Here is a 124679-nt window from a genome sequence, read left to right as displayed (position 1 = left end):
TTCCGTGGCTGCCTAAAAGCAGGGTGACCGGTGCATCTCAGTTTTTTGCCAACGCTGTTGAATCATTTTTAGAAATGTCAACGCAGCAAACATTTAGCCGAGGCTCTCACCGAAGCGGAGTATCAGTCGCAGAATTGCTAGTTAATCCCTAGCCGACATGATCTCATTATGCTAGCTTCACTCGTATTCACTTAAGATGTTATGTACTGTGCGTTCAATTGGTAACCTAGGGAACACGATCCAAAACTCAGTCAGTTCTTCTATCTCTAAGCTCACTAAAATCAACGCTAAAACGTTATCACAAAAATACCTGATTGACTCGATTATAAGTATATCTAAATATATATATAGAAATAGTGCTTTTCCGGCACCTATTATCCTCACATCGATCACTATCTTATAAATCCAACTGTTCTTTTTCCTTATCGTGACATCCAACGTAATTGAAAGGTAAACTGAACTTACTTTCCCATTTATATAACGATTTCTGAATGTATTATAAATGTATTATAGTCCTATAAATCAGCATATTTACTTTAATGTAGTGAGACATTATATTGGACATTGTGACGTTTGTATTAACAATAATGAGCCATGAATGTTCTTTTTCTTTATATGGTCACCAGGTACTGGTTAGAAACACCACGGCGAGCTTGAACCCCACGAACTATTGATTTCTTTGTAAAGATTTTCAAAAGAGAATCCTATAACGATTTTCTTTTTTATGAAATCTGACGAAAAAAAATTAATAAGGTGGCACGAAGTGTACGTATGTTCGTCATGTAACGAATGTCTAATGCATTCCTGTAGTCAGCAAAACTTCAATATATGCAATCTGCTTCACAGCTCATTGTACCCATGTGGTTTAACGGAGGCAGTAAAATGAAGACAAACGACAAGAAGACTGCGCAAGGCATCTTAAACACGATGCATGATAACTGGTTTTATAACCAAGAACGCCAACCATCGCCGTTTATAACACATGAAGATATGCGAAATTGCCTTGTCATTTTGCACGACGGCACTTGTCAGGCGGCGTTCGGAAAATATCTTCGTTTTTAGTGCTTGCGCTGTTAGATAATATACGTGCACACAGACTATTGGGATTTGTTGTCTTTGGATATTCGGACGCGTCGATCTATTAGCCGAACAAGCAATGTTATATCCAGCGTCAGGAGAAGCCAATAACCACAACTTCCCGATATAATCAATCGTTTCTCGGTTAACCGAAATCGTGTTATTGTGGACGTCAGGCCGGGAAGATAGTCCCTAGAATGAACATTCACATCTATACAATAGTTTAATTAATAAATCTCGGAATATCGACGCTATTTCAGCTTGTATAAGGCACCGTTACCCCCCACTCGCGGTGGGTTTATGAATATAGTCCCCCTCAGTCTGACCCGAGAGAATGAAAGAGAGAGAATTCATGTAAATATATCACGCTGTAGGCAGTTATTGATGGAAATTATCACCGAGCTCTCAATGCATTGATTCAGCATAAATCTAAGTGCATAGATCATATATTTGCATGCTACGAGCAGGCCAGGTATCCAGGGGCTGTTACGTAGAAATCTTCCCGTTACAGGGAGGATAACGAATTCGTTACATCCCTCCACAGGCTGGTTGGTAGCCAATCCATCCCTGATTATTCTTGCTCACGGGGCCATCGTTATAGCCATCAATAATGTGAGATTCGGATAAGCATTAGGAAAACTCACAGAAGGCAAAATCTTCCAATTTTCATGACGACCTTTTCTACAGGAAAGAACGCGTTAATCATGCGCTTAAACAGCTATATCAATGAGTATTGCAAATCGAACGAAACTGTCTTACAGTTTTATGGGGAAATTCTATTGATTTTCGATGATTCAATTGGAAACGATATCAGTTGTGACGAATATTCTACCGAATGACAATTGGGACGGAGGATGCTTCATGTCGCCAATGTTTAGTCGTCAGGACAATACCAGGGCATGTACGAACGTACATGTAAAGTATATAACAAGTACGTATATACAGCATTTGTCCGCGGTAATTTCTTGGGCATTTCATCCCGAACGTGAATAATTTGATTTGATGAATTGCCAACTGATTGATAACTCTCAGCTTTCCGTTGTAGATGGCAGTTAATAAGGCGAGCAATCTTGGTCGATCGCCTATAACGGTTAGCCTACCAATATATAAATAAATAGTCCACATTGTTACATCGCCCATTTGAGGCAGTAATAGACGGATTTCGACCGATTCGAAAGTATTTCGACGAACAATACGTAGTAAATAAAGCTTTCGCGAAATAACACATTACGATGATGAATATATCATTACTCTATGAATAAAAAACCCGGCCATCGAAGTATCAAAATAATTTTAACATAATGATTAGAATATCATATGCATCATCTGTCATACCGTGACATGAAATATACATGTTTTAGGTTTTTTTCGTATAGACGTGTGATTAGCCTACACACGATACGATATTCATTCTTTACGCTATGAACAATCGTAAAAAATAGAAGTACATGATGCGTTATGAATTAAACATCCAAACAGAATAGGAAATGATTTCTACACTAGCAAAAATAAACACAGTGTTAATCATTAATTCATTTATCTAAGTAATAATAAGGGTATACATAGATCAATGTTCTATTTTTCCTATTCGAAGGATGAGACACCCCGCACCATATGTTACCATTTTCTGGTGGAAAATATCGAATATGAAAATTTTGCTTTCAAATTTAGAAAAATAAAACTTACACATATTTGAATTATAATATTTCCTACGCTAGTAATTTGAACGAATCAAAATTCACAGTTGACGCTTTAGGCGGCGAATGAATATTGCATTGGTTTCGCAGCATCCGCATCATAATACCTCGGTAATACCTAGATGTCCGTTATAATTAGTGTCACAATCGTGTATGAAATGTCGTAGTTTAATCCACGCAAATTCTCTCTAAATGAATCGGACGCAATATATCATTCGACACTCAATTATCCGAACTCGTGGAAACAGTTTTGATGATGTGAAATCGGGTGTTTGTATGGATGTCATTTATTATTCTGGAGAGTAGTAGTACACTATGCGTTTACAAGTAGCGTAATACGTACATGTTCAACACACAGAACGGACTCAATCAATATATTGAATTGATTTGGCGGTCCGATTCTCCCAATTGGTCCATATATGCATATACATGTTATCAATTCATTTCGGTTTCTATACGGTAACAAATTCACGCAGTGCCCCAACTTCTAGATGAGTGTAACGTCTAGGCATATCGATATCTGATAATCAAGGTAGTTTTGTAACCACCGTTCGAGAAGAATTGTGACATTTGAGAATAGAATATTCATGCGTGTACGTATATATTATCTATATATTCTTGGCAGATAATGTCGATTAAAGCCGATTGGATGGATTCCAAATACGAGGCCGCTGATTGGTTAACATACGATTACTTCAAACATCCGCCGAGTGTTCTGGGACACGAAAATGTATTATAGCTAGCTCACGTGTATTATTCGTTACATTAATAGTAACATTATAACCCGCTGGGATGTTACATCGTCGACACGAAATCCTGATGAATATTGTATGGTACCCTACGAACTATATAATCAGTTCATATATGAGGTATATACCAAGCAATCAAGGTTTCCCGACAGCGCCTGATTGCGCTCGAATCATTATTACTTAAATGGGTAAAGTCCTATCTAGCCGCAAGACAACTAACGAACGACCAATGCGTCTTGTTGCTTTGATGGCAACTTTGTTATGAAATCTTAGTTCCAAGTGCAGCATGATGAATTATTAAGTGTAACTATATCTAGGCGGTATTTCGACTATAATTAAGTTTCTGAGTGTCGCTAAATCAACGCAGAAAAGAGATTTGTTTATCTACGTTTTTTCCGTTCTCAGTTTGCACCAGTCGAATCGCTGACCCTCGTTCTTCGAGAAAACCAATTATATCCGCTGCGTTCGAGCTTCTGAAAGATATTGTAAATCAATTTTCTCATGCTTCTTCAGTGCGATCTCAGCTACCGGTACTATATGCATCAATGTAAAAGCTAGAGATCTGTACGTGCGCAGCTAGCTTAGTTGCGAGGTAAGTACGGGGAATGAGGTTTAAATGGATATCTATTTTGAGGTGTTGTTGTTCACATAATATCCCTGCTTTTATTTCATTATGTAAATATAACGGCTACGGATCTTCTGTAACTCGTTAACGGTTTAACTGCTAGTCATCTAGAAAATTAACACATATATGTATATATTCATAATTCCATGCTTGATTACCTGAAAGCAATATACACTCACTTGCAAACGCGACTATATATATTTGTCCTGTGCACTAAAAGCACAAAATATGTGAAACATATCTCATTAGGAGATAGAATCAGTTGTATATTTGAATTTGTTAAAACATATACACCAAATACTTCTGCGTATAGATCAGTACATCTTCTTATTACAGCATATATATATTTATAAAATACAAATAAATGGCTCATTCTTGTGTATGAAACGATTAGTGATTCCCCGAGTACCATAGCAAGAATCCCCAGGAAAGAATCGTAGACGCATTTTAGTACGTAGGCGTGCTGAAACATGGCGTTCTCGGTGAGTTTGCTTCGCGTATCGCTTGGTAAAACCGATACTGCAACACTTGAGTCATATATTATGCATCGCGGATGATATGACGAATGAAAATGTGTATTACGAATCTGACCGATCGTTAATCAATGCTAAATTAGCTGAAAACCAAGAAGGAATCATTCGATCCTTACCTTCGGGAGTCTCATTTTGAATCTCGATCGTTCTGGGTTATTATCGCGAACACAATTATGCAGCTCAGTCGCATCCACGCCGACATCGACTGCTACGGCAACTAGCAATCGGAAGCCTTATCCGTACTCAGCATCATCAACTCCTCTCTCGCGCGCAGATGCGTTACTACCGCTAAATGATCGCCAGGCACCGTAATATTCGAATTGAAACTTAATTTATCCCGTACGGCAAGTAATTATTTGATTAAGTAATGGTACTCAAATGAGACTGCTAATGGAAAATGCTGTGGACGCTCTATTCATTCTGTTCAGGCTGCCTGATCGGCGGCTGCACTCACTTTCAGAAATGCTATAGGTGCTCCTGACCAAGTGAAAACAAGCTGCTCGTAAAATCAAATCTGTTTAATTAGAGATGTATTACCTTGTATTGTATAATGTAACGGTATTGTACAATTTACGAATTTTTCATAATCAGGAGTTACATAAAAGAATTGATGAAAGTATTCCCTCTTAGAAATTAGATAAGATTTCTTAACGATTGGTTTTGCCATTATTTTTTCTTTTTTTTCTATGGTGGCTGATTTTTCTATTTGACAACGATTAGGAAAAACACAAAATGAAAACTATGGAGCAAAAATCTATAATAATTTTGTTTTCGCGCCTCAAAATTCGTTTGGTCGCAAAAGATTAATTCGGATCATGCTCAAGCGCCGCACCATAAATCAATAAGCAGTTGTAGCTATAGAAATGTATGGAAGGTGGCGCGTTGGTAAACGTTGACATCTAACCAAACGATCTTCTCCGCCCACATTAAAACTGATGCTCTATCTCAGTATATTTTCATAGATTTTGTTCACAATGTCTGGTGTCTCGTGTCTGTCGTGTCTTGTCTCTTATCATTTGGTTACTCTATAATACCGTAATGGATATATCATATTATCAGAAAATCTACACGTACACCAAAAGGGTGTATAGTTTTGATATTACTTACCATATTACGTAACATGATTGATTATACGGTTTTTTGTGGTAAAATGAATTAGAAAGTGTAAACTCATCCGATTTGGTCTCAAATGAAAAACGTGCTGTGGATTTCTGTAGGTTTTAAATGCATAGTTAAATCTGCCTACACAATATATGAGTAATGGAGTTTTGAACATAGGAATGTAGTTTCAAAGTTATTTTTAGCGTATCAATTTTCTTCAATTGAGTTCAAGGTTTTAAAGATGTTTCGTATTGAGGAGTATCCCTTCTGGTGATTCCAAAGGGCTTTAATAGAAAGCACACAATCTGAATGTCTTATTATCGGTAAATTTGGTGCATTCAAGTATTTCAATTTTGTTACCGCACTTCGCTTTTATATGCCTTTACATACTAACTATGGGATCGAATACACGGTCCACGGTGTTTTCACAATAGCTTCTTGGTTAAAAAAATCAGAACTATTTTTAGCTCAAAGAAAATTGTAAGAAACGAAGCCATTACTATGCGCGATCTATAGAAAATGCTTTGTACATGCACAACGATGGTCGTATTTAACATGAACTATACGTCTGACACGCAAAATAAAATGAAAAGCTCCGGGCCTGCATTAAATAAATAGTGTGAATCATTGTCAAACCCTACATGAAAAATCTCACTAGGGCATGCTTATAGTTGCGTGAGAACTCCGACTCAAATCGCGAAGGCGCGAACGCGAAAATTTGTGCGTTTTAACGAAAAGTCATAGAATTTTAGCGTGAAGTTCACGGACTGATCAGCAGGGACAGGTGTCTCGAATACAAGTGGATCTGTCTCAAAACCGCAGCTTAAAGTCAAACCAGAATACAATAACACTGGGCGCTTGTAAACCTGTTCCTTTTACGGGAGGAAGTTCGCCGAGACTGGTTCAACTGGTTGGGTAACCATGCTAACTGTAACCCCAAAACTTGAAAGGTAAGTTCGGCTAAATATACACCAATGTCCTGCAATCGAGGTTTTAAACAAACCGAGGGACAATGATTGTCAATAGAATTTATAGCTCGATGTTCTTGAATTTCTGGTTTGGGAGTAAAAGGAACCGGCTCCAATAGTAGTTTGGCATCGCTATTCGGGTCGAGGGTCCTATTACACACGAAAACCGGAATGATTATCTTTTGTTAATTAGTTTACATGGACATTGTCATTGAACGGGTGTAGCTACCGGTTTTTATGGACATTAGTAGACATCATGTGGCCACCGCCGCGGTTAGGTTAGGCCAGACTTGTTCGGACGTCGTAGGAGAGGATTTAAAACATCCATAGTTCATTTATGTAAGGTATGAAATATGAAATCAACTAATAGAACATGCATTATTTTCTAAGGGGTTTCATCAAAACGAATTGCATTACACATTATTTCGAGCGATTTTATGTAACTAAGAAATCTGTTTACGTAGAAGATATATATAAACTTATACCGTCTTACTGTGCGCTAATAAAGCCCAATGTACAGTCTTATTCAATGGATTGACGACGACATACGCGTATTTTAATTGCAAATATTATTCCGATGACATGTCTTTAATTCCCCCAAAGCATTGAATAGCATAAATGCATTCCCTTTATACAAACGTCTAAAAGTATGTGTAATTCGAGCACTCCACATTCACAATACAGCCGTCCTTAAGGTTTTCTTCTAAACCGAATCATAAAAATCGTTTCAGGTCAGTAATCACATAACAAACGGGATGTTCTAGACTTGGTCACCGGAGTCTGTTTGCACTTTTATTACTACTACGACGGCGCCAGCTACTGTGTTTAATTCCCAATCTTTGAAAACTTCGGTCGTATGCTGTACATCATTGGCATAATAACTTTACGATGAAAAAAACATTTTTGTCTTCATAGAGAATTTGCGATGAAATTATGCATTTGCTTTGAATGCAACATGGTTGTTAAATCGTTGGCACTTTAAACGAACGTGCAGCTCCATATTTTCTAATCGAGAAATCAATGTTTTAGGAGAAACTTAATTCTATTTAACCCTGAAAATTATGACGGATGTCGAATTGCTTTCGTTAAGAGATTTTATCATGCGAATATAATCGATGCGTTTTCTTTTTTTCATCTTTTGGTGAAGTCATGAAATATTAACGAGGAAGTTTTCTTGGCAATCACGATTAACATTCCCACGAAATTCAGAAATTTCCACTAGGTTCCCAGGTTCATGAATCGAATCATACATATTTCATTGCATTAGCGTTATTTTGTTCGTTTTTTTTCATGTACACAATTCGACCGAGTCTTTGTAATATCGATATAGAAATGCATTATTTATGATTCTTTTATGGCCACCTTTTACCTTTTCATGAAAATCTGAAAAATGCAGACGTGCCCGTGCAACGAACTGTGGAACAGAACCTGATCTACCCCATGTAATAAATGTAAAACTACTACATTAGGCGCTTGAGGGGGCTAGAGAACCAAAATCTTCAGACTATAAAATCTCTCTCTAACGCACAATGAAAAAAATTTATTTATTTAAAAATTTATTTGAAAAATACATTTAACCACTAACTTTTTGAATTCATTCATGTAATCTTAAATGAACTCCTGTAACCTTAAATTCAAGCGAAACGTCCAAGGTTTATGCATCGGTCAGTTTCAGGTGCAATCAGTTGAGGCGTCTCATTGTTACGATGGATAGCGTTGACCCGTTGGACCTGCGTTGAACCCAAACGAATTTGAGAAATGCTGGTCACTCATTGTCTAGATCTATTGATTTCAAGTGAACCCCATTTTCTGAGAAATTTTTTTGGGCTGAAAATAGACTTCCTGTAAGATATCTAGGGCAGATTAAACTGAAGTTGTCTTATTCAAAAATGAGATTGCACAGTGACAACTTTTCGGGAAACTCCTGGTATCCATCAAATTTCACTTCGATAGCTAGCAGCTTAGAGCAACCGCGTGCACCATGGTTCGAAATTTCAAAATCTTACATGTATTTTCAGGATCGAAGGGGGTGAAGGTGATGGAGAAGTACCCAGTGACATCAATGCTTTCTTCGGCCATCCACTTACGGCTGCAACGAATGCTATCAATGGAGATCCTTCACAACAGGAACAGACTCTTTCTATGGCTTTACTCCACGAGTATAAAAATCTACCACCGATCGGCGAAAATGAAATCAAGTTGGTTGCCAATGCCAGCCGGGACATGACACCGTCTGATGAGTAAGTATTATCCTTTTTCTATACAATTCTACACAATCTTCATCTAACAAAGATCTTGGATTGTTTTCTTTTTTTTTCACAAAAAGAGTATCTAGAATTATTCATTGACTGCTCGCGGACAATTCTTTCTGGTAGACGGGGCACATTTTCCTCAGTCTAGACACGAAAAAGGTTGATACAGAAAGCCACCTATTCATTTGTTGTCAATTCATCATGTCAGATAAACTAATCTCTGTGGGGTTAACATTGTGCCGTTCGCTGACATTGTTAATGACATGTCTATCGGTATATTACCCTCCATCTTCCAGGAGCGAGAAATCCGAGCTTCTCTTACTGAATGGGTCAAGTATTGAGAAGTTGTTTATACCTGACCATCAACTGACAGAAGAAGAATTGCACGTGAGTAACCATATTATAAAGTTTACATTATATTCAACCATAAGGTCCTCATCTGTCCTCATGAGATATCTCTCATTACGTACTCTTTTTAATTCCAACTGAATATTGTGTCAGTCATCTAAGCAATGCATTCACCGAAATATTTATAGCTATATCGAGAACATGAAGCAGCCCTGGCGGTGGCTCAGCTCAGTGCATCGGAACAAACCCAGCAGCAACAGAGAGATGCCGGCGACCAGATACGTCGAGCGTTGTCCGAAAAAATAATGCGGCGCAAGTTCGTGCAAATGGCATCGGCGTCACCCAAAGGTGGCCACCCGTCTCATAATGAATCTCCGTCACCAATGTCTCAAGATAGCCCCACCGCTTCAGACACCAGTCCGCTTCGAAAGGCCCTCAACACCCGTCCTATATTACCTCCACTACATTCAAGTATGGCTACAACCTGGAGCGACAGTTACCATTTACAACCTCCTCCGATGTACCACCCGAATCCAGCTGCTGTTAGTATGGGTTATCCACCGATGCAAATGATACCCGAGAAGAACGCACAATATCAGCCATTAACACCCGTAACCAGCCAATACTACGAAATGAGAACAATGTCTCAAATGGACCAACACGTTTCTCCTATCAATCTCACGACACTGACCACGCCAGGTCACCAATATCCACACGGTGGACATGTCCATGTTCACGAACACCGACCAAATGAGGATGCAGATATGCCGGAAAACGTTATGAAGTCCTCACATTATACCAGCGAGCAGAAAAGCAGCAACCGAGGAGCAGCTAAACGACGATCAAGTTATGAATGTTCGCCCGAAGAATACGCAGTTGAGGACGACGTGGTTGCGAAAAGGTAAATAAGACTTTACTCTGGAAGATAGACGAACCCTATCCCCTCAGAAATATCTTTCATTGAAAAAATCTCGGTAACGAATAATAATTTTTCAGAATTCCAGACCCAACGGGTTTTGTTCATACACTTGAAGCACAGACATCGGTGTTCCAAAAAATCGAAGAAGATCGAGTTACCTATATCAACAAGGGTATTTTCTTTATTTGTCAAATGTTTTCTTAGTCATTAGTGGTTACCGTGTTTACATAACTTTCACCCATCAAGTTGTGATGTATATATTTTAGGGCAGTACTACAATCTTTGTCTCGAGTTTCATCCAAATCGTCGATCAATGTCAATGCATTTCAGAAATGAGACCGTAAAGGTAAGTGCAATTACGCTAAAACGAGGTGAATGGTGTCCTCTGAGAGTTAATGATGCCCCATGTGAATACTTAGGTTCACAAAATATTACATTTCTTCTATTTTAGACTGTTATCTTAATCGTTTTGAGAGGAGAGAAAATGAATGTCGACAATGCAACTGCATGGAACTTTTGGTATAGCAGACAGCATAATGCAAAACAACGGGTTCTAGAGCTAGGTATGTATCGTTCATTCATCGAATGTAATACGTAATTTTGAATTATTTGTACTGCGATTAGACCTTTGAATATTTGCGAAAAAATATGTCTATTCCTCATATATCTATTTACATTACTTTCTTCTGCGTAGAAATATCTTTATCAGCACTTTATCATCTATCAGCGCGCTATGTTTTTAATTAATCGCATCATTTCCCCTCGCGAGGATCGGGTTGAACGTTAGGTCGATATGAATTATTTAATCCACAGATTCTTTTTCCCGTAGATACGAAAAACAGCAGCGGAATCATCACAGAAAGCATAACGGAAATATCTAGCAACGCATTTTCTTTTCATTGGAGACCGACCAAAGAACCAGTGAAGGTATGTATATATACAGGACTACGTTCAGCTTTGATAAATGTGGTATCCGCCAAGCGCTGGCATAGTAAACGGCTAGAAAATGGGGGCTTAGTGCAGCTAAATACTGTTATTCAGAGTTCTGGAATAATGATATTTCTTAGTGTCTATCATTTTCATTGTCCATCCGTTTTTCTCAAATGGACATAGTAATTACATATGTAGCGTAAAAACCTCAAATCTTCTATACGAAAATAAACTTATCATTATTACTTGCATGTTTTCCAGTTGAGTGTTGCCGTCCAATGTCTGAGTACAGATTTTAGCAATCAAAAAGGTGTTAAGGTGAGTATTCCGCAGTGTATTTGTTCACACGGATGAAACCGTCTGGTCTAACCTCGCATAAGAGAACTCAATCATACTTTCGACTTAAAAAGACTAAAAAAATCTTCAGAAGTGAATAAAATAGTCGCGTTGCCGAAGGATGTAAAACGCTTGTTTTATCCATACAGGGAATGCCGTTGCATATACAAGTGGACACGTTTGAAGATGAACGAGATATTCTACCTGTGCATCGAGCTTATTGTCAAATCAAGGCGTTCTGCGATAAGGTAGAACTGAGTATTCTTTGGCCATTTTAACGTTCGAAAAGTTCATTGTCACGATTCGAAAATTGTTCTCAACATAACAACGCATGACTCGTACATTATACATGGCTAGGGAGACATTTTCGATTCAAAATAATGTAATCAGGTTTTTACGTTTTTCTTCATGCATTAATTCTAGGGAGCCGAGAGGAAGACACGCGATGAACAAAGAAGACGTGAAGCCAAGCTTAAAATGTTAGAAAGCTCAGGTACGTAAATTCTGTAAACATTTCACTTTCCCTCAAAGTTTTATATCCGGGGATCGAATGTAGGATTTGATTTTATTATTTAGTCTTATTTTGCAGGTTACCAGAAGAAAAAACTCTTTCAAATCCACCCACCATGTGAGAAAACTGAATTGTATTCCATGGTGGACGTCGAATCCCGACCTTTCCTATTCTTCGGCCATCAAATGCCCCCTCCACCAATATTCTGTCCACCTGCACCTGCAGTCGCACCGAGGTAGGATTTTCATATAACAGTCTTAGAGGACTGTTTCACGATGTGTCTTACATTTGACCATGATATTTCGTTATTTTCTGCTCAAAGACATTCTTGTATGTACTTCAGGCCCGTTGCGTCGGCGATAGCTCCTCCAAATACGGATGGACTTCCACCACCTGCTAAACGCCAGAAAATAGACGGGGAACGTTAGTAACTTAATTTACAATATACTATTCGCCATCTAACGCCTGATTCTGAAGGCATCCCTTATCCTGCAATTAAAGACATTCAATGCAGTTTGCATTATGTAAAAATCTTTCAACGGTATTTATGTTGATATAACTATAAGATTAACCAAGTCTTCACAAGTTCGTTATCATACGTAAATATTTGACGCGAGTTAAGTATATCCATGCTATGCATTATTCAGATATGTCATATTTTCTAATTTCAGTGCTGTTGTACGTGCGCAGAAAGGATGAAACCGTTTTTACCGCTCTCGTCTTGCAGAAAGCCACCGCCGACGGCCTTAAAGATGCGGTACGTTGAATCTTTATAATTGAAATTCCAATCTATCGCGACGTCAAATACAACTGCAATGCAATGTAATCGTGCCAATATAACAAAATTATAAAGATTGCGTGAGAACTTTCCCTTCAAATGCCATAGCAATATTCGACGAAGTTTTCGATTAGATAATGTCTAACAAGTTGATGTCCATAATATCAACCATTCATTTTCCAATGCCATTAACCTGGAAATAGTATAGATGGTTCTTTTAGCCTGTTCATTCAATAGTACACTTCACTAGAGACCGAGTCCTATCAATAATCCTTATACATACATAGAAACGCGTATTACTTGAGATTGGGAAATTGCATTGCGCCGCAGAACGAGCAACATCAGGCGTTGACAAGTGCAAAATAAATGATTTTGTTCCTAATGAGAACAGTTACTGTCGTGGGTTGTGATCGATGTCGACCTGTGTTAGAAAATACTTCTCCCGTTTCCACTACTGCTGGACAAATAAATGCGCTAGCAGCACGACCAGTATTCGGTTTGATGGATGTATTCGTTATTAAGTGGACCATCGCGCATTAGCCATAGCTTCTCATTCACTGTGGACACGGGTCACTATTTCAGTGTGAATCACAAATAAAGCATTTGATGAGATTTAGAGTAATTGCTCAATAAGGTTGTTATTGCCATTGTTGTCTAGTTAAAAGACGTCGTCCCGCCATTTGTAATTTTGTAATCTTGTAAATTTGAATGTGTGCATGCCTGATGAGTAAATATGTGTTTTGAGTGCGTGTGAGGGTAGATGTCTCATACCCGACAAGCAACCTTGCTTTAGATGAGCGTTCTTTATAGATATAGAATTTGTTGCAATTTCTTGTGGAAATAAACTATATATCTATCTATCTTAAAAGATGCTTAAAATCCTTCCTGCTTGTTATTTTCATCCATCTATATACACAGCAACATTCTTATCATTATTACAGATTGAAGAGAAATTCCAGATACCGGCATCAGACATACGGAGCATTAACAAATATTCCCAAAAGGGGTATGTATGAACCGAAGATATTTCTAAAATCTTACAACCGATCTCCATTTTTTGTTTGGAACCGATTTGAATTGAAAAGACTAATCCAGAATGTTCCACATCCTGCGGTTACGCTGAAGGTGTTGTGGTTGATTTTCGGTGCAGAAATCGGAAATTAATTCACTGAACAATAATCCCACATAATCTGCGCCGTAAGTCAAGTCGAGTCAATCAGGCCTGAAGTATCATCATTCACTGTATGTTTGCAGAATAATCGTGAAAGTTGACGACGATGTGATACGCCACTATCCCAGCGAAAGCATCTTCCAAATTGATATCCATCGAGGGGAAGATGAGACAACCGGGTACGAGGTCACACTACGCGAAATAGTTCCAGAATACGACACTCAGAACCACCGATGAAGAGAAAACAACGATAACAAAATCTCTTTTTCATCATATATGTTTTGATTCGTGTCCATCGTTGATCGACGGACCCTGTATAATAATAATGACATAATCGTCTCTCCTTATTTTAACGTGCCATAGTTTGTATATATACGTATATATTATGTTTCGAGATATGTGTAAAATAAATTGTTCTATTTTATTTCATTGCACGACGCGACAAAACCACTTTCTCTTTTTGTTTTTATGGAGGATCCGTGCCTGACTTTTCGGGATTTCAGACTACTTCGCTAGATTATTGTGATCGATTTTTTACACGTCAAGATAAATTGACGATGAAATTCAATTATTCATTATTACGATCGGACATAAACTCGCCGCTTAGCTTCAGCAATTGTTCTGTCATGTTAACAAAGGAAAAATCGAGAATCATCTCAAAAAGCATGATGGTTGTCAAGTAGCTGAAAAAGCTCTAAAAACGTTTTTTTCGTGTTTTGTTAAACGGACAGCCGATGCCGATGAGAGACTTGACATTACCCAATCCACCTATGCTGTAAAATCGCTGGATTGAGTACCAGAAACGAATTGATTGCTTTTTGGGAAAATCATGATACGCATACAAATAATGAAATGCATTTATTCATCAAAGAACCCTCTTTGTGTTTACATATTTAAACAACTGCCATAATCAACAGCAGGACAAGCTATTTGTGTTATACGATTACAAAACTGTTTAGATTGATTCGAATCGTATACGGGAGCATTAATTATCAACAAAATAAACCCGTAAAAGGAAGAAAAAAATTGCTCTCTATCTCTCGAGCCATATATTTGCATTATTCCTACTTGCCACGACTACGCGAGGTGAATACCAACCTAGATACGTTTTGGGAATCTATATATTTTTGTATTTGATGATGGTAATGATATAGATAATCAAAAATTCAGTTTGTAGTACAATGTGATGATAAACCTTGTAGTACTGCTCTAATTATAAGTACACGGGCCAGTGTATAATCAACACATGACAATTTTGTTTTAATTTCTAATCAATTCGTCATCGGCGAATGTGACGGTCAAACCGCGAGCTTTACTCAATTAATATACTGAAAAACAACAGGTGGCTATAATCTCAGCGAGGTCTCGCACAGTTTATCTGCGTAACTGTCGCCACATCCCTTTCTCATCCCGGCATCACTTCGTGATTAATGCACCAGGGAAGCAACATCGAGATCTCAGGGTGGAAACGGGAAAGCAAAATTAGTGAGTATGGCTAGTTTTACAAGCCGTGATAATGAATACGGATTAAAAGCGACTTAGGTTTTCTGTCAAAGCGAATTACCGCGCATCTAAAACAGAGTTGGCTAATGCGGGTTCGGTATCGGACACGAAACCATCATAGCGTGGGTGACAGGTGCACAAGATACGTTGCGTGTAGCATGAGATTTTACCTCGCTTGCCGATGATCAATGCGGAGAATGGGGCGAAATAACCGCAAATCGTTGAATCGCGTCACCTCTTTCAACTGACAGTCACATACGAATATGTAAAAGCGCGGATTACAATCGACATGTAGGATCTATCTAGGATTACTATTCGTTTAATGTTTATGAAAATGAAAGGATGTGATTTGTTGGTCACAAGTCGACGATGATTCGGCGCATGGATGTAGTTAAAGGCACGTTAGTCGTAACAATTTGTGTTGTTTGCTCTATTGTGTCGTCGACACAAAATAGCGTCAAAATCGGCATTTTATTCAAAGATGAGAACAACCTCCGAAATTTCCACGGCCCTTTCTACGAAAGTATCCGTCTGGTAAGCGATAAACTACTGAAGGATCATAATGTCTCCGTCACAGGTCTCAATATAAGCTTCAGCGCCGACCCTAAAAGTTTAACAAATGATATATGTGCAGCAATGGCCGAAAATGATATTTTCGGCGTCGTATCAACTTTTGTGGATCCTATGTTGTCCTATTTGACGTCTTATGCGGGACTTCCTGTGTTGTCACTAGGGAACGGTTATGTAGAAAGTAAATACGAGGTAAGTCTGCGAGTATAATCATCGCACGGAGATAAATGAAACTCTCCTATCAAACCATTCATAACAATATTCGATATTCCATGCCTTTAGTATGACCTGAAACAGAGAAAAAAATCATTCGAGAGACAAATATAACAAATATGAATAGATAATCATTGGTGAACCACTATGCCCCTGCTTCGACGATATATAGATAAATCCCACACTGATATAACGGGCACCTTTTCGACTTCATCTTTCTCGTTATATCAGTGTGGGATTCTCTATAAAAGATATGAATAGAATCTTAGTAATTAAAGATATACATTTCATTCATACTAACGAATTGCTGTCGAGGTTCGTCTCTGCTCTATTTCTTCCTTAAATGCCATAGTAATTACTGTAGACGACTGAATGATGATTTTCCCAATTATACCGCGACCAGATCTTGATATCTTCCGTGGAAATTGTGTAGCCTATAGCAATTGCTTCGTCGTCATCCTTTGATCACCGGAGCCTGGTGGATGCGTTTGTTGCTGTAAATTGGAAAAGGTTCAACCATGGACGTATTAACAGTAAACTCCTAGCATATACACCCATGGTTCAACGTATCTTTCGTCAAGTTTATCATATTTATCTGTATAATAGTTGAACTTAGATCACGTCCACAATTTGCAATTAGCTTTGAAACGGTCGACGCCTGCTGCAGTCAATATAATTGCTTCATTTATCTCAACCTAACAATTATTTCCAGTTTAAATAAAATCATAATTGGCTTAGGGTAGCTTTAAAATCGACGAGTATTCGTAATATTTATCAATGAATAGATAAATGATGTTGGTTTTCATCTTCCTTCAAATTCCGCAATGTAACTATTGTCAGCGTACGACGTGTTGTTACTAAATTCGAAAAAGAAATATTCGATAGTGCCATGATTTGATAGCATCATCTGGCCGATATCTCTACTAGGAACAAAAATGTGACATCTGGAATATTATCGACCATCATTCATCTGTTATCTGACAGAAGTGACATGTGCGGGCAATGGTCATATAATGACATATGTTCAGCTTAAAGTCCTAATTAACCTAGAATTGGCGAATCAAATTCCCAATAATATTCGTAAATCATACTGAAAATATTGTTGTAAATCGAAATGGTATGCTTTATATTTACCCATCATCGCGGGCTAGCAGTCATGCATAATCAATGGTACTTTTGAAGACAGAGATGGAGCTGTTTCTAGATTTGTAAACAGATGATTGGTTTTGGCAGAAATCTGAAATTTCTAACTATGTTTACCGAAAACCGAAAGGATGGATATCAGTTTGATCAACTACGTGGCTGATACTGTTCAAATCTGTTAACTCAGGAGACTTTGGAAATGTATAGAAAACAGCATCAGGCAATTGCCACAGATACTAACAGACAAATAATATATGTATTTGGTGTCATGTCATGGCTCCAATGAAACCAAATATTGATACTGATCCGAACACTCGGCGATATCTTGCTGACACCGCATGCGAAGTTTGAAATTGGTTTCCCGACTCAATCTATCGGATGTGTAAATCTATCGAACATGGGAGCTCATATCTTTCCCGATAGTCACCGGTCTGATTATTACTGAAATCATTGACTATAGCGGAGGAAATATACGACGAGATGCGGTTGTCGTATTCCCTCCGCAGGTGGCCGATATAATCGACCTTCGAGTGAAATGCTAGTGATAAACTACGATGCATCTATACGATCGTCGGCTGTACTTAACCCACGACAAACTACTTCCGTGTGTGTCAAACGAAAGAAAACATTGCTCTTCTTTTCTAATTTCCGATATTATTTGTTTGCGAGCCTTTCATTGAATTATCAAAGAGAACAAAATCTGTATAAAACTGTAACCGCTGATTTTATCAATTCTAATTGTTCTAATGATCTACCCAGGCTTTAGAAACTAGATGATAATAATCAGTTTATATCAGTCATTTGGTTGTTAAATGATTGGATAAGTTTTTCTGTAAAATGGCTTCGAATAGCTGCTTTGAGAATTGTGATAACGATAAACTCAATTGCAAAGCATTTTAATTTCTGTCGTTATTCTCATTTAACACTCATTTAACTTTGACCTTTTTTAAACGAACAAATGAAGTCTTCAATGGAACTTTCAAAACGCGTGCACTTTCATAAATACTTGGGTTAGACCACACATTTCCTGAAATCTCGTACGTTCTAACAAACGCAGAAAAATTAACAATGTTGTGGAAATGAATATATATATATATATATATATATATATATATATATATATATATATATATATATATATATATATATATATATATATATATATATATATATATATATATATATATATATATATATATATTTCCACAACATTTAGATTACAGTATTGACATATTCTTTCGTCGTAGGGTAAACAGGAAATCCAATGGTAAAGACAATTAATTAAGTGTAGCCGGATAAAAAGATATTTCTGGGGCCAGTTGTTTGATATCTCTTCAGTACTTCAACACATGAAAGCCGGTCGGCACCACTTCTCCGGCGGGGCACCACGACATCCTTCATTTCGGAAGCACATGCTGGGTGCAATAATTTTCCTCATCAATTTCTCCTTCTTAATTTACGTCCTTGGCGCTTGTTAGAAGGTATTTTCTAGGCTGACATAGTGTATCTCTATACGCAGTTCCCTATCTGTGAGATATAAACGTTGGTCACCCGTCTTACAAAAGAAGTGATAATTAGGTTTGATTATCCGCATAACGTATGTATGTTTAACGTTTCCTAGGCGATATATCCAGTAGGAAATTTAATTACCAGCGTCCGTATCTGAAAATTACTTCCTTTATTATTACCTTCAGGTTCTAATACATACGCGTCTTGCATATATTGTCTGTCGTTGATGAAAACAATTGAAATAGCGAAAACCACTCGGTTTTATTTTGCTTTTTTCAGGCAACCATCATTTGTACATGTGACTGCCGGATTGAAATCCAAGTTCAAGCTACCGCATTTTACATACTCTAAGAAAACAACTTGCTTACTTTATCAATTCTAATTTTGATATTATACAATAAAAAAGGAGTGCAAGAAACTACAAAAAAAATTGAAGATTTATCACGGCAGGGATCTATATTCATTATAGACATTATAGACATTTTGCAGATAACAAAGCGGAGCTTTTTGCTTTTGCTTTCTGCTTGTAACATTTACATGCAAAAGTGTCATTGTTATGTTACAAATTGTATTCAGCAAAAACTACGATGAAAGTTCTAATTCATTTGTCTGGTAGCGCACTCGATGTGATCGTTAAACCAAATTTCATTTCATTTGTCTGAGAACTCTCGCCGCTGTGTGCACTCTCATTATACACGCAACTGTCATATCTGTAACGTAACGGGTTTTGTCGCGCTCTAAATCTCATACCGGGTAGAATTCGCCAATTTTCTCGGTACTCCTCATTTTCCACTTAATGCTTGACGAATAAGATAACTATCAATGGGTTACCTTGGTAACGCCGTGTAATTGCCGAAGTGGGTGTCGATTGGAAAACTGTTGAACTGTTCATAAAACTTCGATCTCAAAAAAATTAACAGTATTGAAATGTGAATTCCTTTGGCCATCATTTAGTAAAGTATCTAATAAGTTTGGCCTTATTTTTCCAGCAATGTGGAGGAGTACGTTCATTTTGCAAATAGAAATGGAAATCAGAAATAGAAATGGCTGATGACAGATCAATTCCACCTCTATATTCTTTACGCGATTATCTTTTCCCGGGTCATACGATCTTTGAATCGGAATTACCGCGTAGAAAATTGGCAGTCCTCTGTGACTTGGGCAATTTATCTTCACTAAATCTAAATTTCAGCGCCACGTCGGATTCGGTAGTGGATCCCGTGGGATGGATATAACGATTCGGAGAAGGACGTATTGACGACAAAGACAAAAACAAAATGTCGATATGCGCTTCTTTATTTTGTCTGCTAGTATGAGGCGTAATTCAGACATTACCGCTGTTGACTGTTCACTGTGCAAAAACGTTTGCTTTCGTTCATAAATGCGCATCACGCCATTTTATTCCATTGTTGTCGATGACGTCAGAATACAAAATCGCCGGAAGCGTCAAACGCGAGAAGTTCATTATGTCGAAAGCGTGGTTCACTTATTGTAAAAGAAATAAATGCCGGTCTTCGAATATGGAAACTCGGTACATCATCTCGATTGAATACAAGTGGAAACTAAATTTTGTTAATTCGAGTTGTCGTGATCCTTCGCATTGGAGTAATCTTTCTGACGATTCCAAGGTTTCACCACCCAATGTACACTGTGGTTTCCACAAATGGCAACTATTAGCGTCATTACCAAGTATACACCACCGAGTTACAGAGCGACTGTATGCACCACTTAGAGTTCTGTTCAATTGCATCTTGACGAAATAGCGTTCACGCGATGATATTCTCTCAGTGCCGATGTGAATCCCTGTCTAGAAGGAAATAATTAAATTATCCGCAATGTCTTAGAGATTATACCAGCCATGAAGACGAAGCTTTCATTAATGTTTTCAAAATTGCCAACACAAGTTAATCTGCGAAACGGAAGGCTTTCAGAAGGCAGTTTGTGTTTTGGCGAAGGAGAGACCGAAATAGATGAACGATTTGCTATGAAAAATAAACCCACTCTTCCGAGGAAATAACATGGCAATTCGCAGAGACATTAAAAAAGGTCCCTTCACTGCGCACATGGTTTCGATATTGGTTTGTAATTCCCGACATAGCTTTGGTTCGAAATGAACTGATGGAATTTGGAAAAAAAATATCAAAATTTCACTGTACTATACATATATATTGGTATACGGAAAAAATGCCACCGGTAAAAATGCCACCAACGATTTTTTTCAACAGTTTAAAATGAAAAAATAATGATAATAATTCCACAGTTTTATTTTCAGACAGACTAATAATTTGTAAGATTAACAAGGTATATTTTTCGATTAACAAGTAACATACAATGATTTCTTTTCAACAGTTTAAAACGAACAAAATGATGATAATAAAATTCTACAGTTCATGTTCAGACATTTCCTATCCAGATTATATACAGCAAACTGATTGTAGGTAGATTGATAAGTACACGATAGGGGTAATATACAACATAAAACCAGCCACAAACTAAAGAAATTTAAAGTGGGGAAACTTAGGGGTACTAAAATACAGCCAAATACAATAGTAACATCATTGATAAAATGACTGACAATTACAGTCAACTTAAATCTATGTATGTTAATAATTTTTTCCTGGTGGCATATGTTCCTACTGTACAAAAAGTGGCATTTTTACTGGTGGCATTTTTTCCTATGTTGCAAAATTTGGTGGCATTTTTACCGGTGGCATTTTTACCTACAATCATATATTTTGGCTTGTAATTCTAGGCATGGTTGTGGTTCAAATTGGACAGGTATAGATGTGTTTCTCGGCCCATTTATTCTCTTGATGATTCGACAAGTTTTGTTTTAACAGCGTTCGCTTATCGCCGACACTTGAGAGTGTGATTGATTGTAATCAAATACGACCACTGTGACATTACTCAAAACAATTCCAATTCTTATTGACGGCTAATGATCCTTCCGCGCTTACTCGTCAATTATTAATTTCCACCGTTGCTTAAGTGCAGAAAGCCAAGCCTCATCAGGCGTAATACTATGGCGTTAATGGCCTGGGATTCTGCCTTGTTCGGTGTATCGGATCGAACTCATTGATGTAAGAGCTCGTTCAACCTGCATCGTCTTAGGGCAATTGGGTCGACCTCGGCCATCTTTTTGACCTCGTGATGAAGATACTTTGAGAAAATATCTTTAACATACCAGAGGGGTTTTTCGATCAGTCAATTTTTACGCAATCGGCGGCCATCTTAGTCATCATCATAGATGTATAAAAGGTCTTTTGAGGAAAATGTCAACTGATTTCTAACGTGCAGTCTTGATATCATTGTTAGCGATATCATAGGGCACGTCATCATTCTCTCACGGAATTGGGATAACTCAGTTTTTGGTCTCACCATGGCGGGTTTCAAGGTAATTATTTTCGGTTAAAGTTCACCAGGGGGCGTTGAATGGTGGAATGACGTGGTATTTCCACACATATTGGTACCGGTACCTATGCATTTTGTGACTACAATCAACTGCAAAATTGTAGCTCATTACATGGTCTATGATTATAATGAGTTTCAAGGTCATTGATTACTGTATACGTTTTTTCACCAGAGGGCCTTGGTTATTGAAATTGTGAAACTGAAAAGCATTTCATCAAGTGGGTATGGCGTCCCTGAAACAGGGATAACTGAACATTGATAAATGAAGCTGCAGTGCACTAGTATGCAGAAAAAATAGGGCATATTTTCATTCTACTCAGTACAGCTTCATTCATCAATGTTCAATTATATCAATGTTCAGATCATGAACAGTAGTGTTTCCTCCACATTGTTCTCTTTTATCATCGATCCTTGTAAAAGACTACTTTTTATCATCGATCCTTGTAAAAGACCGAAGTGACAGCAGTAGTAGCACCGGTGTTCCAAACGCTTGGACGACTACATTTCACCCGAGGGCTGATTCCCCTTTCAAATTGATGATATTTCAGGCAACGCATGAGCAAAATGCCCTTCGATCAATGTAGCAACTGGTTTTATATTTCTCCTCGTAATCTTCGGACCGTGAAAGAATCGAATCCTAGAAAGTGGAGAAGAAATCCTGGCTAAGTTTCTGTTTGTCTGGTGCACGCACGTAAAAACGACATCTTAAAACACACCAGAGGAGTCCATCACGCAGTTCAAACAGCGCATCACTCATCGATCTAAGAAGCCAACGAAATGCTTTCATATATTTACGTAGGAGCTTCTAAACTTAGGTTTCCGACGACTCGCTTTGGTGCTTATCTCAGTAAATGGAACTATATTTCTATCATATGTAAACTAGGTGCGCGATGTGATAATCTTTTATTATGTCGCATTTTATCAAAAATTCATGCTCGACATCACATCTAAATGTCAACAGCGCACAGCTTTTTCGTAGTGATGTCTGTCCCATAGTTCCAGTAACAGATTGCTGAGCTGACATCATGTTGTACATATGATGGATGTTGTATGTCTCCATGTACACTGCAGAGTTATTGTGATGGTCAAATACAAATTGTTCAAGCTCTTCATACGCAATGAATTTTTTTGCATATCATTTCAAGCCCTATATGATTTTTCTTTGATAGTATTTATCGGCTAATGGTTTCACTGAATCATAATTCGATTAAGAACAAATAGAGTAATTAAGACATTAACTTTTTTTTATGAAACCCAGCCACCTACACTTTCGTCGTTTACAAGACGTATTCAATTGTGACTGGGTGTGGTGGCATGAAAATCTTATAAAGCTTAATCATGCGCCCCTCCATCTTGAATTCTTGTATTTGTATTACTATTGTACAATTATCATAATTCAAAAAGTTAAACGAAATTGTTATTGTTATCATTAAGAATATCAATATCAGGAGATTCTTTTACAAAAGTCGAATAAAAACAGAAAATCAGAGAAAATTATCTGACACTGACCGAACAACGATTTAATGCCTTGTTATTACAGTATATGGCGCCATTTATGTAGCTGAAACTACGCATTAATCTTTTGGCCATCGATGTAGTTAGGCTTTATTTATAGGGCTAAGGTTACAACGACAAGTTGATTTATGTATACGCCGGGGATGCGCCCCGACGCGCACGTTGCATAAGCTGGCTTAGCGAGAGTTACCGTCAAAACCAGGTGCAATAGGAAATTAAGAAGGAATGCCGTAGGTGGTACAGGCTTCGCGTAAGATATTATTGTCAACAAAAACAGAAAACATTTTATATTGAGCAATAATTCAGCGATGTCGATGAAAAATGGTGTCATCATACCAAAAATATATATTTTGGAGTTAATACAACGGCTAGATTTCTCACTCCCTTATATAGAAGTTACATAGCAACATAAGGTGGACAGGAGATGATTGACTATCGAAAAGAGAATCTTCCTAAAATGATTTATATTTCCGAGCAATACAAGACCGTATTCGTAAAAAGATGTAATCGCTCTATCAAGGGATGTCCCTTCCAATAAATTCTACTGGTTGTCTTTTGTTGATAAAAGGAAAAATTCTCGATTCATGTATAGATGAAAAGGATGTATTTACACGCGCGCCCAGATTGTACAATTTTTTGAGTTATGTGATTTGCCGTTTGTGTATACTACGACCGGAGAGATTCGTTACAATTGATTTACTCCGAATTTATCTGCTCTTTATCCGGCGACATCAAATACCGTCTGCTTGCAGTTCGTGTGGACGATCTCATCGCCACAGCATTTTTACCATGGCACTTTAAGGGCGAGGATTATACAGAGCTACTACTCGACAAATCGGTTTAGGAAAAGCGCAGAGCGACGAATCTTCACGTGCGGATGGGCAACCGTATGACTGATAAAAAGGAAAAGAGTAGCCCAGACCCAATCAGACTTATGCAGTGCACGAGAAGCGAGACTGTTGTTGATACCATAGTTTATTCAAAGGATGAGATGGCTGGAGTCGGGCCGCTGTAACAGGCATTTACGGATTCCCCGAGTTATATTCAGCATCTGGTTGCATCGAAATAATATCGTACGTAGATGAAATCGCAGAAGTTTTAAAATCCTATGGATAACATAGAATATAACATAACATATAATAATCGCCCAGCTCTTAGACCTGGTTACGTACGTCCGGTACTTCATGCATCATCATTTCACACATTATCATCATTCCTTTTGGTAATTTGTTTCATTTTCGAAATCTTTTCATATTTCATCGTAGCTGATGGTTACTCCGGTAGCATTGAAAATTGCAGGTGAATGGGAGCGCACCTTTTTTCATAACCTCTTCCCATTGGCAAATTCATTTGACGCATTCAGTTCGACATCACTTTGGTATTTTGTTGCACTCTCGACGGACAACTCGTCATTTCTCCGGAGCATACGATGTTTCCATAGCGATAAACATGGTGCTATCTTTCTGTTGTTGGCCTTGGTTAACGCAGTTTTACTATAAGCGCCTCAGACATTTATTCAAATCGTGGGCGACGGAGGTTCTACGTCATAACTTTTGTAACTTTCATCAATATGTATTTGATTACAAATTACTCAATTCACACAAATGTATTTCTAATGTATATACGTATGTATGATAAATGGATTGGTAAAAATATAAAAATTTTATTAAATATGAAATAAAACAATTAACTATTACCTAACATAACATTTATTACAGAACAAAGTTACACGGGTTATGAATAAGGATCCACTAAATAAGCGAATTCTGAAATGAAAAAGTCGAAACACAACTTAATAGGATCATAAAGTATCGGTATCGTGTCACTTTCATTTCATAAGAATATCTTGAGACTTTATGTTTTCCCATTGTTGTACGTATCCACCGAATACATTCCATTTCGGTTATTTACATATATATTTCATCAACTCACTGAAAATCTTACTATTGATATTCAATGGATAGTTGTGGTGGCTTTTTTGCAAACCATGCAATTTGAATAACAGTAACATCGTCGTAGATTTTCCCGGCAATCAATTTTTCATGAAACTAAGCGAACAGATCATTAAAACTGAATGCCCTCCTGAATTACGACTTCGACACATAATAGCATAGACAATTATTGCCCATCATAGTCGTAAGAAAAGACCACCGACACGCCTATGGCTCTTCATCCGTTTGCCAACAGGAATTCTATATTTAGTTGATACACGACGCTATTAAACTAGTCTTCATTTTGTCACCTGTGTTGTCTGTCGCCTGTCACGATAATAAATGTAATGGAACATTCGACGGATAGTTTTGCCTATAAATTGTAGTATCAAATAAATAAAGAAAAGAAAAAGGTAGTCGTCGTCGGTCATCGGAAATATTTATAGATCAGTTCGCAGAAACGAGGCGGTAAATCCTGCCTTGAATATGAATTGATTCGCGTGGTGAGTATTGTGAGTATATGCAAATGCGCGTTACTCGATCTGTGGTCACAAATTAATTTAGTTGCGTTGAATACCGGTTCATCTGGGAATACCGAGTTACGAGATTTCTGATATAAAACTCCGGTTTCAAATCATCATCTGGTGAGGGCATAATCCGATATGGTTTATGCACGGCGGAATCGATTATGTCGTGTGTAATTTTCATATAGACAGTCGAAAAATTTGAAATATTCCCAACCGCAAAATGACGTTTTTAGAGTCTTTATATTGTGAAGACGCTTTCGTAATTTTTACTTTTTCACTGCAAGCATATACATCGTACATTAAGTGTATATCATTTTAGTCGTGAAAGACAAAAAGTTCAACTCATTATCTTACTATAATGAATACTAATACTCCACAGTGAAAAGAAACTCCCAGAAAACATTTTCTACAAACATTATTCGAATAATCTTTTACCCCTCGATTATTATATGGAAAATGAATCGGGCAGAGGGCACTTTTGATTATGAACGTAAAAAGAACAAGGTAGCTTATATGATTTAGGGATTCCTAGACATATACGTTAGCCATATGATATGCATCATATAAAAGCATAACATGGACTTAATTAGTTCCAATCAAAATTAATCAGATCAAATCTGAAATCGCTGGAGTGACTAACAGCTTTAGCGAAATTCTTCGCATTGAGTGTTTATCCGTGTAAACGTTTCGCAACTAATCAAATGAAAACCTCGGCTGTTTCCAACGTTAAACGTTTCAGACTCAATCATGCGCTTGTGTCATTTCAAGGCGCAGCCAGAGAAAGTGATTTGCCGTCTAAATGTCGTCGAGTGAATGGCTAATCCTAATCAACGTATTCCCGAAGCTGCAATACAGGAAAACCCGTAAGCGCACTGTTCGTATATGTCCCGGTAAACCATCAAACATCAACAACAAAATCTGCAACCAAATCACGATGTATTTTGTACGCGTTTGTTTTGCGCATATTCGCTTTCTTTTAGAACCCTTTGCTCTTATGGTTTATCTCTATAATTACCCTTGAATGAAACTAACATTCATTCTGTAAAAAAAAGAACGTATGAAGAAGAGAGTATGATTCAACATAAGAATTTCATATAAAATGTAGCTACAAAGCAGCGATAACGGTTCTTCAACCTTTGGAAATACAAATAGAATTTAGAAATTTTATTGTCGGGGTTTCGAACCTGATATGACAGATACATTTACGTCAATGTATTATATCACAATAAGAGCCTGCAAATTACGTTCGATATCAACAGGCTAATTGGGAGTATTCAATAAAAGTCAACTTGAATTGATGTGTATAGCATTCAAACCCATAACGGTGCTTTCTAATTTGTTGTAGTAGAAACCAAATTTATATTTCAAATGGATTTCGAACCCAAGGGTAAAAGGTACTGTCGGACATAAAAGCTATTAGAAATATTTTTTCGTATCCGAAATAGAATCTAATAAGAGTTCCTAGTTTTCCCACGCTACGAAACATGACATACTCACACTATATGCATGTATTATACAACATTTTTCCCTCTAAAAAAGTTTGTTTGACGATTCGGTGGATTAAAGTTAGAAATTGAGTCTTCATGAAAACTGCTGAAATGTTGAAGTCATCATCATCATCATCGCGGTACAGCTTAATTTCCCTTCTAAATCGAAATGTACGACCTACCGATTACACGGTTCTCTTGGGTAATCGGAAGAGAGAATGTCGAAGATTATATCACAAAGCCCAGATTACAAACAACAATTTAGGAGATGGATATGTCGCTCTCGATATATCGAGTTGTTCAAAATATTGAAGTGAACACCCATAAACACCCTATTGTGATGTTAGCAAATACGCTTCAGAAATACCAAAAGGAATCACAACAAACTCATCATTATCCGTGCCGTGGCTGCAACACACAACCACCCTTCATCAACAGCCTCCACTGCAGTCGATCCTCTGCTAAAGACGGGTCTTTCTTTCAGCGCAGGGGCCCGCCCAGGAGCGGATAACATCTATTCATTGCTGTGTTGGGCATCCTCTGTTGTAGGTCCTTCGACCTCTCCTTACAGGAATGACAAATCCATATAAGATTAAATGCGCGTGGAATTAGTTATTTCCGGACGCAGTTTTAATGCTATTACGTCCGCGTTCTACTGTGGATTAGTTATGTTACTGCGGTGAACTAAAAGAAATGGGCGATTTAAATAAAAGTAAATGGCTCGTAAATTACCATTTCCAGCATATGAAGAAATTTGGTCGGTCGTTTGTCGAGACCTAACGAGGCCAGAATAGAGATTACCAGTATCGAGACGAGTACAGCCCACGTAAAGATGTGCTCTCTCAGCGTCGATCTTTCTTGCGGAGAGGTTCGGTCATAACTCTTTGAGTCCACGCGTTTAGATAGCTTCGAGGATTTTACTGGAATTCCTGTCGCCAAATGAGTTATAACCCGACGCACTGTACTGTTTTCAGACCGGGGCCTGGATATTTTGAATCGATACCGATACTTCCCAAGATATACTTCATGCCATTTTTCCCAGCGGACAGATTTTAGTTCGTTCGTTGATTCATCAGTCACTGACGACAAACCATGGATTAGATCACGGTAACAAACTGATGGTCTGCCATTACCATACATAATCATCGAAGATATCAGCGTGCATGCAAGCATATGAAGGGGTTATTGAAGACAGGCGATAATGTGGCAAGACATTCAGTTAAATATGTTGTCATTAAACTGATCGTAGTCACAGCTTAATGATGCAGTGTCTCGTTTATGTAACATACACTAAGTCTCCTTATGCTTAGCCCCGCGGAAGTGACATGGGGAAAACGTCACTTTCGAAACAATGTTTTCGTTCGTTTTTCAGGAACGAAATGGTGAAATTGTTTTTCGTCGAAATAGTCTTTACTTTGAGAATGAATATATACTTGTGCTAGCCATCATTTCACTTGACTTCACCATGGGTTCGTTATCTTATCACCGACAATTACGCTGTAGACAATCACCCCATATCGAATTACCAGTCATGTTACCCCCTTTGCAAATCACCCCTTAAACAATAACACCTCCTTCTCACAAATTGCCCCACATAATCACCTCCTCCAAATGCCCCCGGAATGATGGAAATTGCCACACTCAGGAATTTTTCCCTGTACAGGAACCGTTTTGGGAGAATGTTCATATAAGGAGGAATCCTACAGTTTTTGCCTGAGAAAGTCATTTCATCCCCATTAGAAAAAGAAATATTTATCACCATGTCATTTTCGAGGCTCTGTGTCCTTACATACATTCAAAGTTCGCTCTTTTAGACCGTGCCAAATTAGACCGGTCTAAACTAGACCTGTCTAATTTGGAACGGTATTTTGCCCGTGTGAATGCTTGGTCCGGTCTAAACTGGACCGGACCAAATTTAGACCGGTCTAAATTTCGTCGTGTGAACGCGCCTTATCTATACACCAATATTATAATGAGAACTTGGAATGCCACAAAAATCTTTTAAACCTTTGTAGTTTTGATATTTTGTTCTATTTTTCACTTTAGGAAAAAAATCCAACGACATTCCACATAGAGAGACCGTCCGTGTATGAAGTCAATGTACTGAAGGATGTGCTTAACTACTACGAGTGGTGGGACTTTATACTTTTAACACGAGAAAATATGAAAAACGACTTTCTACAATCATTCCACAAAACTGTCAATCGGAATATGATTCTACGCATATCGCGTGAATTGGAATATGGGCCATCGACAATCAGGAATACTCGTAAAATCAAAAAACTACTCCGACCTCTCAAATCGCTCAACGAGGGTACGATAGTTTTTCAGGGAGACGCGGCCGATTTGGTTTCAATATTTTCCGTAGCGCGGATCATGAAGCTGCACCGGCGTTTCAAATGGGTACTGTCCGAAAGCGCTTTCACGAAACACTCTCGATATCTCATCAAATATCCACCGAATGCGTTTGTCATCAGGAGAACATCGTCCGGAGATATGCAAAGGGATTTAATGCGAGATGCGGTGAATTTCATAGGGAAAGTAGCCGCAGATATGCTCCGAGATAACGTTCCTGTATCAGGGCAAACACAATCGTGCTGGCACGCCGGTCAATCATCGACAGAACCATATAAGTAAGTACTCTGGTAGTCAGCAAGAAAGCGCTAAATCCAGTGTGGCCATTTTATCCGATAGTGTCAATTGATAAACATAACATACAGAGCCTTTGATACTTCTGCATACACAAGGGGTAGATGATTACTTCAGAAGAGGATCAGAATAACTTAAATAATTAGAAATTTCATATGTAACAGAAACCTTTCCATGGATGTGAGAAAGTATTTAGATGATTCATAAATTTCTATTGCTTAAATGTTGATTTTTCAGGTATTACAGAAAGGCCTCATATTCCGGGCGTACTGGTTATATTCGATTCGATACCAACGGGTATATAATACGACCTCGTTACGATATCTGGACGTTATTCCGAGACGTGAAAAGATGGCCAAAAGATCCGATTTGGATTCGGACTGCAATCTGGGAAAATAGTGATTTAAGTGTCATTTTCAGACCGCATATCCGACGAAGTATTAGCATCGATCAGCATTTACATAAAAAGCGATACAAAATCCGTGTAGCGACGTCAATAACTAAACCTTTCGTTGACGTTTTTAACATGAGCTATGAACACAAGACGTGCACTTCGGGTCATATTTGTCTGCAGCCAAATACTACTGACCCCGAAACGATTCGCAGGATATTTCATCAGTATTCACACGAAGAAGCAATTGGTGCTACACATCATTCAGTTTTAGTTGGATGTTGTCATGGATTATGCATTGATTTATTGACGCGACTCAGCACCGATATGAATTTCAACTTCGACTTGTATATCGTCAAAGGGAACCATTCCGGGGAATACTCGAGAAAACTAGGCCGATGGACAGGTCTGACCGGGGATCTCATCAGTGGGGCTGCTGATATAGCTGTCGCACCGATGATGGTCAGCTCTGAACGAAGTCAAGTGATTGATTTCTCATTGCCTTATCTACATACTCCACTTAGTCTGCTGATGGCCAGAAATGAGCAATCCGCCTCGATCGGGGCATTTATGGAACCTTTAGACTGGTCAATGTGGTTAGGTATATTCATCACATTACACATAACGGCATTGGCAGCGACGTTTTACGAATGGCACAGCCCTTACGGTCTTACCCCCAATGGCAGAGACCGCGCCAAAGTCTTCAGTCTGCCTTCGGCTTTAAATTTATGCTGGTCCATTCTATTCTCGCATACAGTTCCAACTAAAAGCCCGAAATGTTGGAGCAGTCGGTTCTTGCTCAACGTCTGGGCGTGTTTTTCACTGGTATTTCTGGCTAGTTACACGGCGAACCTCGCTGCTTTCATGGTCGGTGATAAAACTACAAGCAAAATTACGGGCATCCACGATTACAGGGTAAGATTAGCGTTATACGGTGTAAGCATTACAATTAAACAATTAGTCACCTGAAAGAAGAAATAAATCGTTTAATTGTCTACCCAACAAAGACAGTAGATTAGATAGATATTTATTTTTTCGAAAACCGCACATACAAGACAGTAGATACGTAAGTCGGCGTCGGTAAATGAAGTAAAAAAATAGAGTTTTGAAATGTTAAGATGGTATAAGATAGCTTAGTTATCTCTGTTATTATCGATATCAATATATTTAATTATTCAAATGTTTCTTCAAGATCAATCCTAAAAGGTGCGCAACAGTTCGCGGAAGTGACGCCGAATACTACATGAAAAAAAGTTTCCCGCAAATGTACCTACATATGGACAGTCTGATGCAAACGTTTGAAATCCCTTTACACGTCGCGAAGACTAGTTATCAAAGAGCACGAACAGAGTTGAAGACGGAACGCTTGATAAAGCTACTCAGGTATACGGGAAATACAATCTTAACCTTCGGCAACCAGAAGAAAGTCGTGATGAGTTGCCGAAAGTCGTGATGAGTTGCCAACTAATTCACGCCAAAGCTTTGGCAGCCAGCCATACGATTCGATATTACAAATTTAGTACCGTGCAATGTTTTATACCGAATTTCTTGGATTTTAATCGGTACATTTTGTCAACTTTATAAATGATGCAGAATTAAATGTATGCAGCAGAAGCGTCAAAAGAGCGTATGCTATAAATGCATTCATGATATGAATACGATCCTCATATGAAGAATGAAGTAGGATGAATCCGTTTTAAATGTGCCTTTTCCGCTCGTATGAATATTTCATGTTGAATCGTATGAGAATAACGAAGAAACTGAATGCCAGTGAGCCATTAGTCGAGTGACTGGTAATATGCCAAATAAAGTGTAGAAGAATCTATGCTGGTGTCTGTCGGTGATTACAGTTCTTGTGCGGCTTGGCAAATACGACACTCTCTGATACCTCAACACTTAATCCCAATCGGATGATATTTTCTCCAAGTCTATGTTATCAAGGGCGCAAACATTTTTCTAGTCCTTAACCTGCAAGGGGAAAACAAAATCATTCAATACCCTTCCGGGACGGCTTTACATACTGTTGGTAATCAGCCAACTCAAACTTTTTCAGGGATGGTCGAGTGGACCTTTTGGTATTAGATCGCGTGGTGCTTGAATACTATGTTCATACTATGCAACAGTATGGGTTAGAATTCGTTGGCAGTGACTTCGGAAATCTTCCTTACGGAGTCGGGTTGCAAAAGAATTCGCCATTCACCAACGATATATCCATGCACATCAGTAAATACGAGAACGAAGGCTACTTAGAAAATCTTTATAAGCTTTGGTTTGAACGAATGGTCGGCTACAAACGGATTAATATCCAGGTAGAGATTTCTGTTGCAGTTTTGCATCATCGAAATATCACACATATAGACCTAGTGAGCGATTGACTTCCTTCCTAATAAATCAAATCTATTGCAGAAATCTATAAAGCTGAATGCGCTGACATTTTCTGGTGTGTTCCTGCTGTTTGCTGTCGGCATTCTCCTGGGTTGTGTAACTTTAATATTGGAACTAATTGTCTATCGCTGTTTCGTGCCGAAGATGAGACGCCACAAATCGAGATGGGTCCTTCCATACAGCCAGGTAAGCCGCGGACTACATCGCCTATAGGCTTATGAAAACGCATGTAATGATCATGGTAACATTTTCCAAATTATCATGCCTCTCAACCCCTACGCAGAGTATCTGTGACTCAAATTACGCCATATTCTGCGTTACCGCCAGAGGCATAATCAATTTTTTGATGTTTCTTTGGGGATTAATTTTGGTCGGGGGGTTATTTTAGGAATTTTCCGGGCAATTTTCTCACCGGGCGCTATTCATATCGTATACATATCTGAGCTATATTCAAGGCACATAATTGAAAATGCTTTTAAGGCTACCTCGTGGTTTTGTCGATAATTAACGAGACAGGCGCATGCCGCTGCAACATCAATTTCCGTCCATAAGCCTAACAAGATAATCATTCTCGAGTGACAATGTCTCCATCACACGTCCAGTGGACGACCATAGAGCCGTACAAGATTCATCGTTTTCTTAAGTCATAAACCATCGAATCACAAGCAGACAAAACACTCGTGGAGTGAAATATACCGAACCAAAGCCATATCGGTGGTAATACGAAGCTGTATGATGGCGAATCTATTCATGACACGGACGAAACATGAAGTTCCTTGACCGTGTTTAACTTCACTAATGAAGTCGACTGCAGTGTTGGGAACTGTTGAGTAATTCATTTGCTACCGGTTTTCAAAAATCGAATTTATATGTAGAAGAAAATCATTCTCGAAAAATAAAACTTTCAAATACAAATTATACAGAAATCGACCAGATTCAAATTTCAAAATCCCGTATAAAGATTTGGCATTTCTAGAATTGGAATATATCACTAATGTTTTAACACTCACAATAAAAATTGTATTTCTGTTTTTATAGCGTCTATTCAGAGTTGTTCAAGCTATACCCAAATACACAATGAATATCTATGCCGATAGACGATCTTCTGAGAAACTGCTGCTGAAAAACCGCCAACCTTTATTGCGCTCTACGGAAAGGTATAAAATTGTTAACAGCAAAATGTAGAGAATATAATACGACATAAGACAGATTTCTAATCAAAGAATATGTATATTTATATACGCTATAATGCTACGATTTTGAAATGGTTTTTCCCTTTTGTGCCTCGTTTCGGTGAAATCAGAAGAACCGTTGGAAGGGCAATTCGTGAGATAAGAGCCTAGCGACAGTGCACACCAGCATTAGCTGATTAAATTATACTTGATTCGTCCTGGTGGATTCGTGAACTGCGTTAATTTGAGTATGAACACTAGGTCCAAAACTCCTTCAATCAGTCAAATTTCCTTTTCCATTTTCAAACCCTGGGGCTACGAATTAGCAGACCGTTCCCGAGTGATCACCAGATTCAGGAAATTGTTGTAAATCGTGATTGGAATCAGCGGGAGTAAAAAATGTAGATCAGCTTCTACAGCCATTACAAAAAAATGAAATTCAACCATTAAAACCTAAATCCTGAGCAACTTCTTTATTTGTTTAAAAGCTCATCAAAATATATAATCCATGAGAAGATTACCAACAACTAACCACCTCATTTATACATTGAAATAAAACCTTTTTTACGTAATATGCTCATCATTTGGAAATGTATTTCATCGCTCGAGTAATATTTGATAAATTTCCCATGGAATAATTTAGCATGATTTCACATGAAACTTTTTAAAAGTAATCTTATAAGCACTACTAATCATGTTTTATATGTGTTCTTTCATTTTCATTTCATCATCATAAAAGCTCGTACTGTCGATCTATTTGCAGATCGTCGACGCACAGCTCTCGTAAAATACGCGAAGTCCATCCGTACGAGATTTCGCATTTTCTAGCGAGCAAAAAATCGCCGTTTGAAGAGGGGTCTTTCATCAGGAGCATACAGAAGGATATAAAAAATAATGAGAAACGAATAAACACTTGTAACATCGCCGTGCAAACAAACATCGAGGAGCATGTTAACACACAGTTAAAACATGTCGACGCCAACATTGACAGACGACTGAAGAGTTTCGAAGACGATCTTCGAAGTATGCGAGAGCAGCTAGCCAGAGCCCTACGTGAGAAAGAAGCGCTAGTTCGCAAAGTGTCTCAACTAGAATGCAAACCACGACACATCATCGAAGAAGAAATTAAGCGCGGCTGTTCGCTGAAGGTTCGGAAAAGTCCGTGTAAGATAAGTAGCAAAGGTAACAAGATTGAAAGTGGTATCAAGTACGGTGCGGTGCCGGTCGCTTCTCAAGTTACTGCTGAAAGACTATCGAAAAGCGTTCCGGTAGGCAAAACGGTTCTACCGAAAAAAGTCAATGAATCGAATCGCAATTACACGGAAACGAATTTCTAAACTCATGTTGATAATTCATTGCAATTGATAACAATGTGTGGCATGAAAAGTGTTTAACGAACATGGAAGGCGAACCTGGAGTGTTCTACCGCTGGTTGGTTTTATATGACTCTATCTCGTCGCGCGCGTTTTGGTTATCCGGGAGTGGATTTAGGGGTGGTTTTGGGGATCCAGTCCTCTGCCTTCTCATTGAGGCTGGCCTTATCCTTGTGGTGACGATAAAATAACGAGAATCCCACAATGATAATGAAAGACAAAGTCCGAAAATTATTTCTAGAGCCATTAGTTTATTCGACGTTTCGGCTGTATTCTTATTCTCGTTAGGGATCATTCATTTATTACGTACGCATAAGATTTGAACGTACTAATGCGTACGTAATAAATGAATGACCCCTTATTTGCCTTAGTCTCTTCTGGACCCCAGCCTTCCAATTTTTCTAGATCCACCCCTGATGTCATGCATATAAGGCTGCGCAAAATTGGTTACTGGGTTTTCATTAGAGTCTTCAGAAAAAGTTGACAAGGGAGCGCGATGGTTATTTCTACTTTCTTAAAAAAAACGTTAATAAAAGTAATAAACCGACCTTGAAATTTTGACGCGGGCGACGCAATTTTAATCTTTTTTCAGATAAGAAAAATCATATGCATTATGAAGAATTTGTGTGAGGGCGCGAGATTTTAGTCATCGTACATTGCATCTCAAAGAAATCAAGTAGTAATTCCTTTAATACTGCGGGTTGAACCTTATTTCTGACGGGAAAAAAACTAAAAACTATAAAAGTTGATTTTTGAATCACAACGCGGTCGTGCGGATTTATATATCTTTTGGTAGTCTGTTATGATTTTAACGATGCGGGATGCGCTATTTTACTTTTTATTCATTTCAAGTGACGCGCGCGGAAAAAAATTATGAGAACCCAGCGATCAATATTGCGCGGCCTAACAAACATAAATTCGTCAACGATAAAATAACATATTTTGTAATATGTGTACGCGCGTGTATTCTTAATTTTATATCCATAATCATCAACACGGTATGTTATATGCATTTTTGTGGAAGAACATGGTCTAGTGGCGTGTATTTATGTATATTATGTTTTTTTCATCAGTATTGACGAATCTTGTTATACCAGACCTTCAGGAATAATATGTCCTAAAATTCATAGATCGTGGACAAATATTGACATTGACGCGGACTGCTTATGGTTGTTCTTTTTCAATTAAGTCCATTGCTAATCACAGGTACCGTATAAAGCTGTAACGCTATAAGCTCTTCGTCTATATAAGTCCAGTTTGGACTACATGTACTTACTGGTTTCACAATACTAGTCCTTTTACAGACTCATAATGTGATTATTGACACGTACATACATCATATTGTATATAATGTGAATAAATACTTAACTGAGTTAATGACTTAAATGATGATTAATAAATCTCAATCGTTATACATACATGTATCATACGTACCTTCAAAAGTTGAATAGCTGCAGGTTGAAATCAAACATCCCATGCTCAGTGCAAGATATACAAATCTGTGTATGGTTAAATTCTAGACGTCAGTTAAATCCAACTCTTTGATTTACTGTTCAGGTTATGGATTTGCGTTAGCGATTTACAGACTTAGGCTAAAAAGATTGATACCAATTGTTTCTTATTTCTGCCGAGCATAAAAATTGACCCGGCCGACTGTCTATCTACCCTGTACATTTTTTCTAGAACATGGTCAAACTAACCGCAACAGACCCGGCAGCTATAGAAATGAAATGATTACAGATTCTATTGCAGTTTACAAAATGATCCGCCCGATTGAGAAACAAGGTATCATCATTCTTTGACCTAATAAATGTACTGTCACTGTTTTTCACATCGGCCTCAGCTGTCATTAGTCATCGGCCAAGGACATTAGCGTGGACATTTCACTTTCTCCAATCCTTGCACCAGCTCTCATGAATATCAATCAAGGGAAAATATACAGGCTGTATCGGGCTCAGTTCTCAAGGGGACGGCGGACATTGGACGGCAGACACGCACTAAAATAAGATGCCTTCGTTCCAACGGGGAGAAACAATCACTAGATTTTGTGAATAGAATGAAGTCCACATCCATGCAGCAGGAAAGACTAGAAAATATAGGTTTATGTATAATTTACTTTATATACCGGTACTATGTGACTTGAATTACATGTATATACACAAAATTACAGAATTATAGAATTCTTTGTAGAATATTACGTTGATGTCTTCTTTTTACTGCTCCGTAGAGTTCGAGTACTTCGTGCTTGTGCCTCATCAGCAGCAGCTTTCTATAAATGATGTTTAAACAGTACACGTTGTTTAAGATATTCGTCCACATCAATATGATACTTTTTTTCACTTCGGCCCCAAACATAAAACAAACCTGTTTTGCTGGTGTAGCATCAAGAATTGGAGGATTTGCCGTATAGAGTCGCCTTCTTCCTGGCTTTTTCTTTGTTGCTGGTTCTGAAATAAAAAGAAATGATTTGGCAGTATTATTCATCCATTACAATCAATGAAGTGGAAGTGTCTTAAACTTAATTTTACGTAATTACCAGTATCAGTTTTGCTTTTCTGCACTGAGAAAGTCACGTGATCTTCCTAAAATAAATATTGATACACTATTGTGATACATGTAGACAAAAGTCCTAAGCAAAGTTACAATTAAACGTTACAATCAACTAATTCTGATATAACAATCTCCCTTAACATTAACTCCCTGGATACAGACCTGGCATTTTGACCCCAATAGTAAAAGTTATCTACCAATATTTACGTACTGGACACAAAAAGTATAATGAACTAATTCGCTGGGCCCCTGAAGTTCATCGAAAGGAAGTTTGGATGTGTAGTTTACAGGATAATCTAATATTTATAGCTTTGAGTTACTGTATCCAATAGGAAATTAATTAAATTTTCTCATTCTGGTCAACACTGAATTCTATTACTACATGACATATTCTATTATTGAGGAATATACCGAAGAGATCTTTTTACACCTTACTTTTTCGTTAGATCGTTGTTTTCTACCGGTACTCTGCTTGTTAGGACGTTTCTTGATCGCCGACGAATCGTACTCCGGTTCATCGAAGTCAACTTGACAAACAAAACTGTTGGCGCTTACATGGCTAGTATTGCTAATATTTGAAAGCACTGATGTCGATAAGTCTACAACGTTTGTTTCTGATGGTACACCTAGTAAGTGACTTGTTTCATTCTTAAAATACAAAAGATTACAAACATTTACATTTAAATGCGTATTGGACAATTTGAAGGATTTCATTATTACGATGATACATAATTTTTTCAACCTACCATATTTCCATCATCAGATTTATCAGCCTTGAATTTCTCTTGCAGCTTATTATTTACATCTTTTAATTCTTGAATTATCTGGTCTTTAGCCGATATTTTCTTCTGCCATTTCTCTCTCTCGAGTGCAAGCTTAAAAAAATAATCACTAGATCATCAATAATATCTGCCATTATGGCCACGCAAAGATGCCGTATGTGGTAGGTAAGCTTACCTCTGAATTAAGATGAGTCTCTGATAATGATTCCAAACGATCAATTTCGCGATTCTTGTCAGCTAAGCATTTCGATAATTCATCACATTTATCACGCCATTGCTGAAAAATATACGGTAAGACTGAGTAATATATCCACACACACAAAAAAAATATCTACTGGTATATTCAAGCTACTTTTTCAATCTGTCCACGTTATGTAGTTACATTTACCTCCATATCTAATCCTTTGCTTCTTAGGGACGCGTCCTTTGATGAAATCGAATATTCCCTTTCCTAGGAAAGAATTCCATAATTACTCATGCTAGACATCCGTAGGAACATTTTCAATTTTTTTTAGCGAGATATAACAGTACGTATAATAATTCAGTTTCGACAACAGATGAATTTACCTTAAGCAATTCAGTCAAATTCTTTATCTCTACTTCCTTGATTTTCAAATCCTCTGATGCCTGAAGTGCTTGATTTTCTATTGAATATAAATGTACATACAGAGATTCTGGACACTTAATGTAAACATATTCCCATTTAACAAAAAAATACATTTGAATGCATAGTAAAAACCTTTTTGCAGTTGACTTATTCTTTCATCTCCTGTTTTGATTACTTCATCTTGTTGCTCAGCCACCATCTCTTGTTCTTTAAGGCATTCTTTGAGACCTGTTATTTCTAGGTTTTCAATGGAAAGACAAATCCTAAGTGGATTTTCAAGAAACCTAGACTAATATGGACATACATTGTACATGGCACTTACAAAATTTTGTGGTCCAAAATGATTCAGGTTTAGTTAACTTTTTTTGAAATATAAAGAGTTACCTTTCAAACAATTTTCATACAACGAAAGATGCGTTTCAGCTTTGATGGTGAGGTCTTCAATTGTTTGGTTCTTCTCGACAATTTTTGCATTGCGTCGTGATGCCGTTGTTTCCATTTCAGCCAATTTACTCTTGAGTTGTTCGCACTGTTCTTTCAGTTCCCCTACATCTACTGAAGTCTCATTTTCAAAGTTTTCTATCTCTTCTAATTCTGCTTCCAGTAACGATATTTTACCATTCAATTCTTTATTACTCTTATTAAGTAGCACATTTTCAGACTGAAGCCTTTGATTATCAGTATTTAGTGAGCAAGTAGTTTCCTGATTCTCATTAACACTCCTATGATGCTTTTCTTTCCACTCAAGAAGTTCAGATTTCAAATTCTTAATAATTTCATTGTACTCGGCCTGTGTCTCTTCCACTTTTGATCTGTGCTGCAGAAATTCCTTTTCTTTAGCACCATAAGAACTCATTAAGTTAGTATTTTTTTCTAGCATCTCATTCAATTTAATTTGAATCGCATCTTTATCGACTTGAAGATCGTCAATCAACATTTCATCATTAATAGATTTTTTTTCCAAATCAGTAACTCTTTTTGACAGCGAACTATGACTTGCTTTCAACTCAGAAAGTTTAATTTCCCGTTCACGATAAGACTTGTTGGCCTCTTGCAACGAGGCTTCAAGATTATCACAACTTTTCTTGAGTTCTACAATATCCTTCTGAAGAGACTGATTGTCTTCGGCTAAAAGACAGTTTTTGTCATTAAGAGTCTTTGCAATCTGCGTCTGGAATTCTACATTTTGATTTGACTCATCTAACCGAACCTGTAACTCATGTACCTTTACAACATAGGCTTTTGGTTCTCCACTTTCTTGACTAAGTTGATTCGATAAATTAGCTATAGTTTCTTCCATTGATTTAATTTTCTCACAATAACATTCAATGCAATCTTTGTCTATGTCTGCTTGCGATTCGAGTTTTTGTGCCTTGATGCTAAATTGTTCTTTAGCAGCTTCTATCAATTCTAAGGACTGCTCTAAATCAGTTATTTTTGTATTTAGACACTTTATCTCATCATCACTGGAATATTTTTCATTCCGCACATCTTCAAGTTTACTTTCATTATCTTCAATCTTTTGCTGCAAATCAGAAATAGTTTCCTCATTGGTGTAAGATGTAAGTTCAGCAGATGCCTTAAGTTCAGCAATCTCTTCTTTCAACTCTTTTTCTATTCGCTGACTGGTTTCTTTATGCTCTTGCAGAACGATGCATTGTTCCTTAGCTTTCGTATTCAAGCTTTCTGATTCAGCCACAACTTTTACTAATGTAGCTTGGAGTCCTTCAATTTTGATGTTTAATTTAGTTATAGTCTCTTCGAGAGTAATCCTAAGTTGGTGTTCTTCATCTAATTCCTTATTTAATCTATCATTGTTGGACAATACTGTCTGAGAATTCTGAACCAGTTTTTCCATATTCAATGTGTTCTTCAACAAATTTTCAGCTTTTTTCTTAGCGGCTATTTCATTTTTCAACTCAATTGTGATGATCTCAAACTCCTTTTCTCTGTCTTCAAGTTGCTGTTTAACGTCTTGAAGTTTTAATTTCAAATCATTTACTTCTTGTTTCATAACCGAAAACTGCGACATGGTCGAATTCAAGTCTAGAACTGATAATTGTTCCAGTTTCAATTCCTCAGTTAGTTCATGACATCTGGCCGATAATTCCTCAATTTTATCCAGATCTTTATGTGAGTCTTTTTGATAATCAGAAATCTTTCCTTCTAAAGCATTAACTTGGTATCTTAGTTCTTTCGAGCAAGCTTTCTCAAATTCAATTTCATCTTCAAGTTTTTCCTTCAGGGATAAAACATCTTTCAAAGTTTTTTCCTGCTGTTTGATAATATTTTCATACTCAGAGAGCTTCTTCTCTTGTTCTGAGAGTTTAGTATTAGCTACTTCCTTCAATGTCTTTTCCTTTTCTAATTCTAAAATGATACCATGCTGTTCATTAGCCAAGTCATGTAAAGTACTCTGGTTCATTGCATCTTCTTTGGTTTTTTCCTCCACTCTTTCTTTCAGTGTAGCACACATTTCATTCAATGAACTATTTTCTAGTCTGGACTTTTCAAACGCCTTCTGCATTGAATCATATTCTTCTTTTAAGTGATGGAAAGCTTTTTCAGATTCTGAAAAGAATTAACGGAAGTACTGTATAAGGATTGTATCTTCGTCAAATTCAATCTATACCTTACATTTTTGTGATGATTATTTCCTCAGCTAAATCCTATCCTCCTTGGAAACAGACTATACTTATACTAAAGTTCAGAAGTGGAACCCTGGCATGACTTATCAGCCACCCAAGAGATAATTTAGCTGATACCAGAATTATTTTAAGAATCAAAAGGTGTATTGGAATTACTTAATCAAAGCATTAAAATTGTCTGTATGAAGTTCTTTGTGATTGTTCCACCTCATGAGATAAATGACATCATAGGAATCCATTTAGCCACATATATCAAATACTCTTCAAGCTTGGACAAGAAACCTGTAAACCTCACTATTCCTGAGCCAATTCCAAAAGTGTACAAACCTAAAATAGACAACAAGAACAGATGATTAATTTATATAACTTCCCTTTATTCACAATGATCTATAAAATACTTTACAACACATTAACATCATTATATACATCACTCAAGTAGCCCCAACAGTAACAAGAACTGGCGGGCACGATCCTGATTATCTTCCATGATATAGGACAGAGGAAATTTTTATACAATATTGAAGACTAGGTGTACTGATAGGAACAGGAGATAATCCAAAGTGTTATTAGCTACAATTTCAACTACCAAGTCAGACAGCTTGAATTCAATCACAATTATGCTTATGCCTCCTTCATTTGAGCCCTTGGTGGGAAAACGATATAATAAAAAGTATTCTAGTTCTTGATATTGAAAAAAAAAATAATTTACAAATCATAATAACATATAAGATTCTAGGTGCCAAGTTGATTGACCTTGTTACCTAAAGATATTCTCGTAATAATGATTCACATAAAAACAAAACCCAACTATGCATTAAAAATACATCAATAATTACAATATTCATAACATTATACCTCAGTCTCAGTTTCTTTTAAATTCATGATTAATTTTTGAAAGACATTTTCTGGAATTCAATTGAAATCATACAAGACATTATCATTTTTTCAGAACTCGGATGGCGCACTTCTGTTCACTAGGAAGAGCCGACTGCAAACTTCTGTTACTGATATTACTACGAATGCGACTGACTCGACCAGCCTTAACACCCCTCAAGGGATTTTTTCTTTTTATATCACGTTGTGGTATTGCGCCATATACAGACGATGCATTATGCCTTGTTCTTAAGATACTAGATTTTGTATGACGACTAGGCAATCCATAACTTATCGGTTGACCAGGGTTCGGAGACAAAAGTTTAGGAGCTCCCCTTCCTTTTCTAGAAGAACTACATATTCCACTTAGGCCCGTTGCATTTTCCAGAGTTTTTGGCGATGTCACTGGAGAAGTATGGTGGTTATGAATCGAATGTTCAGTATTTTGGAAAAATCGTTTAGGAGTTCCCCTTACTTTCTTAGCAGAACCACATATACGACTGACACCCGTTGTATTTTCTACAGTTTTCGGAGATACTACTGGAGAAGTATAGCGACGATGAATCAAATTTTCTTTGTTAGTTGGAGTTGAATTAGAGTTTTTCATAGGGTTGCTATCATTTGGTGAGAGACAACTGGAATATCGCACAGTTGTGCGAGGAGAATGTCTGACTTTATTGCAAGATGGCGGTTGCTTTCTAACACTTCGAGGGCAAGTGGAGGAAACTCTAATATTTTGCTTATGGCCACAGCCGATCAAAGGTGGTAGGCTGGGTCTTTTACTATCGATGGCACTACTGATTAACGGAGTGTCTTTCAAGGATTCCACATTTACAAGTGGCGGTGATAATAATTCAGGTTGAGAAATATGAGGTTCTTTACTTTTTCCATCGAAAGTCCTTACACTATCACGCGAGCCAGATCCAGACTGATAGTTCGAATCGTTTGACAGTTTACTACGATTACGGGCAGTTTTTGTCCCCGATGATAAACACAAAGCGTTTGCGACATGCATGATTTCATCGGCATCCTTAGTACTCGAGAATTGAGGCGAAAAGTTATTGATGATGGATGGCAACATCAGCGATTGCAATGAATTATGATTCATAGCGGTACCTTTTAATATCTCCATCACAGATTGCGCTTCATTTAACTTGCTTGTCAGTTGTTCCCATCCGGCTTCCAATTTCGAGAGCTTCTCATCACGTCTAAGAAGTTTCTGTTCAGCAATTTCCATGGCTTTCTGCCCCTCAGCAATTACTCTTTTCATCTCCTCCACTGTTTGCTCCTGAAATAGAGAATTAAGGATTTTGAATTCCTTTTGTTAACTTCCAGGTTTGGTGCTCCTTAATCTTCAGCAGGTGATCTGAGGTACTGGCAATGCTAGTGGCAAGCAAGAATTCAGCAACGATTTGCCAGGATCGCTAGTGGCACTGGGTTAACATGCTTCAATTCCCTCCCACATTGCACTTAAATTTGAATGAACTTTCATCATTGGTAATCCAAAGTGATATCTATACCATATACTGACTGAGAAAGGGAATTTTATACTTATTCAAAGACTGGTTTGATTATTTTTGGATTTGGAAATCAATTTCATTGAAAATGAACTAATTTTCAATACAAGTAACCTAGTGTTTGGTTGTGCCATCTAGTGTCCGTGAGTGCCGGTATCCCATATTTACTGGTAAATACTAATTTAAAACATTTCTTTAACTACTGATATCCGATTATTTCAGCTTGTATATGTATATACCTGTACTTCGATGCGTCTTTCATCTTCAATGATTGCCGCCTTTAATTTTTCAATTTCAATTTCTTTCTCAAGAAAAGCATCACCGGCCTCAGTCAACATTGCTTGCAATTCTGATGTTTCTTTCTCCTGAATATAGATATTCACACTTACATATACATATCCCTCGCAACACATGCATACTCACAAAATCTCTTAGTGCGTATTCATACCTGATCTTTTAGTTTGCTTTGGGCTTCTTCCAACTGGCGAGATAACCTTTCTACGATTTCATTGTTGCAAATTTCCGCGAGCGTATCATTCAATCTGGCAGCTGGAGTTCCAGAAGTCTGGAAAATTAAAACTCGTTAATTAAATTTAGACGCGAAATATTGAGAAAAAGATTATCCAAGTACGGTAAAGATGTTAATTTGAAATTTGAGTGTGTAACTTACATTTTTGTTTTCAGATGAACTTAGATTATCCTCAGTTATCTTAGTTTTTAGGTCGGCCAATTCAAATTTGAGTGAGGACACCACGACTCTGCTCTCATCACAATCTTCTGTCACGTTAATCAGTCGTTGCTTTGTGCTTTCCAACTCCATGTTCAAATTTTCAACAGTTTCTTCGAGTTGTTTCACCAAAAAGTCACGCTCCTGTTGAAAAAATAAAAACAAATAAAGGAATACTGATACAATTATATCATCCACGACTACAGAAGGGAATATTTCAAACATTAATTTCTATTGAAGAAAAAACAGGAAACCTTTAATTTATCTTCAACTTCTTTCAACTGGTTAACTGACACACATTCTTCAACTACATCTTCGTTTTCGTTGCCGTTGTCGAGACGAGCACGCTTGCGATTGGGTTGAACAAATTTCTTATACATTTCAATTTTCCGTTCTGCTAGTTCTTCGGCAGCCGCTCTTTCTTCTTCTATGCGTTCACTATAATAAATACCAATAAATACCATAAATCAATATATAATGAAAAATGTTTCATGGACGAATAAAACACACTTTCCCACTTCCTAACCTGCATTCTTGTTCTATCTTTATAAACATTTCACTCATTTCAGCGCAGACTTCCTCCCGTACACGAGCCTCAACCAGCACTTTCTCAGTTCTTTCTTTGACGAGTTGTTTTTGCAGAAATTCAATAGCGTCGAGTAGCTCCTATTTAGATTTTAATAAAGGGGATTATAGAGAGACCACAAATGTTTTAAAGATACTGCTGTTCGATTTCTAAGTATAACATACGCGTTCACGATCGGCAAAACTTGTGTCAGCCAGTGTTACATCAAGATCTTCACTAACTGAAACATCTTTTTCCTTCATCTCTTCTTGAAGTTTTTGCAACCTTTCTTCTTCAAGGAGTTTTTGTTGAGTAGCTATAACGAATATGTATTGTATTATAGTGAGAATCATGAATTAATGTCCAATAACATACCCTTTTTAAGAATTTAACTCATAATGAACCAATGGTGGCCAATTCCACAGGGAAATATGTCAATAAAATTATACCTAGTTTTATGTCCTTAATCGACAGGCCTGATTTTAATTTGATATAAAAAACATTAAAACAAAACAAATATACACAAATGTAACCTGGCGGGTTGCTTATCATTTTTATGGGTGAAAATTACTGAGTTGAGAACTGACATTTCTTAAGTAAAATTGATTGAACAAACCTGGTGAACACCAAGCAATAGATGTAGCACGTGCTCGAGTATTTTTCCCAACACTGGACATTAATCCGAGGGATAGCGCCCGATAACGCGGCTCAACTTTGGGAACCTCAGGCTTTTGTACATTATAAACCTACAAAATGAAGATAGGATAAAATCTTTAATCTAGATATCTGCATTTTAGTCATACAAGAGGTTAGTCAAGCTTTTCAAATATGTAGATACCTGTTTAGCGATGGCCGAAAATTTCAACACATGCAACGTTTCATCGAACATACTGGCATTCTGATTAATGTTTACTATCATCGATGCTCTGCCCTGTCCACAGAAAAAACTCTGAAACAGCCTCGTCAGCTTGCTTTCGCGGAACGGTATCACTTTTTGATTTGATCTGTTTAAAAAAGGACAGAGAATAACAGAGAATATTATAAATATTCTGGAAGTGCACATGTATATCAATTCAGATGAATCTGACTTGTAACATACTTGTGGTGCTGATTGTAACGAAGATTTTCAATGCAGCGTCCGAGAGTCAATAGAGATGTGTTAATGTGCGCTGCTTCTTTCATTCTTTCACCTTTACTTTGAGTTTTCCTAGAACGTTCTGACCCAGCCAAATCACAGAATGATAACCTACAATATTTCAAGGATTGTCAGTCAACCAACGCAGCCAAGTCCTGTTTCAAAAACTAGGTTTCAACTATAGAAACTCATTTGATTTTGTTAATAATCATTACTACGTTTCATTATTTTTAAAAGTGATTATGTCCAAAAACCAATCTCATATTTCTACGACCACTTCTCAAGGAATACCCACCACTTATTTCAATGAAAAGAAGCTGCAGACCGCCCAATTCAGGCCAACAATAACCTTTATGGGCACATAAGAGGTCAAAATTTCCATGCCCTTCAAAACGTAAATTTCACCCTCACGCATGACATGCATTAGTAAATTCACTTACATGCTAATCCGAGCCATATTTGGATTTTCTTTCTTGACGACGCGAAGAATCTTCAAACTGAATATCGAGTGACTACGACTTGAGTTATGGTTTAACTTCGTGCTGGCAATGCGCAGATTTCGCTGTCCTATATTCAATATCTGAAATGCCTCATCTGCTGATATTACGTTTATCCATGTCAAACCTACAAGAAGTACATCATCAAACATATTACATCCAGTACATACATTTCGGCTTTTTAACAATAGCTGATGGTCGGAAGTTATAGCCATAGCCCTTTAAGTCAGGACTAATTGTTACCCGTAAGTGCTGCAGATAATTTCAAAATTTTGAAAAATTCCAATCCAGTGTGTTGTTAAATGGGCATACTGCAATAGTGCGGTGTATCGTTAATAACTAATAGTCTCTTTTGTAAGATAACAGCACGTTTCAAGCCTTGTAAATACAACCTATAACTAATTACATTGATACACCGCGATACACCTTACTAGCAAAGTCCATCACCTATTTACACCTGGCACTACGGTCTAGACACAATGAAAAGATTAAGACATTCCAGTTTACCTTTTACATACGGATTGCCATTTCTGTCCTCGCTCAATTTCAGGGACGGACGTTTTGCTTTCTTCTTCTTCGGTACAGATTCCAACAGATCATAAATGAATTCGTTGTAAATCTCACAAAATGAGACCCAAACTGAGAACAGAATATCTCCTTGTGTACCGATGTCTACGATTGCATCATCCCGTTCACGATTCTGCAGGTCTTCAAATGTTTCGATATCTGACTGCAATTCTAGATATACATATTCAAAATCAATGAGAGAGAATGGAAATAATTACCTATTTCTCAAAATGGAAGTTTTAAAAGAGTTTCAGGCGTTTTGCTCACATTAAAGGAGTTTCAAAAACCTTTAAAAGCATTTTCCATTCAGAGAAGGGATTTTCAAGGAGTTAAGGGCACCTAAAACTGTAAACTATCTAATAGAATACAGTTAACAGGTTTTTACCGTTTACAATATCCGATTCTCTGCTTGTGGAATCCTTGGCAGTTGAATCTTCGTTTACGATCGATGAAATTGATGAATCGGTAGAGCTCACCACGTCATCCCCCAACAGGTCACTGCACTTTTTATCCTTCAAAATCGTATAATGAAACAAACAAAATTAGTAGTCGAATAAACACTATAATCCGTGTACACTGTAGATAAATGAAGAAATCCAACACTTAGAATTAAATTATACAATAGAATTTATTATTTTGAAACCACAAAATTATCGAAGCATGGGATTTCATCATTTATAAACAAAATTAGCTTTTCCTTTAAACATATTTTCTTTATAATTGTAGGCATATATCATATAGGCCTAGCCTATTGTTTTACATGTAGGCCTACTTCCCCTTTTTCTCTACTTACATCATCAGAGGCCATGGCAAATACTTTCTGTTTGACTAGTTTCTCAACCTCGATCTGGTTAGCATTCAATCGCGCAACATCACAGAACAGTTTCGGCTTCAGGGTCATCGACGTCCACTGTTTACCCTCGATACTGTTGAATACAACATCCAAACTTCTCGGCAAAATACCAGCATCATGGGGATTCCCTGAAATGAACACAATGCAATTTGTAATTGATGAGCTACTCATTAACCAAAGGAACAAAACTATAACTGAAAGCTCATGATTTTTACCCAGTATAGTATGAGTCTTTCCAGAACTAGTTACGCCATGAGAGAAAACGAGACAATTCTGCCCATCAACGAAATCCTTCACTGTAGACAATGTCGTCTGGTTGAAAAATACTTTTTGACTCGTATTTTCGTTGAATATATTTGAAAATGAAAATTTGTGGTTCAGTTTTGCGCAGCCATGTGCCGTATTTTTGAACGTTATCGAGTCTTTAGGCGCGTGTACGAAAAGAGATGTTTCAGTTTCCTGAATTATGCAATCCTGAAAAAAAAAACAGATGTCAGCTTCGATCTAATAACAAAAAATAAATTTTCATTAACTTTTTTAAGATTGTTTTTTTCTTACCTGATTTTCTTTTTTTTCTAATTCCTCTTTCAAAAACGGTCGAATGCGAAGATATACTCGCATATGCTCACTTTGATCCACATTATCGACCGGTTTTGGGGTCGCAAACTCGTGAAGGTTGAGGTTTTTACGAATGTCCATGAAATTTGCTGCCACAATTTTTTCTGCGTGATCACTGCTGGTAGCAGACTCATCATATTGAGTACTTGCGGATTCATCATCTGACAGCGACATCGTTCAATCAAGAGTTCAATCAGTAGTATGAAGAGACAATGTCTGGCGAAAAAGAGTAAATCATCATAAAAGCAAAATTGGTTAGCCCGTCGTCTCGTTGTCGTCGAACTGGATTGAAGTTCAACATCCAAAGACTTTAAAAATAAACCAAATCATCCCCAATGTTTTCACACACATATATCTTGAAAGATTCATGTAACATAAAAAGATACTCACGACACTTAAGCATAGGAAAATATAATCATAACTCGCTTGAAAACAATGCTTTCGCGTTAATTAATAAACAGGCGCATTCAAATTCCCACAAATTGTTCTTCTCGACCAAGTCATACACCAAGCGCTGAGAATAAAGGGTTCCTATCCTACCCCAAATTCAAATTAAATTTATTTTTTAAATCACTGTAAACAATACTTCACGAAATATCATTGGTCTTGGGATGGCAATGAAGATAATATTCGCAAAAGTGAATATGAAATAGAATATCCACCTTACACCTTATCCACTTTATATGCTTGCTTAGTAATCGCATTTGGGATTCGAACCCAACAACTTATCGTCATTTGATACACGCCCAGCAAAATGCCGACGTTACGGATTGACACTAATGTAGCTAACGACGCTGTTCCAGATGGATTTCTGGTTACATTGACTGACCTGGTAGCAAGATTAGTGGGAAAAGACAAAAGGGTTAGATGTTTTCTAATTTTCATACTAATTTGAAAATATGACAATCCAATTTTTACTTTCTATTCAATCAATATCTGTAATCATGATCTTTATTTTACTCTTTATTATAGTATGTTTGCATCCATTTGAATAGTGGTCAACGGATGACTTTTGGTGGATCAACTGATCCTTGTGCGGTTATGTCTCTGGAATCCATTGGAAAGATTAGCGCTGATGAAAATAGACGATATTGCCCAGAACTGACTGAAGCTGTGCACAATGCCCTTGGCATAAGTCCTACACGGTAATTTTTGCATTTTTGGGAAGAGTCGAAGTCGAGCCGAATTATTGCGAGATTCTATACAAAACAATGTTGGTTTCATTTTTCAGAATTTATGTGAATTTTCATGACCGCCCAAGACATGAGGTTGGCAATAATGGTGGATTATTTGGTTAAACAAGCAGTGTCAGGCTATAGAAGTAGCAGGCTTCAAGTGCTTGATTATTTGAACGAATTCCTATAATATAATGTATGGCTTTATATTGCATTTTACAATAAACTCTACTTTAATGACAATTTACTGTTTCGCGTTTTTACGCTTCGATTTTATGAGTAGGGGTTCGAACCCAATGTTTAGTTCGCCATATCATCGTGAGTGGTGTTATAGATAACCTTTCTATTAAAGGTCGTGAGCTTGCAAGGCATCGTGCAGCCGTGGGTCGCGTGCGGCGAATCTTAGGTGAGTAAAATTAACGATGTCCACGAAAAATATCCACATCTCCCAGGTTTTTAAACAGATGGTGCACGCTTACGTATTATAGATATCGAGAAGAGAAGAGATGCCAAGATCCACATCGCTATGGCCCGACAGCACCTGATTGGCTATTTACACTGGCGCTTGTAGCAACCGATTGTGATTGGCTACATTTACGCGGGCTAATTGGCGCGGCGTGAATAACGCGGGCTATTCGAAGTGCAAATGTTATGTTTTTATACTGTAAAATGTAGTCTATTAATTCATTTCTAAACCTCAAAACCTCTTCATGACGAAATATTCTGTTGAAGATTGATAATAATAATAATTTTATTTCCAATAAATGAATTTAAAAAATAATAAATGCGGACGGTTGCGGGGCAAGGTTTTGAAAATGAAATTATGCATATTTTATACAGTTTAGATCTGTTTACTACACGTTTTCAAATTTTCCATACTTTTTCTTTAGAATATTTCCATGTAGTACACTGGTAGAATTATCGCAATGACAGAAAAAACAAGCGGTATTTTACCATCGAAAGTTGAAATGATCAGTGTGGAATCTTCGCATAAGGAATGTCATGATGTTTTCAAACATACACCTGTACGCTATTTAGGTACGGCGATTCATTCGTTTGTTATTTGAAAAATGATGATAATAAATTGATTGAAGTTGATGGTCGAAATACTTTTGGATTTCATTCGGAACTGCAGGTTATGCCAATGAAGTCGGTGAAGCATTCCGCGCATTGATCCCTCTCGCCGCTGTCAGAGCTAGTTATGCTGTTGCCAGCGGTTATGTAGTAGCTGATTCGGCCCATAAAGGGTATCATGCCGCACAGGTATAAATATCGATATTGGCGCATCCGTTTTATGAATAATATCGTTGCACATCTGATTCAATTTCTACATGTATATTCATTTAGGAAGATTGGCCGTCAAATCAAATTCGTACGAGAAAAATTGTCAGAGCAGTTGGGGATACCATGATGTGGCAGGGCTTGGCATCGGTCATTATACCAGGTTTCACCATAAACAGAATTTGTGCTTTTAGTTTGTTTGTGTTCAGAAAAACGAAAATTCTTCCAGCGGCTGCGCAGAAATGGACAACGACCGCCATCGGTTTAGGTTCTATTCCGTTTATAATTAAACCGATTGACCGATCGGTCGATTATATAATGAACGAAACCATAAGAAAGCTATATAAACCGAAACTAGGAAAAGATGAAGAGGGTTTAGTTCATCATACTCGCAATGATTGAATTAGGATATTTTTTAGAGTCCGAACATTTTCATAAATACCTCAAGATAGGTACCGTAGATATATCACAAGTACATTTAGTATTTTTGTTTTATATTGTTTTATGATTGCTTGTAGTTTGTTGATCTTTTTCAATAAACAAATAATTCGAACAATTCATTTGATATACAGTGTTATTTATTTTCCACGATCGTCACATGAAGGCGAAGTTATAATTGTAATACGGAATTTCATACGTACATGTATCAATTGATTCTTCTATACCGAGCATGTATTGCACGACTTCCGACAATTCATTTTCATATACGCATGGTTTTTATTACATTCATCTTGAAGCAACCAATATTTGCAGCTTTGCAGTTCATCAATACATCCACAATAACCACACGTTCGCTTGCAGTTCGTTTTCATCCATTCGACATTAATCTCGCATTCGCCTTGTGCGGCCCAGCCCTGACAATCGTCAGCGTTGTCCAGACAATCGGGAAATGCTATATCGTTGGCGATATTGTCGCTTGCCGGAGTATCGAAGCCTGGCGGTTGCGGAATCTCGGTGATTCTGATAGATGGTGGACATGCTAACGATAAACAGATTGGACGCACCGTCGTTGGTCCCACTACTGAAAGCAACAACGGATTTTATAGGTAATTGGACATGGACATTTTGACGGGACACCGCAAGTTCTGTTAACATTCGACTATCGAATTAGAATTAGATATTCAATACATCGTGTATATATAAAGATAATACCTGGCGGACCCGTTGGCTTGGTCACTGTTTCCTCCTCGTGAGTTGAGCAGAATCCACAAGACTTCGCGCAATACTTGTTCATGAAGGCATAATTGCGGAAGCACTCGCCAGTTTTCACATATTCCTCACAATTCGCATCCGTATTCTTACACTCTGCAGTATCTGAAAACCAACTACATTTCAATGATTTTGTGTGGCATCTTTTTTTCTGCCCCCAAGAAAAAATGTACCTTTTCGGGTAAAAGATAACTTGATAAAAGAGAAACTGTCTCATATAGAAAATCCACACTCAGAAAAAAGATTCAGAAAAGTTTCCATTAGTTATTGATTTATGTTCGACGTTGATCGACTAGAAGTTGATTATTAGGATATTCGAAATAGCTTTTCTTCTCTGAGTGTGGGATTTTATACATTTTCATTATACGACATGGACACATGGGCGTCCCTAGGGGGTTCGGTAGTTCGAACGAACCCCTTTTTTGAATTTTCAAACGTCGTCGAACGTCAGCACATGGTCTGCATCTGCTAAATTAGCAAAATAATAATTGATACATGCAAAGTAAACGGGAACCAGTTTACCTATCGGCCTCAGATTGCACCAGAACGCGCCTACTTGCACGAAATTTTCAAAAATTTTTCTGGGGAGGACCCCCCAGCAGACCTATTCCAGCTCTATTCCTAAAAACGAACCCCCCTAAAAAAAATCCCGAGGACGCCCATGGGACAGAATATAGGCAGTATATACTAGCCGTTATAATGGAAACTGATCAACTTCCCAACTTTTTCTTAGATTGTGTTGACTGAAATTTGAATATTGACCTGCATGCTCGTGGACTTAAAGTTTGAATTAATTCAGTTACCATCGCATCCCAATACCTCAACTCTCATACACGGAGGTCTATTTGAGGGGGTCCATTTGGTCGGATAGAAGCGAATATATCGATACGGAATTCGCACAGTTCTGATTTTCGTTATTTCGTTGCCATCATTCGCCATATGCTGGAACATCTGTATTATATATAGTTTACATTAAAAAAAAAATCATATGTTTGTAAAAATATTAGGTAATATATATGTACACATTATGGTTTAATTTGTAATATACTCGCCTTCACATTTCCGTCGGACGAATAAACGCTCCAGGATCTCGCATCAGCGCTGAATTTCAAAGCGAATTTTTCTACTCGGGAGTCGGTATCTCCCCTTCCTTGGATTACAATTCCACCTCGAGCTGCATTTGTACCTAAATCGATCTGTAAAAAGTGATAATGAATAAAAACTGTCACAGCCGTAGGCCATAAGCCGTGATCACACGAGCATTTTTAGCACCAGACAAATGATTGCGTTTGAATTGCAACTGGCACCGGAAATGATCCACTTGGCTTTGTTTGAGCATTGTTTAGTATCGAGTGAATGGTTTGCGTGTGAACGCGCTCTCTAATTAGGCAAGCGCCAAATTTGGCCCGAGCCTAATCCGTACCAATTTGGCCCGAGCCAAATCGTCTCCGTGTGATCGCGGCTATAGTTCCTTCTTTCGTCGCAGGTACCTGAAGCCACGGTTTTGGGTCTATCACATTCGGTGCAGCGCACCAGGCGTGACATAAGTGCCCTTCAATTGGTGGCGTAAGTTTATGCAAGCGTCCGTTTGAGGCTGGACAATGTGGTGTATAACTAGATGCTGACATTTGAAGATCGTTGACTTGACCGTTTTCTACTCCACAGTTCGTATTCACCGGAACTGTAATACGAATATAATAAGTATTGTGCAAATAACGTTGCTCTTTATCAAACAATAGGGCCTCCATACTACAAAATTGAAGAAAGAAAATTCGACCAAAAGGTTCCCCGTAATATGGAAATAACTCTACCTGGGACCGGTAAAGATATCGGTTTATCAGACCCATCAGTCGTAGTAATGCCGCTTCCTCCGTCTGGTTTTTCTGTCGAGACCGTTTCAGGTCCATCCGTCGATGGTCGTCCAGTACTCGTAGGTACTTCAGTCGTTGTTGTTACATCAGGTTGTTGCGCTACGTAATGGTAAAATGCGATGGGTATCACGATTTCTGACTCTATCAGATAATGATACTATACCAATCGTGTACGTGATGGTATGAAAGATTTAAAAAAGAATAATAGTCAGATATTTACGTTCCATTATTGCTTGGATGGCGTATGTCCTTTTGACTATAGGCCATCTGGAAAAGTCGACATCTTGCCCATTGTTCATACTTTCATCAAATATTCCAGCGTTGACAGTATCGTGTAATTCATTATTCGGCAAATCGTAACTTAAAGCGTTGCTTATTGCGGCGTTCGATATCGATCTAGAATAATGAATACCTTTAAATAGAAGAAACTAATCTTTACTGGATTTCATCACATTACCGAAGGAAAGATTTGACGGTAAATTCGATATCTCACCAATAAAATCCCCTTCTTTAACGGTTATCGGTTGATTAGAAATATCTACTAGTTTTTTACCAATGGAAGCTCTCGGAAGTTTAGTTTTTCTAATTAAAGTGTAAACCTTAGTAGATGAAGTTGGTCTCCACACGCCTACGAATGCCTCAGATCCAGCATAACCCCTGTAATACTCCCAAGCTACCACCTTACCATCACATTTAAAACGGTTATCGACCATCAGATTGGCCCAATTCTCGCCAAGTTTTGGTAAATTGGTCGGCGCCCTTCCGACAGTTGATGGGCAGTTGTTTTCCTGAAGAATGAAATACGTGTACATGTATATATCACTGAATTGATACAAATCACACACCTCGATAATCACAAGATTTAGTATATATACTTACCCCTGGTCCATCACCCGGTGGACCACGAGGCTGTTGCCCGTTACAGCATAGGACACAAAAAGTCAAAACGAAGCAAATGAATTCAGGGGCTTTCATTTTCCAGCAGCTTTCCCCGCTTGAATGGCTGATAGCGCTGAACGAGCGGGTACTTATTGATGGGATGTAATATGCATTTATAAAACAGAATAACTGTATTTATCATTAACCTAGATGATTGGACCGTAATTATTGGCCATTACAGGGAGGAAAATGAGTTTTCGTCTAATTACAATTGCAATGGTCGAATTTGTCGATGGAAAGCCGCCCTCGCGTTCAACAAAAATACAGAACATCAGATTGTTGGAAGGTCCGATTTATTTCAGCGCACATAAATCTAAGCAAACAAGAAAATGTCCATGACAGAGTCTGTTTATGGAATGAAGCCTGGAGGTCCCACTTCTCCTGGTGGGCACTGTCCAGATGGACAAGAAGTAGTAATCGATTCCCCAGTTGTTTCTTCTTTATCTATAAAAGAAATCATCGAAACCTAAGATTCAAATTGTCACAGTTCAAAACATTGACATTCGTGAAAAGGCATTGCTTCAGTTCACGTTTTTCATCCCGAAGTTTAGAGCATGATCAAACAACAAAATGAATTTATATACACAAATAGCTACGGAATGTGCCTTGAAATGTAAAATCACAGAAAAAGATTTACCATCCATTATTGCTTGGATGGCGTATGTCCTTTTGACTATAGGCCATCTGGAAAAGTCGACATTTTGCCCATTGTTCATACTTTCATCAAATATTCCAGCGTTGACAGTATCGTGTAATTCATTATTCGGCAAATCGTTACTTAAAGCGTTGCTTATTGCGGCGTTCGATATCGAACTAGAATAATGAATACCTTTAAATAGAAGAAACTAATCTTTACTGGATTTCATCACATTAACGAAGGAAAGATTTGACGGTAAATTCGATATCTCACCAATAAAATCCCCTTCCTTAACGGTTATCGGCTGATCAGAAATATCTACTAGTTTTTTACCAATCGAAGCTCTCGGGAGTTTAGTTTTTCCAATTAGAGTGTAAACCTTGGTAGATGAAGTTGGTCTCCACACGCCTACGAATGCCTCGGATCCAGCATAACCCCTGTAATACTCCCAGGCTACCACCTTACCATCACATTCAAAGCGGTTATCGACCATCAGATTAGCCCAATTCCCTCCAAGTTTTGGTAAATTGGCCGGCGCCCTTCCGACGGTTGATGGGCAGCTGTTTCCCTGAGAAACAAAATCTTATATCAAATTTTAGCTATTCCTCGATGATCACCAGGCGCGGATCCAGACTGTATTCCATGTATTCCAAAGTACAGTGGTGATTGAAAAAATGCCCTTTTCCTCGAAAGTGCCCCCGTGAATTCCTGTCATATATATTCCATGAATAAACAAATCCACAAAAAAGATTTCTGGTAGTATAACATCTGGAATAACAGTCTATTCGACATTTCGGCGAGGGTATAGGGGGCCTAAAATGACGCCACAATGGAATGTTATAGGTATGATATACTTACCCCTGGGCCATCGCCGGGAGGTCCCCGAGCCACCTGGGCGTTCGAGCTTATTACACACAAAATCAAACAAAGGCAACTCAATTCACTGGTGGACATGGTGCCAGTAGATATCACGTCAAGCAATGTAGAAAACAAGCATGACGTGTACCGATGCTTGTTGTGTACCGTGTAATTGGTGATAATCGTCCAATCATTATTTCTGTGCGTAATAGAAGTAAACAAATATCATTGGGACAATGATGACCAATTTATGCATTTTTCATCCGATTGGGGTTCTTAAGGGTTGCCCCATTTTATTTTCCATACCCAGGTTATGAATTTTCCATACCCCTAAGTTACACATCGCCAAAGGACTGGCAATGTAGGCCCATTCGAAGTAAATAAGTGCCACTTATCAATACCATCGACGAAGTGTTTTCAAAAAGTTTGTTATCAAATGTTTAGTAAGACATTTAGGCATATAGCCAAAGGTTCAAAATAAAAGGACGGTTTTATTTCAGACCATTTTCCTGATTTTCCATACCTTTTCATAGCCATGGAGAAAAAAAATCCGTAGCTTTTCCAGGGCCAGGGAAAAAATTCCAATTTTTCCAAAACTTTCTAAGACTTACAAAAACCCTTATAATAAAGAACCCTGTCTGATGATGACGAAATGAGAATAAACGACGATTAACTTAAACAGAACGATCGATCTAAATTAATGAAATATCGAAATTTATTCTCTGTACAAAAATTCAAGCAATGAAAAAACCGAGAAAATATTTTATAAACACGATAACATAATAATTACATTCACTTAAACGAACAGTGTTGCTGCAATGAATAAATTGTTAAATTAAGCGCATCTTGCATCCATTACAAGTTATGATCTGATGGATCTTTTTCTAAAACGAAAAATCAACTTGGCTTACCCAGCCACGCAAACGTAATCGAATAACCAACAGGGATTTTTTGTTGATCAAAATAAACAAATTTACTGCTTTGTTATAAATCGTATCTTGTAACATACATAATAAGATTTCTTGGATTTAAAATATACATGTATCTAATTCAAGTAAATTATCTCGATTTCAAACTATGAAAATATAATACAAGTACATATTTGTCGAGGCTGTTACATGGCCACGTCAACAAAACGGATATTATGCTTAAAATACATAGATATATGATTATCTGCGACATATTTTGCTCTTTCTATGAGCACCATTTCGCGGAGGTGGGGAGAGTATAAACCACCCACTTCCCTGACCGTTCTCGGCTCTTAGATAAATCCCTATCGTACGTACGATTGTGCAGAAATAAAGAACCACGCGTGAATTTGGAATTATGTAATCTTTGACGGAATTTAATGAAATAAAATACGAATGAATATGTAGCTGAAATGGTATAAGTTTGGAAGACGCTTTATTACAGTAGACTACGAACTGAATGAAAACTCGAGTGAAAAAAGAATTTCTGCATCGAAATTATGATATAATTAATACTGATATGTGAAATCCATATTTGCACATCAAAAACTAATTTACAGACGTTTGCGTTAGGAATGTGTACTGGGGCGCTTTAATTTTAGTTACTCTAGATATAGGCGCTATTCAAAAGCCGAAATCTTTAATTGGAATGACTTATTGTTTACACGAATGAGTTAGGCATATACTTTCTTAACATTTAGGTCAAACATAGTCGGGAACGGTACACCAGGTAGGCTAAACATGAAATTTCAAATCTACCTGCCGTATAACGTAATTTCCATACACACATTCACAATATTAAACAATATATTCTTAGACACAATTTACATGTATAAACAACACGAATTATAAGTTGACAATCATGAATATGCAACACAGCAATGAATACCAACATTTTCAATGTTGTCATTTCCATTTAACAATGATTTTCTCTAACAATATTGCATAAAGTTTTATGTGTTGACTACATTATCGAGTGGGTTGCTTTAGAGCTAATCGCATTGAACCTTATGCGGATCAATCTGTTGTGGTCAATATTATCAGGCGGCTTATGGTCGTACGATCCATCGGCCAATAGGGGACTGAGCCTTCGTTTAAGCTATTATCCTATCACAACCCAAAACCGTACGTAGAATCTAATTACGAAAGCAGACCATAGAGCGAGGGGCATAATCCAACACCAACTGAACCCCTGGGGAAGTAGCGGCTGACAGCAGTAGCGATCAATATATAAAAATACATGTATACATGTACAGTAAACCTTTTGCCTTACTCTGACTCTTGACTGAGCCACACTAAAAACTTTCTGACTTCCCAACACATTTTCCTATCCATAACTGGGGACTTTGCTTACCTTGGACTGATTTTACCGGTACCGGTTTGTCCGAGTTACTTAAGGTGGGGTTTACTGTACAATTAGAGCGGCTTTGTTTTACTGGATTCTTGAGGGCTGACGGCAGGTAACTGATACAATGAACCGACGCGTAAAACACACGTTCTTAGTGCATAAGCGTTTATGTGCGCATATTCTAAATGAGAAAAATATCTTTCACAATGGGAATAATTTCAAGTTGAGAAAATAATCCTATAAAAGTAAGAAATATATAGAATGATCTTGTAGTTGCAGCAGCTTAAGACACCTGATTTTCTCGAAAATCAATGAAGATTTGAAAAAGACGAGATGAAGACATCGGTTTATCGATGTCTGATCACGAACATTGTTTCACATCAGCAGCAAATTACGAACATTGCAGCATGTTTTAAATGAACGAGTTCTATTCGAAATTTCAAAATGAATGAAATACGACAGCCTTCGGAATTTCGTTACTGGCGAAAATTGGAAATCAACTCGATGTCCGTAGCGAAAAAATTAATATCATACATGTAATATAAGGTAATATTAGGCTTATAGTATATTCATCCGGTGAGGTGGGAGAGACCCCTCCCATCTACTCACTTCCAATCGCATTCATAATTATCATTATCATATTTACAACAAATATATATCGTTAATAATATCATATACTTCCAGATAATTTCATCATCATCAAACTAACTGGAATAATCGTATAATATTCTAAGATCACAGTCATTGTACACCTGACTCAGTCTTTGGCATAAACTGTCATTGCATGGTTTTTTCGGGGCTTTGATGAATTTGTGGCGCTTCGAAAATATTGAACGTTTTCATGGACTGAGAATATTGGTTATTCAAAATGAGTTTACGTATATTTTCATACAGGCACGCCATTCTATTTCACAGGGTTATACGCTTGGAAACAACGATTTCGATGCTTTAAGGCCGGCTACCGACTTGATAGTTCTAGAAATCCCTGATTGCTTAAAACATGTACCGGTACTCGAAGTTTATGGATGAGAATTAAACATCGTCGCCTTCGCTGTCAATAATATTTTGCAGCATGTTCCTGGCATATTCCAGTCTGTCACGTAGGAAAATGCTACATCCCTGAGTGCGGATATCTTCCAGATGATACGAAGTGGCTTTTCGCTCCTCGTCAATTAACGTCGCTATATGTTCCTTTCCTTTGTCCATATTCACTATAATTTTTGTGTGGTCATCGAAGAAATTTACCTGGAATGATGAAATCAAATGAACTAAGATATCTATTATCAAATTTTGACTTTTATTACCAGACGTTGCAGGTTAACAGTAATCATCTTAACCAAGAAATGCATTAAACATGAATTTACCTGCAGAATGCCATTACTAAGGTACATAACAATAGCCTTCTCTGTTCGAAACCATTTCTTCATGAACGTATTTGACAATGTGATCCCGGGTACTTCTTGCACCTCTTCAGGAACTTCGCCACCCTGTAATATTCAATTACATTATGTTGCTTGTTGAAAATAATCACGTCTTTTGCTTCCAATGAAAACGTATGTAATACGTACTTGAATTAGGTTTTCATCCATATATGTGGCAAAATATGTCACTAATTTCGATCGTTTTATCATATTAGGAGGAGGAAATTCTGTCGAAAATGCAGCCGCCCTGTTGGCCACGTCAACGAACTGTACGGACCTGAAATATAAATAGATAGAATATGTAGGATAGAATATGTCCTTGTATCTAACAAGAAGCTTTATCTTTCTAGATATATCTTTTGTTTATGAGCACCAACAAAGTGACCCCCAGATTTGTAAGATAACTTAAACAGGAAATAAATAAATTGTCAACTTTGAGAATTTTTTTTGGTTTTAATCAGCTTCGGTTTCAACAGTTTAACTTACCGACCATCTGAGCCCAATACTATGCGGTCCCCTTCGTTGAATAACACTCCTACTGTCCTATTTGACAATTGATAGCCGAAACCATATTTATTCGAGTAATCAACCCATTTTATTATCCACAGTACTTTTTCACTTCCAGTCGGTGAAGGGTTCACATCCACTTCTACAATTTATTCACAGGTTTTTAAGTTAAAATCTAAATGTATTGAAAGGAATTGCAGTGCACTGTTGGAAACAAAGCGTGTAGTATAAATGTATAGGTAATGCAAACGTTAAGCCTGAGATTCTATTCGCTCATTCTGATAAAAGCAAATTATCATACTAATTTTTATCGGCAAAGCCTATTCACTAAATGCAATCAACCACACCATCACTGCCACCAAAAAATGTAACCAGTTAGACTGATCAAACAGGAAAATTAGTTCCTTCAAAATCATGAAAGCTCGGGAGTTTTTATGAATTTATGAACATTATCTACATATATTACTTAACGTGAGACAATAAAATCTTATCTTGTTTTTAATTTACAATGTTTATCTATACAGTAGATTTTTGAACAGGACTTCATAGGTATGCAATTTGTAAATGGGTCAGCGATATGAATTCTGTATACGATAAGATATTTATGTTGGTGTCATACACTTCATATCGGTTTAATTTGGAGGATCGGCTATACTCGCGTGTATTATAACAATGAATGTCAAACAGAACCAAAGATAAATGAAATGTAAATTGTCAGTGGCTAAACCAGCCTGATTCTGAGCCTTGAGGCAAAATTGGATTCAATCCTTAAGTAAGATAACTATTCTAATGTAGTAATAAGCCGCGATCTCACGGAGGCGATTTGGTCAGGGCCAAATTGGCACGGATCAGGCCTGTGCCTAATAAGAGTCATTTCTGGAACCAGTTGCAATTCACAAGCGCAATAGTTTGACCCCAGCTAAAATTTGGCTCGGGGTTATCCAACATTTTTGAGTGGGCCAAACAGGCATGGGCCCATTCGGCACCTGTAGGAACGTGCCTAATTTGGCACAGGCTTTTGCCTGGCCCAAAAATGCTTGTGTGATTGCGGCTATATAGTCAGATCCTACAAATGAAACTTGTTAAATTGTTAAAAGCAGGCTGTTATAGTTCACCAGTCCACAAAAGAGAGGAAATAGAGCTACACTATGACCCTCACGGTCATATGCGCATCTAAATCCTCCGTCGATGCAGCGTGGCTTCACGGTTATATGTACAAATCCATTGGTGCATTAAAACATAAAAATAATACATTTCATCTTACCATCGGGCATGTCTTCTAAACAAGAAGACAGTATTTGACAGAGAGTTGACGCGACTCCAATCTTTGCTGGTTGTTCATATTGGGGCTCGTCTGTAATATGAAGCTTGGTTGATAAAGGAAGGCAACAATTCTTCAGTGGGTTATCATCCTTGTCTATTTTAAGTCCAATCAGTGCTAGACATTCGGAAGCAAATCCTCCTGCGAAAACCAAAGACCACATTCGAGTCCATATCAACTATCATGTTATGTACTCTTTAGATGGCTTGTTTGCAGTTTTGCAGTAGCTTTCCCCCACCCCAAAATACATACATAAGATGATATCACTTATATATAAATTTTCTTTTCCAAAATGATAGCACTGAAATCTAATTAAAAATTTGTCTACATAACCTTCCCACGAATACCAAGGAATGTTCAACTTGCAGAAGCAAATTGACCAAGGATTAAGGATTAAATGATAACCTAGAAATTGAATAATTCCTAACTACCTTTCTCATGATGTTCCTTCTGTTGGATCGGGTTACTAGGCAGGTTCCGATTTGGAGAAACATTCTCTTGTTCGGATACATCGTTGATAGGCGAAAGGGTGGCAGTCGCCTGTTTCAGCATTTTGGTTGGCGATTTAGCAGGTGTACTGATATCATTGGGAAGATTGTTTGATACGTTGTTGTTTTCAGGCAGTTTGAGGTGATCCTTGAAAGATAAATATTCATAAATTATTCATTCTTCAGATATAAATATTTCTTTAAATCTGATAAAATTCCCACTGAAAAAATAAACAAGGCCTAATCACCTTTGCTGCATCTGCTACCGATCTCTTCAGTACATTCTCGGTTGTAACAACAGTATCGGGTCCGAAAGTAGTCTCCTTTTTAACAAGTCCATTCCTTGTCGGAGATTGTGGCCACGTGGGGGCGCTATTACAACATGTGGCCGGTAACACAAGCGGGTTAATTCCGGTTTTGAAAAAGTCATGATTTAGAATATCCCGTAATTTCGGCCGCATGTCTGGATTAGGAGACAGCAGTTTTCTCATCAACGATTTAGCCGATGGCGATATATGGTTCGGAATGAAAAACTTATTCGTTGCTATCCGTAGGTACGTTTCTTTGAGTGTGGGGGTTTCAAAGGGTGGTCTCCCGACTAGCATCGCAAACCTACAAGTAAATATAAATAATTATGAAATATAAAAGGCAAAAATCGTCTCATGTTTCATTAAGTTTATATTATCTCAACTGCTGACTGTCTAATATACATAAAGTATACTGGGAATTCGTTTCCACTGCTGTTCCCATTTGGGGACGTCATCACTTTATTTTTATCATGCAAATATATGCAGAAAATCATTATCTAGAAAGGAAAAACCCCATTTCATAACAACTGCCTAAGTATTTACTTACATTGTGCAGCCTATGGCCCAAATGTCAGCCTCATAACTGTGACCACGTTTTTGTAATACTTCAGGTGCTATGTAATTGGGGGTACCACAGACAGTCCTATAAAAAGTGTTAGAATACATGAAAATAAACAGATTACGCCTATTGTGTTTATTATGTTTATTATTTCCCAGATTATCTATACACATTCAGGTCATATCCTTTTGAATATACGAACAAAAATCAGGATATAAAAAAATGAGTTTTATGCAGGTTCTGTGTGTGTAATTCCCACGAGATGGAATTAATCGAAACATTATGAAATATAGCATAATGAAAACGAACAGATGCTATGAATGACTAACATGATTTCAGTTTTATGTACGGGTAGATCTAAGATTATATCACTGTCTAAATATGATATTCCAAACTCGGACCACAACAAGATGAGTCACATACACTTGGAATAAGTGGGCGAAATCTAAATCAAAAACGAAAAGTGAATACATTCCATTCCAACACCTTTGGCCTACAATATCAAAGCCTATATATGGTGTATATTTGTATGTGAAATTGTAAAGGAAATCAAAAGAATTTACTAACAGCAAACTCTGCGGTGCTGATCTTAGAGTAAACACATACATATGAATAGAATGATTAGGTAAAAGTACAATTAAAACGGAAATATAGCTGTGAACTCTGTTTGAACCTGCTTGAAACAAGTCGAACGTGTAATGTAGCGTAGTATCACATCCGAAGAATATGTGACCAGGCAAATTCCATTCTCGGAATCGGTGACAATCGTACTGAAAATGCATTTACTTTTAAACATTCGTGCTAATCTATTTGGGGTAAAGTGCTCATTTAGTTGACAAATAATGTTTGTTGTGCTACCGAGATGAGCTCCACAAATAATAGGTATTAATAGTATTGGTTGACTTACATTTTCTTATCTCCTACGTGGTTCATCTGAGTAGCCAGACCGAAGTCGGCAATCTTTATTTCCATGGCATCGTTGAGTAGCATATTACCAAGTTTCAGATCTCTGTGAATGATGTTGTGACTATGTATGTACATACAGCCTTCTATGAGGTGTCGTAGGTAGTACCTCACTTCTGGCTCTGTGACGGTTTTTCTTTGTTTTAAAACATGTACCAGTGACTGCAATTATTTCACACAAAAACTAGAAAATCAGCCAGAAATGAATTCCGATTCAAAGAAATACTTTGATAGCCTAGAAAAGAAATTCTACAAAACTCCCGAAAAATTGTGTCGAATAGCGAATTTTCCAACGATTTCCGGGAATTGAGATTCAATGCAAATATGTACGTCAAACAAGCATTGAAGGGTTAATAACAAGTAGGTTTCCTCTAGAAGCGCAGTAATTTGATACAAGGGGTTCCTCGAAATATAAGTGACACAAGTGCAAACAGTGAATATTTCTCTATGAAAAAAGAAGCCAAATCGATAGATAGGCAGACTACATGTCAAGTTGGCTATGTGGAAATGTGAATATCTATGGAAAAGGTATAAAGGCCTTACAGATGAATAAACACATCAATAAAACTTTTCTATAGATATTCACATTATTCTTTCTACACAAAATATACGCCTTTCACCAAAAATTAGTATATTCTACATAAATTTTAGCTTCCACTTATAAACAAGGTTCTAATAAAACACCTACCTTTCTGCTGCAATATTCTAATAGTATAATGACATTGTCATCATCTTCGAAATATTTATGAAATTCAACTATGTTTTTGTGCTTCAACTTTCGATGAAGATCAATTTCTCGAGTTATCTAGAAATGCCAAAAAATTAATATTCAAAAGAAGTCTTCGTGAAAACATTTCAGACCATGGCTTAGCTAAGAAGTTTGATTTACCTTTTCTCTTTGGTGTGGTTTTGATATACGGGTCTTAGGTACTATCTTGCCAGCATAAACTCTTTTCGTGTTTAAATCAGTGAGTTCATAACAATTTGCAAATCCACCCTGGAAAAAAGATAATCATACAGTATTACCAATTATCTATCTTATCAGTGTAAAAAGAAAGGATTTTCGTTATTTGTTAGATACATGCCTTTCCCAGCAGTTTTCCGCGTGTGTAAATGGTTCTGGTGGATAATTCCATATAATAATGCGGATTTTCGGTATTCTTAGCATTGTTCTTCGCAACATTGTTATCTTTAGCATTCATTACTGTCATTGCTGCCATTTCCTTTACATGTGATGCCAGCGTTTTCGGCGTTATTTGGAGCATAATGCAAATTACGTATTCTTCGTTGTACACCGGGAAACCCTATACATATACATCAAATGTATCGTACAAGCATTTAACTATGATATACATAACGACGTATGTCAACGTAGGGCATATAATTCCAATCAGTGTTTACTGTAACACAATGTTGGACAAGAAAATCAATAAGCGATCCGATAGCAGTTGAAATCATCATTCGGCTTGGTCTTAATAAAGAACAGCACAAAAATTAAAAAAATTAAGAATTTATGGGTTGGGCGATTCTATATAATTGCAAGGGTAGTGATTTACTAGAATGAGACTCGGATAATGCCGTATATACATTGCACGACGTAAACTTGATAAAGAAGTCTTTGATTCATTACACGCGACGGTGTCTCGAAGTAAGGTTATTGAAGAACTAGTTCCTTTTATTTGGTCCCTGTGTATAGCCTTAACGTACGGGTGAAATTCTATATTCCTGACAGCGATTCCGCAATGAATAAAACTAATTCCACAGCTTCTCGGAAATATCAATCTGTTACAAAATCAGTAATTTTTTACACTAGTTCCATCGCACACCCGACATAGTCACAGTATTGACTCACTTATCTTCGGAAAAATGCTGTTGCATGACCTAATTACATGAGCTAATACAGTGACATGCGTCATTCTAAGCCAAGCGCTTTTTGATACTTTGAAGGTTCGAACCACGAATACATAACATAATTAAAAACAAAGTGTAAATTCGAATTCAAAAACTACAACAACCAGGTCTATTCGTATGTGTGTATGTGTAATTTATGTTCGAATGACATGGCGTCTGGAACCGCATGCTGCAAGTGCTCAACACTACTGTTCGATATATGGTAACATCAATTCGATATAGTCGGGTGAATAAACCACACGCGCCCAGGCCCCCGTCAATTGAAAATCCCTGTTTTAAAGATAAACCTATGTACATAAATAAACAACAGAAAATAATGTCATAACTCTACCTCAGTTGTTGTGAATTCCAGTAATGATACATATTCTATTTATTGTCAGCTGTTCTGTCGTGCTAGTTGCCTCGATCCTCTTGATATACATACAGACAGCGCTACTGTCGCTCCATATAGATCTCCACAGACGGTTGGACAGAAATACCTGAACGAAGTCCCATTGTAATCTGGCCCAGTTCCATTGAGTATTTACATGACAATAAAACGCATAGAGGGTGACGGCAAAGTTTACGCGTAAAGTGCTTTGTATCGCGAAATCAGACGAGGATTTCCTTATTTGGAAAACTGCATTTCCGTACTTTTCCGTAAGAGTAATTAGGAAGGATAACGAGAAAAGATAATTTTTGCTTCAATATTTCGAAACAGGAAGATAATTATTGTTAATGTTTGATGACGCAAAATTAGGAAATAACTTACGCCAAAGTTTCATATGATACAGGATTCGCAGAATATGGTCTATTTAATTTATGTTTGCGATATCATTTTGACGTCGCGTAGCACGCTTATTCAGACGACATCTAACGGCAATAGGTTTTGTCTCCCATTTAATCTGGCGCGCGGCTTTTAAACTCAGGAACCACGGAGTAATCAGACTACCTGATTACTCCAAACTAGAACAGAGTCCACAAAACAAAATACTCATAAAGACCTCCCGATTTAGCTTCATTCGAAACATTCATACTTGCATGCGACCCACGACAACAATGAATGAAAACAAAAGCTATCACCACACTAAACAATAAACCACGAAAAAAATATCATAATTTTCGCAAACTACAAGTTTTATTCAAATACAACACATAACGTTTTTTCGTGTAGTTGTACATTTTGTTTTTCACCTATAGATGACACTAGAAATTAAAATGAACGAAGCCTACATTTACAAGACAGGTCTTCATTATAACAATTAATGAAGTTTTATAAAAAAACATTCACTTATTCAATCAATTTCAATAATAATAATAATAATAATAATAATAATAATAATAATAATAATAATAATATGAAGATTTTTTCAACAATATGAAAATTGTGTGTAGTGTTTTTATCGATTGCCACTAGGTGTGTATCGTAATGACAATCATAATTAAGATTTACACATTAATTAATACAACCCATCAGGATTTTATACCATATTTCATTAATATCAATAGGGGATTGATGACTTTACACTATTTAAATAATAATTACACAATATCCAGCTAATGCACTAATAATTTTACATCAGGTTTTTCGCCAACCAACAATATTAAAACACCACTTCGTATGTATCATTAGAGCTATATACAAAAGTTATCATGTACTTTCTTCCAGTGCATGGACTTGTGGTGTTGGTGTTGTAGAATACACTTATTCATATATACCCTGGTGTTCAAAAGATATTAGCAGACTGGTCAAGCAACACTAGATTCAAATAGCCGGCGACAGTTAAAATGTTAAAAATCTTTTTGTAAAGAACTTTGGTTTACTTTGATTTTTCACTTGCACATATTAACTGCGATGGTGGATGATGAACAAATCAAGATCGAGCCAGTGGCACTTTTAATCATTCCATTCTAAGCGTGCAAACAAACAACCAACCAAACAAATAAGTTGTTAACTAATATTAACGAGTCGTGGTAACATCATTACCAAGAGCTTGGTCATGATTTACATGAACCGTAGAACGATAGATGTGCGTTACATGTGTGAGCGTGTTTTAAGAAATATTTTTCAGAAAGATCTAGTTATGTCTTAAGGCGAAATAGCCAAACAAGGGAAATAATCGTTGATAGCACATGCCAATTTTGCTTGATGTCATGTAACCGCTCGCGACACACACAAAAAATAAACAAAACATGATCTAATCTGCTCATACTTATGACGGTACCGAAGCAAAGGCAAATCCACGGGAATCTTTGTCATTGTTGTGAACAAATGGCGTGGGACAGTCGCAGTATATATTTCGATAAGTATGTATCAATTCAGTACAGATTTCAATGTCACTCAAAAAGGAATTTTACAACACCATTCAACACTCAGGCTTATGCGCGACAAATATGTGTATAAATATATCCATGAAAATATATCCATATGAAATGGTGGAGGAGGAGGGGAACAAAGAAGGGCAACCCGGCTCATGCGTACTCTAACCTAACTACTAAGCCTAATAGCCACCCGGATTCTTGTCAGTCAAATATCATTTCGTTTTCACGGTGAACTTTCTTTTTTGGGGGGGCACATTACACGCGTTATTCAATAAGGATACAAAATATTTCTTTTTAAACTAACAATATAAATCAGTATTCTTTTCAATCAAAACAATTACCGTGCAACTCAGGTTGAATGCACACACGCACGCACGCACACGCCGATTGAAATACTATACCTAACTGCGTGCAACTTAGCTGGAAATATTCACATTAGACATTAGCATTAGTTTATTCAAAATGTTTTTTTTTGATATATTCAACTACATGAAACTTTTTATAATGTTACCCGCATTTTATAGTAACTTCGTTTATTTAGCCTACACATTGAAAGAATATCAAAGCGATCAGTACAGTTTCTTCTTGGTAAAAAATTCAAAATTTTCTATGTATGCGCGACACATACACCAAAATCTTAAATGAGTCACCTTTCCATACAACTCCTCGCATTAAATTAGAATTTATATTAGACTATATATCATTTATTTAAACAGAAACATATAGTACTCCCCTACTAGTCTTTGGCGAAAGGCATTAATATTAAAGACATCCTCAACGTTCTGGAGTCGTTTTTGCACAATATTTGTTGGACAAACTCTACATTATAACTTGAGTAACCGTAGCAGTCAAGAGATGAAATATGTTTACATAGAATTTTCAAACCAGTCTCATCTAAGCAGATTAGGAAATGTATACACCATAGTACATAGGAATAATATCAATATTATCATACAGCAATACAGGTTGGATACATTTCTCTTGACCGAACGACACATCTTTCAGTAAATCAACAAAAATCGAAGGAACACAAGTCTTAACATCTTAAAATCAGACAATTGCAACGTTTCGTTAGTTATGACAATTAGTACAGCAATGTGCCGCAAAATTCCGCTCGATTCAAAATGGCAAGTAATACGCATCTTATTACTGAAGTACTTTTTTAAAATATCAGAACCTACAATGATTGCCCATCTATTTCACGGCTGCTATACAGAATGACAGCCACGCGATTAGATGATATGTCATTTTTAGTTTCGTTATCAATGACATTACGATCAATCATCACCAGTGCATCGTGTAACATCGTCTTCAACAGTTCATTTAATTATCGAATCGCGTAAGATATCATCATGCAGATGAACAATACTTCTAAAGAATATTCTCCGCTGGTATATTGCGAACATTGACAATATTCGTAATCATACGTTCAGTCGATTTTTCAACAGTACTAGCAATGTATGTTAAAGTAATAGATGAAAACGTTAGGAGTTCTGTCATTTCTGCCTGATATGTGGGTGTATGCCTGTGTGACCTCTTTATAGTTAATTCGTTGAATCATCTGAGCTGGGAGACGTCTGAGCACAAAATGCGTCCCAAGACTCGACACTGCTCGCTCATTCGCCTTTTTTCGATCATTTCTAGCACATAAGTTAGAAATCTGCGAATTCCTTGGCACATTTCTCCGTCGATGATATACGAAGAGGTTCTTCTTCATAATCGTCAAAGTTACTAGCATCGCCCGGACCTTTACATCTAGGAATAAACGGTGCTTCCACCTAAAATAACAAGTTGAGATTATTTTACAAATTTTCCGTCAGAATCCACCTGTTTTCAATGAACATTCAAGATTCACGACTACTCACTTTTCTCTGGTAAATTGCTATCCAATCCGTGGTCGAGAACCATTTATGATTTTTTATGTCTTGTACAGCATTTTTCAGGTTACCAAATCGTTTAGTCAGATCAACTTGAAGTAGATTCCGCAGAAGATCTTTCAGGTCTGAACTGAAGTGAGATGGGAAGCGCACCTGAAAAATACAAATACCGGTTTATCCGTCATGTACCAACAACTGTGTCCATAAAACGATATATTTCATTTATGTAGTTATTTACTAACCTTTCCTGAGACAATCTTCTCATAAATCTGAATTGGTTGATCCGCAAAGAAAGGAGGATATCCCGCTGCCATTTCATAGACTAGGACACCGAGAGCCCACCAATCCACAGCTTTGTTGTAACCCTACAGCAAAATAAACATTTAAATCAGACATATTACACATTAGTAGTTGAAATGCTAATTAACCAAGCATAAATCAATATACCATACCTTGCTAAGAATAATTTCAGGGGCCAAGTACTCTGGTGTACCGCACAAAGTCCAGGTGCGTCCTTTTACCCGCTTAGCAAATCCGAAGTCAGTAACCTAAAACAGTTTTCAAAATAATTCAACAAAAATTCCAGATAGATGATATCAAACCTACTATTGTAGAATGTTCAAGCCATTAAGTTGCTTTAATAATCAAATCAAGAAACAGCAGCAAGGCACAATTTCATGATTATGGATCGCCCATAACAAACCAAGGAAGGTCATATTCCTGTTATATTAGATATCTAAATACCGGATCTATCACGAAAATGTATTTATATTTAAATTATTATAGCATCAATTTTAATAAAATCATATCTACTTTTTCTATACAATGGACAATTTCATTCAAATTTATAACCCTAATAGAGCCTTTTTATAGAACATAGTAACCGAAAGATGAAAATGGATAGATTATCTAGTACATACTTATTTTCTGTAAAATAGAACCATTTAGGGTAAATAAAGAAGAACAATAAATGAACAAGAACTACGTGTAAATAATAAGTAACTCATCGAATTAGAACATTCTACTATTTCGCAGTGATGGACAGAAATTGGTGAATGAAGAAGACAAAGACGCCAGGAGCAACACTCGCCATAATCACTGCGCATTAGATAGCAACGACGACGACGAACAGCCACTTTCACTTTTCGTTCGCAGGTAAGAAATACGAAGAGATCAAGACATGCTGAAGTCAAATATTAGCGCACACATCACAATCAATGTTACGTGATACTGTGATTATTATCTTGTTGCTAGGTAACACGGAACCCTTGTCTGCTGCAGTGCGGTAATTACTAGCTACCGAAGGTAGTCACACAGATAAATAAAATAAGCTTGACAACACAGGAGAAGCACACTACCAGAGTAAACGCGGTAACCTTTTTGCTTTCGTAGTTCTAGCAACCATCAGATCACATTCCGCGTTTTTAAACAAAAATCTAGATTCTTTTAAAAATGTGTTACGCAAAGTTTTTGCGTATGAAATTTCATCCGATTCATCCGATTAAATTATGGCATGTTGGTGTAACCTTATACACTGATCATTACGATTTCTCATCATAAAGAGCAGGAATATGACATGCACGGTTGCTGCAAGCAGACATAGACAATAATTATAGTAGTTACGAACGACGGATTGGACAATTTAAAGTTGAACGAGGCACTGATTTAGCGAACAGAGATTTTTGGCCATACATTTTGCGACGATTTGGTTAATTTCATGATGATTTCCATTTATAGTAAACGTACAAACATTCTATGATTGATTAATATGAAAACGGAAAATTGTCGGAAATTGATAAATCATAGATTATTATTGATTTTCATATATGAATAAAAATATCTCGGCATTGTTCACTGAAGTCATAGGTTCATCATCAGATCATGGTTATTTTCATCACCCGATTAAAATTAGCAGCAAATCATAACAGGTAAGTTTATTTTTTAGAATTCCAACAAATCACCTCCCAAACATTAAACCAGATTGCGTATCGGCATAAACCGTTTATCAATTTTTAAGCAAACATGCATGCATACATGAAATTGCTAAATAAATTCTTTTGCGCAGTTATTGAATATTCAGAACGACACGCCTTTCAAAATTCATCCATAACCGAATTCATTCGTGGCTGGATTGGTTAGAATAAACGTGCATGCAAGTTCTTGATCCAAGTTCCACCACCCATAAAAAGCGCTTGAAGCAGGATTAGATGTTCTCACGGTTCGGCCACCTGATTTCGTTACATTTTACCTTTAGATAGCCGTGATTATCTATCAGGAGGTTTTCTGGCTTTAAATCTCTGTATATTATATCAAAATGATGGAGGTACTCAAAAGTCAAAACAATCTGTGCTGCGTAGAACCTGGAATGTACTTCACTGTGGACAGAAGGAAAAATACAACATAGATGAAATAAGGAAAACCACTACAGATCTAGTTAGCTAGCGCGCAGTTGAGAGGGTCTAAGAAAGGTGGGCTCTACACAGGAGGACAGCCTAATAGTACCTGTGTCACACCGCATACTTACTTTAATATAACCCATGGAATCTATAAGCAAGTTCTCCGGTTTTAAGTCTCTGTATATGAGATCCAATGAGTGGAGGTATTCAAATGCCAAAACAATTTGGGCTGCATAAAACCGGGAATGAGGCTCGCTGTGGTAAAGAAAAATCGGTTAATAAATTATCAGTTAGTAGAAGTTGTAACTAACACTAGCAGCAACGGGCAGCAGCAAATCGTCATAACGGTCATTGACTGGCTGGTTAATCAAAAGAGAAAAAGGCAATAAATGTTTTTTTTATTTTTAGTAAAAACTAAAAGGCTCCTGGTGACCCATGTAGTATGAATTTCTGCTGCGAAATGTCATGATTGTTCATATGTCACAAGATGATTTAAGCACACACAAGACTGGACACTTTCACAAACTGGGATTGTGACGTATCATATTAGTTTCATACGACGAATACATGATTCTTCTCCATATATTTTTCAATATTAAGTTAATACCACTAGCCGACGAACAATCATACAATAATGACATATACAACAAAACATGTACCAAATGAACCCTGGTGGGGCTGACCTGACAACAGACCCTGCAGATAAAGCGCAACAGTAAAACATTATGTGTCACCAGAGAAGTGCATATTAACAGCTCTACAAACCAACCAACAGACCCGCATTGGTGCCGCTGCACAATTCTAGACTTACTTTCAGGTAGCCTTGATTGTCTATCAGAATATTTTCCGGTTTCAAATCTCTATATATGAGGTCTAGGGAATGCAGGTACTCGAATGCCAATGTTACTTGTGAGGCATAGAACCTGGAGTGCGACTCACTGTCGAGTCATGTACAGAAAAACATACATATATACGTCATCAACACTTGTAGAATTGGGTATTCGAAACATTCGGCCATTAATCGCTCTTTAGAAGCAAAGGCATGAAGGCTTTGCGTAATTCGATTTGAGGAGACGCCATCATCAAATTTGACTAAGACTACCACATTTTCCACTGTTCAGTTAAGGGGCTCACAAGTGTACTTTTCCACCAGACTGCTCCAAAAAATTGGCCGTGCACCCATTCACAGGAACTACTTTGTTAGCTGACACAATCATCAGTGGCAAAGATGTTTGATATTTGCGGCCGATTTTTAAAGCCGATGATCGGAATCGCTTGCGACTTCGCTCGTCTGCCCCAAGAGTACCCAGCATATTCCGTCGAACATTCAATTTTTATCAACCAATAGGATGTATTATTTATTGATAGTCTGTTCATAACCGAGCATAACAATTTGCTGGCGAATTCAATCGTCGCATTTAGGCAAAAAAATACACTCATGTTCCCCTGGGTTGCTAATTGAACCAAGTCCCCTCCCTCCCAATTTTACGAAACAATATCTTCCAACCACAGATGAAATATTTTTGAAGAATCTCGAGTTGGAAAACCTAGACATTCTCGAAAATAAGGATTAGAAATATACATCAATGTATTGAAGAAGGTTAAAAGAGTACTGGCTGAAATAAAGCAAACATCGGAAGAGATATATATGTATACAGATCATCTTCAGCTGAAAGGCAACTAATTACATAAAACACTTTGAGGAGAAAATACTGAATTCCATCGTAAATAAGGTCAAAGGCGATCAACCCAAATTTGGAAAGACAATTGGTATTATCCCAGCCCGACAAACAACATTCTTCACACAGGTTAATGACTTTTTTGTACATGATCTCAGAAATATTAGAAAAAAATCCGCTGATAAATAGCATGTGAACTCACCTAAATCTACCGATTCTTCGTAAATGTGAAAACATTTCTCCACCAGTGACAAACTCTAATACCATATATAAATTCGAGTTATCCTAAAATAGAAACGCAATACGCTTACAATCTACTTTCTGAAACCACAGCTTCTTCAACTGCTACAGTCAATCAATTAGCCCAGGTACTGTGTATGATACAGCTGTATTTAAATATGGAACTGTGTTAACTAGCAACACAACAACCACTATCACATCTATTTGAACAGCCCCTCAACCACATATCGCTACTTACTTTGAAATGATACTCTAGGTTGACCAGAAAAGGAAAAGATACTGCTTGTAATATGCGTTTCTCATTCAGCGTATGTTCAACTTGTTTCAACTTAACAACCTGTAAAAAGACGATACAATAATCATCAACAAAACCTACTGTCTGTCACACCTACTCTCCGTGCGACGTTTTGGTCCGTAATTTCGTTAATATTCGGTTTATCTACCTTTTTCATGCGTCAATTTGTTCAGTGAGGAATTTGCATTCAGAAATAAACAACAATTTTCACTTAAGTTGTTTTTGTTTTCATTTATGAGCGATAGTTTACTCAGCATACGCTCGCGTAATGCTGAAAAATCCGCTCGGAAACGTTACAGTGACGTCATCACCTGCTCATTAGCATATCAAAATACAGTAGGTGGCGCCACATGATGGGCCATAAAAGCCGTTTTTCAGCATTACGCGAGCGTATGCTAGGTAAACTATCGCTGATAGAAGAAAACACAAACAAATTTATGCCAGTTCATGATTTATTTCTGAATGCAAATTCCTTACTGAACAAATTGATGCATAATATTTACAGATCAACCGATTATTAACGAAATTACGAACCAAAACGTCGCACGAAGAGCATGTGTGACAGACAGTAGTCACCATAATGAGCCAAACTACTACGAAGGCGCTACATACCTTCTGTTTATCGAGTATTTTCATCGCATAATATTCCTTATTCTGTTTATGCTGTACCAGCATCACACGGCCAAAGGAACCCGTTCCTAAGGTTTTAATACGTTCAAATTCATCAAGGCTTGCTGTATTCTGGAAAACAAAAATGTTTGATGTATCGATCATAACCGTTTCAAATAGTATCATTCTTGAGGTATTCAAGCACTTGCCCCTTGGTCAATATAGCCAAACATTTCCTATTGACCTATACAAATGTGCATATTGCTGGTAGGTAGACTTCAGAAATTGACAGTACATACTTGATTGGTGGTATTAAAAGTTGCTTTTTAAAGCGCGTCTTTTAATGATTATATAAATCAAAACGCATCAAAAATGTTTTGTTGAAAATGACCTCATTGAAAAAAAACACGTCATGTCATACGCACCTGAGCTGGTTTACCCCATTTTTCTTCAAAATCTTCTCTGGCTTGTTGAAGGAACTGTTTGACTGGAATTCATAAAGACATTTCTTTGATAGAGAAAGATGATTATCAAAGGATTTTGGGCCCAAGGGCAACCTGTCAATGCCTTAAATGTCAATGAATGTTCACTCTGTCAATCTTAACAATTTCCATAAGGCTATTATTTTTGCTCCAAACCCCAGTCTTTTACGAGACTACGACAGCAAGCATTGTGACAAGGCTTTATTGGAGGTTGAGCAGATAAAATATATGGAGCATGCCTTCCAAATCATGGTGATGAGGGTAAGCTTGCTAACTTGTATCAACGAACACTTCGAGACACCCCAAAAAACCTTTTTGAGAACTTAAAAAGCTCACTGAAAATTAAGCAAGACCACTCTGATCTAATGACACATAATCTGCCCCGGTTGAGACGTAGGCTGATGAGGCTGTAAACACCATGTGTGTGCCATCACCTCATCCTCCAGTCCTAAGTGTCCCTGTCAGTGTCAGAGTGTCAACAAGTCAATAATAATAAGAGCATGTATATGATTGATATGGAATTGAACATCAACATGTGATCATCCATGGTGGCGTTTTAAGCATTTCGCCATGTCAAAATTATGCATTCAACCAAAATAACAAGATCACTTCTAGCCACAAACGTATCATTACTCAACTCAATTGAAGTAAATTCCCTTCACCGCTATCATACCCTCACAGCATCTATTATTTACCCCTCCAGGACTGGCAGGAGATCCACCATATTTCATCGTCAACTGTTTTTTTAAGACTGTCTTACCATTTTCAGGGTCACCCTTTTTGGCTGTAGCAGCGTTCCCCATGATGAATTCCGATGGAAGACTTTAGGTCGAATATATTGTTCGTATTCTAGGCGGGTAAAAGGTAAGCTAATCTGCGTAAATCTCCGTTAAAAAGCCAGCGATTTATATTCATCCATCAATTCAGCTTCGTGTTCTCTTATCCGTCCATTATCGGTGTCAAAAATTATTGAAATTAATCCGCGTATCTAGAAACCCTTCGCCGAGTCGGCGTATATATCTATTAACATACGGCGCAGGAGAAAATTAAAAACTATTTATTTACGATTCATTGCCCTTGCTCTAAATTCAGCGCTCAATAAACGGACAATAGGTAGAATTCAATGGGTACTATTTTTGTCAACGGTGCACTTCGTCTACGCGAGGAATTATGGGAATGCACACGAGCCAGGGAGAGGTGTACGCGCTGATAATGACGTCACGCAATACTGCTGCAAATCAACATCTACGTTTGTGCGCGCTCGGTGCGGGCTGATGCTTTACTGAATAGAGCGGACGTTTTAACCATATTTTAAAAGGATTTTTACTGCGTTGAGTTACATGGGAAAAGATATTGTCGGCGACAAAACGTGTTTTGTAAAAAAGAGATGTATAAAATAATAGAATAATTTGTTCGCCTACCAATCTAAGAACTTAGAAACTCATGTGATATTTTTCCTTGAAACATATGTATAAGCTTAGAATATTTCAAAAAAAACATCACGCGAGACGCAAGTCTCATGTCTTAATTCCAGGATTCGAACCTATGCTGAGTCTTAACTTTTCGCGGGAGTTTGCAAACGATGAGGTTTAACTACATTCCTCATCGAATGAGACAGGCGAGCTAACGTTTCGAGTCCCATTAATATGGATAACGTACGTGGGAATAAATGATTTTGGTGACCCGTTATTCCCTTTCTGATTAACGGAAAAGACAAGTTGCCGTGATATGTATGGCAAATTCACTTTTCTTCTCGTACACGATGAAGAAAATAATCTAACATCCTAGCCTAACAGTAGAAAAGACTCGGTCTAGTTAGCAGAAAAAGAAGAATATCATTTGGTTGTGGACCAAAGTCAAAATCTCTTCAATTTCTAATTTTTTGCCTTGTCCTCCTTAAATAACGAATGGAAAATTTTTTCAACACATTATTTATAGATTTACACGTTTCGCCCTATGAGTTTACGGGCCTATATGATCGGGTTTCCTGGTTTGGTCGATAGTGGTGACATTCTTGTACAGTTGTGTCATTTAAATATATATCAATAAAACTACATGTTAAATGCTCTTCAAACACATTATGTTCACATTCTAGCCCACAATATGTATATAGGCCTACTGCGTGTAAAGATATTATCGCCAGTGACCATTGCTGTTTATAGCGATTTCTGGTTTTTGAAAATTCAACGGGACATGTAACAATAGTCGTCTATGACTTGTAAAAGCTCTTTTATACAGTACCGGCGTTGCGCGTATAAATATAAATGAAATACTATTATTGCAGGGGAACTCCATTACCACGTCGTTTTGACACGGATTCTTTATTCTGACCAAATAAAATGTCCCGACATATCTTAACCAGCGTAAAGATTCATATCAAACAACACATTACGAGAACCACATCACCGTAATATACTCGTTTGTAGTCTTCTTACAGGAAGACTTCGAGCATCTTTTGACTTTTTTGAAGTTATTGTGAGTCACTATGACAACGGGAGAACATAATGTTATCCTCCAGTTTTTAAACACATCGGATTAAAAGATCAAACGGAACATTTTCACGATGATCGCCTGACGTAGTGGATTAGTGCATCGCTAGGCCTATTTTCGATATTTATCTAGAAAACGTCACTAAGTCTATGAAACAATGTTACGTGTGTATATCCGAAAGAATGTACACGTAGGGACGCCAGATATTCATTGGAATCGATGTATATTTTACGTATCTCGTATTACGTATTTTACGTATCTTACGTAAGTGTAATCGAGAGGAAAAATCTTTTTCGATACGATTAGATATTCAATCCATACCCGATTTTACCATACGATGCATACGCCCGTTACGATTAATTATTTCACGTGTACTTACAAAATTGAGTACTTTTGTCGTTACCCTTGTCTTTATCTTTACTACTCATACTGATGTTGCGTTGACGTTTACTCGTGAACTGTGACAGTGTTTATTGTGTATTGTGAATATACGTCCTCGATGTGTTCGCAATATGTACTGCAAACTACGATATTTATCTACTATATAGGCCGATTAATATCCAGAGTAATAATTGTTCCTAAATAACATATTTCCATAAACATCTGGCCGTGCGTTTTGTCAATAAAACATAAAATCCATGTAAAATTGAGTGAGGAGTATCGTCAATGAGTCTAGCGATCACCATTCGAAACCTTTGGCAACGGGTTTTGTGGAACTAGTAGGTTTTCCATATGGCCCTGTGTATATGACGATTTTCGCCCGCCGGCATATCACGCTGAAAAATTGCCACGCACCGGGAAGTTTTTCATAAAAGTTTAATATACGCTACACTTGGTGTAATAAACAGCGCGTCACTAATCACTATTCAGTAGCGCGCAAACAAACGTGTGTCCATAACAGTTCTAGAGAACGAAACTATGTAATTGATTATTAGTTCGAATGCGGGAAAGAAAAAAAATGAATGATCTTCACGATAACTGCTCATTGACTTCGACGTGAAACTCATTGGTGATGTTAGTAGAATAATCACACTCAAACGTGGAAAACAGATAATAAGATGAAAACCCGCTGTATACACAGATGAAAAGTTTTAATATTATCGAGAATTTATTCAATCAATGGTGATGTTACACATTTTTCTTTCGCACTGGACACGCTGCGAGCGGCTGACTCGGACTCCGCTACCAAAATTTGGTAACTGTAGCCGACGCCATCATTTACCAGGATCTACTAGTATACATAGATCAATTTGAACTAATTTAACTCAGTGGAAAGGTGGTGGTACACATACGCGCAACATCCAGTTCGCCAGATAAAATAACGTAAAGAAAAGCGAAAGTCTAAAAAAGCTCGTTCGTATGCAACCTGTGGCTTGTTCGGTATGGGTAACCGGGGGAACAGAAAACAAAAATAGAAAATAAATCGTCTGTGACTGGCTGTGATTTATAATTCAATAGACTACGCACGAATAATTGACTTATACGTTCCTAGCAAGATTAATGAAGTTGATTTTTAAAGAGTAGCCTTGAAATTTTTTTCCCATTATAAAAGGTAACCAATTTCCTATTACTAAAGCAGCAAAGCAACCTAGAAAACTGATATCGTACTCGGAAAACAAACTATCCAAGCAAGTGCAACGAGATCGTCTTCAAAGCTCTTGAATTATTTTGGTGAAACCCGGTCTCTTGTGATTCAATCAGTTAATTAAGAAAACATTCCATACATATTCTTTTCAGGATTACAGACATGATTCGGTTCACTGCTTTCCCTCACGCTATTGCTAATTAATACAGTATAGGATGCCTTGTTAGTTTGTATAGTTTCAACCGAAACCGGAAGATGAACTACCATCTTCGAGCTACAGCTATATACATCATGGTAGTGAACTAAAACTAGTCAAACACTATTTCAAGCTTTTGAGGGATTAGATCAAATAAAGTATAGCATGCGAAACATTTTCATCTACTTAATGATGTATTCTACAGTTACAGCATATTGGTTCGATTTCTTTAATTACTTAAATCGACATTCTTTGAGACTAAATCTAGCTGAGTTCAATGTAATTCCTTCTGCTGCAACTACTTGATTAAACGTTCATACGAGGCTTAGAAACATTGAACGCATAGAATATTTGAATTTCAATTAGAATCTCGTTTTACACCGTACTGTAGAGAAAACTAACACATTGTATCGCCATGAAGAATGTGACGTCAGAATGCACGAGTGGAACATAAACAAATAAATAAAGGTTCTGCCAGTCCGTTTCATCATTTGTGTTGTTGTATCCTGAGAACCAGATTCCACGAATCGGTATATTCATCGATTATAAACGTTTATCTTAAGTCCACCAAGCAAGCTCTTTCATAGCAATTGTTTCTAATAGTAATTGATAAAAAAAGGACTTAACTGCCGCTCTCAATGCCAAGTCTATATTTCTCATTTCCGTTTCCTGAATATTCCAATTGAAAAATTGCCGCGTTAAAGGGCAAGAATAAAACTAGCCGCATACCATATCACCCTGTACATGCTTTAAAAGGTAGCCTAGTAATTTCTTTCCAGAAAATGAAAACATTTCCTGAATTGTATCATCATCACCTCTTGCGCTCTTTATCAGCCTATAGAGCAGAGATTATGATTTTTTAAATCGGTTAGCGTTGAGGAAGTTCGTGTATCGTGATCAAGTAAAAGAATGCTAAAATCGACAGGTGCTTTATGTAAAATTGAGTTTTCTCGCTGCAACAGCAGAACCCGTAGTTCCTCCGAATCAATCACTTTGATAGACTGTTAACATGCTTTCTCAAAAATGTAGATACATGTCAACTTTTTTCTTTAAAAAAATCATAAAAACTCAACCCGCTTTCAAAGACTTATTAGACGTAGGAATCAAATTCCTCATATACTCACAGCGCCGTTCCGGAGGTCTTCTTACCACTGCCATTCCGTACGCCGGTATTGCTTATTCAAAGTTTTACTAATTTCCACACGAGGTAACTTTTTAAATCATGAAATAGCTACATAACTAAATTGAAAAACATCTGCGATAATAGTTTCCCATCAACGAACATCTCTATACTTGCACCGAGCTGTAACGCCAAAACAACACTTTATGGAGAAGGTAATAACTGTTGAGCAAGTAGATTTAACGAGAGGATAATTCCGGCGGCATAAGTACCGGGTGATTCCCGCGTTGAGGTAATGTTCGAAACTTGGATGTTATAAAGCTCTTGCTCTCTCGCTCTCGCTCTCTCAGGCCAGATACCATGTGGCAAATCAGTGTGATGGGTAGTTAGCTCGTCAGAGAGTTAAAACTGGTGCGAGAATATATACGCGATCAATCGATTTAATAGGCAATCGATCCATAAAGAATTCCGTAATGAGCTTTTAAATAATGGGTTTTTATCGAAAAAGGAACCGTTCGCATTTCAAGAGTAATTAATCTGATTCACAAAGTTTCAAACACCACATTGTTCAGCGAACTGATAGAATTAATTCTTGGAGCTTTTCTTTTTCTTCATTTTGATTGTTTTTCAAATCACCCCGGCCTTCTACTCGTTTTTTTCTAGAACCTTTTCTAAATGCCGAAAATATATAATATAATGAAGCATGTATCAACGAATGAATTGAAATTTGTGAGGAACATCGAGCGTGTTATTTTGTCGCATGCAGAATGTGTCCAGACTCATTTATCAACATAGTCCCGCACATACGTTCACTCTTTTGTGACCATTAATCTTCCTGGAAATGACTTATCATGCTTTGCTTACCAGTTGCTATGGGAATGATCAATCGCATTAGACGTCAAATTAAACGAATCAATAAAGATGAGTTTGTTTTTCATCGCTGTGCAGAAAGGGTGTCCGGTATTTAAACGTTTTCTTTTTTGGATGCTACATGCGTAACAAGGTAAGATTTCAATGCATATATGTTAGGCCTAGGATTTTGTGATTATTCACAATTTCATCGAACAATTTCTTCCAAAACGCCAAATACCTTCTTCGTCTAACTCTTCTGTCTCGTTCGTATATTCCTCATCCATAACGAGAAATCGGTCTTTTCGAACACCCGAATCTTGAGTGATTGCCAAACTAAATTGTCATATAGGATCCGTCATTATATATGTATACTAGAAGTTTATGAGATTTATGTAGGCTAATTATGTAAACCAGAATTCAGAAAATGAGATTTGAATGGGTCTATTTGAACTACGTATGTGTATGCATATTTACTTTCACCAACGTAGGTATCATTTTATAGCACGGCATTATGGGGTTATCATACCTCGCATGGAAAAAATCACCTGGCATGAAAATGCATATTGGCCTATTACGTAGAGGGATATATAATAATCAGAACCTACTCAAAAAACGAAATATATTTGCATTGCTATTTATACACACACAGTCAGTACTTCCTCAGCTAAAAAGACAATTGAATTTGTTTTTAGGCATGACTCGACCATCGCGATTGAAAGCCACGCCAGAGACAAAATGTTCCAAACCAGCGATCCAGCATTGGCAAACCGCGTACATTTACACAATGGCTCATCTACGAAATGTGAAACATCATCAGTATTTAGAATCTCTACTCAGGGACACTTGGAAAGGTAACAATTCATACGATCGTATACAGGAAGTGGTAAATGATTTCAAAAAGTTTTTTTGGCCAATTCGTTTGACATAAACATATAAACAATGATATTGATTAAGATTTTGAAAAAAGAAATGAGAATCGAGTTGTTTTTCTTTTTTCTTTTATGCGATTCAGTATCCAGTATCAGTGTTCAGACATAATGCTATCAAGTAGCTATACGATCAGCGTGAAAATGGTTAAATATACTTAATTACAATAGTTCTAATTGTAGACGTACAGTTTCCGACAGTTCATCCGTTAAACCGCAAGCGCCGGCCTTTAGTATCATTGGCAACATCAGTACAATCATCGAGCAAGAGCCATCCGGTAACATGCCGGAGGTACGTAATACTAAAGCAACCGGGACCTGCAGTTGTTTACACATTGATGGTAGTATAGTTGGTATATATTAAAACTACGTGCACATAGATGTAAGAATGTTTATCAATGATCGCAAAGGGATTCAAGAAATTAACAGAATATAGAAGGCTAATGATCAACACGATAGATCGCAGGCCCGTTCCCAATCTTCTTTTGGGGTGGGGGGCAGTCCTATTTCCAGCAAAATTGCACTATGTCTCCGTGAAAAGGGGCACTTTCCTATTGAAAAGGACAGATCTTGTACATTTTTTTCAATAACCAACTTAAACAACGTTTATATTTTCTAATGAAGTTAAATTCATATTTATCTCCGATATTCAACAACATATCTACAAGAAATCGAACACTTTTTACGGAATGATTACTTATCATTTTCTAAAAAAAAAACATGAAAATTGTATGCAAATTTCGGAAAAGTTTCTAAGGTACATTCTAAATTTAAGGGGTTCGTTCACTATCTAATCCCAAGTTTATGCACTTTTTTACGGATCCCTCTTCGCAGCTAATATCCATGAGGCCTCGGGCACCTGGTTAGTTGACGATGAAATTCTTATGTTTGAAATGTTTGAAATAAAACTGATCAGTGTTGTTTCAGGGGGAATACGACCGAAAAACAGATTGAAAGCAAAAGATTGGCATCGACGAATTTGGTTTCTCTTCAGTTCCGGGAAAATAGATCTACAATCGACAAATCTATAGGTAAGAATGCGTGCGACGAAACAACATCGAACATACAGCTTCCAAGGGATCGACGAACAGTCGAATACCACTTATCTTACGCATCTAAACAAGTCATCATAGATTATCCGCAATTTTCTTTATTAGTCGGAGAGCATCATAAAAATGTTATTTTGCACCTTTTGCTCGAGATATTTATCTCCGCATTAGCACAGTTCTAAGCGCATCGGTTCGCGAGCGATAAATCGAACTTGTGTCATCTAATCAATTTCAATTTGAGTCATCTCAAGAAAAGTTTATCCGATATTTTCTATTATGATAACCTAATAAGCCTAACATCGGTAGACAAATACTCCCACTTCTACCGAAGGTCAAGAATACGTAATGAAATTCTCATTTGACTTATGCAGGCTTTTTTTCTCTTTCAGAGAAAAGACATTCCACTAGAAAGGTGGCCTTTTTGCAGCAAGAAAAAGTGTTTCGCGTACGATCTCCGCACGAACCTTCAGACCGAAAACCTAAGGACGTTAATAAAATTGAATATTGAAATTGACCAAAGAAATTATCAGATTATAGTGTACGAATTTCCTGTTCAGGTCCGTGCCGAGCCTTTTTGAGTGGCAGTTCTATTTCATGAAAAATGGAACTTTTCACCGTGAATTGGGGGCACTTTCCGATTGAAAAAGGGATATGATTTTTTCGATAACCTGAACTTAAGCAACGATAGTTCGAATCCTTTACCGGGCTGCTATAACTTTTCCAACTACTTTTTTGAACAGTGACCCGTATCCCCCGCCCAAAAAAATCTGACTACCCGAATAAATCATTCGAGAATGGATTAATTTTCATTTTTCAAAAAAAAAACATGAAAATTATATTAAAATTATACGAAAAATATTGACCCGAATCTTTTTAAACTGACTTTTTGAAGGACTTTTCGAACTTCCCCTCGATACGGGCCTGGCCGTCGAATTCTTAAGCGGAAAATTGCCTGCTAATTTTTAAATTATATACATTGTACTCTACTAGAGTTTGTATTCAATCAACAAACGTGAACTTTCTATTTGAATAAATGATTTTTCGAACGAAATAAACTAGGCCCTGCTATGTTTTCGCTTTCACATAGATGGCGCCTGCGAGAAATTACTAAGACGTTCTAATTTGAATTTGATAATACTTTATCAATAAATAATAACTTATTGTTAATGAATAAGTGTAATAGATGCGGGATGACGTAGAATTTGGTGATTGACCGTATATAGACTGTCAATTTATGATCAAAAGATAGTATACAGGGAGGATCCAAGGGAGGGGTAGGGGTCTCGACCCCCTCACTCCGTGTTTGAAAATTTTCTGATAGCGATATCATTCATATCAACGATGAAACTAACCGCGATTCAAATCTTTATCTCGATTGCTGTTTCGGCATCTGCAAGAAATAACTGTAGTTAATGCGCAAACTTTTATGAACGCATTTTTCATTGAAATGTTGAAAAAAGATATATCTGGGAAAACACCGCGCGTGACCCTCTGCTCAAATTCGTGGATCCGCTCCTACATATGATATAGGCCTATATTCATACATCATTAAAATCGTTTGACTCGTATTCGATATTCTGCGTAACAGTTTTCAATCTCGACTTCAGTGACCACCCCATAGTGACGATTAAAGAAAGTCACGAATAACGTGACTATTATAGTGCTGCGAGCGACAGTAGCTTAATTGTGTAGGCCTATATATTTGTAAAGACGGCAAATATTGTGTGGGACTGAATGGAATGAATAAGACCACACTACGGTAAAGAAGAACAGAAATAGCTCCAGTAATATATAAGCAGCTTAGTTCACCAATACAGGTTTTATAAATTAGGGTCTCTTTTTCATACAAATTTTCTCGGGAATCGTTATTTTGTGACAGTCGCAGTTCAACCAGTTTTTAAGAAGGTTGCTTTTGTAAGTATGTCATTTTTCATATTGTACAAGACTTGGGTGGATTGGATATTTGTTTACAAGCTTAAAGCAATCTAGATTTCGCGATTTGGTACCCAATAAGCATTCTAAATTGTAACTTAACGGAACAGAGTAAACCAACTAAAGGACATATCCATTGGAATATCGTTAAGCTAAAATAATCAATTGCTCGATATATATTTTGATATAGGCCTATATAAGATTTGATGATGGTGTTATTTTGCTGCATACGCGTCGCTTAGAATTTTTCAATTTGAAAGCTTTCAATTTGTTAGCTTTCAATTTGAAATTAGCAATGAATTAGTCGTTGCAACCAACGAACCTAATTTCTTTAAAAATGATGTGTGGACGAGAAAGTCATAAGTTCCATATATTGCCTTTTGCATAACAAAAGCGCGAACATACATTATTCATAAGTTTATGACACAAATACTAAAAATATATATGAAACCAGTTTTTCAATACATGGGCGTCCATGACCCACTGACTCCATATTTTCGTACCCCACCCATACACTTAATGTATTTCGAACACCCTCGTTTGGACATTCATTTTACTGATTGAGTGTGTTTATATTTATGTATATGGGCGTTTGATTTGATTTTTGTAGGAGTTGAAAATGTTGAAAGAAATAAGAATTTTGGTTTTCGCGTTGTCTATCGCGTTGTTGTGCGAAGGCTACGAGTATGGTGCCCCTCTGGACGCGTGTGCATCGATGATACCCGTACACTTTAACAAGGCCGCCGGTACACCATATGAGCCTCAAACGACAAGTTCACCTTATACCGTAACCGTCAATCCGACATCGGGTGCTAAATCTAACATAACTTATCAGCCTAATGAGACGTTTAACAGTGAGTACAAAGCTTATCTTGTAAGAGACACGAGTTCGCTTTGATGAACAATGGAAAAAAAGAAAGCAAACTGCCATCTTTTTTGTGAGTAATAAACTCATAATATTGCCGCTTTGACGCATTTCTATCGTGTCCATCAATTTTCTTCATTTCAAAGTAACCATTGATGGCGGCAGCAAGGAAATTGAGGGAATATTCATTCAAGCGCGCCGCATAGATACCCAACACGATACTCTGCAACCGATCGGAACATTTGATACAAGCACGGCATCAAAAACTCAAAAGAGATGCTTGAGTCCATACGGGGTAAATTCAATTGTAGTTTTAGTTTTTATAAACCTTCTGAAAACTATGTGTAGACCAACAGGATATAGTTTAAGCGACTGTCTATTCTCGATTCCGTATCTCATCGATAAAATTTAAGAATGTTTGTTTCGTATAGAGTGCGTTGACCCATAGCGAAGAAATTAAAACGCACCAGATGACATTGACATGGACCGCACCCGCGACATCTGAAGGACATTTGCAGTTTTTGTGAATTATCTCTTTTTTCAAAATTTGCACACATTCAAAAATCTAAAATCTATAATCTCAGATTTTTCATCTATGTTCTATTCAGTGTAACAATTGTGGAGCACTTTGATACGTTCTGGGTAAAAATACCTTCGGATAAGATACTGTATGATCCTCAGGCCGGGCCTCTACCAACGGAACCAACTGTAAGTTTAACGGTCTATTTCAAATTCAATCCAGCTTAAACAGTTACGGTGTAAATTCACAAAACTGATTTCCAATATCATGTATAGGTTCTTTCAGTAATTTCATGATGACTCATTTCCTTTCTATACGTAGGTGATGAGTAAGACCGTGGATATAGATCTAAGTGGTTGCGGAACGACGAAAGGATGTTTTCGAAGCCCGAGTGGATGCGTCGCAGATCAATGCGAATATGTGGCAACCTACACAAATGATGCGACCGGCAATGCAATAAATTTTGAACTTGGAACCAGAGTTCCAGACGGATGGCCTTCGTCTTACATTTCTATTGGCTTCTCAGATAATAAGCACATGGTCAGTAGGTTGCTTCGGACGAAATGAAGATTTTATAATTCTCCCAGGCAGTTTCATAGGCGTAGATGATTTTAATCTTTCAGGGTACCGATAGCGTCATCTCTTGCATGTATTACAAACCTGAGAACAAGTTTATGATCGTGAACTCATACAATTATGGGACAATGAACATTCCTGTTAGTCCGGTGAGGAATGGGTTTGCATCAGATTATGATTCAGAAAATCTACGATCAATTTTTTTCATTTTTTAAATCAGGATTGTACACGCAACTAACTTGAATAATCTATCATCGAAATTTCAGGCAGATGCGGGTTTATCGGAACAGCAAGCTTCGTTACAGAATAATCGCTTACGCTGCAGCTTTAAGCGTTTAAAAGTTGTCACTCCAATGAACGATAAGATCTATAACCTTAATACTAAATGGTATCTTTTATTGGCACGAGGAAAAGCATCTAAAGGTGAGGCAATAATTATTATTCAAAATAATGTCTCAAGTAAAATCACTGTGCCTATAATATGTGAAATGGATCTTTCTTTTCAGATGGACCGTTGTTACACTCGCTTCAGTCGGGAGCAAACTACCCGGTCATTTCCGAGAAAAGAATCAACCTCACTGCTACCAGTGAGGGGAACATATTTGTCAAACCTTCAAGCAAATCTAAGAAGGTTAATCAATGAATATTTTTCAAGCCGACTGATCGTATAGGCTTTTTATCAAACCGTGCTAAGATATTTCACAGAAAAGTTTAAGTTACATTTTCTATAGGTTTGTTCCAGAAATAACAATAATCTATTTTGCAGGTGTCCGATCTAACCGTAGATACATCATCTTGTGGAAAAACGAAAGGCTGTTTTCAAAAGCCTTCAAATTGTAACTATACTGACTGCGAATATCTTGTGGCGTATAAACGATCGGGAGATTACATAGAATTCGAGATCAGCGCGAAAATACCAGCCGACAAAAACATTCAAGAACCTTACGTTTCTGTTGGTTTTTCTAGCGATATGAAAATGGTATATTTGAATTAACTTTCATTTCGAAAATGCCAAAATACTCTGTCACACATAGCCTATATACATAGCTTCTGAATTTTTTTAATAAGATAATTATTCTTTTTAGGGAGATGACTCCGTGATCAATTGTTTATTGGACAACAATACGATCAGTGTATATCAGTCTTACAATGATAGAAACCAGAATATAGCTATACCAAACGTAAGTCACCCGATACCCAGGATAGGTCTGTGCATGGACGTATGAATCTAGATTATACGTCCATGATCTATACCTGGAGTAATCATTTGATTACTCCAGTAGTTTGATAATTACTCCAAGGTCTACGTGACCATCATCAATACTGTCAACACACAACACATGGACACGATACTGCTTGATTTTTATAGCCATCGTTAGGGCTTAAAGATGCTCAAGGAATGTTCAAAGATGGAAGAATAACGTGTAAATATTCTCGAAAAATAACGGTGAACACGGCTGGTAGGAGAAAGCGGGATACCGGAACAAATAGAATATTTGACTTGGCTAAACCGTGGCATATACTTGTCGCCAGGGGATCCCAAACTGGAGGTAAATGGTGGACTCTGAATTCTGCAAATATGGATTTGAAGGGTCCCGGTACCAAGAACGAATAATATATTAAAATCTTCACGTGCTAATCAGAATTCATTGATTGATAATTACAGGAAAGATTTCAATGCATGAAACAGGACAGGGAAAGTATCCGGCAATATCGAGTACAAAAGTTAATCTAACCGAATTCAAAGTGGCAGAAACGGATGGAAAAGCCATGACTATGAAAATGTTGTTCAAAAAATGTCATGGTGAGTGGTAGGCCTATAGGGGATTTCTATAGGGTTTTCTTTATACACTTACTGATCTCACTCACTATTACTTCAGCATGTCTTATGATTTGCGCATGGGTACTGCTAGCGGGCGTCGGAATAATATTAGCTAGATTTTTCAAAGAAGAATATGGGTACTGTTGCGGTGAAAAGATATGGTTTCAGGTAAGTGTATCTGTCTTAATCTAACAAGTGGAAATAATGTGATGTACGTACATGATGAATCATTTCCTGAATTCGATCTTAAAGGTACATCGTCTGTGTATGCTTTTTGTGATGATATTGACTGTGATCGGATTTGTTTTGATATTTATTGCCGAAAAAGGTTTGGATATTGTAAGTAAAACAATCGCTTCATCAGGTAGTAAAAAAAAAAGAAAAATAGATCGACTAAATCTAAACATCTTTCTTTTATCATAGGACGATAAACTTCCAGAGAAAGCTCATCCTATACTTGGCATCACTGTGACAGGGTTGTGTCTCCTTAATGTGAATATCTTGAAAATAGATATGATCTTTTTTAGTTCGTTGCCCAAGTTTTCGCTTATGTACTTATATAACAATATTTATGTTTTAGCCAATTATGGCAATGTTTCGATGCCATCCCGAGGACAAGGGAAGACCGGTCTTTAACTGGATGCATTGGTTTGTCGGAATTGCTGCTCATTCTTTAAGTAGTAAGTAACCTTGCCTCTTCGGTGTATTATTCATAAGATATATTCGTTCGATGTATCTATGCATCTATGCTAATTTTTCAGTGGCCACAATAATGATCGGTTTGGGTCTGGACGATTTCAAAACTCCCCGTTGGATCATTTGGGTAATGGCTGGGTATATCATATTCCATGTATTGTTAACGTTCGTCTTGGATATCCACAAATGCCGAACTAAATCGAAAAGATCTTCAGGTAGGCCTGTATGAAAAGAATTTACTCGCGTGTAACGATTTTGTGTTTTAAATCCTTGTCATCAAATCACACGCATGCATATTCTATGAATGTCAACCAGTGTAGGCTAATGTTTCTTAACGTTTTATTTACTTAACAAGTCTATTTGTATTGTAGAAAAAAGTGAGGCCATGGAAATGACTGGTGCCGATAGTCAGCAACATTTGGCTGCGGAAAGTAAACCAAAAGTAGGTATTTCAAGTAAATTTTTGAATTTGAAACAGGGGTCTTGTGTTGAACGATTCCAGAGCCTATCATAATCTAATAGGCATAGAATTTTATAGGCCTTTAAAGATTTAATATTTTTTCCATTGAATATTTCAGAGGGATTTATTCAGAGTTTCGGCACTTGGAGTGTACATTGTCATTGCTGGCGGTGTGACCGTGTGTTTGATTGTTTTAGTTGCACGTGGTTAGATTGAGATTAATGATGAACCAAAATTTAGATGAAAAAATAATGATGAATAAATCATCATCACTTATCATAGTTATTTTGTTAGGTTCGTGCTCCACCCTATAGGCTACATTAAAAATCATATATACTTATAAGATGCACCAACAATACCACGTATATTCGTAATTTCTTCACTTTGTTACTCACAGGTATCGGCAATATAGCGATTAATGTCCAATGGCACTAAGATTATCAGTTGAATAGGCTACATAGGCCTAAATGTGCGGACTAAATTTGAATCATGAATGTTTTTTTGCAATGATGCAATAATTTTGCTATTTACAATAATGAATAAAGTAACTTTGTTTAGGTTTACTCACGATTTTTCATAGCTGTAATCTTATATTCTCAGCGTCTGCAAAATATACCTTCATCAAAACTATTGACCTAAAACTATTCGCCTCCTCCGTAGGCCTGGTATATCTCAAACGAAATGTTAAAAAACCATGACTCCCAGTTATGTTGCTGGGTAACTATATTAATTTCAACAATCCATAATTTCAAATTTGTTAATCATTTATTTTACTAAAAAAATAAACTCTGTTTCGGCCAAACTCTTCGACTTTTTCGCCGAGTTTTTCGGTTTACTCTATCGATATATTTTCGACGTCTCACCGTCCGTCATAGTCAGTCAGAAGTAGGCCTATAGGTAAAACCGACATTGGCAGCCCTTCGACGTTGACTATCGCGCACGGGCCTGCCGCTACAACGATGCCGTTACGACGTCGTTAGTTCGCCCCAGTCCAGTTTCACGAAAAAAGTTTAAGCCTAAAACGGTTAAGTTTGAATTGTTGTCCTCATTGAAAACATGAAGTAACCAATGGCAATTACACCAAAAATCTGAATTTAACTTTTTCGTGAAACTGGGCCCCTGGACTGGGTGGGATCCTCAGTGACGTTCGTTCCACCTGTGGTACATCAGACAATCACGTTAGGGTTCCTTTGGTGAACTCATTAGCGGACTTTTCATACACATCAGTCCGAACAAGTTACTGGACAGATTATTACCAATCAATGCTTTAATTCAAAACTTTTTTCGTGTATCGCGAAAAAAAGAATTTCAGTGCCCCAAAAAAGATCGATTTTGCATGCTAATGATATAATTATCAGTTTGCCTTATGATCAGTTTGCGCGGTAAAATTTGTTTTTGCGCACACGCTTTAATCTCTTGGACTTACCCTCTAAATACTAAATACTCTACATACTATATATCTAGTCCCACTAGAATTGAACCTCTCTTATCCCAATCCCATTAGAGTCTTATTGATTGCACAAGCAACCCTCAATCCGGTTCCTTCTTGCTTTTTCCAGCTCTACAAAGCCTGACACCCCCTTATCTAAAGTTCTTCTTGATGTGGATCCCGACTTTGAAATCGACTGTCTGGTGCCCTCGTCTGGTGAACTCGTGGCAAATAAAAGCCCCCAATGCGCACATCAGAGTTTAATTTTGACTGTTCGTGGTGAATCCAGCTAATATCGACGATAGCTATCGTTTTGATAACATATCAACAACAAAATGAATATGAAACAAATTTGTTAAATGGTTCGTTGTTCTGAACATCCGAGGCCGTCTCTGGTCATTGTATTGAAGCTTGACATTTTTAGGCTATAAAATGATACCTCGCTTTTCCGCAGCGGCCGGGTCACTGCAACAAAATTTGTAATCAGTTCATTTCTATAGTTGCCTGGTCTGTTATGGCTAGGGGATGTACAGGGTAGATAGGCGACCGGGTCAATTTTTATTTTTGACCTCAGCAGACGGAGAAACCAGGTATATCAAATCTCGCAGACATTCCGCCTAACTAAAGACAAATCGTTTTCATTTTTATCTGAGTCTTAAAGGTATTTCCTGATCCTTAATTCCAGCAGTTTTCTTAACTAACCTACCTAAAAAATGACTGATAAACAGTACCGATATTCGCCCAAAAAAAACTCTTTACCGGGCAGGTCACATTTTATTTCATTTTTATCAGGCTCAAACCAACTTTTATCCGTCCCTTTTCGATATGTACGTATGGGAATTATACACTGCGTGCGAGACACATGCTATCAAACAAAAAATATATTTTTCCGTCCACTTGCCCATTCAGGTTTCACTCTTCGATGTCCTTGTTGGATGTGCTCGTCTAGCAATGTACGGTATTTCTAAACTTCAGACAACAATTTGAAACGCAACCAATAATTGACGATACGTATATATTATGTTTTATTGATATTTTAAAGCACTCAAACAATGTACAAGATTTACATCAAGCGCCTATAATATAAATTCTGAATCTTATACTTCATTGATGACTCAATCGAATTGATCCAGATTGAATAAAAGAAAAAAAACATTTACAATCAAATCCATAATTTTGCCTCATTAAAGAAAATAATATCACAAAAATTCAGTGCAGTACCAAAATCGGAAAGGTCAAATAGCACCAGAAGGAAGAAGTGATATCCAGTGACATAATAACAGTAGAGATCTTTCCTCATTACGTAGATAATGTACTCATACTGGTTTTCTTTTAAAAGGGGTGAGGCTATTCGGAAAAAATTAATTTTTAAAAATCACAGTTATGCATAAATTGATTTCACACAGATATTTTTTTACAATTTATCATTTTCAATGAACCTATGCCAGAATCATGGATCGTTCTCTTTCCATGCCAGTTAAACCCAAGTTTCTTTCTGTTTGACTCTTGGCGCTGGCATTCAACTTTTCACGTACATCCAAACATCTCTTGTCCAACATCAGAGAGTTTGTCTTCAGAGCAAGATCATCGTCTATTTTGTGTAAGTTATCTTCCAAACCATCAAGTTGATACCTGTAAAAAGAAAGATATTACACGTGTTTCATTTTCAAGTGTAAACAAAATACATGTATAGGGCTTCTCACATTCTTTTCAGTAAGGGATCATTCATTCATTACGTACGCATGAAATTGAATTTTTTCATATACATTAAGCATTACAGTACGCAATTGCACTTACCCATCCCCTCTCCTAATTCGTACGTAATAAATGAATGATCCCTTATATGGTCAAATAATACCTTGCTTCTCTAAGTTTTTCTTCCAAAGCTTTCTTTGTAACATCCAATTGTTTTACTTCATCAGTAAGACCATATTGAGGACGATCCCTACACAGCTCTACATTAGGCCTGTATGTGCGGTTCTCAAGCCTAGTCTGAGCGAGTTTAGATGGTGGTATTCTCGCTTGAATAGATTCCTCGAGGGCAGCGATATCTCCCCGAAGATCTTTGATTTCCTTTTCAGTCTGTCATAAAGTTAAAACAATTTGTCTTCAATGAACCAAATCTGTTTTGGCATTTGAAAACTTGTACATCGAAGGACTGCAGTTCAAACATTTTTATTTTAGAGTAACTTACATTTTCTTTCTGCCATTCAAGTTCTTTCTTTGCTGCTTCCATCTCACGAATGCGTTTCCTGTATTCATAGTTTAGATGTTCTTTTTGTGCTTCCAAATCATTGGCAGTTTTTTGAAGGGTATGATGAATTGCTTCACGAAGTGTAGTTGATGTGCGCATCTCTGCTTCTGCTCTTTCCTTATTGATACGGCTGAAGTCTTCCCATTGCTGTGGTGTTGTACTCCTGCAAAGTTCACAGGTAATGAAACCAGAGATGATCAATGAGAAATGTGGGTTTTACATTCCATCTTTATAGGTGGATTTCATATTTTTCATCTAGATACATACCCTTTTGGAACTCTGCATGGATCTGGCTTGTAACTGATTCCTGGCGATTTTTCAGTAAGATTATATTGATCTATATCAATACCGAGCGCAATATTCTTGTCTCGAAGGTCGGCGACGATCTGTTGTCGAGCTTCTTGCAATAAGCACAACTGTTCAAATGACTCGTCAATCTTCTGCTGTAATGCTCCTTTGATGCCTTCAATCACATTTACTTCCTAAAAGACAATGAGGTGGTTCAACAATAGGTTTACTAATTCACAGAAAAGGTTATCTTCAAATGATCATTGATCTAATAGAAATGAGCATCATGAACCTTGAGGAATAAACTCACATTTCCAAGTTCTGATTGTACTTTGTCATTAACCAAATCGATTCCTTGTCTTCCTTCTCGCAATGTTTGACATTCAATAGCTACATCTAACGGCAGGTTTTTGTCTTCTAAGGCTTGCTCGGTTAAATCTTTCGCTTCCGAAAGATCAGCAATTTCTCTGTCAATGTTGGCGAGACATCTTTCCAAAATTTCCTTCCACTTTCGAATATCATCTACACGATCGGCTAAACGAGTATTGTTGTCGTATTGATCCCATTTTGTTTTATTGTCCGTTTCATTTCTAAGTTTTCTGGCGCTTTGTCGAACATCATGTGATGTACCGCGCTGTCTTTCAGCATTGGTGGAAATCGCATGGTTTGAAGTATACCAATCAGGTACAGAATATCGCGTGCTTGTTTTTATTGCAGTTGCCATTTTTCTTCAGTCTGAAAATTTAAAAAGGCAAATAAACGCTATTATTCAAAACTAAAACTGAAAAAGCATACATTTGCACCCAACCAAAACATTATCCAGTTAGGTTACTCGTTATCCAAAATGACCTTTAGGTTTGTGCATATCATGACATCTTGTTGGTTGGATAGATGATGCCCTTGCCTACCTTGCACTGCAGTGCTTTTTTGACTTTTTTGTCGGTTTGATTGATTTCTCAACAACGCACGTCACAAGGTCAAGGATTGCTTGAACATAACAATGCCTGTATTCTATTTTCCATAAAATCTTTAGAATGAATGAGAAGTAATGTTAACCTACCTTGCGTCCAGATCGTTCCACCGCTAGCAGTATGTGTGAAATTGTAGACCGCAACAGTTCTGCCAAACCAAACAGTAACACAACTTGTCACTTGCTAGTAGTTGTTACTCAGTTACCATGGAGAAACAGACTGCGCGCTAATACAGCGCATCCTATTGGTTCAACAGCGACCAATCAGCGACTGTCTTATATATCACCTAGCAACGAGTAAACAATACCACGAAAGAGAGCGTAATATAACTACTAAAATCCTGAAACCGAAACATGAAATGTGTAAAAATCAGATTTCATCACATCATCATGAACAATATTTAGCAAGAGATTTCAAAATATAATTGCCTTTACTAGATTAAGTTATATATTCCGGTGAGTCTGAAATATATTTGCTTTGAACTGTACGTCATTTCGGCTACCTATACACAATTGTTCGCTAACTTTTCACTTTGATTTTACTTCCTGGTTCATTTGCAAATTGGTTATTTTTTCTTGAGTTCGTATTAAATTTATCGAGGTTGAAAACGTTGGATAGGTATAAATGAAAAAAAGTGTAGAATATAACAATTGTCTTGAATATTTGTGCAATTAATTGGATATCTGGTCCAGAATCGGAGATCTCGGCAACCTTTCTTATTTCAAATTCAATTCAATTATTTATTTTATTATTACGATATTTAGTTATGGAATTATTTAATATTTAGACCAGAAGCTGTGTGGATGCCCTAGGACTGCGTGCGTATATTCTCAAACACAGATTTGAAATTTGTCGGTGATTGTATTTGGCTATACAGTCAGATAAACAAGATGGCTGTTAGTTTAGAAGAGTATTTCCGAACTACATTCGAGGATAAGCTCCTTGTGTAAGTATTATCACCGTAATTTGGTTAAAAAGTGATAACTTTGTATACTTTGCGATGAAATTATCAATCTGTGTCCCTATTTTTTTTCAAGAAAAATGCCTGAAAGAGAGGATGATCACTTGACACCAGCGACAAGATTGCTGGAAAAACGAAGGGAAATGGCTGAAGTTGAACAGGCATTAGCTGCACAAAAAGAAGTATATGATGCTGTCAATCTGAATAATCTTATTTGTCATCTTATTTGCTAAGGAATTCATGAGGAGCCTTTTGATTTTAGGAGTTTCAAATGAAAATGGAAAGTTTACAACAACGTCGGGAAGAGTTGGAGAGAAAAGAGTTTCAGCTAAAGGAATCTTTACTCAAATTCGATAAATTTTTGAAGGTAAGTTCTCAAATGAATCAACTGTCCAGATCTTACTCGATTGTTTTGAGATGTTCGGTGTCTTAAAGGTAAAAACCTTTACAGGAAAACGATTCAAAAAGAGCCAGAGCAGTGAAGAAGGCACAAGATGAACGCGATCTGAAAAGATCAAAGGACAAGGAAATTGACAGGTCGGCTTTTCAGGATTAAAAACTTTATCAACAATTACCTGTTAGACTGATTATGATATTTCTATAAAAATTTCATGATTCCAGACTGCGAGATGAGATTGGTCTATTTTCTGCTGATAAAGATCATCTTCAAAATAAATTGGAGAAGCATGTTGTCTGCCAGAAATATTTAGATAAAGTTCTCGAAACTGCAGAAGAGTTTCATGAGATACGAGAAGTAATTGCTCGATATGACACACTGACTGCTACTTATTATGTAAGTCATATTTGTACTATACTATACAGTAATCCTTGCCTTACTCAGGCATGACCAACTCAGACTTTTGATAAACATGGACAAAAAGAAAGTCATTTTCTGACTCCTCAACTTATCTTACCTGGAGCCAGTTGCATAGTCATGACTTAGACTTAAGACCAGTCTAAGACCAACTCAGTTCTATAGCCAATCTAACAACTTAAGACCAATCTTAAGATTTAAGACCACTTTTGGACTTAAGTCACGACTGTGCAACTGGCCCCTGATCTTTAAATCAGAATTTTTCTTAACTCTGACCAATTTCGCCCAGTAAGTGAGGCGAAGTTTACTGTTTTTTCAATTCACTTTGTGTGCTGTTCAGTAGTTTTTTGAACTAAGATAGGATTTTCTAGGATTTGATGGAAAGAGAACAAAAGAACCAAGAGGCTGTTGAATTAGAAAAACAGAAACTAATGAAATACACTGAGGTATGATCATTTATTATCAAGTTTTCACGAACATTAATAGAATTTCGTGGCATTGTACTTGTTTGTGTTTTTATTTCCTCCTTTATTCTCAAAGGATAAGAATAATGAGATATTGGGATACAATAATCAACTGGCAGGATTACAAACAAGACTTGATAAATCTGAAAGCGACGCTGTTAAATGGGAGTCGAAATGGACTCACATAAAGAATACTGCAGCTACAAAGACATTATTACTTGGCCGAATCAAAATGTAGGTGTGGGTTTCTTTTTTCATAATTTGCTGCTCAAATTATATGCATAATTTACGTAAGTGTGGTTGTCTTGTAGGGCCACTCATAATTTATACCAACTGGTACTGAGACACCAAAAACAATTACCAGATGAACAGGTTGATGAAACAGCTGAGCAGCTCAGTAAGGTATGTCTTCTGATGATTTTCCTCGATGATCTACTAACCAGGGGCCAGTTGCTCAAAAGTTGGTTAAAGATAACCAGCCGTTAAATACTATAGTAACAATGAAATTTCAATTGTCACCCTATCAACTATCCACTGGTTAACTCTAGCCAACTTTTGAGCAACCGGCCCCTGAGCGATAACCTACTAATGACTTGATTGATGTTTTTTTTTCTTCGTTACAGATACAGATATTTATACAAGATTTAAATCAAATAACCCAAGAAATCAAGCGTTCTGAAGCAGCAACTCAATCAACTGCTGGGGCATCTTCCAGTCAATGATCATCTTCTATAGTGATGCTAATCATAAACTATAATCATGACAGGGACTTAACTTGTGACTCTAAAAAATCGTTTACATCATAAAACAATTAATCATGTTGGAAAATCTTCAAATCTTTTTTATTGTAAAATATCAAACGTGATTTATTCCGTGATAATTGTGTGTATTTTTATAAAATGGAAATTGTATTTTATTTGTATATTTTATTTGTTGGAAAAATGACTGATGTTTATGATATTAAATTATGAAATTTTTTGTACAGCCTCTACTAGAGATGTCTAGATGGGTAATATATTATTGAATGCCATCCAAGGATTTTATATCGGTTGAAATTCTACTGCAGTCAGGTTTATTGAATTATGTTATGTATAAATAAATCTTTAATAAATGCCACATTCGTTTAATTTCTGATTTACGGGATTCGACCCCTCGGCAACCGGTTCGATCAAATGACCACAAGAGGGCGCTGTCATTTATTATTCTCAATGTCAAAATCATGATGAAAGCGACCAAAATTTCGCTATAAACAACTGTTATTTTTCTTCGCATCGCTATTAGAGATTGAAAATGTTTCGCCACGGTAGTATACGCCAGTTTCGCTGTATAATTTCGACTCTTCAAAAGAATGCAGTCAGTGAAAATATCGTAAACAGGTAGAGACGCATTGACATTCGATTTCGAGGCCGAGCGAGAGGCTAGGGTCTGTTCAAATTCCTCTCGACTCTCGTTTTCCCTCTCAGTACTCAGTCGTATGTAGTTCAACAAGTTGCAATTTGTATGGTCCTATATTGAGAGTTTATTCAATTCCAGGGGATTTTCTTCTTCGGTTGTGTTATGCAATGATCAACCAAAAACCGGTGGCTGGCTGCGTAAAGCTTTTCGCGTCCGGCCGGTACAAACCGGTAAAGATTCGGCATCAAGTTTACTGTCAAACAGAAATACAGTTTACGAGATACAGTGTAAGTATTTGGGCATAAAGTAGCGTGTGTATTATTTGCCATGTCACAATTTATCATTGACTATATTTTTTGCAGAAATAAAAAGTAGGCTACTTTAGTATTCTATGTTTGCTTTTGTTTTCAGTTCATTCGGTAAAACCAGAGTTCATGGAAGAATACTTGAATGAATTGTGAGTTAAGTTTGTTCTTTGCAAAGAATTTACAATTGAAAAGTAGGAATTTTGAGAATTGTTCATTTATGAATTGTTTGATTATACCAGCTACTATCATTATACCTTCCTTTTCAGTCAAAACTTTCATAATTTAGTACAAGAGAAAAGGACTGGTGCAGAGTTGTTGGGTAGCTTCACTGTCAGTATTGGCAAACAAGATGAAGCTGGTACTTGAAAATGATTAGTTGATATTTCGATCTCTGCTTGTTGTCATGATACTAGATATTGTATTGTATCGCTTGTGTTAGATATATTTGCACTTTGGCCGATGTATTTAGGTGTTAGTTCGGCTTAAATCCAAGAAGTTTTCTCTCATTCAATACCCAGCCAGTGAAGTTAAAGTCACTTGATTCACATCAGTAGTGTTTGTTCGTTTACGATCCAGTTCTACTGTGATGACTGAGTCAAAATTAGTTTCGTGGACTTTTGCGTACTGATAGTCCTGAAGTTAAGCTGGAAAAAACTCTGATGTGAATTATGATGTCTTAACATATTTATACATGTATATCATAACAATACAGTGAAACCTCATTATATTTAATGTAACAGAAATTTTAGTATTTTCATCGTACTGATAGATACTAAATTGGTGATTAGATTTCAGTTTTTTGTGACACCCTCTTGTCCTCAGGGTTTGTAATCACGAGGTTCCATTGTATCGTTTCACATATGGCCATCATGTGTTATGTATATATGAGGCATATATGATATGGATAAAAGCATAGATGGAATGATGATATGCGCCAATAAATTCTATGTTTTATGGCAAAAATAATTCTGCTTCAAAACATTCAACTTCTTAATCCATGGAACAGAACCTTCTATGCGTTGTATGCATTTTGTCTTTCACAATTAGAGCTTATATTTTTCAGTGCCAAATTTGTTGAACTTGTCCAACATAAAACCCCTGGTGCCGAATTGGCAGGCAGTTTTACAGTGGATATAGGGGACCAAGATAAGGCCAGTTAGTATGAGAATGGTTGAAAAAGCATATCTTATTTGCTTCAGCCATTGTTGTTGGGTTGTCATGGTTTTTTAAGCTTAAAAAAAAAACTCAAATAATGACAGGTCCTATGTTGGGTAATTTTGCTAAATTTTTTAGATAAATGTGGTTATCGTTATCATAAATGTCTCTGTAATCTAGATTTGTAATCATCAGGTTACAATTTATTTAATGAATCGATGCACCACCACTTACACCACTGGTGGGTATTATTGCATGTTCATGGAGCTTATAACTCATCCGCAGTATTTGTTCTGACTATGTTACACTTATCACATAATGACTATCACCTATATTCCCTTGCTGATTTTAATTCTCTATATTTTATTTGGAAATCGCTTGTCTTATTACTGAAAATAAACTGCTAAAAAAACAAAAAAGTGAAAATGTTAAAAACAGTCTTATTAATGTTGATGCACTGAATGGTTGTATAGAACTTCTGGTTTTTTTTTCTTAGTTCACATATGGAGATATGATGGCGGATACCCTACTCTGAATACTGCTGTGGAAACTTATAGAACTGATAAGGTAAAGAATGGCGAATAGTTGATGATATTAAGGTTCTCTCTTAAATAAAAGAAGATGGATCTTTTATGTCATTCCAATTTGTCTAGTCCTCACACATATGACTGCATGTTTTTTGCAGGATTTTGTTCAATTTCGCAAAAACCGTAATAAGATGATAAATTCGCGCAGCAATCAGATTCTTCTGAGCTTCAGTTTTTGGCCATTTGAGAAACCTACACAAGAGAAGAATATCTATGAACTGAGAACTTATACATTAAAGGTGAATATATTCCACTGAAAAATGTTTGGTATTAATCTTAAAACAAATGAGTTTGGCCAGGCCATGAGTTTTGTATATTTTCTGAATTGCTTTCTTTTATCTTTCAGCCCGGTACTATGATAGAATGGGGAAATAACTGGTAAAATTACGCAATATTTTTTGTCAAATTGAATTTTCAGTATCACTCATACTGATTGCATGGAATTTTGATTTTTTGTTTCAGGGCCCGTGGTCTGATCACCAGGAAACAACTAGAAACCCCGGTTGGAGGCTTCTTTTCAAACATGGGAGAACTGTATACTGTCCATCACATTTGGGGTTAATACTTAAATTATAATTTTCTTTACTAAATACTCGGAAGTCTATTTTTGTGTTGATGATGTAAATGAATTTATCTTATAGCTTACAAGAATCTACAGACACGGAAAGAATTGAGGGAGTCTGCTTGGCAAAAACCTGGATGGGATGAATGTGTTGCTTACACTGGTAATTGGATGATCCCCTTGCTGGATAAAAAAATGACACAGAAGTTTTCATTAATTTTCGATTGTTTCTTGCATTTCAGTTCCATTGATTAGGACTTTAGAATCGCGTATCCTGATTCCAACTCCATTCTCTCCTCTTCAGTAAGCAACAAGATACTGTAAATATTGTCGGCATCATCTCAGCAGCAGTAAAAAAACAGTAGAACGTGTGAAAATATGAACCGGTATTAAGAATTATTGGGTTAATGTTTCCATGAATATGCATGGCCCTAATGGAGAATTGCAAGACTTACTACACGCATTGTCTCATGGTTTTTATATGTACATATGGATTAGAATAATGTTGGTAAATTGTGGCGTTCATCTCAGCAATATAGGATGTTTATTTTCATACAGAATAGAGCATTTCCAATGCCCAATGATTTAATAAATACTTGCAATATGTACATGTGTGTCAAAAAAGAATATAACATCTTTCTACATAAGGTGCTTTTTCTTGTAAGGGTGAGACAAGCGGATATCCGTTTACCAGTGTCTAAATTGATGTCAATATTATCAGTAATTGATCTCTGCATTCTTTAAGTTGGAACAATTTAGTACATTCTTCAGCTTATGTTTTTTACTTGTTCAGGAAAAGTTCTGCATAATCTACTCTACTTGAAGTTTACTGGGCTGTTCAACAGAAATTATTTTCCATTCTATGAAGTAGTTTTACTTATTACATGCCTTAAGCCTTAAAATAATTATATCTTAGTGTAGAAATGAAAAAGATATATATGCAACAGCTTGAACACAAATTTCTTAGAAACACAGAATATATTTGATGTAACATAGATGAGTTTTATTTATTGTATATTATTAGTACATGTAGCATCTCCATCATTTGGCTTTTATTCCAATTCATTGTCAGTGAAATGTGCTATTTCCAACTGAGGTGTTATTTTGTTATAACAACCCTTGTATACCTTTGTAGATGATGTACAGTGCAAATTCTGTATGTTTCAATAAATGAAAGTTTCAGAAAAAATATTGGATAAGGTTTTTCTTGTTCTTAGTCTGCCACAGAGTTCGCGTGATAATCGGTCTCCTCTTCACATGGATTTCAAATATTATCAAAATAGAATGGACACGAAATGATAAGTCTCAACAGCCCGACGGTGAAATTCCATTGACCATAAAGAACATCTTTTTCTGAAGCAGTATCGAATTTATTAATTGCTTGGCTTAAAGACAAGCTTTCATACATCGCTATTTGATCAAGTGATGATTATGATTGTAATGTGACCGATATCGGATTCTATATAAATTACTAAGATATTAACTATCACATTATAGCATGGACGTATACATGTTTGCATAGTTTCACATCGTGACCATTTTGCTTGCCTGGGTATTGTTTGGGTAATCCTCAGAAAAACCTCAAAATAGAGTAGCCTTTATTTCATTCACATCGACATTATGTGAATGTTAGAATACCTATCTCTAAATGATATGTTTCTGGTTCACTGCCCAACCGGTTGGCAGAGCTTGTAAAACCTGTTGCGCTGTACCTTTCTACGTAGTTAGTAGTTCAGTTCATGCACGTTTTTTATGATAATATATAAAATATGAATGCATTGAAAATATATACACAAGAAATAACTATGCATTAAAACAATGATAAAACCCAAACAATCTTAGACAGTGTGATATTAATTACCAAAATTATTTTGATTTGAAACTGATCATAGGTGATGGTCAATCGGTCTGAACAATAGTCTCTCGCTAACTAAAAGCTTTAAAAGTTTATCTTAATGAACAATATCATTCAAACAATACAAGTACATGTAATGATACAAACGAAATATAATATGAAACAATATAAAATGTGGAAGCAGCTGTTTTCAGTGATAAAATAATGAAAAAGAAGGAACTGTAGAACTCTATCCTAAATCTTATAAACATATGTATATATATATATATATATAAATACACTGACCAATACCTTGAACGTTTTACTGTCTTCAGCATGGATTATGCTGTATGTGTTTATATCAAAAGATGAAATTTTCACCATTTCACAATAAGTGCGTAACACTGCAGGATCTCACAAATAATTTAGACAAATGTAAAAATGTATGTAGATATCTAAAAAACATATATACAACTATTCAAAGGTTTCCAAAACTGCTATTGTATTAATCTAGAATTTGCTTTTGTTTCCGCACAAAATAGCATTGATGGTATAGATACAGAAAATGTTCAAAACATTCAATACACCTGCAACTGCATATAAAATACTCTCAACGATTATTTCAGTTCCCAATTATGTTGAATAGAAAATCTTTTCTCGAATTTATTCATGGGTACATAGCGATGATCAGCACCATAGCCAAAACAACACAAGCTGTTATTACTCCATATATGGACAGCATACATATCTTAAAGCCACGACCCTGAATAATAATGGAAATATATTCGAGAATGATCAATTGATTGAAATATTTACCGGTAATGATAATTCATAGTTGATTACTTACAGCTGGTTCAGGACGTCTATACGGGTATGTCTGTACAGTCTTGGTTTTTTCCAGCTCATAATCATGCATTTTCTCTGAAAGATTATCAGATACCTTTTATCAGAAATTAATTCATTCTTGTATTTACAGAATCAGATGAAATTTACGAACCTTTATCTCGTCTTCGCATGCAGCACTGGTGAATCTCCAAGGTAATTTGTACCACAGCGTGGAAGATGACCCAGGCGACCAGAATCCAAGAGCAAAACCACAAAACGGCTGCAGCTTCCAGATCCATCCCAATAAAAATATTGATGACTAAAAATTGAATTATGAAAACATCAGAATTGTAGTGAAGAGCGACTTTATTTGAGTAACAGCAATAAGATAAGTTTCTTACCTGCCAATATGTGAGCCACCGTTCCAATACCCCAGTGGATCCAATTGAAAATAGGACGATCATCATCCTCTGGTTTACAGCGGCACAAGGTTATAAGTGGCTGAATAAAGAAAAGCATAATTTCTACATTAACTCAAAATTGCTTACTTAATGCATGCAGAGTACACCTACAAAAGCTGTCAATAACAACTTACATTTATGATGACAAGGGCAACAATAATGAACCCAAGGATAGGATGAGCAGCGTAAGGCAGTCCTCTTAACTACAATATAAGAAAGGACAAATTAATTCCCTGGAACATGTTGATTTTCCCAGACTCCATAATATACTCACATTGCTGTATCCACGAGCGTGTATCAGAATCAGAATAAATGCCAGAATAATCAAGATAACAGCAACAATCATACAAGCGCGGTGAACCTTAAAGAATATACAAATGCGTAATGGTATAAAAACAACAAATCATTTCCACTTATGAATATTTTACAGTACAGAAAAACTGTATCATATTACATGTACGTATTCATAGTGAAGGTGGACTTTTCAAATCACAATGTGATAGAATCATTATATTTGATGATTGTAAGACTGTATATACATGTACCTGGAACCAGACACGTTCTTTGTACAGCGACTCATTTGGCCACATAGGTTTATAGTAGTGCGCCATCAGCATTGCAAAACTGACAAACAAAATCCATGCGACAATCATCATACAACCTGAAGATTGATCAAATATGTGCACAAAGTTGACAAAGCTGTTCACGAATGGTCAGAAATTCTAGCAGAATTGGACCTACCATGGGCTTTGACAAGATTGTTTCTGACAGGGACATATGAATACAGCATATTATTGCCAACCATGTCAACTTTCTTAGGAGATATAAGTGGATACATTCCTGGGCTAGTGTTGTGTTTCACCAAATAGCCTGGAAAAATTTCATCAAAATTGATGATTGACAACAGTCCGTCAATGTGTTATAACCGAATATTGCAATACCAGACATCGAGGCAGCAAAATGGACTCACCATCTGGAGTGACAGCTCCTCGAGCAACAAACAAGTAATACGGTTTATCAATTGCAAATAATTGTGCAGATGGACCACCAGTGACTACTTTATTTCTCCTGAATCTACAACTCAAACGTCCATTGTTGTAATACCCTTGCATGCCCGTCAATCCACCTTGCTTCTGCAAGAAGACAATAGAAACAGAACAATGTACGTAACAAAACTTCATTACTAAACGAAATGCATGGGATTCAACAACGAACTACCATAAAAACAGCACATATACCGGTAAATGTCTTTATCAATTTGGTATCTAATTGAGGTATGAAGACTTACATATGGTACAGGTATTGGCCTATTTGCTTTAAGATTCTTTTCATTGTATGAATTAGATATAACCACGCGTGAATTACTGCTGACGAAAGCACATTGAATCACACTATCATCTCCCTGAAGATAATACAGTAAAGACGTCATTACTCTTGTTTCAGAATGAAGACATAGAGAAATTATAGCCGTTACTAACAACAGAATCATTAAGGAGCATTAAAGCTCAAGTAACTCCTTGTACAGAAACTTACCATCAGTTGGTCTTTCGAGAATCCGACAGCTACATAACCAGTGGTCTTTGCACTCATTTCAAAATCTATAGCAGTTTTATCCGGCGTTTCACGATAAGTCACCAAGTATTCACAGTCACTTTCGACACAATTTGAGGGCTGCATGAAACAGCCCTTAGTCAATCCACATTCTCCCAAGGTTTTTATTTGAGCAATTGGATTAAACTAGAAACAAAACAGTGATAGTTCATGTACTAACATGTATGTGTATACAGTAATATGTTAAACTGATTTCCCCTTTGTTGCAGTTGAATCAATGATGAGGTAAGTATAACAGTATTCATTAGTTTTTCACTAAACACTTACCGGAGCGAATGTAGGATTTGGTAAAGGTTGGGCACCACTGGTTGTGATCACCTTCGATGTTACATCTGTCCAAAATGTGTTGAAGTTTGTAACTATCGTTGCTCTAAAATGATACATGTATAAGCAATAAAAATCCATTCCTTCAAATGTTTTTCCTTTTTGTGAATCAAAGTCAGCCTTATACATCGCATATTTATATCTTAATATGCATCATATTTATCTTTTAATAAGGACCAAACTCACTTAAACACAATTTGATCTTGGGTTGGTGTAGGAGCTGTCCACGCTCCAGTAATAGTTGCCAGATTCAGAGGTGATTTGTGAGTTAGAGCGTCCTATAGAAAATATTTCATCAAAGATATTATGTTAGAAAAAGAAACCATTACAGTAAAGAGATGCTCCTGATGACAAATCTTTAAACATTTTTCGAAATAAAAACAACAGTTGTTGAAACTGCACGAATAGATTTTTCTTACATTAGCCGCAGTACATGTGACAGTTTGAGTGTTTGCCGCTGCTGTCCAAGTTCCAATTGGCTCATCAACATTCAGCTGAAAATTTACACGACGAGCTTCCAGCAAAAATCCTTTAATTTTTAATGAGCTTGGAGCTTTCTGTTGAATCGTCACTAAAATATAAGTATTCTAATGTAGATAAAGTACGGAAGCCCCTGTGACATACGAGATAATTTTTTCCCAATTTCGACTTATGTCGAATTGTGAAAAGATTATCTTGTACGTCACCTAGGGCTTCCATAAAAAAGGCCTGTTACAGAAAGGGTTCATAAGAACTGTGAAATGAAATAATTTGTTATCAAAAAATTACACACATACCTGTGATTGATTGAGCAGCAGTGTAACTAGTCACTGTATTCGGTACTGTTACTGTAAATGGAGCTGCCGATTTCTGCGGAACATAATTTCTATGTTGCGGTACCATTGTAACGCAGGCATCAATAGGAGCTCCAGTCATACGCGCTCCACACAGTTGAATACCCACCAGCAACGTTAATATTATCAATGCATTCATGCCACCTAAAAAAATAATTCAAACCATTCTAAAAATTCTTCAACAATTCCCACTCATATAAGAACCAAAAAGGGAATAGGGTTTGTAGTTAAATTCCTCAGTCCTATTTCGTCACTATTGGAATATCTAATCAAATATTCATCATCTTACAGATAGATAATTTCCTCCACATGTTTTTCACAAAGCCAAAGTCAGTCACAAAACCTCATTGAACTAAATCCATTCCTGAATCTAGAATACTTTCAGAAACTACTATTGCCTAAATACATAGGGATAACATACTAGCCCTGAGTGGTTTCCAAAAATCAATGTAAATTCTTACCTACAAGGTATTCACACACGGAATGTTCAGTGTCAGATAAAAGCAACCTCTATGATGAAACTAACTGTTAGCTGCTTCGCAAAAACAACTTTCTCATTCTATCCAAGAAAATGCATGAGTGAAGTTACACACAGCAATATACAAACCACCAGCACAGGATAGTCTGGAACTCTTCCGGCGCTATGTGAATGTATTAAACGCATACAGGTAGCAAAAGTTGCTTGTATACACAGTTCACATTACTCAACACATCAGAATATTTGAGTGGGAATATTGGGTCAATAATACTTTCACCATTTCATTTTAGAGTTTAAGTATTTGTTTGATCATCATAGACAAAGTTTTTGGGCACGCCCAATCTAACAGGCCTTGCGCTCAGATCTATTATTGTGCTGACAAGAGAAAATTCAGAAATAAATAGACCTAAGCCTACGCCAGTAACCAGGCATGATTGGGAAGATCAAAGTCTTTCACTTAAAGAGATGTCTTGACTTAAAAGAAGTTTGTATACCACCATAATTCGAGTGTATATATACTATTTATTCCTTTGAAAGAATATGTGAGGAAAATTATTACTAGGTCAATGAATAAACTACCGGTACCCTATAGTGATATGCTTATTATAATTGGCTAATTGAAGCATTAACCTTCTTTATTGAGATTGTTAGGTCGGGACAGTGTTCATAATTTCTATAACTAAACACGTAATTCATTTGTTTTTTAGGATCATAAGTAGAAAAACCATCCATAAAACAACATAATATCGAAAACAAAGGAAAAATTTGCGTTTTTGATATCGAGCCAGCCTGTAGAAAGTTTCTTTGAGATGTGAATACCGCAGATAGTAGGCCTAAAGAATTCACAAATAGCTCTGATAAACTCTGGAAAATGAATAATCATCATCTGTAGTCAGCAAGTCAGTCTGAGTGATTCATTCAATGCATGCTAAACTAATCATTGAAAAATATTTGATTTATTGTACAGAAACTATAGCCTAGATATACAACCAGAACTAACATACCCAGTGCTGTAAAGTGTACGGTAACTTAGGCCTAACCCTATTTGAGGTACTGGCCTACTGATCTGATTTGAAAATATTGCTAACAAAAAAACTTATTAATCAAAAATAAGAACAAATTTAAGAGCAAATTAACACTGGTTCAGATTCAGATTTAAATCTATTCCCTCAGAAATTCCAAAAGTTTTTGGAGCACAAAATGATTATACTACTGATTATTATAAGTTGTTTGAAAAGATTTCTGTCACTCTGTCTAAATAAACTATATAGCCTTGTTGGTAGACATAACAGCACAACACTTTCAGGCTGTACTGGCCTCAAACTGTACCAGACAATGTATGGGTTCCCATAACTAGATACTACTAGTAGGCAGGCCTTCAGAAACATTTCTCAAATCCTATTCACTGACTAGACTTTTCAATTATAGCTGAAATTAGCTGAGATTTATTTCACTGAGAACTGTCCTTAGTGCCAGTGGTGTCGCTTCATTGCGACCCCGAGGAACGCAAGCTGTCAGTCAAGTGTCAGCATACGGAGTGCCGCGAAACAGTCACTTTCTTCAGGACTGGGTAAAAAGAATAACATGAAACTTTGTCCACAACCTAGTCACTTACAGAATATAATCACGCAGGTATCATATCCATCGGTCCTCTTTGGTTACAAGATGATCTTGCTGGAATTCTTTTGATCTTGAAGATCAAAAAAATTCCAGCAAGCAATATTAACTCGGTTAAATTGATTTTCTATCATTTTCAGTCTTACCTAAAAGTATGTGAGCATCTACTATCACAAACAATCCAATAAATCCTTAATTCCAGCTACTAGTTCAACAACGATTCAGTGTTTGAAAGCATGAGAAACAGAGCCAAACCTCCAAATTCCATCAAAAAAATGATTCACAATGAAGAAAAAAGTTTGACAGTTGCCTCGACCTTGATATTAAAGGAAATCCCTGTTCAATACCGAAAATGTACACTCACTTGCCAATAATAAAAATAGTCGCGGCTTGTCTCCTAAATTTCATAAACACCTAAAAAAATGCTTGTCAGTCAAAATGTCGGAATGTTAGAAATATCTTATCAACATATAGTCTTTAATTTTGGAGCAAAATTGTGCTGAAATACTGTGATTGAGTTTCTACGGTATCGTCGTTCCGGTGAAAATCTTACAGCCGTTCCTGATGTTAGATGTCGCTGTTCACACGCGCAGTTCCCGTAATAGTTGAACAATTTAAGTGAAATTGGGGCTTGAATTAAATCATTACAGTGTAATATTCATCGCGTAGAATGGCTTATTTCCAGTCCGAAGAAAACTGGGATGATGAAATAGACAATGACACTACGCAGAATTTTAGTCTCGCGACTGGTTTTACGACAACCTATGACGACCACCACTACAGCAATTCTGGACCTGCTGGTCGAACTAGTGGCTCAAAAATCCGTGGTGAACTTCGAGCACTTTCCAATTCTTCCTCTGCATCATTTGGCAGAGGTATTGGTGGTCGATGGAAATCTTCGTGGCAAGGTCAAAATGATTCATCCTTCTCTAATAATAGGGGACCCGCATTGGGACGCGGGAATGTATTTAACAGGAGTCACCAGCCTCGAGAAAATGGCTTTAGCTATGGAAATGATAATGGTTCCTTTAGGCAGCCAAGATCAAACTGGGTAAATAACTTCTGGGGCTTATTCTTAAAAAGGTCAGGGAATCCTTCCTGATCCGAAAAATGTTCCACATAACATTTGTGTATTTTGCTTAGCAGAATCAAAGCAATGGAGATGCTGGGGAAAGAGACAATTACCGGAACCAAAGTGGAAATTGGCGTCAAACAAATGGAAGGGATTCACAACAAGAAAATGGCTTTTCTTCGTCGAGTACATCATCAGAACCTTTCAATGTGTTGAATACGTATATAGGAAAAATTATAGGTAGACCTAATTGCCCACTTGTGAGGCCTGTATTTAATGATATGACTTTTTTCATATGTGGCAAAAGTAATTTCTCGAATTTTTGTAGGTAAGGGTGGATCTAAGATAAAGGAACTTGAACAAAAAAGTGGGGCAAGGATCAAGGTATTAAGTTTTTGGAGTATCTATTTCTATTTCATAATAAACTGCACATGGTTGTAACATGAATACAATCTTCAACGTGGATTATTGATTTTGTTTCCAGATAAAGAGCAGTGAATCAAATGGTTTAGAGACTCCAATAGATTTGATTGGTGGTGAAAGCGAATGTGAAAAAGCAAGAAGTTTGATTGAAGAATTGATAGAAGCTCCAAGAGAAGGTGAGTAGCCTAATAGCTGTTGGTGCATCTTGTTGGCCATACTGGAAATTATGAAATTTTGAATAAAAAAATGTGTTGAGGAACATGGTAGATATTGTTTTTAGATGCAAGGCTCTGTCATAAGTGTGGCGAAGGTGGGCATATGGCTCGTGATTGTCCTGGAGAAAGTTCGAGGGGTAAGTCAGTCATGAATGAAGGAATATCTCATAGCTTGTGCTTGTAGTTTTGATATTTATTATTTTCAAGTTTATGTTCTTCATCTTTTTAGACACTGGCACTGGTAGATCATGTTTCAAATGTGGCGAAGGTGGTCATATCTCGCGTGATTGTCCTGGAGAAAGTTCGCGGAGTAAGTCAGTTATGAAAAGGAATGGAGCTTTTAATAGAGAAATAGCTCTCTGGCTTGTGTTTACTGTTGGTATGTGTTTGATGTGTCAGATAATATTTTACTTTCTTATAGTATTAATTCTTCGTCTTTATAGATTCCGGTAGATCCTGTTACAAATGTGGTCAAACAGGACACGTGTCTCGAGACTGTACTGAAGGTGAAAAAAGTAAGTAGCTCCCTCAGCTAATACTACGAGTAAATTGTACAATGCACTTACATACTAGCTTATAATAAAGGTATATTAATGTAATTCTTGATTTCTTTTTATCAATTTCTTATGTAGAATCTGATGAAGATTTTTACCAGGCTCCAAAGATTGATTGGGCCAAAATCAATGATGAAAGGGACTACTACGATGCATTGAAATGGAAAGGTGAATAAGACTATTTATTTCATTTCGGTTTTGTCTATAAGTGAGCTGCATCAGTACTCAATGGATTATGTTTGTAGATTGTCCGCCTTTGAAGAAGAACTTCTATTTTGAGGACCATAATGTAGCTAACATGCATCCAGATGACGCAGATGAATTCAGGTATGGAGCATTGAGGACTAGTTTCAATTTCATGGATCTATCATGGTTTAGACATTCGTCAAGACTGAAATTACATATTGAGACATCATATTTGTTGTAGGTTGGTCAATAACAATATCTCGGTTACTGATATGAAAGAAAAGGATAAACGACCAATTCCAAATCCAATTCAAACTTTTCTGGAATCATTTCTGCACTACCGTGAGAATCTATATTACACAGTCAAGAAATTTTACCTGTCCTCGCATATATGCCGGTAATGTAACTTAGTTTGTTCGCTTTGTAGCTGAAATTATGGATGAAATAAAAAAGCAAGGCTTCCAAAAACCATCACCGATACAGTGCCAAGCATGGCCAATATTACTACAAGGAATGGACATGATTGGTATTGCCCAGGTATATTATATATTGTATCTATAATACCATAATTAATCAAATATGTTATGTTTTCCTTCAATCTTTTATGACATAAAATGTAATTTATGATACATCCAGACAGGAACTGGAAAGACTTTGGCATTCTTACTACCGGCCTTAATTCATATAGAAGGTCAAACTACGTTAGTATTGTTTATTAAAGCATATTTCTATAATACTTGTGGACATCTGCTTTATTGTTGCGTTTAATCACCTTTGTTTTAGTCCTCGTGAAGAGAGAGGTGGTGCTAATATTTTGATAATGACGCCTACTCGAGAATTAGCCTTGCAAATTCAGAGTGAAGTTCGCAAATATAGTTATAGAGGTATTAAATGGTGAGTATTCATGTCTGAATGTGTTTTCCCATCTCGGTGTACATACTGTATTCATATTTTTAAACTGATATTTGTTACTAGCTGTTGTGTATATGGTGGAGGGGATCGACGACAGCAGATCAAAGAGTTAGCAGATGGTGTGGAAATTTTAATCGCTACCCCAGGACGCCTCAATGATCTAGTCATGAATGGATATATTGATGTCAAGGCAGTGACATATCTGGTAGGCCTAAGTCGTTTCAGTCGAATTAGTTATCTTCTATAATTCATTCAATTGAAATTGGTTTTGTATCATTTGATTACTTTAAAGTTTCTTTGGAAAAATTGTAGGTGTTAGATGAAGCGGATCGTATGTTAGATATGGGATTTGAGCCTCAAATCATGAAAACGATTTTAGATATTCGTCCAGATAGACAAACTGTGATGACCAGGTAATAATTGAACTTATAATATATGATAAATGTAAAGTTGTTGCTTTCTTCATTCAAAAACACAGTTAACTGATAAGCTGTGCGGTCAAACATCGTTAACAACTGTATGTCATCAATTTCAGTGCTACATGGCCTGAAGAAGTTCGGAGAATTGGTAAACGGTATTTGAAGGACCCAATGTTAGTTTTTGTAGGATCTCTAGATTTAGCCGTAAGTTTCATGAACTTTTCACTGAGTTTGCTCATTAGAACGAACATTTGTTGAAAACATTTTCTGTTACTTCATTTTAGGCTTGTCACAGTGTTACGCAATATATTGAGATGGTGGAACAAGATGAAAAGCGAGAATTTGTAAGACATTCTTTTACCATGATTATGAAAAGAAATGTGTAATATATGATAAATTCTCTGTAAAATTACCTTTTAAGTAACATGAATTGTCTTCTGCATATTATAGCTTATCGATTTCATCTGCAACATGGAACCTACAGATAAAGTTATAGTGTTTGTAGGCAAGAAAATAACGTAATTATACATTTTATATCTGAAGTACATGTGATACGAGTGTAGAATAGGAAAAAACTTACTGTACCGTTTCTATTTTAGAGCCGATGATCTTTCTAGTGATTTGTGTTTGAAGGACATATCTTGTCAGTGTATACATGGAGCTAGGTATGAGGAATGAAATCTTCTTAGATGGTTTTGTCCATTTAAAACTGATTGGGAAATAGGAAACTTGTTTCCCTGGTTTGACCAATCATTCTATGTGTTTATAGAGAACAGTATGATCGAGAACAAGCATTAAGTGATTTCAAAGACAACGATGTTAGAATTCTAATAGCAACAGATGTGGCATCACGGGGTCTCGATATTATTGATATCACGTGAGTTTAGTCAATAATCTTAAGTTTACCATTGTGATATGTTTCTAGTGGCCTGTTACATATATCTTGATTTATTCTTCAGTCACGTGTTCAACTTCGATTTTCCCCGCAATATGGAAGAATATGTACACAGGGTTGGTAGAACGGGTAGAGCTGGGTAAGTAAAATATGAGGGAATCCGAGTTATGATTATTCGAGGTTCCCAATTCTTCATTGTTATGTATGGTTATACGAATCCTTTATGTTTGCAGACGGACTGGCACGAGTATCACTTTGTTTACTCGCTCTGATTGGAGAAATGCTCGAGAATTGATGAAAATTCTACGTGAGGCAAATCAGGTACATAATCATGAAAATGTGTTAAATCTATACAGTAGAATTCGCTGGCCTCGGATCTTCGAGGACTAGTGTACAGTCGAAGTCCTTTCTAATGCCATTTTTCGCTTAACCCCAACATTTTTCAGAGAACAAATCCGCCAAATCTAACTTAAATTCAAAGAAATACCATCATTTATAACACCAATTTCATTATAACGTCATCTTTTTTCCATTGGTCCCAACAGTGCCATTATAATAGACTTAGATTGTATTTCATTCGAGGCAACCAAATTCTGGGGCAGTCAGAGCGATGATGGGTCGTCGCCACAGTGAATATGAGAAGATTAATTTCAAATATTTATCCAGGGGTTTGTGATATTCTGGGGCAAGCAGTGTCTAGTATTATGATCAATTCCACTTATCTAAGATCGTGTGCTAATTGTTCTTACATGTTACAGGAAATACCAGTTGAACTTTCGGCCATGGCAGATAGATTCGATGCATGGAAGGAAAAAAATAAGGACCGACCAGATTTTGGACGTGGAGGTCGTGGTGGCGGAAGAGGTGGTGGACGAGGCGGTCGAAGGCGAGATGAAAATCTAGGTTTTGGTTTCATTTAAGCACCAGTGACGAGGAGATCTATTCAATGACTTTTCCAAATTCACTCATCGGAAGCCTGATGGTGAACCTGATGGTTGACAGATGCAGTTCAAGGTGCAATATTGCAGATTTTAAGCGTATATGTTCCTTTGTGTATGATTTCGAAGGAGGCTGAAAATTCTCATTAATTGGGAAAAATAGTAGTGAAATACAATCAGTTTGCATTTATTGTGTTGTATGAGATAGATATGGGATCATGTTCTAACTGCGGACAAATTATATTGGATTCACAACTGAATAGAACTAATGCTTGTTTTCTCCCATCATTTTATAAAGAGTGTAATTTACTCGTCACTGTACTCAGTAAAATCGAAGTACGTATTTGGGCAATTGACGAATATTGGCGAAATTTGTTTAACTGAACACTAAGTTTTAGTATCAAGTCAATTGCAACTTTTCATTTGAATTTTTTTAATAAAGAATTTATGCATTTAACTCAATTTTGAGTCGTAGCTTTTTGTGAAAATTTATTTTTCTGGTGCGAACATCAGTTAGTTATTATAAGGGATCTCTCCGGCCGCGTTTACTCGTTCACTGACCGTATCGTGCTGCCATCTATGATGCGTAATGGCGCGCCAAGACTAAGGCCTGAAGAAGGAAAAATTGTGGTAAATTAGTTTGTTCCTTCATTTATCAATAGGAATAAGACCCTTAGTTTGAGTAGAATGTACCCCACGCTGGAGACACAAGTGCAGGGGCATGTCACAATTTAATAGTGGATACAACTGAGATTCCCACAATAATTACGAGAAAATGAAATCCGAAAATGTTTCCTCTGCTCGATCATCGACATCGGATCCGCCGGATCGGTTGGCTTGCCTTGCTTGGAGCTGTTGTAGTTTATTCAACGTTTCAACGATAACGGTCATCTTCAGGAAAACTGAATAGTGGATGAACCCCCTAATAGCCTACGGGAATACTGACACTGGTATCATTACCCTCGTCCCTCCTCTTTCCTTCCCCGGCCCTGCCGCAGTGCAGTGCAGCAGTGTCTGTGCATGTGCTTAGCTTAGAGTAGTGTGTGTGGCTGGCTGTGGTTCCATACCAGGGGCATTTTCCATTTCATATGATTTCAGCACGACCACCCATCATATTTCCGGACTCTATAGATTAGTTGGTTGCAGAAAAAATTCATTTTTTGAATTAGGCCCCTAGGGCCAGGATGTAGCTTCTCCAACCGACCTTAGTTTGATTTGTAGAGGAGCCATGCGTCAAATAAACTAGTTAACCTATAGATGTACTATCTATCTGGTTGTATTCTCTCCTAGTTAGTAAGTTTCCTATTCAAAACATTTTTAGCTAAATCAAATAGGTTAAATTGATGTGGTTTGTGAAAATATCCATTTTGTATGACTAGTCACCTGGCTTAATGTCTTATAAATTTTGTATGTTTTTATTTGAGTAGGATCCACTAACTGTGCTAAACAAGTGAATATGAGGCCAATCAGATCTTTGAGTCAACCCGATGCAGTTACTTGTGACGATGCAATGAGATCAGCTAAGCGTTCTGTTGATCACATTTCAGATGATGTCGAATTTCAAATTGGCTCATTCTATGGAGCAAAAAAGCTGTGTATGCAGCGACCATCAGAACATGATAATTCGCCTAAAGTGTTAGGTGAAGTTAAGGCTGGTTCACTTCCAAACAGTAGAAAAAGAAACATAACAAGGGCACAAACTACGAAAGTCAAGGAAATTAGCCTTAATGAAGGTTTGGATGTTAAAGAAAATTCTGTTGGAAATAATGGAAAGAAGTTCTTCAAACACCGAACAAAGTCAGTTCAGCGTGCATCCTTTCAATTGATTTACCATAAGCAGAATAGTAAGGGTTCAAAGAAGAGAAACAATCTCACGGCTAAAGTGAAGCATCGTAGAACTGAATCGTTGAAGGCTCCCAGGAAAAAACACAGTTTTGCTGAGCTCGAGTTTTATGCCGACAAGAAGAAACCCCGAGCCTTGAGCACTGATAATTCCGAACCTCCTATGTTGATGCGACAAACAGATGAAAATGTTGCGTCTGCTTCCATCGATATACCTCCTGTGCTATCTAGGGAATGTCTTGTGGAGGTTAAATCTGATCAACAACCGGTTGAAATATGTGGAAGTACAGGTTTTGGTGTTTCCGATGATGATGTCGACATTGCTGACAATAACATATCGACTGACAATCCTGAACCAATGTGCAATAATGTTTACTCACAGGACTTATTTACGGGTGAATTCTCAAGTAACTGCGCATCAAGTTGTGCATCATCGCTTAGTGAAAATAATGATAATTTAGAAGTCAATTCCTCTACGGATATTGTTGATGGTTTAGTTGTACCAGCCTCAAATCAAACTGTCCTGAATGGTAAGTCTCGATGGACACATTTTCTGTCTTCGATATTTACATTTTTGAAATTGTTTTGGCTTCATTTTCTAGATAACACAAATGTGTTGAATATCGAAAACAAACTTCCACCTGCTATCATTGATGGAAAGAAGTGTTACCCAATATTTAGTCCACGCAACAGCCCGATTCAAACGACTTTAAGATTGTAAGTATAACCGATGCCGTTTAAAGCAATGAATGTTCAGAACTAATGCTTTCAATTTCATTTTGAAATCTGTAGCCATTGTGGTTGGATCTGTTTTTAAGGATGTTTTCAATATTGCAGCAATACGGATGATAGCCCTGGTTCACGAAAGTCTACGCCCAGAAGACAGACTCTGTTGAAATCGTTGCGCGAAGATGGAAAAGAGCAGATGATATTGGTAATGGTTTCTTATTCATATGCCCGTGCTAGTAAAGGAATGAAATTTAAAGATGGCATAATGTAATAGATATCAATGATTTTATTTTTTTATAGGATTTTGGGCAGAAAGAACATGTCACTATTGAATGTCCGACTTGTGGAATGATTTACACAGAAAAAGAACCAGAAGATGAAGCAGCTCATTCTAGATTCCATCAGCGATTTTTAAATGCTCTCAGATATACAGTATGTACTACAGATGACTTGAAATGTGTACATTCAATTGTGCTATGTTTATTTCACGGTCAAGCTCATTTGATCATAAAACAAAACCCAGACATAACACATTCATTCTAAGCTATTTCCCTTGAAGGACGTATCTCTAAACAAGATTTATTTTCTTTCAAGGGTTGGAAAAAAGAAAGAGTTGTCCAAGAGTTTTCTGATGGCAAAATTGTGCTGTTATCATATACTGACAAAACTGCACAGAAAAAGGTGAATATAATCTCATAGGAAGCATTCAAATAGTAGTTATTTCATTGATAAAATTACACCTCCATCAAATTGGCTGTCATACTGCCTAGCCTAATTACTGGTATTCACTGAAACAACTGATCTATTAAGATGCGACCTACGCTCGACATTTTCACTTTAGGACATTTATTTCTAATTAGGAAGTAGGGTAGAGTGTTGTGATACTTGTATTGTAAATGTAATTTATTTTGCATCAGGAAATTTTTGACGCTTTACATTTTACTCTAACCCCTACCCTGACATATGAAGCTAGGACATAATTCTTTCCCCCCATAAAATCGTAAATACTCTTTGAACACTCTGAAATTTGCACTGGTACCTGTTGTAAATCTCAAATTCGTACTGAATGTATCTTCCAAATCTACTCATAGATTGCATCCATTCTGAAAGTGGTTGATGATGATCTTGGATTTTCGGAAATGTGTGATCAAAGCCAGAAAGCTAATAAACGTGTAAGGAACAGTTTTGTCTATTTCTGTCGTGGTGCAAGAAATGCATATATTTTATATGCTGATTCAGTGAATAAAACCCACAACTTTTGTTGTTAATGTTGCTTTCAGATTTATATTTATGTGAATGACGAGAAAAGAGTAGTAGGGTGTTGTGTTGCTGAGCCTATTTCACAAGTGAGTACTTACTGATTTCTCTGGAGATGGCAGTTTATTTTATTACTTCATTCCTTCCAAACCAATCGGTCATCTTTTTTGTCTCTTAAAAAGATCTAAATAAATCTGAAATTTATTGTAGGCATGTCGTGTTCTTGCCGGAGATGATAAACAGGAGATTGGCAAAGCTTGGTGTTGTAGCACTGAAATGCTCCCGTGTAGATGCGGCATAAGTCGAGTATGGGTTTTTAAGCACGCCAGACGAAAAGGCATTGCGACTAGATTATTAGATTGTCTGAGGTATGATTTCAGTCTTACAACTAAAAAATAGTGACCACGTGTATTGATACGATGAAATATGTATTTTTGTCATGTTTTTATTTCAGGTTTAATTTTGTACTAGGTTATCCATTATCCAAGGCAAATATTGCGTTTACTGATCCAACTGCCGATGGGAAACTGTTTGCCACATCTTACACCGGCAGTAAAGAATTCCTCGTTTATAAGTGATGTATTAACCTGTAATGCAAATAACTGTTTACAGGTGCTACAGATTATTAAATAAAATGGATCTTGAGTTTAACGCACTTCTTCATGACTGTGCAATTCCTGCATTTATTTATACAGTAGAACATACTTAATTCGGATGACTAAGGACAGCCCAGATTTCTCTAAATAATGAATGATAGTTTACATGGTTCCAGGCTAACTGGGCCAAATATTTCATCGGAATTTACTGAAAATCCGAATTAAGTGAGGTCTATTGTAGTGCTAATGTTAAACACATTGTTCTTTAATCTTAGTGTTTGTGTACAAATCTGAGATCAGAATGTACTTTGCCGGAAAATCTAGAAAGAATGGTGTTGTCAAATATTATGTCATAATTTAGAGTGATGCTTTTCACATAAGCTGTACATAAATTGTATCACTACTTGTAATAAAGGTGATGTCTGGAAAATCTAGGTAAGATGTTGAACTTGATTCTTCCCAGTTTGTTAGAATTTCATTTTGTATGTGTATTTTTGTATTATGTGTAGTTAGATTATATTGAATTGAAAATAAGTCATGTTTATCAGTATTCAAATAGATTTTATTAAAACCTCCGATGTAGATAGATTATAAATACACCGTATCTTTCTTCGTTTTTCAAAATGAGACGCATTTTATTGTTATTTTCTGTGTATGAATTGCAAGTTTTCTGGTATGAATAAAGTATATTTCTTTCCTTATAGATGGCGTCTGGATTTAGTTGTTTCATTGGTTTAGATGCTCGTGTGACCAGGAACTGCGTTGTCGATTGAGAATCCCTAGTAAAAAGCCGCCCAAATGTCTACCTGTGAACCCGATCGATCAGATTGCGAAATGGGGCGTTTTGAAATTGTGAAATGTCTATGTTGTAGGGTCCCTTAATTCGATTTCTTCAAAACGGAAAATGCTTTTAAAGATGCTTGGAAACTCCTTTGATTTGAACGAAGTTCCCAAAACTGCTTCAATTCGGAGAAATTGGCAATAAAAATGTGTATCCAGTTTGTACAGAAGAGTACCGCTAAATCGATATACCGTAGTTGAGACCTGGTTTTTTGCCCCAATTATGCGGTTTACCGAATTAGAAACCAAGTTAAGGTATTGTAGGAAAGGATGATGTGCTTACAATACTATCAAATTAATGGTTTACCGAGACAGTAATTGGGGTAACAAAGTGATGCAGACACTCCTCGAAATTTGAAATTATTATCCTAACTCCTTATATCCAGGAATCACTAATCTGTAGGGTCCGCGTGTTAGGTATAGGAAAATCAGTTTTACTTATTTGCAAAAGAAACTGAGTAGGAAGCGAACGACAGAGAAAAGGGTTTTTATGCACTTCAAACGTTATTCGATTGGCAAATTCACGCCAAAACATTTATTTCACGGCGCTAATCTGCAACATTTTAAATGATACATCTGATCCTGATAATCCCCTGTTAATCTTAGCTGTATATTCTTCGGACTGCCCGATGGCCACTTTATCATGTATAGAATCTCCCCACTGTCTCTGCGCGAATGATTGATGCCCGAAACAAAGGCCATTAGATGAACCATTTACTGGTATTCTTTAAGGTTAAAGTTACCCGCCGTCTTCTGGTATGCTCTTGGAAAGCATTATCAGCCGCGGTCATCATTTCCGCGGTCGTTCGGCGGCCCGGACCCGCTGAACTAATGGACAATAGAAGATGTACGACTCCCCGATGTCTCCTAACTGTACGGCATTGTCGAAGCAGCTAAACATTAATACCATGTACATAAATTATTATCAACTACCGTAAATATTGCCCATCAGGCGGCAAGTCAACCACACGGCGAACTGTCTTCCCGGAAACAGGCACAAGTGATAAGAACTTACATGTAGAATTTAGCGGGGACGGGGTGATGGATGTTGTGGCCCCTATAATTTCTTGGCCGACCAAAATATAGATATGTACGTTTATAAATACAGATACATCATAAAATGAGACATCCCTGCTCTGACAGTGACACTGCTTTTGATTGGCTCTCATATATATTTCTTATTTCTTTGCTTTTGTCTTCGTACAGCTCGAACTTATCTATAATGCGTATATGCGGAAGACAAACACTCTTTAGGGCAACGATTAGTAAAACATGGATGAATAAAAAGTTTGGATGTACGATCGTCCTGGAAGTCTTCACAAAATCATCATCAAATTCATACAATATTTACATAGTTTCATCATTAAGAAGTCTTTGCGTCAAGATATGATCGCGACATTCATCCAAATCCAACTCGGAGCTGCAATAAATCAAGTGATACATATCTCACGAGCGATGTATTCAGCTGCGCAAGATTGGGGAGACACCGAAGAACCCGGTCTGCCTGCATTAATGAGGCTAATGGTAGATTAGTCTTGTAAATCCTCAGTGACAACAATTTAGAACGGACCGAATAAGACAACTACAACTCGAACGGAGATAAATATTGTCTGCTTGGATTTCACACCGCGCCAAATGCGTCGCCAGATCTATTTCCATCGGAGCGCGTCGCAATCTGATTCGAACGAAACAACTCGTATCAGTCATCAATATTTGATTGGCGATCGACGCAAAAATGAAAATAATCGCTAAAATACGACGCTGTGAATATTTGGTTTTTATCTATACTTGACTACGGATCCGTTTGGCTTCATTGGTATCATATATCTTGAGTAGATTGCTTTATGAATTCCAGAAAAAAGCATCAGAGAAATGCGGATTTTTGAGCCTAAATATTGTATTCTTACCTTGCAGATCACGTCCGTACCACCGAATGGAAAATATGTGTATATTCAATGAAATAAAATTCAATTTTACATTGGAAGTTTTATTCAGTTAGCTCGATTTTGGCGTTTTAATCATCCGTTTTCCACTATATTTTTCATCTAATTGCTAAATATTTTAACCGCTCTCGAATTCATTACGACATGTATCTCTGCGTTTATAAAAGTAAACATTTAATTGAAATCCTTTCCAATCAATGCATTATTTCGATTATTTGATCCTTGATGTGCGATCAGTGAAG

General features: G+C 36.9%; 15 protein-coding genes across 28 annotated transcripts; 9 read left to right on the top strand and 6 right to left on the bottom strand.

The window, feature by feature from the left end:
• The first annotated feature begins 6411 nt into the window (after positions 1-6411).
• On the top strand, positions 6412-14352 carry LOC141899754 (grainyhead-like protein 1 homolog). Of its 2 annotated transcripts, none has more exons than XM_074786256.1 (16): positions 6412-6732; positions 8769-8990; positions 9299-9389; positions 9539-10251; positions 10347-10441; positions 10536-10615; positions 10721-10832; positions 11099-11196; positions 11461-11517; positions 11685-11783; positions 11959-12028; positions 12125-12281; positions 12390-12469; positions 12718-12803; positions 13766-13830; positions 14079-14352. In XM_074786256.1, exons 1-16 carry the CDS (start codon positions 6704-6706, stop codon positions 14230-14232), a joined length of 2208 nt encoding a protein of 735 aa, XP_074642357.1. In that variant the 5' UTR covers positions 6412-6703; the 3' UTR covers positions 14233-14352. The 2 variants fall into 2 exon arrangements, with proteins under 2 accessions (XP_074642357.1, XP_074642358.1); XM_074786257.1 differs by lacking the exon at positions 6412-6732 and adding an exon at positions 7016-7094.
• A 15828-nt stretch (positions 14353-30180) lies between these two features.
• Positions 30181-35738, top strand: LOC141899064 (glutamate receptor ionotropic, NMDA 3A-like). The gene is made up of 7 exons (XM_074785217.1): positions 30181-30437; positions 30691-31759; positions 32037-32227; positions 32898-33153; positions 33251-33415; positions 34268-34386; positions 35165-35738. The coding sequence occupies exons 1-7, from the start codon at positions 30181-30183 to the stop codon at positions 35736-35738; spliced, it is 2631 nt and encodes an 876-aa protein (XP_074641318.1).
• A 2166-nt stretch (positions 35739-37904) lies between these two features.
• On the bottom strand, positions 37905-50196 carry LOC141899063 (uncharacterized). The gene is made up of 27 exons (XM_074785216.1): positions 50104-50196; positions 49654-49929; positions 49311-49569; positions 49036-49223; positions 48628-48754; positions 48183-48413; positions 47619-47802; positions 47143-47289; positions 46882-47047; positions 46660-46789; positions 46229-46359; positions 46005-46144; positions 45733-45916; positions 45422-45622; positions 45200-45316; positions 44991-45116; positions 43733-44522; positions 40098-42284; positions 39846-39950; positions 39674-39750; positions 39495-39557; positions 39282-39383; positions 39071-39199; positions 38760-38972; positions 38311-38356; positions 38139-38221; positions 37905-38043 (listed from the first exon to the last, which is right to left on the bottom strand). The coding sequence occupies exons 2-27, from the start codon at positions 49885-49887 to the stop codon at positions 37969-37971; spliced, it is 6435 nt and encodes a 2144-aa protein (XP_074641317.1). The 5' UTR covers positions 49888-49929; positions 50104-50196; the 3' UTR covers positions 37905-37968.
• Positions 50197-50418: 222 nt separating this feature from the next.
• Positions 50419-51131, top strand: LOC141898623 (macrophage migration inhibitory factor-like). The gene is made up of 3 exons (XM_074784636.1): positions 50419-50575; positions 50686-50858; positions 50945-51131. The coding sequence occupies exons 1-3, from the start codon at positions 50468-50470 to the stop codon at positions 51009-51011; spliced, it is 348 nt and encodes a 115-aa protein (XP_074640737.1). The 5' UTR covers positions 50419-50467; the 3' UTR covers positions 51012-51131.
• On the top strand, positions 51001-52713 carry LOC141898622 (mitochondrial fission process protein 1-like). 4 transcript variants are annotated; one of them, XM_074784633.1, is made up of 6 exons: positions 51001-51084; positions 51241-51294; positions 51377-51559; positions 51779-51926; positions 52024-52151; positions 52236-52713. In XM_074784633.1, the coding sequence occupies exons 4-6, from the start codon at positions 51815-51817 to the stop codon at positions 52569-52571; spliced, it is 576 nt and encodes a 191-aa protein (XP_074640734.1). In that variant the 5' UTR covers positions 51001-51084; positions 51241-51294; positions 51377-51559; positions 51779-51814; the 3' UTR covers positions 52572-52713. The 4 variants fall into 4 exon arrangements, with proteins under 4 accessions (XP_074640734.1, XP_074640735.1, XP_074640733.1 ...); XM_074784634.1 differs by having other exon boundaries at positions 51377-51536; positions 52236-52712; XM_074784632.1 differs by having other exon boundaries at positions 51377-51552; positions 52236-52712.
• A 46-nt stretch (positions 52714-52759) lies between these two features.
• LOC141899859 (uncharacterized) lies at positions 52760-58234 on the bottom strand. The gene is made up of 9 exons (XM_074786439.1): positions 57684-58234; positions 57099-57393; positions 55470-55661; positions 55190-55348; positions 54869-55059; positions 54431-54574; positions 54182-54329; positions 53322-53483; positions 52760-53190 (listed from the first exon to the last, which is right to left on the bottom strand). Exons 1-9 carry the CDS (start codon positions 57777-57779, stop codon positions 52829-52831), a joined length of 1749 nt encoding a protein of 582 aa, XP_074642540.1. The 5' UTR covers positions 57780-58234; the 3' UTR covers positions 52760-52828.
• A 161-nt stretch (positions 58235-58395) lies between these two features.
• On the bottom strand, positions 58396-67991 carry LOC141898450 (serine/threonine-protein kinase PLK1-like). 3 transcript variants are annotated; one of them, XM_074784333.1, is made up of 13 exons: positions 67809-67991; positions 66652-66870; positions 66456-66563; positions 66255-66371; positions 65511-65728; positions 64592-64687; positions 63985-64348; positions 63680-63884; positions 63192-63389; positions 61907-62069; positions 61568-61697; positions 61364-61486; positions 58396-61244 (listed from the first exon to the last, which is right to left on the bottom strand). In XM_074784333.1, exons 2-13 carry the CDS (start codon positions 66829-66831, stop codon positions 61032-61034), a joined length of 2115 nt encoding a protein of 704 aa, XP_074640434.1. In that variant the 5' UTR covers positions 66832-66870; positions 67809-67991; the 3' UTR covers positions 58396-61031. The 3 variants fall into 3 exon arrangements, with proteins under 3 accessions (XP_074640434.1, XP_074640436.1, XP_074640435.1); XM_074784335.1 differs by having other exon boundaries at positions 63192-63281; XM_074784334.1 differs by lacking the exon at positions 67809-67991 and adding an exon at positions 67274-67335.
• Positions 67992-68814: 823 nt separating this feature from the next.
• LOC141900563 (cAMP-dependent protein kinase catalytic subunit alpha) lies at positions 68815-83911 on the bottom strand. Of its 3 annotated transcripts, none has more exons than XM_074787517.1 (10): positions 83838-83911; positions 77300-77361; positions 76878-77006; positions 76209-76307; positions 75933-76015; positions 73904-74030; positions 72108-72203; positions 71898-72020; positions 71644-71808; positions 68815-71556 (listed from the first exon to the last, which is right to left on the bottom strand). In XM_074787517.1, the coding sequence occupies exons 1-10, from the start codon at positions 83881-83883 to the stop codon at positions 71431-71433; spliced, it is 1056 nt and encodes a 351-aa protein (XP_074643618.1). In that variant the 5' UTR covers positions 83884-83911; the 3' UTR covers positions 68815-71430. The 3 variants fall into 3 exon arrangements, with proteins under 3 accessions (XP_074643618.1, XP_074643617.1, XP_074643619.1); XM_074787516.1 differs by lacking the exon at positions 83838-83911 and adding an exon at positions 80226-80601; XM_074787518.1 differs by lacking the exon at positions 83838-83911 and adding an exon at positions 78117-78401.
• Positions 83912-87458: 3547 nt separating this feature from the next.
• Positions 87459-93134, top strand: LOC141899062 (uncharacterized). Its single transcript, XM_074785215.1, has 20 exons — positions 87459-87488; positions 88117-88360; positions 88518-88666; positions 88803-88894; positions 88980-89079; positions 89213-89431; positions 89515-89616; positions 89734-89890; positions 89974-90098; positions 90234-90446; positions 90553-90648; positions 90837-91017; positions 91134-91271; positions 91348-91457; positions 91542-91628; positions 91713-91781; positions 91870-91969; positions 92051-92200; positions 92357-92427; positions 92564-93134. Exons 2-20 carry the CDS (start codon positions 88126-88128, stop codon positions 92654-92656), a joined length of 2487 nt encoding a protein of 828 aa, XP_074641316.1. The 5' UTR covers positions 87459-87488; positions 88117-88125; the 3' UTR covers positions 92657-93134.
• A 1768-nt stretch (positions 93135-94902) lies between these two features.
• On the bottom strand, positions 94903-97612 carry LOC141899343 (tektin-2-like). 2 transcript variants are annotated; one of them, XM_074785592.1, is made up of 6 exons: positions 97477-97612; positions 96727-97151; positions 96396-96610; positions 96069-96291; positions 95733-95956; positions 94904-95506 (listed from the first exon to the last, which is right to left on the bottom strand). In XM_074785592.1, the coding sequence occupies exons 2-6, from the start codon at positions 97138-97140 to the stop codon at positions 95314-95316; spliced, it is 1269 nt and encodes a 422-aa protein (XP_074641693.1). In that variant the 5' UTR covers positions 97141-97151; positions 97477-97612; the 3' UTR covers positions 94904-95313. The 2 variants fall into 2 exon arrangements, with proteins under 2 accessions (XP_074641694.1, XP_074641693.1); XM_074785593.1 differs by lacking the exon at positions 97477-97612 and having other exon boundaries at positions 94903-95506; positions 96727-97145.
• A 128-nt stretch (positions 97613-97740) lies between these two features.
• Positions 97741-100719, top strand: LOC141899724 (coiled-coil domain-containing protein 42 homolog). 2 transcript variants are annotated; one of them, XM_074786195.1, is made up of 10 exons: positions 97741-97842; positions 98175-98333; positions 98425-98530; positions 98611-98715; positions 98800-98885; positions 98970-99141; positions 99534-99608; positions 99703-99860; positions 99938-100028; positions 100250-100719. In XM_074786195.1, the coding sequence occupies exons 2-10, from the start codon at positions 98278-98280 to the stop codon at positions 100346-100348; spliced, it is 948 nt and encodes a 315-aa protein (XP_074642296.1). In that variant the 5' UTR covers positions 97741-97842; positions 98175-98277; the 3' UTR covers positions 100349-100719. The 2 variants fall into 2 exon arrangements, with proteins under 2 accessions (XP_074642296.1, XP_074642295.1); XM_074786194.1 differs by lacking the exon at positions 97741-97842 and adding an exon at positions 97908-98005.
• Positions 100720-100822: 103 nt separating this feature from the next.
• On the top strand, positions 100823-104741 carry LOC141898562 (protein NipSnap homolog 1-like). Of its 2 annotated transcripts, none has more exons than XM_074784520.1 (10): positions 100823-101002; positions 101160-101308; positions 101433-101478; positions 102393-102484; positions 102981-103051; positions 103170-103310; positions 103418-103449; positions 103534-103628; positions 103713-103796; positions 103876-104741. In XM_074784520.1, exons 1-10 carry the CDS (start codon positions 100917-100919, stop codon positions 103938-103940), a joined length of 861 nt encoding a protein of 286 aa, XP_074640621.1. In that variant the 5' UTR covers positions 100823-100916; the 3' UTR covers positions 103941-104741. The 2 variants fall into 2 exon arrangements, with proteins under 2 accessions (XP_074640621.1, XP_074640620.1); XM_074784519.1 differs by lacking the exon at positions 102393-102484 and adding an exon at positions 101596-101687.
• Positions 104742-104809: 68 nt separating this feature from the next.
• On the bottom strand, positions 104810-111921 carry LOC141898560 (ferric-chelate reductase 1-like). 2 transcript variants are annotated; one of them, XM_074784517.1, is made up of 16 exons: positions 111763-111921; positions 109465-109665; positions 109108-109259; positions 108875-108966; positions 108632-108734; positions 108287-108490; positions 108042-108155; positions 107724-107886; positions 107495-107623; positions 107299-107414; positions 107028-107114; positions 106888-106956; positions 106694-106793; positions 106465-106611; positions 106315-106388; positions 104810-106230 (listed from the first exon to the last, which is right to left on the bottom strand). In XM_074784517.1, exons 2-16 carry the CDS (start codon positions 109658-109660, stop codon positions 106135-106137), a joined length of 1842 nt encoding a protein of 613 aa, XP_074640618.1. In that variant the 5' UTR covers positions 109661-109665; positions 111763-111921; the 3' UTR covers positions 104810-106134. The 2 variants fall into 2 exon arrangements, with proteins under 2 accessions (XP_074640618.1, XP_074640619.1); XM_074784518.1 differs by lacking the exon at positions 111763-111921 and adding an exon at positions 109983-110165.
• A 273-nt stretch (positions 111922-112194) lies between these two features.
• Positions 112195-117676, top strand: LOC141898529 (putative ATP-dependent RNA helicase DDX43). 2 transcript variants are annotated; one of them, XM_074784468.1, is made up of 23 exons: positions 112195-112667; positions 112763-112928; positions 113017-113072; positions 113173-113287; positions 113392-113463; positions 113556-113636; positions 113770-113841; positions 113959-114048; positions 114126-114207; positions 114308-114408; positions 114494-114603; positions 114703-114767; positions 114850-114960; positions 115042-115183; positions 115291-115391; positions 115514-115601; positions 115682-115741; positions 115848-115915; positions 115997-116062; positions 116167-116274; positions 116357-116431; positions 116526-116613; positions 117051-117676. In XM_074784468.1, exons 1-23 carry the CDS (start codon positions 112287-112289, stop codon positions 117210-117212), a joined length of 2460 nt encoding a protein of 819 aa, XP_074640569.1. In that variant the 5' UTR covers positions 112195-112286; the 3' UTR covers positions 117213-117676. The 2 variants fall into 2 exon arrangements, with proteins under 2 accessions (XP_074640569.1, XP_074640568.1); XM_074784467.1 differs by having other exon boundaries at positions 112760-112928.
• A 146-nt stretch (positions 117677-117822) lies between these two features.
• On the top strand, positions 117823-122278 carry LOC141899780 (uncharacterized). Its single transcript, XM_074786301.1, has 10 exons — positions 117823-117860; positions 118658-119602; positions 119675-119789; positions 119910-120006; positions 120102-120233; positions 120396-120482; positions 120893-120973; positions 121082-121147; positions 121269-121426; positions 121513-122278. Exons 2-10 carry the CDS (start codon positions 118687-118689, stop codon positions 121634-121636), a joined length of 1776 nt encoding a protein of 591 aa, XP_074642402.1. The 5' UTR covers positions 117823-117860; positions 118658-118686; the 3' UTR covers positions 121637-122278.
• Positions 122279-124679: the final 2401 nt, after the last annotated feature.

The sequence above is a fragment of the Tubulanus polymorphus genome, chromosome 2 (assembly GCF_964204645.1).
Source record: "Tubulanus polymorphus chromosome 2, tnTubPoly1.2, whole genome shotgun sequence".
Lineage (NCBI taxonomy): Eukaryota > Metazoa > Nemertea > Palaeonemertea > Tubulaniformes > Tubulanidae > Tubulanus > Tubulanus polymorphus.
This window is presented reverse-complemented; position numbering and strand designations above follow the sequence as displayed.

Bases quoted from the DNA above. Each gene is read 5' to 3' on its own strand.
- LOC141900563 (XM_074787516.1), bottom strand. From the start codon at position 80,274: ATGAGTAGTAAAGATAAAGACAAGGGTAACGACAAAAGTACTCAATTT. The intron at 72,204-73,903 runs GTAAAATGTAAC...AAACTGTTTTAG, and splicing joins ATAATCACGGCTATCTAAAG to GTTACTGACTTCGGATTTGC. The intron at 71,557-71,643 runs GTGAGTAGTCGT...TTGTTATTTTAG, and splicing joins TAGCAATTTACCAGAGAAAA to GTGGAAGCACCGTTTATTCC.
- LOC141898562 (XM_074784520.1), top strand. From the start codon at position 100,917: ATGTTTCGCCACGGTAGTATACGCCAGTTTCGCTGTATAATTTCGACT. The intron at 101,479-102,392 runs GTGAGTTAAGTT...TATATTTTTCAG, and splicing joins GAAGAATACTTGAATGAATT to TGCCAAATTTGTTGAACTTG. The intron at 103,311-103,417 runs GTGAATATATTC...TTTATCTTTCAG, and splicing joins TGAGAACTTATACATTAAAG to CCCGGTACTATGATAGAATG.
- LOC141899780 (XM_074786301.1), top strand. From the start codon at position 118,687: ATGAGGCCAATCAGATCTTTGAGTCAACCCGATGCAGTTACTTGTGAC. The intron at 120,974-121,081 runs GTAAGGAACAGT...TGTTGCTTTCAG, and splicing joins GCCAGAAAGCTAATAAACGT to ATTTATATTTATGTGAATGA. The intron at 121,427-121,512 runs GTATGATTTCAG...TTTTTATTTCAG, and splicing joins AGATTATTAGATTGTCTGAG to GTTTAATTTTGTACTAGGTT.
- LOC141899062 (XM_074785215.1), top strand. From the start codon at position 88,126: ATGTTGAAAGAAATAAGAATTTTGGTTTTCGCGTTGTCTATCGCGTTG. The intron at 89,617-89,733 runs GTGAGGAATGGG...TCGAAATTTCAG, and splicing joins TGAACATTCCTGTTAGTCCG to GCAGATGCGGGTTTATCGGA. The intron at 89,891-89,973 runs GTGAGGCAATAA...CTTTCTTTTCAG, and splicing joins ACGAGGAAAAGCATCTAAAG to ATGGACCGTTGTTACACTCG.
- LOC141899724 (XM_074786195.1), top strand. From the start codon at position 98,278: ATGGCTGTTAGTTTAGAAGAGTATTTCCGAACTACATTCGAGGATAAG. The intron at 98,334-98,424 runs GTAAGTATTATC...TTTTTTTTCAAG, and splicing joins TTCGAGGATAAGCTCCTTGT to AAAAATGCCTGAAAGAGAGG. The intron at 98,716-98,799 runs GTAAGTTCTCAA...AAACCTTTACAG, and splicing joins AATTCGATAAATTTTTGAAG to GAAAACGATTCAAAAAGAGC.
- LOC141898622 (XM_074784633.1), top strand. From the start codon at position 51,815: ATGACAGAAAAAACAAGCGGTATTTTACCATCGAAAGTTGAAATGATC. The intron at 51,927-52,023 runs GTACGGCGATTC...TCGGAACTGCAG, and splicing joins TACACCTGTACGCTATTTAG to GTTATGCCAATGAAGTCGGT. The intron at 52,152-52,235 runs GTATAAATATCG...ATATTCATTTAG, and splicing joins AAGGGTATCATGCCGCACAG to GAAGATTGGCCGTCAAATCA.
- LOC141898529 (XM_074784467.1), top strand. From the start codon at position 112,287: ATGGCTTATTTCCAGTCCGAAGAAAACTGGGATGATGAAATAGACAAT. The intron at 113,073-113,172 runs GTATTAAGTTTT...TTTTGTTTCCAG, and splicing joins AAAGTGGGGCAAGGATCAAG to ATAAAGAGCAGTGAATCAAA. The intron at 114,604-114,702 runs GTATATTATATA...TGATACATCCAG, and splicing joins ACATGATTGGTATTGCCCAG to ACAGGAACTGGAAAGACTTT.
- LOC141899063 (XM_074785216.1), bottom strand. From the start codon at position 49,887: ATGTCGCTGTCAGATGATGAATCCGCAAGTACTCAATATGATGAGTCT. The intron at 39,751-39,845 runs GTTTTTACTATG...TATATTCAATAG, and splicing joins AATAAGTCAACTGCAAAAAG to AAAATCAAGCACTTCAGGCA. The intron at 39,558-39,673 runs GTAAATTCATCT...ATTCTTTCCTAG, and splicing joins ATTTGACTGAATTGCTTAAG to GAAAGGGAATATTCGATTTC.
- LOC141899064 (XM_074785217.1), top strand. From the start codon at position 30,181: ATGAAGCTGCACCGGCGTTTCAAATGGGTACTGTCCGAAAGCGCTTTC. The intron at 31,760-32,036 runs GTAAGATTAGCG...TGTTTCTTCAAG, and splicing joins CGGGCATCCACGATTACAGG to ATCAATCCTAAAAGGTGCGC. The intron at 33,416-34,267 runs GTAAGCCGCGGA...CTGTTTTTATAG, and splicing joins GGGTCCTTCCATACAGCCAG to CGTCTATTCAGAGTTGTTCA.
- LOC141898450 (XM_074784333.1), bottom strand. From the start codon at position 66,831: ATGCTCCAAATAACGCCGAAAACGCTGGCATCACATGTAAAGGAAATG. The intron at 63,390-63,679 runs GTAGTTAGGAAT...TGGTTTTCGCAG, and splicing joins GAAGGAACATCATGAGAAAG to GAGGATTTGCTTCCGAATGT. The intron at 61,698-61,906 runs GTAAGTTAAACT...TTTATATTTCAG, and splicing joins GTATTGGGCTCAGATGGTCG to GTCCGTACAGTTCGTTGACG.
- LOC141899343 (XM_074785592.1), bottom strand. From the start codon at position 97,140: ATGGCAACTGCAATAAAAACAAGCACGCGATATTCTGTACCTGATTGG. The intron at 95,957-96,068 runs GTAAGTTACTCT...ACTTTATGACAG, and splicing joins TTGAATGGCAGAAAGAAAAT to ACTGAAAAGGAAATCAAAGA. The intron at 95,507-95,732 runs GTATTATTTGAC...TTCTTTTTACAG, and splicing joins GAAAAACTTAGAGAAGCAAG to GTATCAACTTGATGGTTTGG.
- LOC141898623 (XM_074784636.1), top strand. From the start codon at position 50,468: ATGCCGACGTTACGGATTGACACTAATGTAGCTAACGACGCTGTTCCA. The intron at 50,576-50,685 runs GTTAGATGTTTT...TCTTTATTATAG, and splicing joins TAGTGGGAAAAGACAAAAGG to TATGTTTGCATCCATTTGAA. The intron at 50,859-50,944 runs GTAATTTTTGCA...TTCATTTTTCAG, and splicing joins CTTGGCATAAGTCCTACACG to AATTTATGTGAATTTTCATG.
- LOC141898560 (XM_074784517.1), bottom strand. From the start codon at position 109,660: ATGAATGCATTGATAATATTAACGTTGCTGGTGGGTATTCAACTGTGT. The intron at 108,967-109,107 runs GTAAGAAAAATC...TATTTTCTATAG, and splicing joins TCACATGTACTGCGGCTAAT to GACGCTCTAACTCACAAATC. The intron at 107,624-107,723 runs GTGAGTCCATTT...AAATTTTTCCAG, and splicing joins AGGAGCTGTCACTCCAGATG to GCTATTTGGTGAAACACAAC.
- LOC141899754 (XM_074786256.1), top strand. From the start codon at position 6,704: ATGCTAACTGTAACCCCAAAACTTGAAAG. The intron at 6,733-8,768 runs GTAAGTTCGGCT...ATGTATTTTCAG, and splicing joins GTAACCCCAAAACTTGAAAG to GATCGAAGGGGGTGAAGGTG. The intron at 9,390-9,538 runs GTGAGTAACCAT...AAATATTTATAG, and splicing joins TGACAGAAGAAGAATTGCAC to CTATATCGAGAACATGAAGC.
- LOC141899859 (XM_074786439.1), bottom strand. From the start codon at position 57,779: ATGTCCACCAGTGAATTGAGTTGCCTTTGTTTGATTTTGTGTGTAATA. The intron at 55,060-55,189 runs GTAGAGTTATTT...TTCGTATTACAG, and splicing joins GATATCTTTACCGGTCCCAG to TTCCGGTGAATACGAACTGT. The intron at 54,575-54,868 runs GTACCTGCGACG...CACTTTTTACAG, and splicing joins ACCCAAAACCGTGGCTTCAG to ATCGATTTAGGTACAAATGC.